A 144179-nucleotide genomic window follows, 5' to 3' on the forward strand; every position below is an offset into this window, starting at 1 on the left:
TCCAGTGTGTAGGAGAGGAATCCAGGGAGAGGGAGAAGGTGGGTGGCCAGGAGAAGCACCGCCAGTCCGGATGTGAAGCAGGAAGTGAAGCTTCCTTTTCTCATTGTCACCTGGGACCTCTTCCCTGTACTTTTATATTTTCACAGCCATACCTTGTAGCCAACTGGACATCCCTCCCTACAGTTTGAAGGAGCTTTCAGGACACCCAGAGGAGTCCTCAAACACAAGGTCCCAATTCAGCCATCCTTTCTCACTGTCTTCCCACCTTCCTTGGATGGTGCAAAGGGATAGAAAAAAAATCTGCATTACTCTCTTAAGTAATAAGAATCATGTCATTTCTCTAACTTTATCTGTTTACTGTTACTATAACAGAATACTTGAGACTGGGTAGTTTATAAAGAACAAAGGCCTATTTGGGCTCATGGTCCTGGAAGCCTAAGGTTAAGAAGCTGCATCTGGTGAGGGCCTTTTTGCTGGTGGGGACCCTGCAGAGTCCTGAATTGATGCAAGGACATCACATGGTAAGAGGAGTATACCACAGAGACAAAGTTAAACTGGCTTTTATTACAGACCCACTCTCCAGATAACCCACTAATTCATTAATCATGAATGGATTAACCCATTCACAAGGGTACAATCCTTGTGACTTAATCACCTGTTAAAGGTTCCACCTAGTCCCACCTCTTAATAACTTAGAAGGGGATTAAATTTCAATGTCAGTTTTCATGGAGACATTCAAATCATAGCACTACCCTAAAGAAATCTTTTTCCTTTATATTCTTAATGCATTTTGAGTCTATACTATTTGGTCCTAAATGATTTTTTCTCTTGCATCATTTATCATTGTTTCCTTGCTAACTTTGCCTCTTAAGCACAATTCCTAGAGGACAGAGAATGGCACGATTTCATACTATTTCTCCTCATCACCCACTGTGTCCTAATAGTTTCCAATACATTAATCAGCTTTCCATTTCTGTGAAAAAAATTCCTGAGATAATCAACTTAAAAGGAGGAAAGATTTATTTTGGCTCATGGTTTCAAAATGTCAGTATGTGATTGGCTGGTTCCATTGCTTTTAGGACTGTAGCAAAGCAGAACATCATCAGAGAGAGCACATAATGGAGCAAACAGCAGCCAGAAAGAAAAAAGGGGCCAAAGACAAAACATATCTACCAAGGGCACACTCCAACTCTTTCCTCCAACTAGACCCCACCTCCAAAAGTCTCTACTACCTCTGAACACTGTTACATTGGGGATCAAGTCTTTGACACTTGAGCTTTGGGAAGATATTTCAGATCCAAATCATACCATTAGGTGAATGAACTGATTAATATGAGCTAGGTATAGCAGTATATATCGTGGCAGGATGTTCAATATTTGTCAATAAGAACAGTCATGGGAGGGTTAGGTATGTAGCTCAATGACAGAGCAATTACCTAGCATGCATGAAGCCCTGGGTTCAGTTTCCAGCCATCCTCCTGAGACTCAGCCTTCCTGGTTGCTGGGTCTATACAGGCATGTGCCACCATGCCCCGCTCTCTTTACTTTGAAGAGCATTTCACCCAGAAAAGAGGATAAAACACAGAGCTCCCCAAAAGTCCACTACTGCTCAAGTCTGGATTAGAATGTAATGTCTCCTCCAATTCTAAAACCTCTCTGTGAAGTGTATCCCTACCTGAGTCGTCTCTGGCCAGGCCTTTGTGCTGCATTGTAACATGGAAGAAACGCAAGTAGAGAAAGCAAGCTGAACTCGTCCTTTCATGAAGAGTCCACTAATAATGAACTCACTTCTGCAATAAAAGGCTTAATCTATTGGCAAGGGTGGTGCCTTTTTGTCCTAATCATCCCTTAAAGATCCCACCTCTCAAAGGTGCCACCTCTGTTACACTGGCAATTAAATTTCACTGTGAGCATTGGAGGGGACATTGAAACCAGAGCAGTCTGCCTCTTCCTCCTCCAGGATTTCCCATCAGCCTGGGTCCCTGGGTGCCTTTGATGAACACTTTTTCTACTCTCCATTTCTAGCCATGCTAGAAATAGATAGAGAGTTCAGTATGTTTTCAGGCATCTGCTGGCATCTTGAAACCTACCCCATGTGAATAAAAGGAACTACTGTAATTTCTTTAGCAGAAGTTCTTTCAAAAAAGAGAGAGATAAGAATATCATCCTAAGTGAAGTAAGCCAATTCCCAAACCAAAGGCCAAATGTTGTCTCTGATATGTGGATGCTGATCCATAATAGGGGTATGGGGAGCAGCATGGTAAAAATGGAGAAACTTTTGATAAGGTAAGGAAAGGGAAAGTAAGGGGGGGCATGGGGGTAGAAAACATGGTGCAATGAGATGTACATGTATGAAGACCGGAACGGTGTGACTCTACTTTGTATACAACCAGAGACATGAAAAACTGTGCTCTATATGGGTACTATAAATTGAAATGCATTATGCTGTCATGTATAATAAATTAGAATGAATAAATAAATTTTTAAAAAAAGAAAAAAAAAGATTTAATGACTCGATGGTGTCATCCCTGCTCCACAGTAGAAGGACTTCAGACTTCAGAGGTCGGCGGGGTCTAAGGAGCGGAGGACGAGCGCACAGCACTGTGGAGAACTCAGAGATCTCCATAGAGGTGTACAGGAGGTGTCATCCGAGTTTCGACAACAGCATGAGCTCCATATCCTCCCAGCTTTTCTTCCCATTCTCAACTTCCAAATTTGTTTCAAAATTCCAAATTCTCTTCTGTATCCTGCAAAATAATTCAGTTACTCTTCAGTATTTCTCTCCGTTACTCCGAATTTGCTCAGAGACCCGCGTTTGCTGATCTAAATCCCCTCTCTTGGTAACCAATTGCGACACTTTCTTACCGCAGAGAATTGCAATTCTCCCCACTCCATTTACAGATTTTTATAAATTCCTTTATTGGTAAATAAATTACATTTTTAAAATAAAATTGGATATGGGTTTTCACTGAAGCTCGGACACTGAGTGTGGGCGCCCGGAGCTCGTCAGATGCAATCGCGCTTGAAGGAGCACAGGCTCTCCCCAGGCACCCGGGCTACGCACTCCAGCTGCTCTAGCGGCTCCACCCGCAGAGCACCAAGGTCGCTGGACCCGTGCCGGGAGACCCTGTAACCCCCCCGCCCCCAACCCGAGAATATGGGAGGACCATACCCCAGACCTTGTGGATCCCTCCTACTTCCCCCCGCTGCGCGCCCTCTGGTTTCCCTCCCTGGGAACCTCCCCTAGCCAGGTGAGTTGCGTTTCAGTTGGTACGTGGGCGGGGCGGGCAGCCTTTAATAGGACGCTCACCCAGACAGCTGCGGGGGATTTGCGGGAGGGTGCGGGCGGGATTTTTGCTGCCAGGGTTATCAGCACCACCAGCACAGCCACGGCCATCACCGTTCCGGAACCCCGGCTTGTGCACCGCCACGCGGAGACTACCAACATTCCACCGCGGGATTGGCCCCCAGCCTCACCACCCGACCCTATCCCAGCCCAGCGGCTGGACCCGCTCTGGTGCACCTGCGCCCCACAGGCGGGGACCCGACTTCCAGCCTGCGCACCGCGGCGTTGAACACCGCTGCCTCAACGCCAGACCATCGGACACGGGCCCTACGCACCACTGAGCGGTGCAAGACCCATCACACTGACCGCCGCGACCCCTGCCCCGCTGCGGGTCCCTTCCCACCCCCTCCCCCGGCTTTTGCACCATTGCCCCACCACCAGACCCGACTCCCAGTCTCTGCCACCACCAGGGCCGCCTGACCCGACCCCAGGTCTTGAGCACCACTGCAACCACCGCAGCTTGCTAGCATCCAGCGCCCTCCCGTCCACTCTCCGGTACCACCGCCAGCCACAACATGCGCCAGGTGCGTGCAGGCTCAGCCCCTGGTGGGGATCAGATCCAACTGACAGGAAAAGCGCAAAGGGCAAGAAAAAGAAATGCCCTGTATGCAGATTTCTCTTCTAGCCACCAAGCCCCGGTATGGCACTCCTAAACTGGTTGGGTAATGAAAAGAGTCCAGATGTGTAGGGAGGAGGTCTTAGGGGTCCTAGGCTAGCTCCACAGCACCTCTTCTAGGGTCTCTCATTCAAAGATTGTACTGGGCTAGGATTAGGTGGATGCTGGTGTGATGGTATGAAAAGCCTGTCAATAAACCCATCCTGCTGGGGACTAAGGGTAGTAAGCTAAGTAGGCACCTCCTCTCCAAGAAACAGGGGGCTGCGCAGGTACAACCTGTGAGAACAAGGTCCTAGGAAGCCCTGATTTACTTCCCGCCCCAGAGAGGGTCCCCTAGAGGAGATGCCTGCTCCTTTCTGCCAATCCAGCCTTGCCCAGAGAGGAAGGAGAGGACTCTTGGGAGGTGGAGGAGGGCCACTCTCCACAGTCTTGTTCCTCTGTGTCCCCTCCAGGTGAGGATGAAGAGGTTGGTAGGTTTCTTACTCTATGCAGGTTCTGAACCACAGGAAAGCAAACAGAACCTCTTCAGAATACCCATTAGGGGCCTATATTACACTTCTGCTTCTCTTTCAGAAAAAACTAGAAATTTACTCTGTTGAGCTCAATGGAACTAAAGACATTACACAGACTGACCAGGGGGATGACAAGGAGAAGTACAAAGGCCTGAAGAACGACCACTTGGAACTCAAAAAGAGTCATCGAAAAGAGGAGCTTAAAAAAGAACTTGATCTGGTCAGTAGCAGTAACCTTGAGGCAAAGAGGTCCTGCTGCCCCTCCTCCTGAAAGTTTTCTATAACCTTTCTCTTGAGAGAGAAAAATCTGTCTCAAGGATTTGGAATCCTCTTAAGACTTGTTATCTTGTTATCTTTTCTTTTTTTTAATGGTATGATAATATCTGTCCTGGTCAGTCCCTCTGCAGGATTCCTGTGTTCTGGTTGGAGGCAGTCTCTGGTAAACAGCAGGGGGAAATTTTCAGATTCCAAGCCCCACAGGCATAGCCCAGACCTTTCTCCTTTTCAGTTGTTTTAATGAGATATAAATAGCCACTTGTCAGTTTTCAGTTGATAAAGAAAACCATTTGAGTTGAAACCCCCAGGAGGAAAACCAAAGCCACTGGGCCTTGCTAGGTTTGGGGTATGTGTGCCCATGAGAAAGAATAGTTCCAGTGGTAGGAATGTTGGACTTAGATTGAGCTTGGATTCAGGGAATCTAAGTCTCAATTCTCTACCACCTTAACTGTAACTGGAAGAAAAAAAAAGCTAGCTTTGCTGAAGTTTCATTTGCTTTACATAAAGGGGGAAACAGTTTGCAGAGTCTATACATGAGATATGAGAATTTTGTAATTAAAGTGCTTTATAGGAGTGTAATATTATTATAGAAGAACTTTGGAGTTATTGAAGCTGGCAGCTTTAATAAAGAGCTGCCTTGGAGCTTAAATGTGACCGATTTTATCTCACAAATGCCAAAGGCAAAACTTCCACAGGGAGCTTGAGATTCTGTTAGATTGCTTGTACAGTCCATTGCAGAATTTAAAGCTCTATGATCTTTGAGCAACTACTGGACTGATGCAGCTAGCTCATTCAAGGCTAGGTAGCTGGTTATTTAACATTCAGGAACTTGGCAGGTAACAATTTGACTAAGGTCACAGTAGCAGCTTGAAATCTGGCTCTGAAGAGGAATCGGCCAATTCCACAAACCAGAGCTATTTGTTTATCTTTCCTGAAGAGTTTGTTAAGCATTTAGTATCACACTGCTAGACATTGGTTCATATATATTCTGACAGACGTTTAAGAACACAGCCCTGAAGTTGAGTGCAGTGGCACATGTCTGTAATCCCAGATACTTGGGAGGCTGAAACAGGAGGTTTACCAGTTAGGGCAACTTGACAAGACCATGTCTCCAATAAATTTAAAAGGGCTAGAGATGTAGCTCAATCGTAGAGTGTATGCCTAGCTCATATGCCCTGGGTTTAATCCCTAGTAGCACACAAAAGAGAAAGAAAAAGAAAATAAAGGAAGAAAAGCAAAAACAGCTCTGAGATTGGTCTGACCTGAAATCAATAAAATCTCAGTTTCCAAATTTTGCAAAGAAAGAATTTTAAAATGACTGGTGCCTACCTTTTAGAGATGTTCAGATGGTTAAATGAGATAAAGCAAGAAAAATAACAATATCAAAGAATGGTAATTATTTCCTGTGTATCTTAGCATATTTTTTATATATATATATACCATTCTTTCTTAAAATTGCTACTTACATGAATGATGAAAATACACCCATTCTCTCCATAAGCCTGTTGATTGTGATGTGACTCCTTTCTTTGAGCAATCTATGAAGATGGATAATACTGTATAGAAAAATCATTTCCAGGCTATTAGCCAGAGTTTTTCTCTGCTTTCCTGCTGAAAAGCTGAAAAAGGAATATCTTGCTTTCTTCTTTTTTCTCAGGCCTCTCAAAAGACTCCTATAATTTGTAACAGTATGCTTAAATGCTTTGACACCCCTGACCTGTATGCAAATTAGAGCCCTGATAACTAAATTTTCTCTGACCTCTGAATGAATAATCTGCCAGTACTAGCCAGAAGAGAGTGCACCAGACAACCACCACATCACGCCCAACCTTCCCCCAAGCTCTCTTTCAGGCTGGAAGGAGAGTGAAGCTAATAGTACTCTGGTTTATAGAATGGCCCTTAAAGTCAGGCCCATTCATGCAAATGGTGGCTCTGATCTGCCTTAACTTAGCAGTACTTTACTATGCACAGAACTCTACTTAACCCTCTGAAACCCCATTAACAACTATTTGATTGATACTGGTGAGAATGGATAAATGAGCAAAGCAGAATCTGACTGAGATGAAGGTTATAATAATAAGTTATCTTTTACTGGAAGGCATAATTTCTTATTGCAACATGGAACTTTTTTGCATATTTAAGAAACCAGGTGCAATGGTTCATGCCTGTGGTTCATGCCGATGGCTCATGCCTGTAATCCCAGCTACTCAGGACACTGAGGCAGGCAGGAGGATCACAAGTTCAAGACTGGCCTGGGAAACCTAGCAAGACCCAGTCTGAAAAAAAAAAGGGGGGGGGGAGACAGAGAAAAGTAAAAAGGGCTGTGAATGTAGTTCAATGATAGAGTACCTCTCTGGGTTCAATCCCCAATACCAAAGAAAAGAAAGGGAGGAAGGAAGGAAGGAAGGCAGGGACATGGTACCAGTCACAGGATAAATCTATTTCACTCAGGGCTTAAAGAATCCTGGGTGGCCAGGCGTGGAGGATCCTGTAATCCCAGTAACTCTGGCAGCTAAGGTAGAAAGATTGCAAGTTAGAAGCCAGCCTCAGTAATTTAGCAAGACCCTATCTCAAAAAAAAAAAAAAAATGAAAAGGCTAGGGATGTTGCCTAGTGGTAAAGCACCTCTGGGTTCAATTCCCAGTCCTAGGAGATGGGGGGAGTAGGGATTCCTGGGTGCTGAGCTTTCTAAGGGCATGAGGAAGAGTTATCTCTGGGTTTTCTATTACAGAAAGACTTTTCTAGTCTCAGTGGTTCTCAAAGGGAGAGGAGGGAGGAGTCCCTCTGTCCCATTTGGGACACATTTAACAATGTCCTGGTATATCTTTTGTTATTACAACTCAGCAGGAGGGTGTTGGTGGGTGGAGGGCCCACAACAAAGAATTATTAGCCCAAAATGTCAGTAGTGCCAAGAATGAGAAATGATTCTATGGCAAAATTTGCAAGTGTGGGCCATACTGGCATTTGTTTACTGGTAGATTTTTAATTCATGGAGCTTCCAACCAGCGGACTCCTTGAAAAGTTTGCTTCTTTCTGACAAAGATCCCCAATGAGTAGGGAGGACCTGTCCAAACACTGTCAGCTTTGGGTGTGCTCAACACCCTCAGCCAGTCCCAGCATCCAGGTTTGAATGAATTATCTAGCTAGATATACTAACACATGCTAGAGACCAGATTGAAGTGGTAGGCATTTCTTCCCTTACAAAAACTAAAAAAATAACTTCTAGATGTCAATGGCAAGTGCAGTCTGAACTCTCAAGAAGGCTGAGACTAAGAAGGACAAGATTCTCTGCAGCAGCAGCACTTTCCATTGCTGGATAGCCACTAGCACCAGGGCCCTTTCTCCCTTTTTCCCCAAACCACATTTTTCTGGTTCACTTCCTCTCAGTTTTCAAGGTTGGGGGTTCATCTTTTGGAATGACCTAATTCACTCTATTTTCCTTCCTTTCATGAACTCCAGGATGACCACAAACTCAATGATAAAGAATTGGAACAGAAATATGGTACAAACATCAGCAGGGTAAGTCACCAGGAAAATGGTGGGGAGTGGGGTCAGAAAGAGAAACCTCCTGACCATATAAGGTGGTGTGCTCAAGGTACATGGAAAACTGGAGGCACTTTTAGGATGGGTGACCTACAGCCACACCTATGAGACTGCACATCATTCACATGCCTGGACCCTGAGCTTGGGATGGTTATCTTCTGGGAGCTGGTGTGCCTGACCAAGGTTCAGGCTGAGCTCCTTCACTGAGATGCCTAGGTATCTTTTTGGTATCCCCAGAAGTGTGTACACATGTTTCCTCATGGTCATGTCCATAGATTGTTTTTAATCCATGCCTCCAGGAAGTATAATGGTGCATTGGGGCTCTTCTTATAAGAGACTAAGGAAGCTCGTGTCACAAAGTGAGAAACCAAATTAACCCTCTGAGAGCCCCATCTGCTTTCTCAGAGAAGGAACAAAGTCTCCAAGCACACTAACGTCTTATAAACTCCTTCAGCATCTATAAACTTCAGCATCTTATAAACTCCCCTACCACAAAAGGAATGTTTCCTTCTGTGAATTCAAATCCAAGTTCAATTTCAAAAGTCTGGGTGTTTTGTCAGGCATGGTGGTATACACTCTTAAACCCAGCAACTCAGGAGGCTGAGGCAGGAGGCTCGCAAGTTCATGGCCAGCCTCAGCAAAGCAATTTAGCAAGGCCCTAAGCAACTTAGCAAGATGCTGACTCAAAATAAAAAGGGCCAGGGATGTGACTCAGTGGTTGAGCATCCCTGGGTTTAATCTCCAGTACCAGAAAACCAAACAAAATAAAACAAAAGTTTGGGTGTCTCAATGTAAGAAAATACAGATAATGTCCATCTGGTATTTTTAACTCACAAAAATACTTACTGTGTGGTTTACACTGGGTTGGCAGCAGGCAGGACAAAGAAGGACAGGTCACCTCTCACCTTAAAGAGGCAGATGCATAGGTATATGTAATGTCCACTTTATGCCTCCTGGGTGTCACAAGAGAGGTTGAATCTATACATTAAGAGAAAGGATGCTGGCCAGAGTTACCAGAGTAGTGTTTGAATTTGGACTAAAGAGGACAATTTAGATATACAGAGTACCCGGGAGCCGAAAAGGACATTGTGGGTTTGGAGAACAATCTGGGATTTCTGTGAGCTAGTATATGTGGAAAGCCAGGAAGAGAGGTAGAGAAGAGGCTGGGGAATGTCATTTAGGTGAAACTGCCAAGCTCTTTCATATTAACTCATTAATTCTCAAGTGTTCAATTCTGCAATATTTCAATGAAATTGATACAGGTGTATTAAAATAGGTTGTAAAACATAATCTAGAGTTTATTATATAATTTATTATAATTAATAATATTAGTGATAATCACTAATAATATTAATGTTTATCACTAATCTTTCACCTATTGTTTTCCTCAAACTATCACTCATAAATATTTACTTCAAAGTTTCTATAAGTAATATATTTGTGGCTCAGTTTTTTAGGTGTTCCTTAAATAGGACAATGGGACATAATGGGGCAAACTGAGGAACAGGAGCTATATTGTATAAGTAAGTGGGCACAATTTATAAATAGAAGAAATTTGATAAGATTGGTTTTCAAAAAGCAGTTCTGGTAGAAGACTTTTTTTTAAAGTGAGAGATGGAAAGGTCCAGAAAAAAAGGAATGAGAAGCCAGGATCAAGAAATAAGGATTTAAAAACTGAAAGCCCCAGGAAGATGGGAAGGAAAGAGACCAGGAAATTACCAGCAGCATTTGGTAGGAGGAAAGTTTGAATGAATCCCTAATCCCATTAGCCAAATTAGAGAAGCAGAAGGAGAAGGGAACTTGATCAGGTGGTATGCTGTAGCAGGCAGATGAAGGTAAGCAAATATAGAGGTAATATAGAGGAGATAATGATGAATTTTTATTTTGAATCAATTGCCCCTTGTTATCCAGAGAGGAATGGTTCCAGGATTCCCCAAGGATTCCAGAAACCATGTGTGCTGAAGTTCTTCTATAAAATGATATAATATTTACATATATCTTTCACACACCCTCCCATATACTTTAAATCATCTCTAGATGACTACAATATCAGATACATTGTAAAAGCTAGGTAAATAGTTGTTGTGTTATAATGTTTAGAGAATAATTACAAGAAAAAAGTCTGTACATATTCAGTTTTAATGCAACCATCATAGACTTAACTACACTTTTTGTTTGTTCTGGTACTAGGGATTGAACCCAAGGGATTTACCAGTGAGCTATATTCCCAATTCTTTTTTTATTTTTAACTCTGTGGCAGGTTCTCACTAAATTGTTGAGGCTGACCTCAAAACTTGAGGTCCTCCTGCCTCAACCTCCTGAGTTATTAAAATTATAATCACAGACATGTACCACCACACCTAGCCTCAACTACATTTTTGATATGCAGTTGGTGAAGTTTATGGATGCAAAGACAAACTGTACTATCAGAAATGTCTCTGAAACAGCCCTGTGGAAATGTTCAATTATTGAGAATGATGAAGATTCTGAGATTCTGAAAAAGGAATTACAAACAGAGGGTGATGGTATCAAGTTGGTGACTTGGAATTGAGTTATTAAAAAAATATTTGAGTTGCTAATACTGAAAAAGCATTAGACCCTAGAACACACTAAAAAAAAAAAGATTAAAGACCTTGCCTTTAATTAGTTCTCAACACAACTGTGGAGAAAAGATATATACTTCTTGGGGGAAAGGCTATGAAAGTGTAGGATTTCAGGGTGGTATGCCTCTGCACACCCTTGGATGTCACACTTACCGGGGAAGGAATTGCTCACGTGGCCCTAAGGGTCAGGTAGTATTTATAACTATTATAATGAACCAGAACTTGGAACTTAAGAGTGAGTATATACAAAAGTAGGAAAATAACAGTCTAAGGATAAAAACCTAGCTTATGTGATATATGGAATGGATATTTTCTGGATGGTTATATTGTTTGGGGCTGTTTTTTGTTTTTGTTTGATACCAGGAATTGGACCCAGGGGCACTGAACCATATCTCCAGCTCTTTTTTTTTTTTTAAAGAGGGAGAGAGAGAGAGAGAGAGAATTTTTTTAATATTTTATTTTTTAGTTATAAATATTTACCCAGAGGAAACATGGAACTGAAGGTTCCAGAGGACCAATGTTGGCCTTTATAATATCATGTGCTGATTGCATAAGCCACCAGAGAGGGTTGTCGGTAGGACTCCTGGAGTAAAATGTCTACTTCCCCTATAGGCACAGCAACCGGCATGGTCATCAACACGGGTGACCGCACCATCATTGGTCGCATAGCCTCCTTGGCTTCAGGTGTTGGAAATGAGAAGACACCCATTGCCATTGAGATTGAGCACTTTGTTCACATTGTGGCAGGCGTGGCCATCTCCATTGGCATCCTTTTCTTCATCATCGCAGTGTCCATGAAGTACCATGTCCTGGACTCCATCATCTTCCTCATTGGCATCATTGTGGCCAATGTTCCTGAGGGCCTCCTGGCCACTGTCACTGTGAGTCCAAACTGTTAGGCAGCCTGCATTTCCACACTGTTGGCACCTACCATTGCTGCTGGGGAGGCTCCTATCCACAAACTACAACCCCCTTTCAACAACATATCCTCCCTACCAGGGACCACCATGGAACATTCTGAATAGACTGTTTCTTACAGGAACTGATTGAGACTATCATTTACAGGTTTTTCTAGACCCCTAAATGCTTTCCCCACATTTCTTTAAAGCAACAACAAAAATCTTCCTTGGTAGTTTCCACAGCCTAGGAATTGGACATATTCTCTCTTCCTTCTCTCAGGCCAAAAAAAAAAAAAAAAAAAAAATCCTCTATTTCTTTTCTGTAGAAGAATTCAGCCCTATTCTTCTTATCTCTCCCTGTGTTAAGGACCATCTCATTCAGTCCTCAGATAAAAGGCTCCTCCCAGTCTGTGTCTTGGAGGCCCACAGGGTCGGGGAGGAGGAATTCACACTCCCATTGTATAATTACAATGGCCTATGTTGCCCTGGCCAAAGACCAGAGAGGATGTTTCAAGTCTCTTGTGACTCTAGGAGATAATAATTTGAAGAAAGTTAAAAAAAAAAAAAACTTTGAGATCTGGAGGTTTCAAAGGATCTTTAAAATAAGGAGCTTGTAAAATGTAACACTGGGGCTAGCACTGTAGTCAGTGGTAGAATACTTGCCTAGTATGTGTGAAACCCTGGGTTCAATCCCCCACTACCTTAAAGAAAAAAAACACAAATGTTTCTTAAGGTCCCAAAGCAACATGTGAGTCCTTAAGGACAACCTCTTTGGCCTATAATAGTCAAGGTCTCTCTTACCCATTCATGCTCATGAGTGACAGGGGCTAGGTGGCTAAAGTTTCCCCCCCCCCACTCCATCCCCCAGCGCTGGGGATCAAATCTAGGGCCTCTGCCTGTTAGGTAAGTGCTTTACCACTGAGCTATACCCCAGCCCTCCACGTTCCACTTTGGAATTATACATGTTCCCAAACTGCAGCCATGCAGTCTGTCTGTTATCTGTGGGCCCCTAGAAGCATTTTCTTCAAGGAATGAAGGGACAAGAATACTATCCCATATTTAATTTAAGAAAAAATATTGTGGCTTATAAGGCTTTTGGTAGCTTATAAGTCACTAGACAAACCTTGCTGCATTGCCAACTGTGTCTTTGGTCTAAAAATTTTCCAGCTCTCTCCTAAAATCCCAGTGACACCTAACTTCTGTGATTGAACCTGAATTCAAAATGATTATTCCCAAAGCCTCCTTTGCTCTTTCCTTTCAGGTTACCCTGTCACTAACAGCAAAATGGATGGCCAAGAAGAACTGCCTGGTGAAGAACCTAGAGGCAGTAGAGACCCTCGGCTCTACCTCCATCATCTGCTCAGACAAGACCGGAACCCTGACCCAGAACAGGATGACGGTGGCCCATTTATGGTTCGACAACCAGATCTTCATGGCTGACACAAGTGAAAACCAATCAAGTGAGTTTTCTAGAGGGTTTATTCAGACCCAAATCCATACTCAGGCAGAGGGACTGGCTGGGTATAGCAGCCAGTCTCAAACAGGGTGTGAAGGCTGTGACTTGGGCATGACAGGCCCAGCATTCACAGTGACCATTGGTCTTTCTCTGTTCCAGACCAAGCCTTTGACCAAAGCTCTGGAACATGGGCCTCCTTATCCAAAATAATAACATTGTGTAATCGAGCTGAGTTCAGACCAGGACAAGAAAGCGTCCCCATCATGAAGGTAAAGCTGCTACAGCTCTTGGTCTAAGCCAGTGCAAGATCACTTTTTCTGTTCTCTTGGGCACCTAATATAATTTCTCTAGCTGTGTGAAGTTTTCACTAGTGAGAGCAGATCCCAACTCTTAGACAGACATAAAGTTTTCTTCACTCTATCTAGTTATGAGAAATCACAGATGATCTCAGGATACTGGTTTAGGACCTTTTAAAAATTCTCTTATTCCAGAAAATGAACATGTCTTTAAGTTGCTTTCCTAACTTTTTTTTTTTTAGAATTTTTTAATATTTATTTTTTAGGTTTTTTTTTCGGCGGACACAACATCTTTGTTTGTATGTGGTGCTGAGGATCGAACCCGGGCCGCACGCATGCCAGGCGAGCCCGCTACCCCTCAAGCCACATTCCCAGCCCAACTTTCCTAACTTTTTTACAAGCTAAGTGAAAATAAGCAAAGTTTTGTTTTGTTTTTATTATATAAATGCCATTCACTAAAGTTTAAAGTGTAATTGAATGGAAATAAAGAGACTGATCTTAATATATAGTCCTCTTGACTAGAATGTGGTGGCAAATGGAGTGCCAAGAATATTGGAATATTGAAATATAAAATAAACTCTGGGCACCATGGCACATGCCTGTAATCCCAGCAACTCAGGAGGCTAAAGCAGGAGGATCACAAGTTTGAGACCAGCCTTACAACTTAGTGAGACCCTATCTCAAAATTAAAAATGAAAGAGGCATATAGCTCAGTGACAAAATGCCTCTAGGTTCAATTCCCAATTCTGCAAATAAATAAAAAATAAAGTAAAATAAAACTCTTTTTTCCTTTTTCCCTTTTCCCCATCTTTCTCCCCTTCCTCATTCTCTTCTCCTTCTCCTCCTCCTCCTCCCTCTTCCCCCTTTTCCTTCTCTCTCTTGCCTTCTTACTTCTTCCCTTCTTTCTTTACTCTTTTCCATCTCAGTGAGCCACTGAATCTGTTTTCCTGGCTTTTCCATTTGCCAACTTTTCTTCACTGATTATTCCACTTTCTCGTATTTTTGGTGTGTTTATCACAATACCTTGCATCTAAATAGCTGGACCAACCTCTTCATGGGCTTTGCTGATTCTAGTTAATTCCTTCCCATGCTGTTCATTTTCACATGCCTCTAATTTTCCTCAAGTATTGAATGTATCATCACCTAACTTTGCTAAAAATCTTCCTGTGATTCCCTATTTTCTACTTCTTGAGTCTAGATTTCAGCTTGCCTTTCATGGACCTCCAAATCTTGCCACACCTTCTATGCCCAACTGTACCTCCAACACTCACAATGCAACCTTCACCGTCCACTGTGGTATAGCTCAAATCCTCCAGTCCTCATAAAGCTCCCACTTATTTGAAATTTTCTAGTACTGGTAGGTGACAGCACTGTTTTACACTCTTACCATGGTCTTCATTCAGTTATTGATGGTCACATGATAGCCTTGTCTCTTCAGCTAGATGGTAAGCTAAGTCAGGAGACATGTTAGTTCATGTGCTAAAGGCATGTAGGTTCATTAAACACAGTCACACAAGAACCAGAGAATTTGCTGTAAATATTTCTTTTGGTTCCCAGAAAGTCGTGGTTGGAGATGCCTTGGAAACTGCTCTTTTGAAATTCTCAGAGGTCATTTTGGGTGATGTGATGGAAATTAGAAAAAGAAACCGCAAAGTAGCTGAAATCCCTTTTAACTCTACGAACAAATTTCAGGTGAGTTTTTCCTCACAACTGGCAATATTTGTTATCACTGCAACAACACTTCTACTTGCATGTATTCATTGGTTAACCCACAATTTGAATGATACCTGCTTTTAAAAATAGTCTTTGGGATTCAGGGTCAGAGCATCTGGTAAGCCCAAGTCAATGTTCCTTTGTTAGCCTCCTTACTTTCCCTGAAATAGAGAAAAACAGAAAGGCAAACACATGATCAGGGTCTGCTGCTTCTGTATATGATCCATCTATATTACAAATTGTGTGAGTGTGTGTGTGTGTGTGTGTGTGTGTGTGTGTGTTTCAAACACACACCATTTCCACCTTTTGCACAAAGGATACACACACAGGATCAATGAGAGATGGGAAAAGTGGGTAAAACTAACATTTATTGCTTAACTAGTACCCTTACTAGATCCTATGTACCCTCAAGTTTTACAACCAAGGATTCAATGAACCATGGATCAAAAACAATTGGGAACAAAAAAATTACACAGACTATGTCTTGTCATTATTCCCAAAACAATAGCATGTAGCAGCTGTTTACTTAACATGTATATTAGGTTAGGTAGTATAAGTCACCTAGAGTGCAGAGAACGGGCAGATGTGCATAGGTTTTATGCAAATACTAGATCTTCTTTTTTGGAGGGTACCAGGAATTGAACTCAGTAGCACTCAAACAATGAATCTCATCCCCAGCCCTATTTTGTATTTTCTAATTTAGAGACAAGGTCTCACTGAGTTACTTAACACCTTGCTTTTTGCTGAGGCTGGACGATCCTCCTGTCTCAGCCTCCCAAGCTGCTGGGATTACGGTCGTGTGCCACCATGCCTGGCAAGATCATTTTATATGAAAGACTTGAGCATTTGTGGATTTTGGTATCCCAGGGAGTACTGAAATTAATCCCTTAAAGATAAGTCTGACTCCAAAGTCCATGCATTTTCTACTACACATAGGCTTTGCCCTAAGGAAAATAAGACTCCTCAGATGACTAGTCACATTGTTTTCTGGTTCTAGCCCATAGGCCATTGGTAGGTATTTTCTTTCTAACCACTGCTCAGGAAAAACTTGGCCATCCTTGTTTAATTGTTCTACATTACTCCAGGGATGGCCAACAATCAGCCATCTTCATCTTCCTGTTCAGACAAATGACTCTTTGTAGCCCAAGGTCCTGTTACACATGAGAGAATCCCAACCTAAGATGGAGGGATCAATACTTGGGCTTTATGTGTACAGTGAAGTAGTCATATGTTGCTTAATGATGGGGATACAATCTTCTAAGAAATGTGTTGTTAGATGATTTCATCATTGTGCAATCATCACAGAGTATACCTACACAAACCTACTACACGCCTAAGTTATATGGTAGAGCCTGTTGCTCCTAGGCTACAAACCTGTAAAGCATGTAAAGCATGTTACCATGCTGAATACTGTAGGCAACCCCAACACATGTAAGTACTTGTGTATTTAAACATATCTGAATGGTAAAAATATTAGGCAGTAAGAAATTTTAGCTCCCTTATAATCTAAGGGACCCTGAATGAAAAATTTTAGCTCCATTATAATCTAAGGGACCATTATGATATATGTAGTCTCTCCCTGACTGAAACATCATTGTGTGGCACATTGTGTGGCATACTATGTATAAATAGGATAACCATATGTTTATAGAAATTTCTGATGATTATCTATCCATCTTTGGATGAAATTTAGGCTTGATGAACAACTATTTGTGTCACAAACATCTTCTTTGTGGATAGTAGCTAGTCATGGTTAGCTAACTAGACAACTAACAAAAATGTATATGATATTAAAGCAGGAAATTATCTCTTATTTGAAACTTAAGTGAAAATAGAAGGAGTAATGATCATAAGATAACAGCAGTACTGGTAGCTAGTTTCTGCTAATTTCTACATGTATTCAATCATTCATTTTCATAATGACTTTACAAGGTAAGTAGAGGATGAGGAAATTAAGGTATAAAGGATTGGAACACAGCTAGAGAGGGCCAGAGTCAAGATTTCAAGCGGGGCTAGGTAGTCCAACCTGGAAAAGTCAAGGCTAGGTGATCTTTTAAGCAGAAATAAGACTCAGAATGTTCCTGAGGTGCCATCTACCATGGCAAAGGCATTTTCTGTCATGAGAAATGAGAGCAGGTTCCATGAGGCCTCATGTATAACACATTGGAGTAGAAAGTGAAGCTGGGATCAGAAAGGGGGAAGAGGGCCTATGTGAGCTCCCACTGTAAAGGTCAGCCCAGGTCAATATTGGGGGCCATTAGTACAACACTGTATACAGAGCTTTAGACATTGTGGCATTGGAGTTCAATATGTATCATTCAATGGAAGCAAAGAAAGTGGAAAATCTGGATCTTATTGATCTTGGAATAGCCATACTCCAAACAGACTGTCCATGAGAATTTTTTTTAAGTCATCATCTCTTTCTAAGTTGCTTAGGGCCTTACTAAGTTTCTTTGCTGAGGCTGGCCATGATCCTGTGACTCTCCTGCCTCAGCCTCCTAGGTTGCTGGGATTACACCACACCCTACTCCATGAGAATATTGTTTAGGGCACATTGGAAAATTAAGAAAATGCTTCATAGTTTTCTATAAAGATGAATGCATGTAATTGAAAAGATTATTCTTTACATCCTCCATGATTCAGGACAGGTACTCTAGAACCTGCTAGCTTGGGTTTAAATGCCAGCCCAGTACCTACTCATATGTGAACTTGAGCATATCATTGAACCTTCTCTGAATCTCAGTTTACACCTTCACACATGGTGATAAAAATAGTGCTCAGGGCCTTAGGGTTTTTTGTTAGTTTGCTTGCAGTGTTAAGGTTTGAACCTGGGGCTTCGTGCATGCCTAACAGATGCTCTGCCAGTAAACTATAACACCCGCCCTGCCACATCTTTTGGGAAATGACAGTGATAATAGTTGGGAGTATTTTTCGGTTTGAGTTGGGTTGGGTTGGGTTTTGGTTGGTTGGTTGCTGTTGCTGTTGTTTTAATGTCTTTACTTGACCACAAGGAAAAATAATAATTTTTAAAAGCTGGCAACCTATTTGCCTTCCATAATTTCTTTTTCCAATTGAACTCATCTTTAATATCTCTGAGGCCAAGATCTACTGATGTGGAATCAATTCTTGAACTCAAAATGGTAGCATTTTTCTTTGTATTTTCTACCAAAGACTGCAAATTTCAAAAGCTACCTGGGGCTTGGGGAGCAGAGTTTCCTGAGGCCAACTACAGTGGCACACACCTATAATTTTCCAGCAACTCAGGAGGATATGGCAGAAGGATCACAAGTTCCAGGCCAGCCTCAGCAATTTAGCAAGGCCTTAAGCAACTTAGTGAGGCCCTGTCTTAATATAAAACATAAAAAGAGATGGGGATAACCTGGGGGTAATGACACACACCTGTAATCCCAGCAACTTGGAAGGCTAAGGCAGGAGGATCACAAGTTCAAGGCCAGCTTCAGCAATTTAGAGAAGTCCTAAGCAATTTAAGAGAAATCCTGTCTCAAAATACAAAATAAAAAGGGTTGAGGTTGTAGCTCAGTGGTAAAGTGCACCTGGGCTCAATCCCTGGTACCAAAAATAAAAAAGGGGCTGAGGATATATAGCTCAATGGTAAAGTACCCCTGGGTTCAATCCCTGGTACCAGAAGTGGAGGTGCTAGGGATGAAGTTCAATGGTAAAGTACCTCTGGGTTCAATCCCCAGTACCAAAAAAATAAATTAAAAAAAAATTCCTGCTGCTCCCAGAGCTCAGGTCTGAAAGATACTTATCTGCTCACCAGAGGCTGGGAAAGATGGTAAGACACAGAGACCCTGAACTTCAGACTCTCAAGAGCTCCCTGGGAGAGCTTGTTCCAGAAGGAGAGCCACATATGGCCTCCTTAATGCAGTCAGTGTCTGTCTGAAAGACAAGCTTCACTTAGTTTGGAATCCAACTCACTGTGCCCCTCTGAGCCAGGGTCAAGTCTAGGATTCTGCATACTAATTGAACACAAAAATAAAAAGGATAGGATATGCCTGGGGATGTCATTATTCCTCTCCCTCCTTTATACTTTAAAGACACATGGAAAGAAAGGAGTGTGTTTCCCCTTCTTGTCCTATTATTAGTTGGAAGAGCCATGGTAAAGATGCTTTATCTATCAAAAATTAGAAGGGCCATGGTAAAGATGCTTTATCTTACAATTCATGACCTCCCAGCTCTCCATATATGAGACAGAGGACCCCAACGACAAGCGCTTCCTCATGGTGATGAAAGGGGCTCCCGAGAGGATCTTGGAGAAGTGCAGCACTATAATGATCAATGGTCAGGAGCAGCCACTGGACAAAAGCACCGCTGCGGAATTCCATACAGCCTACATGGAGCTGGGTGGGCTGGGCGAGTGTGTGTTGGGTGAGTACAGGCCATAGGACCCCTGTCCATCTCCCAGGAGGTGTGGAATAGGCGGCCTCATGAGCTAACAGTAGTGTGGTATCACATGGGTCATATAGTCATATAAAGAAGGACACAAAAGGCTAGGGCTATACCTCAGTGGCAGAGCACATTTGTGAAACATTGCCTCTCATGTTTGATCCCCAGCACTGCAAAAAATATACACATATATGATAAACAGGATGTAACATATAAAAATGTGATGACACCAAGGAGAATGGAGTCACTTGTAGACAAGCAAAATCAAAGACTTTATGGAAAGAGTCACATTTCAAAACTGGACCTTGAATGGTGGTATTCAGAGAGGTGGGGGAGAATATCCATGTAGAAGAAACAACAAAGGCCAAGCAGAGGTAGAAAGAGATAGGATTTATGCATGAAGGATGAAGCTACCCAATTCCTACAGACCTGCAGAGTAAATGAGATGGTGCAGGTATGTGAAGAAGGGCTGGAAAATAGATTGGAGATCATGATATGGAGCCCTTGAATATGTTGCAAAGAATTGGGGTTTCATCCTGCAGTTAGTAAAGAACACCCTAGTCTTGAAGCAAGGGGGAGCTGGTTAGAGTTAACAATACTTCTTAAGGGTAATCTTTGGTGGTAGTAAGGAGACCTAAACCTCAACAAGAAGTGACTGTACTCATTCAGGTAAAAGGCGGTGGGAATTTGATGCAAGGCTACAGGAATGCAAAGGAGAGGTCAGGTGCCAGAGCCTTCGTGGAGGCAGAGTGGTTAAGATTTAGTAATAGATTAGACAAGAATACTGACAAAAAATGATTTAGCCTTCCATTTCGCAAGTAGGATTAAAAGTAATGCCAGTAACTGAGATAGGACATGTTAGTGGTGGAAGGAACTTTAAGAATAGAGCCACTGTGGTAAATGAAGGGGTTTCATGGGAGACAATGTGGTTCATTGTCAGAATCATGGATTGACCAAATGGCACCTCCTGTTCAGAACCACATAATGATGAATTCAAGGAAACAGAAGCTCACAGTTGAAGGATAAGGTTCATTATCACAGGAAAATGCTTACCAATAGATGTGGAATCCATGGAATGTGTTTCTAAAAGGTATATGAGTTTGTAAAGCAGATAAAATATACAAATGAGCTGTTAGTGATTTAAGTATGCCCTCAGTAACCCACAGCACCAAGTAATCTTTTCAACACAGGGTTAGTCCCTATCTGATAGAGTCACTCCGAGATCCTCATGTTTGACCACTCAAAGTCTGGTTTACTGAAGTGTGTAAAGTAGTGGGCCATGCTGAGAACTAATTTGGTGTAAAAGCCAAGGAGAGGGTCACCCAAATATAGGTCACCAGATACAGGAATGCCTTTCTACCCCAACCTGAGACAGGCTAATGCCTAGGAGACAAGGATGGGTCTACCCCATTTCTAATGGCTTTTCTCTTGTACTGTGTGTGTGTATGTGTGTGCGCACGTGTGCGCATGCTGGTAGTGCTGAGATTGAATGTGGGGCCTCACACATTCTAAGCAGGCACTCTGCCACTGAGCTGTACCCCAGCCCTCTTGTACTTATCTTAATGAAGGACTAGACTTCTTAACACTCCCCTGACACCCTGAGTTCTTTCCTCATTTTGTGCAGTAGCATGTATTGGTTCCTCTATAGAAAACGGCCTTCCAACCCTTGGGAAATCTCTCCTGACTCTCTAGATATCTGAAGTGTTGCTCTACTCTGCAATCCATAGCATGTCTTTTGATGATTTGTCTCTTTAGTGCTCTGTTGGCCCACTAAATAGAGACGTCAGAATAAAATGCTATCCATTTTATTTGTCTTGGTCTTTATATCTCTAGAACATAGCAGAACCAATTGAGCACACACTAAATTATTTTTGAATGAAATGTGTCTTTCCTAAAGAAAACATATATTATGGAATTGAAGGATTTAAATGATTCTGGTATATGACTACTTTATTGGTAAAGTAGTCAAAGATTGAGAATGTATGCCCTTTCCTTTTATTGTTTTTGTTTGTTTGTTTTTTGGTGCTGAGAATTTAACCCACACACTCTACCACTGAGCTACATGCCCCCAGGCCCCCTTTCCTTTTGTCATTCCTTATCCAGTTTCATTGACTTCCAAATTCATGTCCATTCCAGGTTTCTGTCATCTCTACCTGCCAGCAGACAAATTTCCAGAGACCTACTCATTTGATATAGACACCATTAACTTTCCTACCTCCAACCTCTGTTTTGTGGGGCTCTTGTCGATGATAGATCCCCCTCGGTCTACTGTGCCAGATGCAGTTACCAAATGCCGGAGTGCAGGGATCAAGGTGGGAGTTATTTTCCTGATTCAAAAAGCCCTCCATTTATGTTGCAACACTTTATCAGAATATTGTTGTAGGATATGGTCAGTATTTAGGTCTACTCAAGTAAATGTCATAATCCCTCCTTTTTGAGTCCCTATCTTCACTGTGTTCAGATTTCAGTAACTATCTCATAAAAGCAAAATTATTGTATCTACGTGGAATGAACCACCACAGAAACTATGGCAAGAAGAATCTCCCAGTGCCATGAATTAACCATGTCTTGCCCTAGACTATGATAGATAATAAAAGATTTTACTAGTCTTGAGGTTTAGCCTCCATAATCCATTTATTGTCATGATATTTAAGCCAAAATATGAATTCTATTGCCATACTACCATATTAGTATCAAGACTGCTAAAGCTGCTCAGGGCTGTCTCAAATAGACATCTATAGGCCTCCTCACAAATACAGTGACATGGAAGTAGAAGAGTGTCCTCCAATGTCAGAGGAAGAAATCTAAGAAGCCCAGGAGCAAAGGTAGACTCAATGGGATCAGTGTGTCCTTCATAGTACTTGTATCTTAGATCAAAATTGTCCATAGGGAAAACAATAGCTATTGCTAACAATATTCTACCTAGTCCTGGCAGAGTAGGTGACATGGAACCATTGTCCCTACTTTGGCCAGCCAAATTCCTCATTATCCACAAGTCATTGTTATCTGTGTTCTAGGTTATTATGGTTACAGGTGATCATCCCATCACAGCCAAAGCTATTGCCAAGAGTGTAGGGATTATTTCAGCCAACAGTGAAATAGTGGAAGACATTGCAAAACGCCTCAACATTGCTGTGGAGCAGGTTGACAAACGGTAAGCACAGAACCAATATCACAAGTTCTTACCCATGGGGTCTTTTTTGGTTCTGGAGCAGATCACCTTTTTGCCAAACACTATCTCAGGGTAATGCTGGACTGATTTGATCTATAATTCACATATTCATTCATTCATTTCGATTTTTATTATGTATCTGTGCCAGGCATTCTATTGATACCATGAGAATGAACCTTGATGTATTCTTTGTCTGAAATTTCAAAATTCAATGAAATATAGCATGTGTAGCTTAACAACAAGGAAAAGTTCTAAGAAATGCAGTTTTATCATTGTATAAACCTCAGAGTATACTTGAGTCCAGGAGTTCAAGACTAGACTGGGCAACATAGCAAGACCTCATCTCAAAAAATTAAAATTATAGGATTATACATTTTCATACAAATTGCCACACTGAACAGCAGAATGAAGTGAATACTTTTGTAAATGTTTTATTTTATCCCCTTCTTTACCTCTGACTTTATGAAGATATAATAATATAGTCTGGCAGCTGTAAAAGGGCAAGAAAACATTCTTTCCTTTCCACCTTACCTTGTTGTTTTTTACAAGCAGTTATGTAGACTTGTGGTTTGAGTCAAGTGCTAGAATTGCAGTATTTAGCACCAAGAGGGGAAAAACAAAATTTGAAAAACTAAAAATTTACATAAACTTAAAGAAAAAGGCAGATTTGAGATTTGAAGGCTAAAATGTGGAGTTTTAGTCAAGAGAAACTGAGGTGAGAGATGCCTATTCCTACAAGGAAGATCTGTGCAGTCCTTGGGGCAGTGGAGGTATAGGGTCTCCATTTGGTAGGCTGGGGAGGAGAGCCAAGAGGAGGTAAAATTCAACCGCTCAGGCCACACACACTGGCCTTCCTGACAATCCAAGTTAAGAATTCTGGAGTCTGCCAGGACCATGGTAGAAAATTCCTGAAGAATTTAGCTAAGGAATGGTACAGTCAAATATTTATAATCAAAAATCCCTAAAGTCAGATTCATTGGCACAGGCCTGTAACCCCAGACACTCAGGAGGCTGAGGCAGGAGAATCACAAGTTGGAGGCCAGCCTCAGCAACTTAGTAAGACTCAGTTTCAAAATAAAAAAAAAAAATTAAATCCCTGTTATAATATCTAGCTGGGGTTACAGGCTTATGTCACCATGCCCTGCAGAACCTTATTTGTATAGTCAGAAGACAATAATTTTGCTCAAAGAAGACTTCCTGGGGCTAGGGATGTGGCTCAGTGGTAGCGCGCCCGCCTGGCATGCGTGAGGCACTGGGTTCGATCCTCAACACCACATAAAAATAAAAATAAAGATATTGTGTCCACCTAAAAACAAAAAATAAAAAAGACTTCCTCCTACAGAGCACATTGCACACAGTAGCCTTCTATAAACCTGAAATAACAGCAAAGAATTATTACCTATGTGTATTGATACAAGAGAATTTCAGGACATTTTTTATTTTTATTTTATTAATTTATTTATTTATTGTGGAGTTAGGAACTAAACCCAGGGCCTCATTCATTATAAGGAAGAACTCCACCACCCTGAACAGGCAGATTTTTTACTTTCCTTTTCCTTGCCCACAACCCCATGAAGCACCACTTCCTATCCATTCCTGCAAAGAAAAGGCTACTTGGCATTTGATTCCTAGGATGCCAGGAAATGGCCTTATTTTTTGGCCTCAGTTTACTATTTTGAAATGGAGACCAAAGTGTCCCTTGTACCTATCATCTGTAAGACCTCACTAGACATCAATTGTCAAATATGTTATATTCTATGTGATGACATTAAAGAAGCTTACTGTTACCCATAACAGTGTTTCAACCTAAGATCTGGCTTTGTGCCTCACTTACTTTCTTCTGGCCCTTGTAGGGATGCTAAAGCTGCTGTGGTGACTGGCATGGAACTGAAGGATATGAGCCCAGAACAGCTGGATGAGCTCTTAGCCAACTACCCAGAAATTTTCTTTGCCCGAACATCCCCTCAACAGAAGCTGATCATTGTGGAGGGTTGTCAGAGGCAGGTGGGTGGATGACTGATCAAACCCATCCTGTCCATGGGCAAATGCAGAGCAGAGATCAGGTGGGCTGACACCCTGTCCTCTTTGGAAACCCTCTCATGGCCACATATTCTCCGTCTCTCTGCATTTTATCATGAGTACCTGGGGTTTCTGACAGCCAGGCATTTGCACTGTGGTAGGTATGGATGTAGAAAATTTAGAAGTGTAAAAATATATCACAAAATATGTGATACAGTCATGCCTTAATATCCCTGGGGATTCTTGAGGACTTTTTTTCATTTGCACCTACATACTTCCCATATACTTTAAATCTTTAGATTTCTTCAAATACCTAAATACAATGTAAGTGCTATGAAAATAGTTTTATACCATATTGTTTAGGGAACCATGACAAGAAAAGATTCCATGCATGTTCTGTTTCCAATATTTTCTATTCTCAGTTGGTTGAATCTGCAGATATGGAACCCACCAGTATGGTGGGCCAACTATGCAAGACACCTCTGTTTACTTGTCACACATATTGGTTTTTGTTTGGTTTTGTTTTTTCATGTAAACACACCTTGTTTGGAGCTCCTTGATCTTGTTTCTGAGATTTCCCATCTTTATTTTTCTTCCCAATGGGCCCTTCATTTGAGCTCTAGTAGTCCTACAGCTCAAATTGAAAGGCAGGCCATGTTTTTCTTTTCATCCTATGGCCCCTTAGACCTACTCTGTCTCATTTTTTCACTGGGTACCCATAGGATGCAGTTGTTGCTGTGACAGGAGATGGAGTAAATGATTCTCCAGCTCTAAAGAAAGCAGACATTGGGATTGCCATGGGGATAGCAGGTTCTGATGCTGCCAAAAATGCAGCCGACATGGTCTTGCTGGATGACAACTTTGCATCTATAGTCACAGGAGTGGAGGAAGGTGAGTGAGAGTCTCGGGGTGTCTTCCCAGGGACTGGAGTTGCCTGGGGGACTAGAAGCAAGTCCTATAATGAGACATCTTTGTCTAGGCCGCCTGATTTTTGACAACCTAAAGAAGACTATTGCATATACCCTGACCAAGAACATTGCTGAACTTTGCCCCTTTTTGATCTACATCATTGTTGGTCTCCCTCTTCCCATTGGCACCATCACCATCCTGTTCATTGACCTGGGCACAGACATTGTAAGTGGCACTAAAAGGAATAGAGTCTGATAACCGCCCAAAGGGATATAAAGTTCAGAGTTGTTTCTTTCAAGGCCATGAGATAGACAATAATAGTAGGTGCTCTTAAACTTCCCTGCAATGGGTTCTGAAGTTCTGCATTGCTAACAAGCTCTCAGGTGACACCAGTTCTGCTGGTCCACAGACCACACTCCAAAGCAAGAGACTTAGGACATTTGTCAAGTGTTTGGAAATTAAAACCACTTCACTCTGGGGATGTAACTTAGTGGTAGAGTGCTTGCCTAGCATGCACAAGGCTCTGTATTCAACCCCAGCCAAAATAAATAAATAAATACCATTTTACTCCATGTTGAACTTTTCAAGAAAAGAGTCTTGGAGTTAGGGATGTAGCTTAGTGGTAGAGCACCTCTCACCAAAAAAGACATGAGTCTTGACCCTCCAAAAAATTATGCCATTGATCAGATCCAGTCCATTTCCCTCCCTATTTGGGCAAGGTAAAATAACCACCCAAGTAAACAGTTCCTGTCTTTGTTAGTTAAGGGGCTTCCATATCAGATTCTTTATCTATACACACAGTACAAAGGAACAATTATTAAGACTTATAAAGCTTTATCCAACAATACTGCCACCTAAAACTTCCCATCTTCCAGTATGTATCCATTTAAACAAAGCTCTGTGAAAGTCCCCTATGTGAGTCTTACTTACTCAGGACAAGAAGAAACAGCAACAGAGAAAAAGCTAGATGCACAACACAAAATAGGCCTGTAAATTGCCTCCTTCCCCATCTCATTCTATATAGTACTCAAGTATAATACCTGCATCTCAGAGAAACTAGAGATGTCTTTACCTTTGGGGGTAGTCAAGGTCCCCACAGTAGATGGATCATTTTCCAAGCCCTTTAAGTTTGCTCATTTTTCTCTACTGCAGTGGTTCTCCAAGTGTAATACTTGTTAGAAATGCAAATTCTCTGATCCAAAACTTGACTTCCTAAATCAAGAAGTCTGGAGATGGTGTCCAAGAATCTGTCTTTTAACTGGTCCACTGTGGTGGGACCTGTGAGAGGACCAATATTCTAGCATATTGCTTTGGGATCTAGCTACACACCAAAGGGGCAAAGGTGGTACAGGAAATTGTCCCTGGAGAGGAAAAGTAGTTTATGATTTATAATAATAATTGTTTAGAACTAATTATAATATTTAACAATGATTATTATTTAGAACTAATTATAATATTATGAACACATTATGTAATGATGAAAAATAGAATGATTTTTAAAAGCCAGCTCTTCTTAAAACCATATAGTCTGAATTCCAACTGTTGCTTCTATTGCCTGCACCCTGAATGGACTAGTTCCACATCCCCACCACCATCATCTAGCAGACCCCTACATTTGCTAGGCCATAGCTATTACCATCACTTTATGGGTAGACAGAGCATTCATTCCAGTATTAAGCTTCCTGGGCCCTCTCCCCCTTTAGATCCCCTCCATTGCTTTGGCATACGAGAAAGCTGAAAGTGACATTATGAACAGGAAGCCTCGCCACAAGAAGAAAGAAAGATTGGTAAACGAGCAACTTGCCATCTACTCTTACCTGCACATTGGTATGATGAGGGAATTTCCTCCTTGTCACACAGGGCCCTCCCTAGTGAATTCATTTGAGTCCTAGGCACAGGTAGAATGTGTTTTTTTTTCCTTTGGAGTGGGGTTGGATGGCAAGAAAGGCTGAGAGGAGTCCCAGGAAAGCAAGGTAATTCTCTGAGGTCATCATATGTCTGTATCTCTTACTCCTTCAGGTCTCATGCAAGCCCTGGGAGATTTCCTTGTATATTTCACTGTCTATGCACAAGAAGGCTTTTGGCCCACCTCTCTCATTAACCTATGGGTACAATGGGAAAAAGATGATATGAATGACTTAGAAGACAGCTATGGACAGGAATGGGTAAGTTGAGAGCTCTGCCATCATCACTTAGTTATTACCTCCTTCCAAAGCCCTTCCTGAACCAAGATAGAACCTCTATTTTCCCAAACAGCCTTGAAACAAATTCTAGAAGCTGCTTAGTTAATAATGTTGGTGGTTCCTCACTGACATTGGTTTAGCCATTGCTGAGACTTAGCCACATTTCTCAAACTAAACCAAAAGTTCACTTTTTTAGTTAGCTTTGTCAATGGTGCACAAGTACAACTAGTCCAACAGTTGGGCCAAGTAAGTTTCTATCTTTTTCTATTTACCTGATTCAAGGAAAAAGATATTTCTTTCCAAACACAAGGAGGTAGTCCACCCTCAATCTGGCTGAGTTTGGGGAAGGAGTCAAGCTTTATAGAAGGGCAGTGGAATCCCCCTGAAATTCCCCCTCAAGGTCTCACATCTCATCTTTCTCTGCCCATTGACAGACAAGGTACCAGAGGAAATACTTAGAGTGGACAGGATACACAGCCTTCTTTGTTGGCATCATGATCCAGCAAATAGCAGATCTGATCATCAGGAAAACTCGGAGAAATTCTATCTTCCAACAGGGGCTCTTCAGGTACTTCCTATCCCTGACCTCATATATATAACCCACCTATGGCCATACTGTAATGCACAAGGTGCTGACTCCAGTGGCATGGTCTGCTGGGTACATGATCATGGAGCCACTGGAATTCAGAATCCATTTGCTTTTGTGTGTGTTGCAGAAATAAAGTCATCTGGGTGGGAATCGCCTCACAGATAATCATCGCACTGATCCTATCCTATGGCCTTGGCAGCGTCACAGCCCTGAGTTTTACTATGCTTAGGTGAGTTTGGCTTTAACAGCATAGAGCAAAGAACCAGCCCCTGTTCTAAGTTGTTCTAAACAAACACTAGGATTCTCACCAGCTCTTCCCAACAAAGTCTTTCCAAAGAAGTCAAACTGATTCCATGCTCTAAGAGCCCAGCCCTTGACCTACCTATTTTCCAAAAGAAGAAATGGGTTTTTCAGGTCTCACTAAGTCATCTCCACCCTCATCCAACAGGTTGTGTCAAAGGCAGATGTTGCTTTTAGCAGTCATAGTAAAGGTTAAATAAGGAGTTTTCCAGGTCTATGTTGTGTGATTCAGTGGATTTGTAATTCTTTTTAGTAAGGTAAGGAAAATGAAGATGAAGCTGCCCTACTCATTGGCCAGGGACTGGACTATCCCTTTGAATAAACTAGGGCTCATCTTCCTCCTCTCTGTTTTCAGGCCTCAGTATTGGTTCGTGGCTATACCACATGCCATCTTGATTTGGGTGTATGATGAAGTGCGAAAACTCTTCATCAGGCTCTACCCTGGAAGTGAGTAATGATGTGGTTTTCTCTCTCTCTCTCTCTCTCTCTCTCTCTCTCTCTCTCTCTCTCTCTCTCTCTCTCTCTTGCTGGGGATTGAATCCAGGGCCTCATGCATGCTAGCAAGCTCCCTACCATTAAGCTATACCTCTGGCCCAGCAATATGATTTTTTAACCTCTGTACCTCTTTCCACAGGCTTTCCATTTATTTGTTTTTTTTCTACCTCTACAGGCTGGTGGGATAAGAACATGTACTATTAAGACCACATCACTCTCCAAGTCTCCCAGTAGCATATTGGGAATATTCTTCATCTTCTGGCTACTCACTGGGAGATCTCTTGCAGTACAGACATCATCAAATCTCAAGAGAGACTTTCATATAGAAAACTATGTGAAACATACTCATGTTTTGTACTTTAAATCTGATTAAACTGTTTATATAGAATTTTCATCTCTATCTCAATCTCCTTAATTTAAAATATGTGAACTTTTAGGTAGTGGTATAAGGAAAAACATGTTTATATGTATATAAAGTTCACTGTTAAATAGTCTAGTGTAACCCGGTATCTGCTGGGGTCTGCCTTAAACCAGGATAGGATTATTCAAACCTCACTCACTCACCCTATAAAGGCACAATGACACCCCCCTTCCGAGATTTCTGTGAATCCTACCAAGAACATATGCTCATGGTCACCATGCTCGCAAAAGGCTAACTTAGCTGAATGTGGGAGGTCAAAGTGGTAGCAGGCATACATCACAGCAGCACAGATGACCTCAGTTTTGACTCTGAGATCTCCTTCAGTTTGTGACAGTTTCCCTGGCCTTGTCACCCTATCCTGCCTCCTGTCATCTTCTCAGCCCTTTTATGTCCCACCCAGAACCCTTTCTATCATCTCCTCCAAACCAAAGCTCCAAGTCCATTTTGTATATCCTAACTCAGAATTCTCAACTCATCAAAGGGAACTTTATCTACCAGGATTAAACCTCAGCAGAGACCACTGTGGATTAAATAGTAATATTTATTTCTTAAAAAAACAGTCTCCAGACTCTCTAGCAATGATTTTATGTCAGTCATGTTTTGGTTGTGATTTAGATATATTCATGTGTGACTCGCATCATGTTAACAGGTCTGAAGAGGCCTGATTTTTTAGTAAAAAAAAATGTTTTCTAAAACTAGATCTCGTTGTGGTGTTCTAATTTAATTTGAGTTTTTCTAGAATGCAGAGCACAGTACACAAAAAAGATGCAATGTGATTTCCTTTTATTTATTTAGTTTTTCTCGCTCTTTCCAATCATTTTACTTATCCATGGAAGGTAAGATATTCTTTTGGAACATTTTCTACATATACTTGCACTCTAGCCTGTGCTTCCATGCTGCCCACAAGTCTTAGTCGAGACTCATTTCAGCAGTGGCACCCTAGGGAAAGTCATTTTCACAGCCTTTTCATCAATCACATACCCAGAACTAACTGATTTGATGAAACCTAAAAATTATATTTGGTTAAACTCTTTCCTAATGGTCTCTCCCCTAGTCTTTGACAGGAGGGCATCTGCTGCTGATGGCTCTAGGCTGATAGCTCTGGAACTGGGAAAGGGAAACTTAGAAACACATGTTCTCATGATTCACTTTTAGGAACATGAAAGAAGTAAGGGAGCCATCAAAATTTTATGTAAATAGATTATAATGTCCAATGTGTATTGTGTGTGTTAATGATGACATTAAGCTAAAATAATGTCACCATTCTCATGGCTCTTAATCTCTAGGTTCAGCCACAATTATCGTGAGGTTAATCTCCCATTAGTAGTTCAATGAGCTGGAAACCCTTTCCAGGGTAGTTGGGGCAGTGTAGGATTGCCTCATTCCAGTTCCAACAATGCAGTTAAGGCTTTCCAGGCTTCAGCTATGAATAATTTGTCATTTCTTTTTCCTGCCAGGTTGCCTGTAACACTTGGCAGCTCTTTGTCCTGCCAGAGCCAGCAGGAGGTTATTAACATGGCACAAATCTATAAAACTTACTTTGGAGCCTGTGCAGTGGCGCATACCTGTAATCTCAGCAAGTCAGGAAATGGCTGAGGCAAAAGGATTGGAAGTTTGAGGCCAGACTCGGCAATATAGTGAGACTCTGTCTCAAAGTAAAAAAATAAAAAGAACTGGGGATGTAGGTCACTGTTAAAGCACTCCTAGTTTCAATCGAGGGAGGGAAGGAGGGAAGGAAGGAAAGAAGGAAGGAAGGAAGGAAGGAAGGAAGAAAGGAAGGAAGGAAGGAGAAAGAAAACTTTATTTGGGATAGGAGTAAGCTTAAAAAGATTTAAATTTGAAGAAGCTTCTTAGCAGGAACTCTATCTAGAATTACTTTTATATGTTCAGTTACCTATTCTTGTAAAATATTTGTAAAATGAACAAATAACTAACTTAAGGAATCCCATAAATGAGATGCATATAACAAGTAGCTTTATGAAGTTGCAGACTGAAAAAGGAGATAAAATCCTGTCTTAGGGTTCTGTTTTATTTTGTTTTCAGGATATAGTAATTAATTACTACAGAAAGGACTAGCTTTTAGAAAAAATAATAATAAGCCAGATATGGTAGCTCATGCCTGTAATCCCAGTGGGAAGCTGAAGCAGGATGATCACTAGTTCAAAGCCAGCCTCAGCAATTTAGCAAGGCACTAAGCAACTTAGCAAAACCCTGTCTCAAATAAATTTAAAAAAAAAAAAAAAAAAGGACTGGAGATGTGGCTCAATAGTTAAGCACCCCTGGGTTACTCTCCAGTACCAAGAAGAATAAAGTTAATTTAAACCTAGGTGTGGCAAAGTAACTCAAAGATATAAAGACTTAATTTATACACATGTACTTTTTTGTTGGTACTGAGGATTGACCAAGTCACTAGGATTACAGGCGTGTATCACCATACCCAACCCACATTTACTTTTTAAAACTTTTTGTTTATTCTGATTATAAAATTGTAGCTCACTTAAGAAAATTTGGAAGGGTATGTACCTATATTCCCAGGTACATTTAGAAGGCCAAGGCATGAGGATTGTTGCAGGAGTTCCCAGCCAGCCTGGGCAACAGAGATCCTTCCTTTAAAAAAAAGAAGAAGAAAAAGGAGAAGGAGAAGAGAAAAGAGAAAAAAATATGCAATAAACAAGAGTAAAAAGAAAATTAAAATCATCATGAATTTCACTAGTTGTTACTATACATAAATGAAAGAATAGTTCTTTCTTTGGGTTTTTTTCCTTTGCATATGTTTAGGCAAAATTTAAATATACTCTTCTGCCTTTTTATTTAACATTGAAAATTATATTAATGGGGCCAGGGGTGTAGTTCAGTGGTAGAGACTTGCATAGTATGCATGAGGCCCTGGGTTCAATCCTCCAGCAGCGGAAGAAAAATTTAAAAAAGAAAGAATGCTAATGACTCTGTGGTATACTGTATTGAGAGTGTTCTAACTATATAAATGTATTTCTACTATTCATCTTTCTTTAAAAGGCTGCACCTTATCCTTAAATCTTTTACCACATCTCCAATTATTTTTTATAGATTTCTCAGAAATGAAATTAAAAACATTTTAAGGCTCTCATTGCACATTGCCAAATTTATCTTCAGATAAGCTATGCCAATTTACTTTCCCAACAGTAATAATAAAAAGAACATTTATCTTGTCTGACATTAGGATATGAAAGATCTGTCAATTATAAGAGATTTTCATTCATTCAGCAAAGATGTAGGAAGTGCTCCTGTATAACCTTAGAACATAGCAAGGAGCAAGACAGAATGGGACTAGGGAGGTAGCTCAATGGTAGAATGCTTATCTAGCATGTGCTGAGGCTCTGAGCTCAATCCCCAGCATCATCACCACCAAAAAAGAAAAAAGATCATGAAGCTAGTGCTCCAGTAAAAGAACAGGAGAAAATATGATAAACTGTAATAAAGAATTTGGCAAAGACATAACAAGGCTCAGATAGTTATAGGATCGGTTGGAGGTGGGTAAGCCTGTTTAAAAAGGATGGTCAGGAAAGCCCTTATTCCAGAGGCAAATGAGAATGAGTATAAATGGAAGAGGTTCCCAGAAAGGAAATCGAGACCTCAACTCAGCCATAGAGGGTTATTGACTTACACCACAGAGAGGAATTTCAGGGTTCCTAAGAAGAGGAACAAGAAATTTTTGTTTTTCTTTGTTTTTTAGGAAAGGGAGGAAATTTATTTAGAAAAACAAAAGCAGGATATATACTCAAAAGGAGAGGGAGTGCAGGCACTCCAGAGCTAGATCTGCTTCAGCAGCCTCGGGCTTCTTTTAAAGAAAACAGAGACCAGGAAATTCATAAGGGGTGGTGTCAGCCTAATGAACTGGATTCCTTTGATTGTGGTGCACAAAGTAGGCCTACTGGTCTGGTTCTTTTCAAAATCTTCAGGTTAACATTATCTAGTTAATATATAACACTTGGACAATCCCCATATCATGGGTTCTCTAGGCTTCTTTTAATCAGTCTAAAAATACATTCTGGCCAGGCTGTGGTGGCACACACCTGTAATCCTAGTGACTTGGGAGGCTGAGGCAGACAGATTTCAAGTTCAAGGCCAGTGTGGGCAACTTACTGAGACTCTGTCTCAAAATTAAAAGGGCTGGGGATGAAGCTCAAAGGCAGAGCACACTTGGATTCCATCTCCAGTACCTCAAAAAATAAAATAAATAAAAATACCTCCTGTAAACTAACAAAGTATACAGGCACTAATTAACTGTACTCTAATATTTACTAGACTTTTTAAGGATTCAGGCCTGGAGGAAAACAGGTCTGGGGATTGAAAGCAAAGGCATTCATAGAGTTTTTAGATTTAAAGCTATGGTCTGTCTTTCCATTTCTGTCTTCTTTCTACCTATCCTTATTTTTTCTATCCAACCTCAGGAGCAGCCACTGCTAAGAGCAGAGAGAATTCTAGGACAAGGAGAGAGCATGCCCCAAAGCTCTGGGAGGACAGAGTATGACCCAGCAGAAACAGGAACAGCAATGGGAAGCTGGAGAAAATAGGAGGAATTTTATAGGTCTCAAAGAACATGTGATTCAGTTGGATTTCATTAGAAATAAGCTATTGAAGATGATTCATAAAGGCAGGGTCCTGATCACAGTTGATTTGTTAAAATTAATTTGGCTTCTGCATAGGATGGAGGAAGAATGGAGGCAAGGGGTGAGTACATCATCCAGGATAGCCATGATTTCACCTAGGTTGTGGTGAAGAATGTAGAACCACTAGGAAAGGCAGCTAGCTGTGTGAGCAAGTGTGTGTGTTTGTGTGTACCTTAAACTGGATAAACAGATTCCTATGGAGTAATTTTGTAAGGAAGATCACCTGTAGATGATTCCAGACATATTCAACTCAATTCTCCAAAAGGCTAAGCACTACCCTGACTGACCAAATCATGATCAAGATGGGAGAAAGAAGACATTGAAGAAAATACAGAAGTTCCCCTTATCCATGAGGGATGTGATCCAGAATCTCCAGTGCATTCCTCTGATAAAAGAAAAATTCTGAAATTCCTAAATTTAATTGCAAGGACCTGATAATGGAAGGGAGGAGAGTTGGAAGAGGTTAACCAGTAACCAAGCTACAGGCTAAGAACAAAAGACCATTTCACCTTCTTGAATGTATGTTAAAATCTTAATTCAAATCCCATCAACTTCCCATCTCATCCTGCTTACAACCCCAATCAATCCAGAAGCAACATTACCTCTACTAATGGAAGGCTCTCCTCCTATCTCAAAGGTTTCCTTTCATATAACCAGGCCCCTCTTATATTAATGGAGGATCAATTTATGCTTTCCTTCCCCAAATTTTCATTATTTAAAAAAATGCTAACTTAAGTCTTTGTTGGGAACATCTAGTGTTTCTAGATGTTTAAAAGTGCACAACACATGGGAAAAGTAGAGAGCTAAAGCCCTTTAAGTATGTTTTGTTACTGCATAGGAATGGTTGCCATTTAGGGGAATGGAATTGTTGAACTTGATGTCTTGGAGGGTAGGTTGAAGGTTCACTGGGTGGGGGGGTGGGGGAAGGAGAAAGTATGCATAGAGAAGCAATCGGGGCCCCTTACATTAGTTCAGATTGTCTAGCCATTGTTATATGTGCATTTTAGTTCATCTTGCTGGGTATTAAAGGTTAAGTCCTAATGCCCAAAGTTTGTTAACAGTAGCAAAATAATCCCCATATAAATATCGTTTTGTTAGTTTTAGGAAGAACTGTCTTTTGAGAATGACCCTTGTTAATCCACCTTTTGGAGCTAGGGGTAGTCCTGAATTTCGTCATTGAAATGGTGAAAAGAGAGAAGAGGAAGGGGGAGTTGAAGTGATCTTTGCTAGTATATCTATATTGGAAGACAAGTTTAGATTATAACCATATATCTATATGTGCATTTTTGGTAAATTGTGTTTTTGTGCACAAAGTTCATACTTCATTTCACAACATCTAAGCTTTCTAGATGCCTGAGGTGACAGTGAATCATAAAAAGTAGTGCTAGTGAATTAGCCAACTTGTAAATATCTTTTTGTTACAATTGATAGAAAAGATGCATCTTGGACATGGAATTGCTTTATCTCTGAGCATTGTGTATCAGGACTTGTTCATTAGGCTGGCAGCAGAGGGGCACAGGGAAAGATGGGAGCAAGTGCTCAAAGATTTACGTTTTGATGTGAGCCACTGGTGTGTGTGTGCATCTTCTTCTGGCTATACTATAATAATATTTTAATTCACTGGGAACATGCATTCTTGCTAATATTTTAGTAGTAGAAATCTGGTAATGAAACAAGCTTGGTGTATTCAGTTGCTGTTTCATTTTAAACTGAGCATTAAGGGAATAAATTGTTTTAGTTGTAACTCTGCCAATATGTCTATCTAGAGGCCTGTTGCCAATTCTGTCTTCAGTAAAATTTTTGCCCCCAAGAAAGGATAACAGATTGAGTTGGTGTTGTATATTCTTGGTTATCAAAAAATACTCATGTAGCTTCAGGATTTTGAATTGGTTAATATTCATGATGTGTGGAAAAGCATGATATACACCACAATCTCAATCACACAAAATGGGATATTGTGTATATATGCACACAACCTAGAGGGACACGTCCAACTAAGCTTCTTGTAACTGGATGACTTTGTTCTTTGCTTGTGTTTTTATTTTTCCTGTAATATACAATTTACTTTTTAAAAATAAAAATTATTTTTAAAACCTGAAAAAAAATGCTCAAGGGTGTAGTTCAGTGGTGGATCCCTTGCCTGGCACCCATTAGGCCCTGGTTTCCATCCCTAATACTGGAAGAAAATAAGGACAACAGTGTCAGTAGCTGATAATCTATTAAATTCTTATTAGGTGCTGGCCACTGTAGTAACTTAAAAGCATGATCCCATTAATGTTTACAACCACCCTCTTGACTGGTCAGCTGGCAACAGTGTCAGCTTTGCCCCTAGACAAGGAAAATGAGCCCTAGGAGTCAGTGGGTTACCCAGTTTCAAAGAACATCCCTACAACTCTACATTCTGTTTTATAGCAGGATATAAAGAACTGATAGCAATGCACATTTATTCTCTGTAGATATGAAAATGAATCCAGTTCCATGGAGGCCAATCATCTCTCCCCTGGAAAATCCAGTTCTGCTCTCTTTGCACAATCTCCCCACATTCCTTGATTGCAGATAAACATGTTGCTTCTTGGCTTCTTTGAACTGATCAGAACCACTGCTTTAAATAACAAGCTTAAATAAGTCTATCACTTGTTCACTTTATATCTGTTTGAGAGTCATGATTTTACCTTTTCTTTTTTTTAAAAAAAGCATCCTTTTACAATGAAAACAGGAAGAAAGCCATCATTCTATCCTCACTTAGGGGCACTCTGAGTCTCTCCATAGAGCTGCTGCCTACTATGTTACTGGCAGCCTAGCCCAGCGACCCTGACTGGATTCTGGCTGGCTAAATTCAGCCACCAGCCTGCATAACAAAGAGGCAAAAGATGGAAAAAGGAAAAATAAGTTTTATGCCATTCAATTAAACTGGGGAGAAGCTGCTTCTCTCCATGAGCCTTACAGAAGCAATTTCAACTTATAGAAACAAAAGCAGGTGATATACATACATAGATTTAGTTGGTCTGAAGACGGGGCAAAAGGCTACAAACACATATGCAGATTTAGTTAAGCAGTGCTAGACAGGCTGGGGCAGGGGCAATCTCTACCTTCTTTTTTTAAAAATATTTTGTTAGTTGTAGATGGACACAATATCTTTACTTTATTCATTCATTTTTATGTGGTGCTGAGGACAGAACCCAGTGCCTCACATGTGTGAGGCAAGTGCTCTACCACTGAGCTACAACCCCAGCCCCATCCATCTTCTTTGATGCCCCTCAGGTTGGGGGGTTGAAGCCCTTCAGCTTCCATTCTCAGCATGAGGAAGTTATTCTTAATTAATTAAGAGAGCGTCCCCCAAATTCACTCTGTTTCAGCTGGACAAGGCCAAGGGTACCCAGCCAGAGCCCAATCCCTGAATTGAGATTGTGGTGTATATCACCCTGCTCTACAGTTTATCTACTGTTTGGTACTTTTGCTTCTTATGCTGTTTCTTCCACATCAGACCAGTTCTCAGCAGGCTCCTTTCTCCCCTGATCAATTATCTCTTCCTGACCCTCCCCTCTAATATAATGGAGCCAATCTAGAGGATTTTATTATCTTCACCCAGAGATTCTAAAGTAAAAGTTTAATAGAAGTTTAAGGCAAAAAAAGACTGATTCTTTCAAAGGGATAAAAAGTCAGGCACAGTGGTACATGCCTGTAATCTTAGCAACTTGGGAGACTGAGACAGGAAGATTGCAAATTTGAGGCCAGTCCCAGCAATTTAGTGAGACCCTGTCTCAAAAAATAGAAAGTGAAACTAGATGCCCTTCGATAGATGAATGGATAAAGAAACTGTGGTAAGAAACACAATAGAATATTACTTAGCATTAAAAGAGAATAAAATTATGGCATCTGCAGGTAAATTGATGGAGTTGGAGAATATCATGCTAAGTGAAGTAAGCCAATCCCAAAAAACCAAAGGCAGAATGTTCTCTCTGATAAGCAGATGCTGATCCATAATATGGGGTCAGGGAGAAGAATGGAGGGACTCTGATTGGAAAAGGGGGAAGAAGGAGATGGGGAATGGGGGCAAGAAAGATGTTGGAATGAGATGGACATCATTACCCTAGGTACATGTATGACTACAATATATGGTGGGACTCTTCATCATGTACAGAGAAGTGAAAAGTTGTGCTCCATTTGTATACAATGAATCAAAATGCATTCTGCTATCATGTATAACTAATTAGAACAAATATAAATAAATAAATAAATAAATAAATAGGGTTGGGGATGTAGCTCAGTGGTAAAGTGACCTGGGTTCAATCCCCAGTACCAAAAGAAAAAGAAGAAGAAAAAAGAGAATTATTTTGAAGATAAATTCATATGTTGTAGAGAAAAAGCATTTTGGTTCTAGAATTTACTTGGGATTTTTGTTGTGGTGGTAGTGGTTGTTTACATTTTGTATTTTTTTTTAAATCTTATTTATTCTTTGCTGTGCCAGGAATTGAACCCAGGGCCTCACACATACGAAGCACACCTTCCACTGAGCTACATTCCCAGCCCAATTTTAAATATATATTGTTAAAATCCCAAATGTGTTAAAAGACAGTTTTTAAAATTGACATTTCAATCAGAGAATTTTGAACAAAGCAGATTCCTTCCATGTCAATGGGTTTCATCCCATCAATTGAAAGTCTGAATAGAATAAAAAGACCAGCCTCCCCTAAGCAAGAGTTTTCTAGTCGACTACCTAGGAATGGAACTGTGCCACTAGCTCTCCTAGGTCTCCAGCCAGCTCCCTCATGCTGCACATTTTGGACTTTTCAACCTTAATAATCATGTGTGTCAATCTTAGCTTTCTTTATATACATATCCTATTGGTTCTGCCTCTCTGGAAGACCCTAGATATGGAAATGCACTAAGGCTTACCATCCAGTTTTGTTCATACTTTGGCAGAAACCTTCTTGCTTACCAGTCCTTCAGAGTTTGAGGTGCAATGCAAAGGCCTAATGCACCAGCTACATATCAGCTCTGGCCCTGGGCAAACCAGGAACCTTTCCATCATTGATTGGGATATACCCACACCCTCTAATAGGCCCCACTCCATCATGGGGAAGTAAAGACCCTTGCAAGGGTGGTCTTACATTGTGTACTCTCGGTCTTAGGGTACTCTCTTTCAGTGTACTAAGTGTTCTTTTATTCTCACTTGTTAATTCTATTACCAATTCAATTAATGACAAGGCTTCCGTCTCCTGACTAATATGGTATCTACTGTCATATTTCTATTTTATATTTTAAGTTTTTTCAAAATAGAGTTAAAGAAATTTTTCGATTAAATATTAAAATATTTAATTTTAAGGATCTTAAGAAACAAATGAGTTCATCTGTTTCTTGTACAGAAGAGCACAAGATTTACAGCAATCATTATGTTTTACTAATGCACTGAGATCTACATTAATTATGCATTACGAATATGTATATTGCTTACCATTGTAAAAACTTTTTTTTAAGAGAATACTCATGAGTATGCACAATTGATGTGCTATAGTATTTTCCTGAGCGCATGAAATACTTTAATAACAAACCAACCTAAGCTTTTTTGGAAATAATTTCTAGTAAATATTCATAATCAGCATAGTCCTTCAGTGACTGTATAAGTTCATCCAGTAGATAATCTCCTTGCATAAAAGTCTCAAGACCATGCAGTGATTTGTTTATTCTGTGATCTGTGACCCGGTTCTGTGGAAAATTGTATGTTCTTATTTTCTCTGATCTTCCTTTAGTTCCAACCTGGATCTTCCTAGCACTGTATCTTTTACTTGTTTCTTCCTGGAGATGCATATTGTACAGCTTTGCACGCAACTTTTTCATAGCCATCTATTTTTCAGTTGAGACCTCTCTTGATGGCATTCAGAAACAACACCTGTTGGAAGAAGAACAATCCTGACAGCACTGTCCGTGTTATTTACATGCTGACCCCCAGCTCCACTAGCTCGCTTAGTATCGATTCTCAAATCTTTAGGATTAATCACCAGATTAATCTCAGTGGGCTGGGGTAATATTGCCACTGTCATGGTGCTAGTATGGATGCGGCCTTGCTTCTCTGTCTTTGGTACTCGCTGTACTCTATGCACTCCCCCTTCAAATTTCATGTGTTTATAGGCTTCTGAACCGCCAATGCTGGCAGATGCATGTCTAAGTCCACCTATTTCACTTGGAAAGTATTCCAGGGTTTCTTTTAAATGCAGCGTATTGCTGATACATATCAAACATCTCAGAAGTAAACAACATGGCCTCCTGACCCCCAACTCCTGCAGTTACCTCCAGGATCAAATCACTTTCATCAGTTTTTTCTGATGTTTCAACTTAGTTATTTCTTTTTGACATAAAATTATTTCATTCTCTGCAAGTTTCCTTAAATCTTCATTCTCATCGTGCAGCAAGTGCTCGGTCTCCCGCAGCTCCCGCTCCTCCTCGTTCGCTCAGGAGTTTGGTGACAGCTACCAACTCTGGCCCCTTGACTGGTAACCGGGCTTCTGACCCAGCCTGGCGCTCGAGGAAGGTCCTTGAAGGCCCGCCGCGGGCGAACAGCTCCTCCAGCGGCGGGCTACTGCAGCTTAGGGGCCGGCGGGCTGCGCAAACAGCTCGGCCAGCCCACAGAAGCCCGCCCCGCAGGGCGGGCCCAAAGAGCTAGGCCCATCAGAACCGGAAGTTCCGGACAGAGTAGGTCTCGCCACGCTGCACAGAGCTTGGAAATAGGGGCGAGAGCTAGCCACACCCCCGTCGAGCCCACGCGGGTTTTAAAAGACCTCTCGGAAGCGTTGTCGAGAACTTCCCTACATTTTGTATTTTTTAAGTGGAATTTCTGCTGGGTGCAATGGCACACACCTGTAATCCCAGCAACTAGGGAGGCTGAGGAAGGATATAGTTCAATGGTAGAGCATTCCTGGGTTCAATCCCCAGTACCAAAACAGTTAAAAATAAAATTTAATAATAAAATAAAAATGAGGTTTCTTCCTTCTACTTTCATCCTTTTGACTAATTATATACCTGCCATGTACACAACACTGTGCTTACCCGTGCTGTGCCAGCCTCAAGAGAAAATAATGAAATGGGGAAGACAAGTTCATCAAGAAACTGTCAATCAAGAGCAGCACATAGTGCAGTCAACAAGAGGTACACACTTCTGTGGGTGTTCAGGGATACCTCGCCCACCAGATGACAGCAGAATACATGCCAGGGAGCCAGGCATGAGAAGGTGGGATTTCAACGGAAGGGATAAGGAAGAGGAAGGGCAGAAGGCAGGCAATCCTTGTAAGCCAACTCCCTCCAAGGCAAAGTCACAAGAGGGCAGAAAAATCCATGGCCTAGATCCAGCATGCCACCTTGGGGGTGGAGGAGAGCTACAGTATCTGTTGACTAAACCCAATAAAGTCAGAAATAAATTGTCCACAGCAAAGATGTGCAGAAAGTCACCTCACATAAGGAGATGGTGATGCTCAAGAACGTGTAAGTTAGAAAGAGGCTGTCAGCAACAGAGACAAAGAAAAGGAATAGACCCCTTTTCAGTGTGTATCCACATAAGCCCTGTGAAAGGGAGGGGCCTGGTCCCACTGAGTCATGAAAATGGCATCTCCAGAAGGCCTCATCTTCATTTGTGGACAGATATGTCAGGCCCACTACTGAGTCACTGAGTCACATAGACACATCTGCCTACTCTAATTCCACACACGATAGTCGACATTCTGATGTGTTTTGCAACCAAGAGAAGAAGGCCTGGCTGGGGGATGTAAGGAACTTGTATGCTCTTGGCAATAACCTCATATTGTAACTAATTAATCTGGCCTCTGGTTTGTACACCTGAGCCTCCATGAGCCCAGTTGTGGTGGAATCAGCCTCTGTGAAACCATTAACTCCTCAGAGAAACTGCCGTAATAGGACCCTGCTCCTTCCCTCAAAGTTCAAGATTTGCAAACTAAGCTGGTTCAGGCTCCCCAGGGCCACTTGTGGGGGTGTGTTGGAAGTATGTAAGGATGACATTCAGGAGGAAATAAAAGCAAGAAGTACCAAGCCCTTGGGACCCGTGATGATGAAGCTTGGATATACCAAGTGCCTGGAAGATTCCCAGGACCCTCCTGCAGCTCAGAAGGTGTTTTCTGGCATTGTGGGAACATCTTATTTCATCACATTTTCCCACAAAGGCCCTCACCATGTAACCTAACCCATTGACACAAGCCTGGAATCTGCTTCTCCGGAGGCTGAAGCAGCCTTCAGCTGAGATCTTGGTGCTTACTGCTGGCTTGCTGGAAATGCTTCTCCCAAATGTCTCTGGGCTTCTTTCTCACTTGCTTTTCTTAGATCTGCCAACCACTACACACACCCAAATACCCTTCACCCCAACATTCCCTTCTCTCTTCCCTTTTGCCTTTCCCCACAGCAGTTCTCAGAATCTGACATGCTCCATGTTTTGTGTGCTGATCTATCTGATTACCTAGTTCTCCATCAACAAACCCTGAACACAAACTTTAGCAGGAACTGGTCTCCTGCTAAAGCTGCACAGTGAAGGAAGAACTAGATAAAGTGGAACAGACAGCAATGAGAAGATTAGTCAAGAAAAAAACTTAGAATGATGGAAAAACCTGTATTCAGGAGATAAAAGGGAAGGGGATGGGCCAAGTCTGGAATCTGTGATAAAGCTATCCCCAGTGGAAAAGTGTCCTGGGCTTTAGAGTCAGACAGAGCTAAGTTGATATATTTTCTGTTGTTTATTTCTCATGGTTTTCATTATGTTGTTCTTAAAATAGAGATGATACCTACTTCATGGACAGTTGAATCAGCTGTGAAGCATAGTACACCCAAAACCTTTTAGTTCCCACTCCTTTCTTTTTTTTTTTTTCACTCTAAATCAGCAAGTGCAGATCTATCCCCCCCTAATTTCTTTATTAACACTTGTAGACACATATAATAATTTTAATAAATGGGGTCATATTCTACTATGTATTTTCACATGCAATCTTTTTTTTTTTTTTTTTTTTTTTGTACCAGGGATTGAACCCAGGGGCATTTAACAACTAAGCCGCATACTCAGTGGCCCTTTTTTATATTTTATTTATAGACAAGGTCTTGCTGAGTTGCTTAGGGCCTCATGAAGTTGCCAAGGCTAGCTTTGAACTTGTGATCCTCCTGCCTCAGCACTCTGAGCCACTGGGCCCAACTTCATACAATCTTTTTTTTTTTTTTTCTCTTTCTACCCCACTCGCCCCCAGTACTGGGGATTGAACCTGGGAGTGCTTTACCAATGAGCCGCATACTCATCCCTTTTTTCTTTTTCTTTGTATTTTTTTTCCAATTTTTGATATAGGGATTCATTAAGTTGCCCAGGCTGGCCTCAAACTTGTGAACCTCCTGCCTCAGCCTCCTGAGTTGAGATTATATGAATGTGTAACAGGCCCCAGTTTATTATTATTTTTTTTGGATTGCTTCTTCCTACCTCTCCTCCAGCCTGCATCACCCCCACTGTGGGTAACCTATATTAGCAAATTAGCATGTAATCTTCCTCATTTTTCCCCATGTTCCAATAATCACAAAGAAATAAAAATACCCAGGGCAGTAATAATGCAGTATAATCTGAAAGCACTGAGAATAAAGCAAATGTTACTCATGCAATTATGTAGAAAGTAGTTTGACAAATACATGTGATGCTCTAATGTCTGCATTCACCAGAGTCATTTCAGAAAATCCTACTGTTGATTATTACAGAGGTAGCAGCCTCTACACACTTTTCCTCAAGAGGAAATAGAATACATTTAGTCAATGACCAGACTAACAGGAATAGTACCCTCTGGTTCTTGTATATTCCTCAAACAGACTAATATAGTTTTAGGCAAATAATGGATTCTCAATTCAGATGCTCCTGGACTTAAAATAGGAACCCCTGCCAATAAACCCATGGTAAATTGAAAATATTGTAAGTTTAAAATGCATTTAAAGGGTCTGGGATGTGGCTCAGTGGTAGAGCGCTTGCCTAGCATGTATGAGGCATTGGGTTCGATTCTCAGCACCACATAAAAAAATATATTGTGTCCACATACAGCTAAAAATATATTTTAAAATGCAATCAAAATCCCAATGATTCAGGAGGTTGAGGCAGAAGCCCACCTGGGTAACTTATTGAGACCCTGTCTCAAAATGAACAAAATAGAAAAGGCTGAGGTTACAGCTCGGTATAGCATAGTACCCCTGAGTTCAATCCCCAGTAATACCCCCTGCCAAAAAAAATGCATTTAATATACCTAATCAATAGAACATTATGGCTTAGGCTAACCTATCTTAAATGTGCTCAATACATTCCTATTAGCCTGCATGTGGGCAAAATTATGTAACACAAAGTCTATTTTATACCACAGTGTTGAATAGCTCATATAATTTATTGAATACTGTACTGAAAATGAAAAATAGAATGTTTTATGGGTACTTACCATTAGCATACAAAGCAGGAGACACACATGGGTATTTCACAGACATTTTATGGGATGCAAAAACAAAAAACAGAACATCCAAAAAATTCTGTCAATACTGCCACTGTCCAGCATCATGAGACAGATCGGACCATGTACATATCACTAGCTGGTGAAATATCAAAATTCAAAATATAATGTATGGTTTTTACTGAATATGTATTGCTTTTGTGTCATTATAAAGTCAAAAAAATAAGTTGAACCCCTGTGAATTGATTTCATATTCATCGAAGGAGTGAACAAATAAGAAAGTAAGCTGAGCCATCTTTGGCCCTATTAATGACCAAAGATACATTAATAAGCAGTCACAATGAAAATTATGGTTTGTAGTTTGAGCACACAGATAAATTATCTCTGTCCTTTGTATTTTCAAACTTCATTGGCAAAGTAGGGCCTCCTTTCCTTCCCCTACTGCCCTGTCCTTCAGATTGACTCAGTTACCCCCCCCCCACTGTATCTCCTTTCACCAGTCTGGCCGCCCCTCCTCATCTTTGTCATGCTTGGTCTCTTAACAGCCTTTTAGATCATATTCTAGAAATGTCTTTCACCTTGTCTTTCATCTCAAGTTCAAAGCCAGCCTCAGCAAAAGCAAGGTGCTAAGCAACTCAGTGAGACCCTGTCTCTATATAAATACAGAATAGGGCTGAGAATGTGGTTCAGTGGTGGAGTGCCCCTTCATTCAATCTCCAGTACCCCCTCCCTGCAAAAGAGAGTCTTTAATCATCCTTGGCAAGAAAGTTGCATTACAGATAAAGTGCAAAACCTGAAGAGAAAAAATGCCAAGTTCCCGGTTTCTGTTCTCGCGACTAAAAGGCTCAGGGGTCACTCCAGTTAAACTGGGCTAACTGGGCTGCACGAAATAACCACACAAGAGACACAAATACCTTTTTCTTTGGGGTCTTTGTGACGGCTCCTCTGACCTTAAGAGTCCACAGAAAGAGAGAGTGAGAGCATGCGTTGACCCCTTTTATTGAGGAGAAGCTATTCAAATGAGACAAGGGGTCAGGTTTTAGGGGGCTGAGTCTAGCTTCATGATGTTCACTGTCAGCAGGCTGACTGACATCTGGGTAGGCCACACCCAAGGGCACAGTAAGAGAAAGGGACACACACAAGGTACTTCCATGGAAGATTCTATCCTAAACAGGGCAAGGGGTTAGATTAAAAAGGAACAGGTGAGCATAGCTCCACCCATGGGGCTGTAGCAAGACACACCCATGCACAAGACACTGATCCTAGAACCCAAGAAGGGTGGGGAAAGCTCTGCCACATTTCTGTGACTGAGCACCTCAGCACCCAGCTGGGGAGTGTGACGCAGTCACGTGCAAGGTTGGTGTCTCACAGCCAAGGAGGTCTTTCTGACTCTTGAAATCCCCCAAGGATCTTTCCAAGTGCCTGTTTCCCCAACCTAAATATCATTAGTCTCATAAGAAAATTAAGCACTAATGAAAATCATGACAGACCGTTAGTTAACCAAAAATATTCTAGAATCTTCTGTATTAGAAGATGACTATACCATTTGAAAATTTTTTTAAAAAAGATGCTATTAGTAATTATGCCCAGAGAAGAAACATAAACCAGTGTGTTCTGGGCCAATTAGTATGCAGACCATCCTATGTATTAGGAAGCATGACCTGGCAGGAAAATCTCAGTCCTGCAGGCAGAACTTCCTGTTTAAACTTATTTATGGATAAGTCATTGAATCATTCTGTGCCTCAGTTTCCTCACATGTAAGATAGAGCAGACACAAAACAAAGGAAACAAGGCTACTTTCAAATTTATTACTGTTTGATATTTACCAGGAGATCTGGTTCCACCTCCTGCAGTCTTTACCAATCAGATGTTTAACACCTCCTTCATGTTAGTAGGGGAGTTTTTGACCCTATTTTAATCCTCTCAGCAACTATCACAGTAATCATCCTATTCAGGGTGGCTTCATCTTCAAGTAAATTTATGTTAATGCAAGTTCTGAGGTCAGTCACCAGGCAGACTTCATCTTAGTGCACACGCCCTGTCAATGAAATTTTCATTATGAAATACATTAACAAACCTATGGCCATAAATCCTAACTGTACAATGATCCCAGTTAACCCTGTCACTGGTCTTTCCTTCTTGACCTATCTCTTAATCTGCTCCTTTGTTTCTCCCTGTTTATTCTCACAGTTAGTACACCTGATATTTTTCTATAAGTTATTTGATTATTCATTAGCCTTAAAAGAATTTAAAGAAAACCTGTTATCCTACCATGTTATTGGTTTGTATTTCACTACTCATTACTGACTACAACCTAATACCAACTACTTGAGAGGCTGGGCAATGTAGCAAGATAATATCTCAAAATCAAATTTTAAAATGGGTTAGGGATGTATGCCCAAGGCCCTGGGTTCTAAGCCCAGTATAAGAAGAAAGAAGGAAGCAAGGAAGAAAGAGAAGGAGGGAGGGAGGAAGAAAGAAAGAGATGAATGGATTTTAAAAATGTGGCATTTATACACAATGGAGTATTACGCAGCACTAAAAATGACAAAATCATGGAATTTGCAGGGAAATGGATGGCATTAGTGCAGATTATGCTAAGTGAAGCTAGCCAATCCCTAAAAAACAAATGCCAAATGTCTTCTTTGATATAAGGAGAGCAACTAAGAACAGAGCAGGGAGGAAGAGCATGAGAAAAAGATTAACATTAAACAGGGACGAGAGGTGGGAGGGAAAGGGAGAGAGTAGGGAAATTGCATGGAAATGGAAGGAGACCCTCTTTGTTAAACAAAATTATATATAAGAGGATGTGAGGGGAAAGGGAAAAAAATAAGGGAGAGAATTGAATTACAGTAGATGGGGTAGAGAGAGAAGATGGGAGAGGAGGGGAGGGGGGGATAGTAGAGGATAGGAAAGGTAGCAGAATACAACAGTTACTAGTATGGCAGTATGTAAAAATGTGGATGTGTAACCGATGTGATTCTGCAATCTGTATACGGGGTAAAAATGGGAGTTCATAACCCACTTGAATCTAATATATGAAATATGATATGTCAAGAGTTTTTAATGTTTTGAACAACCAACAAAAAAAGGATAAAACAAAACAAAAACAAATGCCAAATGTCTTCTCTGATATAAGGGAGGTGACTCAAAATGGGGTAGGGAGTAAGAGCATGAGAAGAAAATTACCTCTAGATAGGGAAGAGAGGTGGGAGGGAAAAGGAGGGAGAAGGGGAATTGCATGGAAGAGGGAAGGAGACCCCCTTTGTTATACAGAATACAGGTATGACAATGTGAGGGAAAAGAAAAAAAAGAAGTGGGTCACTTTAGATTGGGTAGAGAGAAGTGATGGGAGGGGAGGGGAGGCGAAGGGGGGAATGAAAGGCAGCAGAATAAAATAGACATTATTATTGCTGTGGGAATATATGTAACTGCATGACCAATGTGATTCTGCAACCTGTACACTCAGAAAAATGAGAAATTATATCCCATCTGATTAAAATATATGATATGTCAAGATCATTGTACTGTCATATGTAACTAATTAAAATAAATTTTTAAAATGGAAAAAAAAAGAACCTATAGAGTGAAATTACATTGAGTGAGTTGGGTGAATAAAGCATTAAAAAGGGCAGAAGGACATGGACATTCTTTATTTCTCCCCCTTGACTTCTCACCCTCACCTTTGCCCATCACAACAAATCTTCAACCCTTGAATAAGATAGGATTGTTAATAACTAAGCAATCAGGGTAATGGACCCGAGAGAAGTTTTTTTTTTTTTTTTTCCCTAGATGTAAAGATTACCCCATAAGGTTAACCTGTAGAAACATTCTAAACATTCCAGACAATTCCTTTGTCTAGGAGCAGTGGTAAAATGAAAGTGGGAGTGGACCCAAATGGAGGCTACAGAAAAGTTCATCCTCAAGGTTGAAAAGGGCACAGCCAATTAGAAGGTCATGGGCCAAACTTTACTACAGTGATACATGCATACCCATGTTTACAGCAGCACAATTCACAATAGCCAATTTGTGGAATCGGCCTAGGTATTCATTGATGGATGAATGGCTAAAGAAAATGTCATACACACACACACACACACACACACACACACACACAATAGAGTTTTACTCAACCATAAGGAAAAACGAAATTATGGCATTTGCAGAAAAATCAATGGAACTAGAGATCATAATGTTAAGTGAAATAAGTCAAACTCATAAGGTTAAGGGTCATATGTTTTATATGCAGAAGCTAGAGAGGAAAAAGGAAAACAAAGGTGGAAGTAGATATCTCCTAAAAATCAAAGGGAGAACAGTAGAGGAAAGGGACCAAAAGATGGGAAGGAGTGGGGAATGCTGGGGAATAATAGTGACCAAATTATACTGTGTGCATGTACAAATATGTAACAACAAATCCCATCAATATGTTCAACTATAATACACGAAAAAAAATGAAAGGAAAAAAAGTCATGGGGCAAGCCAAGAGCCCCTATATCCTCACAATACCTGTACAACATAGATCCCAAACAGTAACCCCAACACTTTTTCCATACCTGCTCAACATGGATTCTGATTGATGCTTTAACCCAGAAGTCATTTAGTCCCCAGACTAGTACACCCAAGTGGAACAATTCTCTGCCAGGTTTCCCTTCACATCATGGGCACTCCATCTTTTCTACTCTTATTAAAACAAATCATATTCCTTTCAATTTCAAGCCTCTGCTACCATCTGTGGATTTCATTACTTGATTGAGCCCATGAGACAAGAACCCAGAAAGAAATCAGGGAGGCCTGCAGCCCACAAAGATCCCATCAGCCAGCAGAAGTGCAAAGAGAGCACCATTCTCAATCCCATGGGCAAAAAGAGGCTGGAATACAGGGCAGAAACCAGGTTCTCTTTGCCCACTTTTTTTTTTTTTTTAATATTCCAAGTGGTTTCCTGGGACTTTTTCCTCTAGTGCAGGGCTGGTGTCCATGACCCACAGTGGGATAATCTGCAACTGCTTAGGGCCAGGTTAAGAAGTAGAGCCTTTCTGTACCATTGACTTGGTTTTTAGCTGTTTGGAGTCCTCATCATGTAACTGCCTAAAAAACCTGCATATACATAATGTCTTCCACTTACTTTACCTCTGATAGACTTAAGTTCAACTGCAAGATTGTACAATAATTCAGTAAAACATAATTTTTTTCTTAGACTTTTAGGAATAAGGTGGCCCTTTCAGCAAGATCTTTCCCAAGATGTTACTGGTAGGATCAACATAGTACTGCCTCCTCAGAAAACACTCTAAGGCCTAATTCAAACAAAAGAGAGCTTTATTTACCTGGACAGGGACTGTCTCCCACCTGTAGAGACTTTGTGGGAGAACGGCAATTTCCTGGCCTGTGTCTTGGGAAATTAAGGATGAAAAACAACCACATAGTGCCTTCTGTAATAGCCTCAGCAGCTATTAGTAATGATAATCACTCCTTAGCTTGAAACTATTAATTCAATCTCCCTCAACAATAGCTACTGGTTTCTCCACTACAGCTAATATTAGCCAAGCCTTGGACATGGCTAGTACACAAGTTTAGGGCTTCTGGCCTTGACATAGAGTAAAGAAGGCAGATCATTTCCGTACAAAGCATTGTTTGCTACTTGTGAAGTCACTCATACTGTAAGTTATAATATGCAGAATTTTTTTTTTGAAAGGTGGGTGGGGGGGGAGAGAGAGAGAGAGAGAGAGAGAGAGAGAGAGAGAATTTATTTATTTATTTATTTTAGTTCTCAGCGGACACAACATCGTTGTTTGTATGTGGTGCTCATGCCAGGCGAGCGCGCTACCGCTTGAGCCACAACCCCAGCCCCAATATGCAGAATTTGAACTTGAGTTGATTAACCAAGTAAAGTAGTGATGCTTAGGGTAAAGACTTAAAAAGTAAGCAGTCCTTCCCCACCCGGCCTTTCCAGAACACAGGTGCTCCCGCTAAAACTGAAAACAGCTCATCCCCACAAAGGCCACACCCACTCAGGCGCAACCTCGGTGGCGTGCTCTGATCTCCTGGCCCACTGATTGGCTATCTGGGGCTGTGGGCCTCCTGTGATTGGTCATTGCCACTAGAGCCCAGGGAACCTGCACGCTGCGCAAGTCCTCACCTCAAAACGAGGCAGAGATGGCGGCAGAAGCCTCGACGACGCCATTTGCTTTGTCTTCCTACCGGCAGGTGGGGAGTAAGAGTCAGACTTGGGGCGCCACCGATTTCCAGTGCACTCAGTGTGAAAAAAGAGTGTCTAGAGCTTCTGGTGAGGAATTGTCCTGTGTCCAGGCTGTGGGAAGGCAGCATCTGAAGCGTGGGAGTTAGATGGAGGAGTAAGGACCGTTGGCGGGGCTGCGGGCCTACTGAATCCACGCTTGCGGAGGCTTGGTCAGCAGTATCTAGGTGTCAGAGAAAACCAAACCAGAGAACTAGGGGACACAGCAATGCCCAGGGTCAGGTTGGGGTGGTGTCCCACCTTTCCATGACTTTCTCTCCTTCCCGCACCTGTCTGCACCCTCCTTCTACCCAGGGGGCTGGAGGCCGAGATGGCTGTAATCTACCCTTTATAGGGCAGTGCGAAGACTTCCCCTCCCCCCAGGGCTGGAGATCAAATCTAGGGCTTCCTGCGTGCTAGGCAAACACTTTAGCGCCGAGCTGTATCCCTAGCCAACTGCGAAGTCTCCTTGGCCCCAGTTTCTCAAACTTCCCCAAGTTGGCCGTTGATGAAAGAGGAGATATAAGAACGATTCAGATCCTGTTTAGCTGTTTTGAAATGTACAAGGGGTATAGTCACTCTGCTGTTCAGTAGAACACCAGAACTTATCTTCATTTCTGTCAATCAAAAATAAAAATCAAACAGTAGAAATTTAGCATTGTCTTGTGTTCAGGAATAAATGAAACTTGATTTTCTTGGATTGTGTTTTGTTGTAGGAGTAACTAGAAGACCATTGTGAAAAATTTTGTATTGAAAACACCCTAAAACACAAAAACAGCCCTCCATCCCCGTTTGGTTTAAAGTACTGTGTGTGGGGGGGATAAAAAATAGCTCTTTTGTGTATCTCTTTTGTTGTTTGGTATTTTTGTGTGGTTGGGGATCAAACCCAGGGCTTGCTGCACATGCTAGGCAACCTTTCTTTCCTCTGAACTTCTGTCAACCGGCCTTGGTTTTATGCTTGTTTTTATTTTATACATTGAGTGGAAATTATATGGCACTCCTGTTGATCTGCTAAATTTACGGTTTAATTGAGTGAACACATACGTATTTTTAAGAGAGAGTGAGAGAGGGGGGAGAGAGAGAGAGAGAGAGAGAGAGAGAGAGAGAGAGAGAGAGAGAGAGAGAAAATTTTTAATATTTATTTTTTAGTTCCCGGCGGACACAACATGGTTGTTTGTATGTGGTGCTGAGGATCGAACCGGGCCGCACGCATGCCAGGCGAGCGCGCTACCGCTTGAGCCACATCCCCAGCCCCACATACGTATTTTAATGTAGCCTAAAATACATGAGTGCTGTGTTGGACAGGAATGATTTATTCAATCTAAACTGGAGGTACTGAAAATTCTTATACTTGACAGTAACTGTTTAATGTTTATACCTTCAAAGTGAAGGTCATTACAGCTGTTTTGTCAGTTCTTTCAAGATGAATTTCATTGGGGGCATAATAAGCCTTTGTAGGGAGTTTGTTGCATTTTAGTGGAGAGCCAAGTTTCTCCTTTTTGGAATTTTGATCACTGCTGTATAGAAAATGTTCACTTTTAAAATGAAATAATAATTAAGAAATAAAGTTCTTAAAATTAACATTTTAAAACCAGTTGTTTTTTTTCCATATACTTGTATTACAGTACTTAAAAACTATCATTTGGAAAAATTTAAATGACTTGAAAATTGGAAAGTTCTTTGTAAGCTGTGGTGCAACACCAGTTTTGTTTTTTCTTTTTTTAACTTGTATACTATCAGAAATTTTATCAAGACAGTTAAGAATTTTGATTTCTTTGTTAATATCTCTCAAGTTTAAGTAGGGCTTTCTAGCATGATTGTAAGCAAGTTTCACATATTTCAGTGGGCTGAAAAAGTTGTAAAACTTAAAAAAATAAAATTAAAAGAATTAATTTTTTTGCTAGTAAAAAATGATATTTATGTAGTTTTATTTTCCCTTTTTGTTTTCTTACCAAAATGTCTTTAAGTGCAGTTTTTTGAAGTTAAACTAAAATATATTGTTTATGACAAACTTCAAATTCTATTTAGTGCATTTAAATCTTGATACTGGGTTTTCAGTCAAGGTTATGGTATTTCCTTTCATAAATGCTGGGTTAGTGAACATGGTCTTTAGATGGGAAATATATGTGACGATTCGATTTCTGTCATGTTTTAACATCTTAAATTACTATAAGAGAGCAGCCTTGCCAATGTCTCATTTCAGCCATCCTTGACCCTTTCACAGGATACGAAGAATTATAAACTAGTCAAGGGTGGTATAATTGAATAGGAAGAACTTTGAATTTAAGAGTTGGGCGTGGTCACACACACCTGTAATCCCAGTGATTCAGGAAGCTGGGGCAACGGGATTGCAAGTTCCAGGCCAGCCTCAGCAATTTTAGCGAGTTCTTATCTCAAAATTGAAAAATAGAAAGCTCTGGAGAGGTAGTTCACGATCCCCATATGGCAAAAATAAATAAAATTAGAACATTGGACTTGGAAACAGAAGGTTGGAGTCTGGATTGTAGCATTTATTTGTCTGGTTTATTCCTGATTTAGCCAAATCACCAATGTGCGTTTTCATTTCTATGTTGGATATAGTATTTTCATCTTACTTAAAGCCATCATACTTACAGAGATCAAATGAAATTTCTTACAGCTCTTTGTATGATTAAAATATATGGCAAATTTGTTGGGCTAGGTTGTGTCTCAGAGATAGAGCACTTGCCTAGCATGCATGAGGTCCTGAGTTCAATTCTCAGCACCACATAAACATAAAGATATTGTGTCCACGTGTAACTAAAAAATAAGTATATTTTTTTAAATATATGGCAAATTTGTAAAGTTAGAGGTGTAAAATAACTATTTGAATTAATGGAGACATTACTATATGGCTCTGCCTGATTTTGCTTTTTGATTTTTCTCCTTCCTTCTGACCTGGCTTAGTTTCTCCTAAATTTTATTGCATAGGTCACCCATTTCTCAGTAAACTTGGTATCTTCCCTGTATAATAGAATCATTTTTAAATTTAACATCATATTACTATTGTCCATTCAACATTAAAAAACTACAAAGATTAGTTAATGATAGAATTTTATCAATAGGTCACCACCATGAACTTCAATGTGGACATGCATTTTGTGAACTGTGCTTGTCAGTAACTGAAGAATACAACACAATTATATGCCCTGATTGTGAGGTAAGTTTTATGATTTTTTCATATACATTAAAGTATAATGTTAAAGGTAAAAATGTCAGTTGGGAACAGTGTGTATGCCTATAATCCCAGCAGTTTGGGAGGCAGAGGCAGCAGAATCACAAGTTTGAGGCCAATGTGGATAATGTAGTGAGACCCTGTCTTTCAAAATAAAAAAAAAAATAAAGGGCTGGGGATGTAGCTTAGTGACAGAGCACCCATGAGTTCAGTCCCCAGTACTGCCCTCCCACCCCCCAAAATGTCAGACAAGCTCTAGCTATAAACCAAAGTCTTTGTAAGCAAGAAGGCCTAACAAAAGAAAAATTTTCCCATCCATTTTATTAATTGTTCAAGCTATAGAGAAAAATTAAAAAGTGAAAGTCATTGCCTACATGTTTTGACTCTTTGGAGACCTCTGGGAAATTATCTCTATTTATTTTTCAGTAGAATGTATTCCTTTCAAAACCCTACCCCTGCCACTGTTTTCCTCATTAATAACCATGCAAGCAAATTTGAAACTCTCCCTACCTCTCAATCTTGTGTGTCATCAGATTTACATTTGTGAAGATGCTATACTATAAAAAGGCAAGGAAGCAAAACAACTGTCTAACTTTGATACTTACTTCAAAAGTAATAAATATAAAACAATTCTACTAGAACTAGAATCTGTTGACCCATAATAATGAGAACAAATTAGGGTTTAAAAATAAAGCTTACTAGACATCTTTTGCATTTACTACAAATCCAAATGTTCAATTTATATGTTTTCCTGGAAAGCTGACAATCTGTAATTGGGGGTACTGTGAGTTGAACCCAGTGCTTTACCACTGAGCTACATCCCCATTCTACTTTATTTTACTTTTAAAATATTGAGACAGGTTTTTGCTAAGTTGCTGAGGGTCTTGGTAAATTGCCAGGCTCACTTCAAACTTGAAATCCTCCTCCGTCAGCCTCCTGAATTACTGGAACTACAGGCATGCAACACTGTTCCTGGCTTTAATCTGTATTTTTGTAACAGGAGAAATTGTTTGTATAAAATGTGGCAGACAATTAATATGGGGGCACAGGACCTAAAATGCAGTTTTTGTTTTGTGAGCCTAGCTCTGTCTTTCTTATTTGTGAGAATGAAATAAAACTTGCTTTGTCTTCCCTCTTAGAATTGTAAGAATCAAATCTGAATAATATGAAAGTCCTGTGCAAGCTTCCAGACCATTAAAATAACCTTTTATTAATTAGGTGTAGATTAACTGGCTTGCAGGTTAAACATAATACAAATACACGTAGTATTAATTTGCAAAAAAAAGTTTTAATTCTAGAAAAAAACATACACATTAGAAACTTTCTGTTTTGGAATTAAATCTTTAAAAGTTATGACCTTTATTGTGGGAAATTCCTGTCTCTGATTCCCCTCCCTCCTTTTTTGACATGGGGTTCCTCAAATATGGAGGGCTAAGTAGTTAAGACAAAGGAGATCTCCCCTCTTATGGTTATGATGGTAGATCCTGACAGTTTCAGCCTTGTGGGGGAAGAAGGGAAAAGGAAGGAGCAGGCAGCTAGAACAATCTAACCATGTCTGTTCTCTTTTAACATTCAAAAAACAAAAATTAAGGGTTGGGGGTGGAGCGCTGTGGTAAAGTGCATACCTAGCACACACAAGGCCCTGAATTCGCTCTCCAGCACAGGAATAAAAAAATTTGACCATAAACTTTTTTGTCTTTTTTACCAAGTGATTTTATGTTTACTAATCTTAAATTATTATTGTATTTATATTATTCTTTGGAATTTGGATAACATCTATAGGAATATTTATAATGTATTCACAAATAATGGATTTGATTTTAGTGTTTTAATAATCTATATCATTTTGACTAGTTTTATTCTAGCTCTTTTTTTGGAAGATATGTGGCCTGCCTGGTTTACCCTCTTGCCTGCCAGCCTAGGTGATAGGCAAGTGACTACATTCAGATTCTTTTGTGTTTTTATTTTGGTACCAGGGATTAAACCCAGGGACACTTAACCGCTGAGCCACATCCCCAGCCCCCTCCTTTTAAAAAAATATTTTTATTTGTTATTGATGGACCTTTATTTGTCTATTTTTTTATATGTAGTGCTGAGAATCGAACCCAGTGCCTCACACATACTAGGCAAGTGCTCTACCACTGAGCCACAAACCCAGCCCATCCCCAGCCCTTTTAGTTTTTATTTTCAGACAGGGCTTCAGTAAGTTGCTGAGGCTGGCCTCAAACTTGAGGTTCTCCTGCCTTCGCCTCCTGAGTACTCCATGCATTGCTATAGTCAGATTCTTAATTGATACATATTAAAATCCCATGTGGTTAGAAATTGGTAAGAGTCACAGTTGTAAACAAAGATAATTATATGATCTTGACTGGGAAGTCTTGTTGTTTTAGTCAGTTTTTTTTGTTGTTTTTTTTTGTTTGTTTGTTTGTTTTTTGTATTTTTTTTTTTTTTTTTGCTGCTGTGACTAAAAGACCTGATGAGCAATTTTAGAGGAAGAAAAGTTTATTTGAGGGCTCACAGTTTCAGAAGTCTGAGTCCATAAATAATAGCCAGCTTCATTTCTCAGAGCTTGAGGTGAGGTAGAACATCATTGTGGAAGAGAGTGGTGGAAGAAAGCAGCTCAAGACATTATAACAGGAACCAGAGAGAAACTCCACTTACCAGATACAAAATATATACCCCAAAGCCCATCTCTTCCAGCCACCCACCTTCATTTACTAGTTAATCCCTTAGGGAATTACTTCACTAATTGGGTTAAGGCTTATAATCATTTTACCTCTGAACCTTCTGAAATTGTCTCTCACATGGCCTTTTGGAGGATAACTAATATCTCTAAAACTTAACACTTGTTAAGGATGTCTTTGAAGTCAGAAATCATAGAAGAAACATTTGATAAATTTGACAACAGTTTTTTATAGGCAGCAAAAACGTTATAAGTAAAATTTAAAAGACAAGATATGGGAGCAAAAGAAAACTTTTGTTATATATGTTGCAAATTAAGAATCCTTATACAGTTTTAACTGAAAAAAAAAAAATTTTTTTTGTACTGAGGATTGAATTCAGGGACTTCACCTAAAGGTCTTGCTAAATTGCCACCATTGAACATGCGTGCGCGCATGCACACACACACACACACACACCCCTTTTTATAGTAATGGGGATTGAATCCAGGGATACTTATCACTGACTGACATGCCCAGTTCTTTTTTTTTTTTTTAATTTTGAGACAAGCTGTCTCTCAGTTCATGAAAATCTTACTGAATTGCTGAAACTAGCCTCAAATTGGTGATAATCCTACCTCATCCTCCCAAATTGCTGGGATTACATATTTATGCCATTGTGCCCAGCTTAATTGGAATTTTTAAATCATTGTGCTTAATATTTTCTTAAACTTTATGGAGGAAATGTCCTGTATCAATCAGATCTGCTAACATTAACCTCTTACTCAAATACCAAGCCAAAAGGTGATTAACTAGGAGGTGAAATTGAGCAACTTTTCATTGACTTAATTTCTCTTCTGTGAGGAGCTTTAACAGATCCTTTGCTTGTTTTCTTTTTAAATTTTTTTCCTCCCTCTAGAATACCTTATTCTAAATTATAGGGGTTATTATTCTAAATATAGGGGTATTATTAACACTTTTTCCTCTGTAATTAATTTCTTCTAGTCTCTCACTTTTGATGTTATTACATTTAGTCATTCAGAATTGTTTCCTTCTTAAGTTGCTTTTTTTCCCCCCTTCATGGCTTCTATGTTTTCTTTGATTAAGCAGACCTTATGTCAAAGTCATATATATACATACATATTTTCCAATATTTTTATCATATTTTTAAAAGGTTTTTAACCACTTTACAAAATGTTTTGTATGATAGAAAATGGGTATATCACTTTATGCTTCAGAATGATTACCTTGCTCAAAACATTTATTGAATGATCTTTCTTCCATTTTAATTGAAATACCACCTGTATTTTGCATCAGGTTCCTGTAGATATGTGAATCTGTTTCAAGGCTCTTTTCTGCTCATTAATTGTGCCAGTATCATAGTGTTTTAATTATAATAGCTTCATAATAGACTATCTGGTAGGATAATCTCTACTGAACCATATATTAAATATTTTCTAATAGTAACAATATTTATTTTTCCATATGAAACTCAGAATTATATTAATTTTACATTAGATAGATTCTAGGATTTTTTTTTTGGTCTCTAGGAACCTGGTATGGTTCTCTATTTAGTGCTAATAAATTTTTTAGCTTATTTTTTTATTTTTCTTGTTACATTTATTCCTAAATATTTTTTAGTTTTGAACACATTTTAAGATATCACTGTAAATTTTTCAAAGCAATTTTTCAAAGTATTGTTGTACATGTTTCCTTTAGAATCATAGTAGAATGAGGTGCTTTGGTTATTGTTCTGTTTAATTGATAGTTGTCAGATTACAGATTTTTTTTCAAAAACTCAGAGTAAAAACATCACATAGTACTCTTCTTGATTTAAAGGGAATTTTAGGATTTCTAATGTTATCAGCAGATTTTTCTATGAATGGCATATTTACTAGTTGGATCCTAGTTAAGTTGAATTTATTGAATGACTTTGTGCTTTTTTCCCCCTCTGTTTTATCTTATTTTGTCCTAAGGTTGTTACAACTGTTAATACGAAAGAAGGATACTACCCAATAGATGGATGTATTAAAGAAGATTCTCTTATGGAAAATTTGCATCCTAAAACGTATGTTATATGTGCACTTATTTTAGCATTTTAAATTATATGTATTTCTGAAACAATTTTTAGAATTATTGATAAAATATTCTTAGAACTGTGTTTCTAACCTTTTGTTTATAGAATGATCTTTGAGTTTATAATTTGTCATCACTGTTAGTAGAATGCAGAGTCCAGCTCCTAAAAAGCAGCATTATTTTGTCTTTTTAAAAATAAGAAAATAATTCAAGGATTACCGCATCAGAGTGAGACACTGAGACTAGCTAAAGTTATTGCTGTTGGATGAGAGGAAGTTACAGAGAAAAAAATGTATATAGTCTCTGCTGTTCTTAAAAGTATCATGAATATAGTATGATAGAGGACATTGGGAAGAAATGGTTTAGAGGTAATTTATAAAAAATAATAATTTTGGGTTTATTCATTTTTCCTTTCTTCCATAAGACTTGGCACATGTGTCTATTAATAAATGTTCTCTTTGAGTTAGTATTACATAGATTTTTAAAAACAGATTTGAGCTAGAGAGAGGCATTATATTACTTTTTATTACATTTATTTAGATTTATGTTATCTGCTAGTCTGTAAGCCCCTCTTAGGGTATCCCATTTTATTTCTCACTATGTCCTTAGTGAAAGACACAGAGTAAACATGTAGTAAATGTTTATTAGATTTTTTAAAAACTAATATTTTTACATTTGCTGTATTTTCTGAAGTCATATCTCAATCCCAGCTCATCTAGATTGGTTATGTGCTAGATCATGGGAAAAACTTTTTAAGATATAAAGAATTTTTTTTTCAGTTTTCTGGGGTTCTACTTAGTTGGTAATTATACTCTTATATGACTTATTTTTTTTTTAGAGAGAGAGGAGAGAGAGAATTTTTTAAATAGTTTTCAGTTGTTGGTGGACACAACATCTTTATTTTATTTTTATGTGGTGCTGAGGATCGAACCCAGTGCCCCACGCATGCCAGGCGAGCGCATTACTGCTTGAGCCACATCCCTAGTCCATGCCTTCTTAAACATATTTAATATGATAGTAGACTGTGCTAGACATAAAGAGAAATACAGGGTACTGTCAGGGAACAGTCTCATTTGGAACTTTCTAATCTTGTAAATGGTACCTAGTCAATCATCCCAGTTTCTCATATTGCAATTCATTTTACCTCCTGCAGATTCTAACTTTCACAATATCTCCTATATCCATAACATGTCTTCTGTTGCTACTACCCTATGTAATTCTCTTGTTCTCTTTTGTCTACTTCTTACCTCTTCCAGGCTCTTTCTTGTGCTATCCAGTTAAAATCTCTTTAAAGATTTAAAGATTTTAAAGATTCTTTAAAGTAGTATTCTTAAATTTTCACATTATGCCGCAGCGTGTCTTTTCAGACTTAAGAGTGCTTCCAAAGGCACCAAAAGAGTGGGTATAGTTATTTGGGGGATAGAAAATCATTTAGCTGCTGGGCTCTGTGGTGCACAACTGTAATCCCAGCAGTTTGGGAGGCTGAATCAAAAGTTCAAAGCCAGCCTCAGTGAAAGTGAGGCACTAAGCCACTCCGTGAGACCCTATGTCTAAATAAAATACAAGATAGGGCTGGGGATGTGACTCAGTGGTCAAGTGCCCCAAAGTTCAATCCCAGGTACAAAAAAAAAAAAAATTAGCTAAAATCTGGTAGCTGATTTCAACTGAAACATATTGAATGCCAGTACTTTTCCCAGCTCCTATAAATGTAGCTCACTAGTCACTTCCTCCTTGAGCTCTGTGTAGAGTGATTAAAGTAAATATTCAGGAATCCTTCTGGCTTATTGTGACATAGTGGCCATAAGTCTTACCTCCATGAAGTAGTCATTTTATCAGAGTTAGGGCTTCCAGATTTGAATACCTATGAGAGTTGAACAGAGCCAAGCATACTGGCACATCATAATCCCAGAGGCTTGGGAGACTGAAGCAGGAGGATTGCCAGTTGGAGGCCAGCCTGAATAATTTAGCAAGTCTCTGTCTCAATATAAAAAGAACTGGGAGTGCACAGTGTTATAGTATCCCTGGGATCAAATTCTAGCAACACACACTTACATAGCCAAGCAGGTGACTTAAAAAGTGAGATAGGCTGAGTTTAAACAGTGGGTAGTAATGATTGTCGTACATAAGAGGGCTCACCTCTGACAAAGAAGGCAGACCCTGCAAGACCAACCAAATGTTGCCATATCCTTTCCCCAAAGACAAACTAAAGATCTGTACTTCTCTGTAAAATTTTGTGACTTAAAACACCTTGCAAGTCAAATCAGATTGTACTCTTGACTAGATATGTGTAATATCTAGTAGGTTTGCAAAATGAAAAGTTACTTACAGAGGTAGATTAATCCAGAAAGTTCCCAAATTTTTCCAAAATGCCATTTTAAGTTGAATTTCCCATATATATTTACGTCAGAAACTCTTTAAGTTTCTAATTTAAGTACAATATAAAGTAATTGTAAATTTTTAAATTGTAATATTTGTTGACTCATTTTTATCTATATTTTATCTGTTTTATCTATATATTTTGAAGCAAGAATTGAGAAACTTACTCTTTAGGACTATGTACTCATATATATTTTTAAAACATGAATATTTACATTTCACAATAATAGAATGTTTATAAATTATTTGGTTTTATATTTCTTTCTGTAAAAGTAACATTTGAATACCATAGTTTCTTCCATAAACTATAAGCTTATGGTTAACTTGGCAAACATGTAAATGCTTACTATGTGCTAGCCAATACAGAAAAAAGCTATAAAGATAAAAATTAGTAAAAAAAAATTCATAGACAAGAGAAAGCAACTAATATTTTTGTTTCAATTACTTAATTAAATTTATTACCTTTCTTTAAATTTTCTAAGCTTATCAATGTAATTTTAAATAGCATTTTTGTGTATATGTGCTTCTAATTTGGGGGTACAAGTACTTATTTTAATTCATGAATTTACAACATTTCATTATCAACATCTCTACCAAAAACACCAGGTAAGGAGAGGTGACTTAAGAAATGAAAACACTGGGCTGGGGATATAGCTCAGTTGGTACATTGCTTACCTAGCATGTATAAGGCCCTGGGTTCAAACCCCAGCATCACCAAAAAAAAAAAAAAAGAAAAGAAAGAAAATTCAATATATACTTTCAGATATTCTTTTCAGGGATGTGTTAAGAAATTGAATTGTATTTATTTATTTATTTTTTATTTTGTTTATTTATTTTGGGGGGTGCCATACTGGGAATTAAACCCAGGGGTATTCTACTACTAAGCTACATCCCCAGTTCCTTTTTAATCTACTTTCTGTTTATTTTTAAGTACCAAGGACTGAACCCAGGAATACTCTACCACTGAATGACACCCATATCCTTTTTTTATTTTTTATTTTGTGATGGAGTCTCACGAAGTTGCCCAAGCTCACCTCAAATTTGGGATCATCCTACCTGAGATTCCCAAATAGATGTTATTACAGGTGTGCACAACTTCACCCAGGAAGAAATTGTAATTTTTATTTTTATTTTTTATACCAGGGATTTAATTCAGAGGCATTTCACCACTGAGCTACATTCCCAGCCGTTTTTATTTTTCATTTTAAGACAGGGTATTACTAAGTTTCTGAGGCTGGCCTCCAACTTATGATCCTCCTGCCTCAGCCTCCCAAACTGCTGGGATTACAAGCATGCAGCACTGTACCCAGCAAGCAATTGGATTCTTGATTAAGTTTCTATGAGAGCATATTTACTCATGTTTTTTTCTCTTATCTTTTTTTTTTTTTTGAGAGAGAGAGAGAGAATTTTTAATATTTATTTTATAGTTTTTGGTGGACACAACATCTTTATTTTTATGTGGTGTTGAGGCTCAAACCCAGCGCCCCGCGCATGCCAGGCCAGCGCATTACCTCTTGAGCCACATCCCCAGCCCTTTCTCTTATCTTTTAGAGGTAATTGAGAACCCACTGCACATGTTCTTATGAATCATATAAATTATTTTCAACGAGATAAAAATCAAAATAGAAGTTTAAAACCCTTATATTCATGTTAACATTTAAAATAATGTACTTCATATTTTCTAGGATAAAGAATTGTTCTCCAAACTTTAAAAAGCCAGCTGATCAGCTAACTGTTGGTTTAGAACATTCAACCTCCATTCACAGGACTGTTTCAAGCTCATCAGCTGTGATGTCGGTATGAGAAATACTAGTCATGAAGTAAAATAAAACCAAACATTTGGCTTTTTCTTTGGTAGCTTACCTTTCTTCTCACAAAGTTCCCATAATTTCAGATTCTTTTGGAAACAAAGGTAACAGATAAACCCACTTTCCTTACTTGAATTTCCTGTTTACTCTGGGCATGAATAAGTCTAAACTATTCTTAAACAATTCTCTTTTCTTCCTATTTGTACGTAGCTTCTTCCCTTTGAACCTAATTACTGAAACCAGATTCTATGAAATACATACAAAGTACAAGTTTCTAAATTCTGTATGTGGTTTTTCCAGTTACTTTAATGGCAACCAAAATGCCTAACTGAATTTGTAATTGAAGATAATGATGTTATTGTTGAAGATTGAACTTTTTTTTTTTTTTTGTAGTACTAGAGATCATTAATGGGCTAGGAGAGGGGAACAAGTACTTAAATCTTCGTTCTTTGCTTCAAGTTGAAGTCTTGTTTTTTTGGTTTTGGGGTTTTTTGTTTGTTTGTTTGTTTGTTCGTTTGTTTTAGTATTTTTTCTAGTTGTAGATGGACACAGTATCTTTATTTATTTATTTTTATGTGGTGCTGAGGACCGAACCCAGTGCTTCATCTGTGCGAGGCAAGCTCTACCACTGAGCTACAGCCCCAGACCTCAAGTTGAAATCTTAATAAATAATCTTATTTTCCTTAAAAACTGTTTATAATTTTTGTGTGCCATGATAAATTGTGCATGATAGTTGAAAAATGGTAACAGCATCATCCTGGTTTGTAAAAATATATCTATGGGAAAAAATCTAGAATGCTTATTGCCAAAAATCTGAAATGGTATTTATCTCTGGATAAGCAAGAGTAAAAGTGTTATTTTTGTTTTGTAATCAAAATATTTTGAAGTTTTTGCAATTATAATATAATGTATCTAAGCATCTAATTTTATATATGTATGTGGTTCCCCACCCTCCTTAGGAGACTAAAACTACAGAAGAAATTGATGAATCATTGAAGATAGCAGGCTATAATTTTGAACAATTAAATATTGCTGTAAAAGTAAGCATTTTATATGATTAAATTCTATCAAGAAGTGAAGCATGTCCTCTTTAAATGTGTACATTTAGATGCGTTATCACAGAGCTTTGAGTTTAGCAATGAGTTATTAAGCTGATAATCTAATAATAGAGAATCACAAAAGAAGGGAAAATTTCTCCCATGGCCTGCCAGGATTGGACTTGTAGCAGTCTTGTTATACTAGGAACTTGCTGTGAGCTATATTTGTCTCATAAGCATCCCTGCTCATCTTTTCGATATTTGCATATTGTTTGGCAATATCCCCCAAATGAGAGAAGTTTATTTTCTTTTCTCCCTGCTCTTCTGGCAAAGGAGAGACTTACTCATTTGATGTCAATAAAGAAGTTCTTAAGCACCCAATAACAACAAAATTACAAGTAGGGAGTTAGATTATGCTGTGGATGCTTTTTTGCATAGAAGATAGGACATTTTTAATTGGCAGACAGCCAAATTTCTCAAAAGTAATGAGAACTATGATAAAAGTAGTGAGATACAAGAATTGTAAAAACATTGAGCAAAGAAGGCAAAAGAGAATGATAACTGAGAAACAGTTATAAAATCAGTATTAGAATAATAAGAAAAGCAAATCTATAATAAACTGGGGCTAGAAATTCACCATCTGAACTTAGGAGGGGGAACACTTCAACCCCAAACAGGCAACAGGTGGCTTTCTGCTCCCTCTACCGAATATTCCTGTCTTATACAATGCAAAATATATTTGCACCATCTCAACATCCCCAGAATCTTGATACCTATTTCAACATCAACTCTTAAATACAAAATCTCATCTAAATATCTTCTGAGTTATAGGTGAGACTCAATATGATTCATACTGGGGTAAAATTCCTTTCCACCTGTAATCTACACAAGAAAGCACTAAAAGCACTTTGGTGGACAGGCATAAGGATAGACATTCTCATTCCAGAGTGTTGAAATTAGAAGAAAAAGAGAGGGTCATGGATCCTATCAACAGTTTTAAAAGCAATTCAAAAATGCAAAGAAGCACCAGGCATAGGAACACATATGTAATCTCGGTGACTTGGGAGGTCGAGATAGGAAGATTTCAAGTTTGAGGCCAAGCCAGCCTCTCAACTAATGAGACCATATCTCAGAGTTAAAAAAAAAAAAAAGGAATGGGGATGCAGCTCAGTGTAAAGCATTTCCGAGTTTAATCCCCAATACCAAAAAACAAAAATAATAAAAATAAATTTATGGAAAAGCTAACTTCAAGTGTGATTTCTAAGTTTTTTGGTTTTGTTGTTTTTGTTTTTATTTAGGGAATCATGCCATAGAGAAATGCAACTACCTAAAATGACTTGTGTCCTGTAATTATAAAAGAATTAAGGAAAAAAATTAGAAAACTTACCAATAAATTTTTTTAGGTCTTTTTGCCAGATTATTAGTACAAAATGCCAACAAGGGGTGGTCTTACAAGTACCAGGACTTAAAATTGAACTTTGTTTCAATTTTACTGTTTATTATCATCTAATCACCTCTTGCACTATTTTGAAAAGTTTAGAAAGTACCTGTTACTTTCAAAAATATATTGACAGTTCTACTTGGGCAAAGTAAATATACCAAATTAGATCTTTGAATTGTTTTTCCCAGATGCTTGAACGCATAGAGAATCAAACAAAAGAGGAGACACATAATCTTATAGAAGTTTTGGAGAAACAATTTGATAAACTTGTTGCTTCTCTTGATTCCAGGTAATAAAATACAAACACAATGAAACCGAAGTTTTTTAATACTAACGCCATTTTTTTCTTTTGTTTAGATGAAGTAATGAATAACTTTCAAACAAGTTTGGAATGTGTGGTCTCTGTAGGCTGATTTTTAAAAATATATATAGTTTTAGTTGAAGATGGACACAATAGCTTCATTTTATTTATTTTTCAGTGGTGCTGAGGATAGAACCCAGTGCCTCACACATTCCTGGCAAGCACTCTACCACTGAGCCACAACCCCAGCCCCTATAGACTGATTTTGAGAACTTAAAAATGAAATTGGTACTTTTTTCTTTTTTGACAGTGTCAGGGATTTAACCAGGAGTTCTGTGCCACTGAGCTATATCTCCAGCCCCATTTTTTAAAACTCTGAGACACAGTTTTACTAAATTGCTGAGACTGACCTGTAACTTGTGATCATCCTGCCTCTGCCACTGTGCCTAGCTTGTACTTTTTTTTTTTTTTAATTTTAGCTATTTACTTCTGGTCCCGAAGCTAATTTAAAATTAACAAGCTTTTTACTTAAAGCAATTTGCACAGAAAAATAAAAGCTTATGCCTGTAATCCCAGCAACTCAGGAAACTGAGGCTAAAGGATAGAAAATTCCAGGCCAGCTTCAGCAATTCAGCGAGACCCTGTGTCAAAATTAAAAGGGTTGGAGATGTAGCTTAGTGCTAGAATGCTAGAGTAGCCTCATGGTAGAATGCTTCTGGGCTCAATCCCCAGTACAAAAAAAAAAAAAAAATCACACCAAAACCCTCACATTATTGAGTTACTCAGGCTTTTCTCCAGTTTGTAATCCTTCTGCTTCATTCTCCCAAGTAGTTTGGATTACACACATGCTAGGCAAGTACTTTACCATTGAGCAACATCCCCAGATCTCTGTATTTTGAGATGGTCTCCCTGAGTTAATTAATTTTCACTATCTTGACAGTGTCTATGTATGTATATTTACTGATGATTGAGTCCAGGGCCTATGCATGCTAGTAGGCAGGTGCTATATCATGAGGTATGTCCCTTGCCCTTGTTAGTGTCTCTTAATTGATGAATTTTTTTTTTTTTTTGGTACCAGGGATTGAACTCAGGGGCACTCAACCACTGAGCCTCATCTCCAGCCCTATTTTGTATTTTATTTAGAGACAGGGTCTCACTGAGTTGCTTAGTGCCTCACTTTTGTTGAGGCTAGTTTTGAACTCACGATCCTCCTGTCTCAGCTTCCCTAAACTCTGGGATTACAGGCATGCACCACCGCACCCAGCAATAAAAGTCCGGTTTATTATTCTTTTTTGCTTGTGCTTTTGGTGTCATATTAAAAAAAAAAATTGCCAGATCCAACATCATGGTGCTATGTTTTCTTCAAGAATTTTGTAGTTGTAATTCTTATATTTTGATCTTTGATCTGTTTTGTAATTTTTGTTTATAGTATAAGATAAGGGTCCAACTTCATTCTTTTGAATTGCACATTCAATTTTCCCAGCACCATTTCTTGAACAAGACTGTCTTTTCCACATTGAATGGTCCTGGCACCTTTATAAAAAATTAGGTCAAACTATATGTTAAGATTTAGTTAGTTTAAGATTTAGTTTAATTTCTGTTTTATGCTATTGATCTGTGTCTTTGTGTCAATACCATACTATTTCCATTACTGTATCTTAGTAGTAAGTTCTTAAATCTGAATGTGCATCTTTCATATTTGTTCTTTTTGAAATTGTTTTGATTATTCAGGAACTCATTAAGACAACTTTTAGGATGGGATTTTCTATTACTGCAAGAAAGTCATTTGGATTTTATAGGGATTATATTTATTGGTAGATCACTTTGGATAGTATTGACTTGTGTGTGGTGGGGGGTGCATACTAGGGATTGAATTCAAGGGTGCTCTACCACTGAGCTACATCCCCAGCCCTTTTATTTATTTATTTTAATTAATTTATTTGTCTTTTGTTTTTGGGGGGTTTTTTTTTGAAACTGAATCTCACTAAATTGCCAGTGCTGGCCTCAAACTTGCAATTCTTCTGTCTCTGCCTCCAGAGTCACTGGGATTACAAGTGTGCACCACGGCACATGGCTCTGATTTATTTTTATCTTACTTTTAGCACACATTTATCAGGTTCCTTCTATCTGCCAGGCATGGTGCTAGGAAGTGGAGAATATACAAATATCTTCCAGGAACTTCACAGCTTGGTAGTATGAATCTGAAAATGAAATGCCACTAATAATGAGATAAATCCTGGGATTATAGGCATGTCCCATCACACTGCCCATTTAGTTATATTCTTAATTTCTTTAAGCAATTTTGTGTAGTATATGGTATACAAGTCTTTTCCTTCTTGGTTGTTTAGTAAGTAATTTTGATCTTTTTGTTTTATTTCATGTTTGAGACATAATATTTGTACACTCATGAGTAGTGGTCAATTTATGATAATTAGCATATCATCACTTTATCACTTCTTTTGGCAACTATATTAAAATTACTCTCTTCTAGCTATTTTCTAGCTTCTATTCAGATCTTTAGACCAGTTTTTTAGGTGGGTTTTTGTTTTGCTATTGAGGTATTAAAGTTCCTTATTTATTCTGTATATTAACTCTTATCAAATGTATGTTTATAAATACTTTCTCCTGTTCTGTAGGCTGTCTCTTTGTTCTGTTGATTGTATCCTTTACTATATTCACTCTACTGTGCCGCATATGAATGATAACATTGTACATGTTGATTTATACTTTCTTTTCTCTCCCCTTTTATTTTCACTGGTCACTAGGAACCACTATTCTGCTCTCAACTTCTGTGGGATCTGTTTTTTTTTTTAATATTCTCATTATGAGTAATTCATGAGTAAGATCATTTGATATTTGTCTTTATGTAATTGATTTTTTTCACTTAACATAAGGTCCTCCAGGTCCATCCATATCGCCAGAAATAACAAAATATTTTGCTTTGTATAGTTGAATAGTATTCTATTGTGTGTGTGTGTGTGTGTGTGTGTATCTATATCGATATATTCCAGTCTCTGGAATTATTTGTGCTAAATTATTTGTGCTCAGCTTCTATTCAGATACATATCACATTTTCTTTAGCCTTTCTTCCATTGATGAACATTTAGGTTGATTCTATATTCTGGCTATTGTGAATAGTGCTATGGTAAACACAGGTGAACAGGTAGTTGATTGGTTGGTGGTTGTTTTCAGTACTGGGGGTTGAGCTCCAGAGCACTCTAACCACTGAAATATATTCCCATCCCTTTTTATTTTTTATTTTGAAACAGGATCTTGTTAGAGTGCCAAGGCTGGCCTTGAACTTGTGATCCTCTTGCCTTAGCTTCCCAAGTCATTGGGAATGTGATGTGCCACTGTGTCCAGTTTGAGGTGTTTTTGTTCTTGTTTTTGTTTTGAGACAGTGTCTCACTGAATTATTTAGGCTAGCCTCAAACTTTTGATCCTCCTGCTTCACCCTCCCAAATTGCTGGGATTACAGGCATGCTCTACTGAGCCTGGTTTACAGGTGGTTTTTGTTTTTGTTTTGTTTTTTTTTTTTTTGGTACCAGGGATTGAACCCAGAGTCTTTTTTATTCCTGAGCCATATCCTCAGCCCTTTTTATTTTTAACTTTGAAACAGTCTTGCTAGATTGCTGAGGATGGTCTTAAACTTTTGATCCTCCTGCTTCAGCCTCTCAAGTCTCTGGGATTACAGATTTGTGCTACTGTGCCCAGATTCTATTTAGATATTTAGCCCATTTTTTAATAGGGTTATTTGTTTTGTTTTGCTATTGAATTTGAGTTCCCTATTTATTCTGGATGTTAACCCTTGTCAAGCATGTTTATAAATATTTTCTTCTATTCTGTAGGCTGTTTCTTTGTTCTTTGATTATATTCTTTCCTGTACAGAAGCCCTTTAGATTATTAGAGTTGCATTTGTCAATTTTTTGTTTTTGTTGCCTGTACATTTTTAATTATATTTTTAAAAAAATCATTACCCAGGCCACTGTCCTGAAGTATTTCCCTTGTGTTTTTTTCCTAGTAGTTTCATAGTTTGAGGTTTTACATTATCTATTTTCAGTTGATTTTTATTACTGGTGAGAAATGTGGTCTACTTCCATTCTTCTGCTTGTGAATATCCCCATTTATTAAAGAGATCTTTCTTTCCCTACATGTGTTCTTGGCTCCTATGTAACAACAAAAACAACAAAAATTAGATGTAAGGTGAGGGAGTGTTTTGGCTCTGTATTCTTACACATTGGTTTGTGCATCTTTTGTTTGTTTTAAATGTCAGTACCATACTGTTTGATTCTGTATGCTTTGAGGTATATTTTGAGGTCTGTACTGTGATAGCTCCAGCTTTTTTTTTTTTTTTTTTTTTTTTTTTTTTTTTTTTTTTTTGCTCAGGATTGCTTTGGCTAGTCAGTCTTCTGCAATTTCATATGAATTTTATGATTTTTTTCTAATTCTATGAAAAATGGCATTGATATTTTCATGGGAGTTCAATTGAATTTGTAGATCACTTTTGGTTATATAAGCTTTTTTTTAACAATATTGTCAATCCATATGTAGGATATTTTTCTATTTATTTATCCTCTTCAGTTTATTTCATCAGTTTTGTATAATTTTCATTATTGAGATCTTTCACTTCTTTAGTTGAATTTATCCCTGGGGTTTTGTTTGGTTTTTTAAAGTTTGGGGGTTTCTTTCCTCCTTCCTTCTTTCCTTCATTGGGGATTGAACCCAGGGACCAAGGGGCACTTGACATTGAACTATATCCCAGTCCTTTTTATTTTTTATTTTGAGATAGGGTCTCACTAAGTTGCTGAGGCTGGTCTCAAATCCTCTTGCCTCAGCCCTCCAAGTCACTGTGATTAAAGGTGTGTGCCAATATACCCCGCTTTGGGCTTTTTTTGTTGTTGTTGGAATTGAACCCAGAGTCTTTTTATTGCTGAGCCTTATCCTCAGCCCTTTTTATTTTTAATAAAAAGGGTGGTGGTGGTGGTAGTGGGTTTTTGTTTGTTTGTTTTTTGCTATTATAAATGGGATTATTCTTTTAATTTTTCAAATAACTGAATGTTAGAGGATAGAAATGTTTGTGATTTTTTTGTGTTGGTTTTGTATCCTACAGCCTTATTGAATTTATTCCAACAGTTTTTTAGTGGAGTCTTTAAGTTTTGTATACCTGAAAACAAGGACAGTTTGACTTCCTACTTTTTTAGTAGAATATTTTAAGTTTTGTCACCTAAAAACAAGGACAGTTTGACTTCCTACTTTTCCATTTGGGATGTCCTCCCTCCCTCCCTCCCTCCTTTCTTTCTTGTACTAGGGATCGAACCCAGGTGTACTTTACCACTGAGCGGTATCCCCAGTCCTTTTCATTTTTTATTTTGAGTCCTCACTGAGTTGCTGAGGCTGACCTTGAAGTTGAATCTTCTTCCCATAGCCTTCCAAGCTAATGGGATTACAGGCATGACACTGTGCCCAGTGCCCTTTATTTTTCTCTTGCCTAATAGATCTGTCTAGGATTTCCAGTACCATGTTCAATAAAAGTCATGAAAATGGACACCCTTGTCTTGTTCCACATCTTAGGAATAAGTTTTTAATTTTTCTCTATTCAATATGATACCAGCTGTGGGTTTGTCATATGTGGCCTTTACTGTGTTGAGGTACATTCCCTATATACCTGCTATGGTCTTTTGATCTTGAATGCCCCCCAAGGATCCATGTGCTGAAGGCTTGGTCCCCAACCAGTGATTTTTTTTTTTTGGTTTTTGTACTAGGGATTGAACTTTAAACTGAAGGGCACTTTACCCCTGAACTGCATCCCCAGTCCTATTTGTGTGTGTGTCTGTCTGTACGTACTAAGGATTGCACCCAGGAGTACTTTACCAATGAGTTACATCCCCAGACCTTTTCTTTTTTAATTTTGAAAAAGGTCTCACTAGGTTGTTGAGGCTTGCCTCAAATTTGCAATCCTCCTTCCTTGGCCTCCTGAGTTGCTTGGAGTAGAGGTATGCATCCCCATGCCGGCCTCAGCCAGCATTATTGAGAGGTGGTAGAACCTTGAGAAGATGGGGCCTTGAGAAGATGTGGAAGGAAGTTTGGCCACTGAGGTTGTTCCCATGAAAGGGATACTGACGTCTTGGTCCCTTCTATTCCTTTCTCTATGCTTCCCAGTGGCCATCATGAGAACTGTTTCCTCTGCCACACATTCCTGCCATTATGTATTGTCTTGTCACAGGCTCAAAAGCAATGGGACTAATCAAACATGAACTGAAATTTCCAAAACTAAGCCACAGTAAATCTTTCCTCATTTTAAGTGATGATATAGGTATTTGTCACCATAATGGAAAGCTAGCACAGTATCTAATTTGTTGATACCATAAAGGGATGTTGAATTTTATCAAATGTTTTTCTGTATCTCTTGCTTGATTCTGAAAGTATCACATTTATTCAAACATCCTTGCATCGAGGGGATGAATCCTGGTTGATACTAATAAATAATCTTTTTAATGCACCTTTGAATTGTTTGGTACTTTTTGTTGATGTTTTTGCCTATATGTCCATCAGGGATATTGGCCTGTATTTTTTTTTTTTTTTTTGTCAAGTCCTTGTCTGGTTTTGATACCAGGATAACACTGACCTCATAGAAAGAGTTTGGAAGGATTTCTTCCTCTTTAATTTTTTTAATAGAATAATTGATATTAATTCCTCTTTAAATGTTTTATAGAATTCTTCGTAAGCCATCAGGTCCTGAGCTTTTCTTTGCTGGAGATTTTTGTTGTTGTTGTTGTACCAGGGATTTGAAAGGGTGCTTAACCATTGAGCCACATCCACAGATCTCTTTTTTTTTTTCCCCCCTTTCCCCTGAGTTGGCTTTGAACTCGCAATCCTACCTTTCTTGAGGACTTAATTTTGGTAGTTTTTAATGTGTTAAGGAATTTATCCATTTCTCACAGGTTTTCCAATTTGTTTATAATAACTTCTATTGATCTTTTATATTGTTGTGGTATCAGTTGTAATGTCTTCATTTTCATATCTGATCCTATTTATTTTGAATCTTCTATTATTCTTAGTCTAGCTAAAGATTTGTCAACTGTGTTTATTTTTTGAAAAAAATATTTTTGTTTCATTGATTTTTTTGTACTTTTTTGTCTCTATTTTTTTGATTTCTATTCTGATCTTTATTTCTATATACTTCTGCTAATTTGGGGTTGGAGTTTGTTCTTGTTTTTCTAGTTGCTTAAGATACATTGTTCAGGGGCTAGGGTTGTGGCTCAGTGGTAGAGCACTTGCCTCAAATGCATGAGGCATTAGGTTCGATCCTCAGCACCACATAAAAATAAATAAAGATATTGCATCCATATACAACTAAAAAAAATTATAAAAAATACATTGTTGGGGCTGGGGATGTGGCTCAAGTGGTAGCGCGCTCGCCTGGCATGCGTGCGGCCCGGGTTCGATCCTCAGCACCACATACCAACAAAGATGTTGTGTCCGCCGAGAACTAAAAATAATAAATATTAAAAAAAATTCTCTCTCTCTCTCTCTCTCTCCCCTCTCTCACTCTCTCTTTAAAAAAAAAAAAATACATTGTTCAGTTGTTAACTTGAAAGATTTTTTTCTTTTTTAATTTAAGCATTTGTTACTTATGAACTTCTCTTTTAGAACTGTATTAGCTATAGTCCAGACATTTTGATGTATTGTGTTTCTATTTTCATTTGTGTCAGGAAATTTATATTTATATTTAATTTATTTTTTTAAAATATATTTTAGTTGTAGATGGACACAATACCTTTATTTATCTATCTTTATGTGGTGCTGAGGATTGAACCCAGGACCTCACAAATGCTAGGCTAGCGCTCTACTACTGAGCCACAGCCCTAATCCCTATATTTAATTTCTTTAATGACTCTTGTTGTTCAGGAGCATGTTGTTTAATCTCCATGTATTTATATTGTTTCCAGAGTCATTGACTTTCAGTTTCATTCTTTTGTGTTCAGAAAAAAAAAAAAAAACTTGGATGTTCTTTTTCGTTAAGACTTGTTTAATTGCCTAACACATGAGCTCTCCTGCAGTTGAAAAGAATATGTATTGCATAACTGTTGGATAGAATGTTCTATAAATATCTATTAAGTCTCTTTGGTCTAACATATATTTATTTATTTATTTTATATGGTGGTGAGGATTGAACCCAGGGCCTTGCACATGCTAGATGAGCCACAACTCCAGCCCCAAACATATAGTTTAAATCCCATGTTTCTTTGTTAATTTTATTTCTGGATGATCTATTCATTGATGTAAGCAGGGTGTTGAGCCCCCTACTATTACTTTGTACTGCAGTCTGTCCCTTAAGATTTGTTAATGTTTGTTTTACATATTTAGGTGCTCCAGTGTTAGGTGCTTATATTTTATAATTGTTTTTATTTTCTTGTTATATTGGCTCTTTTATCATTGTTTGCCTGTTTCTATAGTTTTTGACTTTAAAGTCTATTTTCTCTGAAAGAAATACAACTTCTCTTGATCCTTTTTGGTTTCCATTTCCTTGGACTATCTTTTCTCTCCATTCCCTTTTGGTCTGTGTATGTCCTTACTAAAGAAACAAATATCGATTTTAGGTGGCATAGTTGGATCTTTGTTTTAAAATCTGTTCTGTCACTTTGTGCCCTTTAGTTGGAGAATTTTAATCCATTCACATCCAAAGTAATTATTGATAGGTAAGGACTTCCTGCTGCCATTTTGTTGCTTATTGCTTGATTTATAGTTGTTTTGTAGACCCTTTGTTCTTTTCCTTTTTTTCATCACTTGATTTTTTGCTTTTTAATTTTAGTGTACTACTTATATGTTTTAGTTTAGAGGTTACAATGGGGCTTATTAGAAACGTAGTTATAACACATTATTTGAACAAATGTCTACTTGACATTGATCACAGAAAGAAAGGAAAAACTGTATATTATAACTCCTTTTCTCCCCACATTTTGAATTTTTAATATTTTCAGTTTACATCTTTTTATATTGCCTATCCATTGACATTCTGTGATTATTATTTTCATTTTTATTTTTTGTCTTTTAATCTTCCTATGTGGGGTATAAGTGGTTTATTCCTTGGGATTGTGGTATTACACAGTTTTTAAAAAATTTTATGTGAATGTTTACTATTACCTATGAATTTTATATTTTCATAAGCTTTGTGTTACATATTAATGCTCTTTTCAGTTTTAAGTACTTCCTTAAGCATTACTCACAAGACAGGTCTGATGTTAATGAATTTCCTCAGCTTTTGTTTGTCTAGGAATGTCTTTATCTCTCTTCTGTTTTTAAAGGATAGCTTTGTCAGTATTCTTGGTTGGCTTTTTTTCCTCAAGTACTTTGAATATATCATCCATTCTCCCGACCTACATGATTTCTGCTGAGAAATCTGTTGTTATTTGTGTTGAGAATCCTTTATAAGTAATGTATGTCTTTTCTCTTGCTGCTCTTAGAATTTTTTGTTGATAGTTTAATTATTATGTGTCTTGGTGAACTCCTCTCTGGATAGTGTCTCAAAATAAAAAGGGCTCAGGATGTAACTCAGCAGTAGAGTATCCTTGAGTTGAATCCCCAGTACTGCCAAAAAAAAAAAAAAAAAGCAAAACCAAAAAAATCAGAGGATTACAGAACCCAAAACCTATTTTCTACCCATCCTCTGCCCGTCCCATTCAAGATATGACTATTCACTCCCACTATGATGTGCAGCCCTCACCAAAGACCCAAATACAGTAGAGCCTCCCAATCTTGGGCTTGAACCTCCATAATTCTTGACCAAAATAAACCGTCTTTATTTCATAAGTAGCCTTTGTCAGGTATTTCATTATAGCATGAAGCTAATATAATAATGATGCCATCTGGCACAAGGCTTTTATTTCTGGGGAAATTTTTGATTACTGATTCTCTCTTTATTAGTCTGTTCATATTTTGTAATTCTTTATGAGTGAGTCTTGATAGGTTATGTTTCTAGGAATTTGTCAGCTTCATTAGTAATAGTCTCATAATCCTTTTTATTTCTGTAAAATTGGTAGTAAGTGCTCATTTTCTTTCTGATTTTAGTAATTTGATACTTCTCTTTTTTTAGTATAGCTAGATTTGTCACTTTTAATTTTTAGAATCATATTTTTAGTTCATTTTCTCTGTTGCTCTTTTATTTTTCCCTTTCCTTTTTTTTTTTGTTTTATTTTTGTTTTGTGTGGGGCTAGGGATTAAAATTAGGGCTTCACACTTAAGCACTCTACCAGTTGGCTACATCTCCAGCCTTTAAAAAAAATATTTATTTTGAAACAGGACCTCACTAAGTTGTCCACACTACCCTCAAACTTGTAATCCTCCTGTGTCAGCCTCATGATTAGTTGGGATTGCAGGTGTGTTCCACCATGACTGACAGTTCTCCATTTTATCTCTGCTGTAATCTTTATTTCCCTCCTCCTACCATCTTTGAGTTTAGTTTGTTCTTTTTGTAGTTCTTTATGGAATATAAAGTTTAGATTGTGCTTTTCAAAGTTTTTTTTTTTTTTTTTTTTTTTTTTGCAAGGTACTGGGAGTTGAACAGAGTGGTACTCTATCACTGAGTTACATCCCAACCCTTTTTATTTTCTTTTTGAGAATGGATCTCACTAAATTTCCAACCCTCAAATTTGTGGTTCCTCAGCCTCTTCAGTAGCTGGGATTACAGGCATGTGCCATCAGGACCAATTTGAAAGCTCTTTTTAATTTAATTTTTAATTATTTTATTTTTTGTGATTCTGGGGATTGAATCCAGGGCCATGCACATGCCAGGTAAGGCAATGTACTTTGAACTATATCCTTAGACTTTGAAAATATAATTATTTATAGCTATAAATGTCCATCTCAAAACTATGAATATTTTGTGTTTTTACTTCATTTGTTTCAGCATTATTTCCTAATTTCCCTTGGAATTTCTTCTTTTACCCATTGAGGTTTAGAAGCATATTCTGTAATATTTACATATCTGTGGTGGTCTTCCTGTTTAATTGTTTCTAGTTTCATTAGTAATAATCAGAAAAGATTTTTTGTATGATTTTAATCTTTTAAGTATAGTAAGACTTGTGATATAGCCTAACAGAATCTATCTTGGAAAATGTTACATGTACACTTGAAAATGTGTTTCTCATCCAGGTGCAATGGCACATCCTTATAATCCCAGCAACTCAGTAGGTTGAAGCAAGAGGAGACCAGCCTCTGCAACTTAGGCTCTGTCTCAAAATTAAAAATGAACAGGGGGCTAGGGAATATAGCTCAATTGGTAGAGTGCATGCCTCACATACACAAGGCCCTGGATTCAATCCCCAGCAACACAAAATAAATAAATAAATAATGAACAGGACTGGGGATGTAGCTTAGTGGTAGTTTGATAGGAAGGAAGGAAGGAATTTCTCCTATTGCTGGGTGAGGTGTTCTGAATATCTGTTAGGTCCAGTTGGTTTACATCTTTGCTGAAATGATCTATTTCTTTACTGATTCTGTTTGGATTTTTTTTATGCATTATTGAAGTTCGGGTATTGAAGTCTCCAATTATTATTTTATTATTTGTCTATAATCTGCCAGTTTATGAAAATAAAAGAATAAGTGTATAATTCTGTAATCTTTCTTTATATATTTAGGGTTCTGATGTTTGGGGTGTGTATGTTTATAATTGTAATATTAAAGTATGTTTTGTCTGATGTTAGTATACATAACCCAGCTCTTTTGGTTACTCTCTGAAAGAGATATCTTTTTCTGTCTTCACTTTCAACCTATGTGTGTCTTTGGATCTAAAATGAGTTTCTAGCTGTGTGGGGGAACATACCTGTAATCCCAGCAATTTGGGAGGCTGAGGCAGGAGGATTGCAGATTTGAAGCCAGCCTGGGCAGTTGTGAGACCCTGTCTAAAAAAGGACCAAGGATATGTAGCTCAGTGGTCAAGTGCCTCCAGGTTCAATCCCCAGTACCAAAAAACTAACTAGTTATTTGCAACAGTATACACTTGTGTCATGGTTTTTTTTTTTTAAAAAAAAAAAAGAGAGAGAGAATTTTTTAATATTTATTTTTTAGTTTTTTGGCGGACACAACATCTTTGTTTGTATATAGTGCTGAGGATCGAACCCGGGCCGCACGCATGCCAGGCGAGCACGCTACCACTTGAGCCATATTCCCAGCCCATTGTGTCATGGTTTTTACACTTAAAATCTATAACTTTTGATTGGGAAGTCATTCTAGTTACATTTAAAGTAATAGCTAATAATAATTTTTGCTGTTTTGTTTTCTGATTTATAGCTTTTTTATTGTCTTTAATTTCCTCCATCACTGCCTGCCTTGTGTTTACTTGATTTTTTTTTGGTAGTGATGCATTTTAATGCATTTTAATTGCCTTCTCACTTCTTTTTTGTGCATATTCTGTAGATAGTTTCTTGTGGTTACCCATTAGAATATATATAAATACTATTATTAACCATCTGTTTTGAGTTGATAGCTTCAGTTGCATAGAAAAATTCTGCTTTGTATGTTCACTCCCTTTATTTATTCTTTTATGTTGTAAATTACGTATTTATGTATTAGGAACCTATCAACATAGTTCTGTTCACTTTTATTCTTTTCTTTTCTGTTCTTCAGACAGTATTATTTTAATTGTCCTATCTTCAAGTTTGCTGATTAAATCTATATAGTGAATTTTTTTGTTCTTCAGTAATTGTACTTTTTAGAACAGAATTTTGGTTTGGATTCTTTTTATACTCTATTATCCATTTTATTATTGTGTCATTTTCCTCTCTAGTTCTTTGTTTATGGTTTCCTTTAATGCTTCAAGCATATTTAAGACATTTGTTTCAGATTTGAGTCCAGTAACTGCTCTTTTTTTTTTTTAACCTTTATTTTATTTATTTATTTATTTATTTTTATGTGATGCTGAGGATCAAACCCAGTGCCTCACACGTGCTAGGCAAGCACTCTACCACTGAGCCCATTGTCTCCTCTTCTTTACAAATAGTTTTCACCACTCTATTTTCTTCCTTTGAATGGGCCTTATTTTTATGGTTGTTCCATTGTATGTCTAGTGATGTTTTTGTTGAAATTTGGGCATTTGAAAAAATAGCTACCTCTCCCAATCTTTGCTCCCACCTAGTCCTTCTCCCCTGTCTAAGAACTAAGGCAAAACATACCAGTTCTCCAAGTAACATCAAACAGGCTAGACCTTTACAAAAAGGTCTGCTGTCCTCCCTCCAGTCGGCTTCTATATTGAGATGATGATCAAAGGAAAGTAAAAATGCCACAGAATTTCCTACCATTTTGAATGTGACTTTTTCTTAATTAGGCATTCTCTTGGTTGCTGTAGACCTTTGACTGTTTTCTAGAGTTCCTGTTAGATTATTTTAGCCAGTTTTCGTTTTGGGGGTTGTTTTTGTTGTTGTTTTATATTTGTTTTAGTTGTCAGTGGAACTTGACTTTACTTATTTATATGTGGTGCTGAGAATCAAATCCAGTGCCTCACACATGCCAGGCACAACTCCAGCCCTTTTTGTTGTTTTTATTTTCCATGTTTCCTTGGGGTAATGAGGGCTTCCTAGTATACCATTTTGCTGATGTCATTCCATGTGCATGAGTTTTTAGAAACATACTGTAATTTAGCTAAATGACCATTTTTCCTCTAAGAAAATTACTTACAAAGATTAGATATACAATTACCAAAAGGTTTTTGAAATATCTCTTTACCTTCTAAGCCTTTATTAGATAGAATCTGTTTGGTGCTGGCCAACTGTTTTGTTAGGGGCCAGATTTGATTTGGGGGAAAATAATGAGAAGTTATTTTATGTTTAATGAATGAAATGATTGATAGGTTAAGCACTACAATTTTCAATGATCTTTTTAGCCACAATAAAATTATACCATAAGTACAGACATGGGTTTGAGTAATGAGTTATAAGTAATGAAGAATTAACTATATAATCTTCCTGATTATTTTTGGACATTATAGTTGATTGATAACTAAATTCTACTTTGGTGATATCTGTTTTAAAGCTGTATTTTATATTCATGTAATTTGTATCTTTTGTTGGAAATTTTTAAATGTGCTGGAATATCCTTGTGAAAAGTGAGTATAGATAATCTTTGTAAGGGCCCAACAGACTACAGGATAGATTCAGTGAGGATTTCTCTTAGTGTTAGGCAGAGGGTCCTAGAGTTTCTTATACCTCTAATTCTGTGACAGATCCATTTGTGACATAATAATTATATTCTTTTAAAAACCCTTCTTTTTTCTCTACATGTCCATATTGTTCAACTAGAATACATTTCAGTTGATTTAAGTACCTTATTTGACCATGCTATTATGTTGTTTTATCAATAAAATTACCCTTTTAGACACTGTTCAGTTATTATATGCCTCATTTAACCATGTTATTTTATTTAAATTCATCACCTAGTGAAATTACCCTTTCAAATGCTGTTCAGTCTTTATAAAATTCACTTTTAATTTTTATGAAATATTGTGAAATAACTCTGATGTCTTAAATGAAGGAAAAAGAACTGGTGTGAAGAACTTGTAAGAAGTACAGATGATTATTTATCAAATTTAATAATGGCTAAAAGCTACATTGAAGAGAAAAAAAAATGATTTGGATGCAGCTATGAAGATAGCAAAAGAGTTAAAATCAGCACCTTCTCTGAGGACATACTGTGACCTGAATCAGGTAATTTTAATAATTTAGAATCTGAATTAGTTCTGTGCAACTTACTTTACATGCTTTGAAATATGGTGTTTAAGATTTAAATTTGTTTTTCAGATTATCCTAGCCTATACAGATGCTCCTCAATTTACGATGGGATTATTTACAATGGGGTTACATCCTAATAAACTCATCCTAAATTGAAAATATCATAAGTCAAAAATGTTTTTAAATTAACCTGACTGAACAGTGCAGCTAAGCAACATAGTACACTATAGAATGTTGATTGCTTATTCTCATCACTTCGGGACTTTCTGTCACTGCCCCACGTTGTGAGAGAGAATCTGATCACATATTGTTAGCCTAGGGAAAAGATCCAAATTTTAAAAATCAAACTATGGTTTTTATTGAATGTATATTGTCTTTCACACTAAAGTTGAAAATTCACAAGTCAAACTGTCCAAAGTCAAGGACCATCTATATTGTCATGGATTTAGAATTCTTAGGTATTTGAACTCTTAAGATAAACAATTAACCTTTTATTTTTTTAGCATTTTATTATTATTTTTTAATCACTTAGGAAAATAGGACAATAAGGTCTTCATAGCAAATGATCTGAGAGCAAGTTAGCATAACATTGAGATGCAAGTCAAGGTTTGTGTTAACTTTCTGTCACTATGATAATAACTGAGTTAATCAAACTTATAAAGAAAAAAGTTGTATTTTGGCTGAGAGTTCTGAAGATTTAAGTCCATGATTGGTTGGTATCATTGCTTTTGGACCTATGGTGGCAGATCACCATGAGAACACATGGCAAATCAAAACCTTACTCATTGCATGGCCAGGAAGGATAAGAGAGAAAGTGGTTAAGCTGTTTCCTTTGACTGCACACCCCCATTGACCTAAAATCTCCCTTTAGGTTCTCCTTTAGGTTCTCCAGTGCTACACTGGGGATCAATCCTTTATCACATGGACCTTTGGGAGACACTTAAGGTCAAAACTATAGCGAGATTTCTAGGACACCTGAATAAAAAATAAGAATAAATAGGATAAGTAAACTAAATGAAACTCTATTTTCTTTTCATAAACATTATAGGTATGGATGTACTCTTAAAGTTTTTTAGTTGTAGATGGACACAATACTTTTATTTTATTTATTTGTTTTTATGTGGTGCTGAGGATCAAACCCAGTGCCTCATGCATGTTAAGCAAGCGCTCTACCACTAAGCTACACCCCCAGCCCAGATTGTAGTCTTATCTTAAAATTTATCTTAAAATCATATTAATTTTTTTCCCTTAATTCTCCCAGAATGTGTAAGTCAGGAGACAAGTTGCATCAGCTATCTTCTGTCATCTAATCTTGTACCTAGGGGGCAGAATTGGGCAAAAATAGAAACATCTTCTTTTAAGATATTTTGACAGAAAAAGATTCACCATATATCCTCTTTGCTGATTTCTGCATCATTCTCTAAGGGTATAGATCCTGCTCTATCAATCTTTGAGTCATCAGGTCTCATTTCCCATATATAATCAAATATTTTGACTCAATTGAGGTATAGAAGCCATTGGTTTACCTGCTTCCAACGTCTCTAAGTTTAAAAGAAAGTTGAAGAGTTTGCCACCATCTAACTTGGCCTGGCCTTCCTCCAGCTATAATTCTGAAAACAACAATATTAATTTCCTGTGTGTTACACATGAGGCACTAGGTGGTGAAAAAAGTGATAAAATTTGGTCTTTCCTCTTAGTTTAGTTAGGAAGATGAAGGAAAGAACAGAGAGAGAATGCTTGAAAATAACAACACAAATACAAAACAAGTCTGAGCAGAAATTGTATAGCTGTATCCCATTTATTAGCCAGCACCTGGTATTGTTATCTTTTAATAAATACTTTCAGAAAAATTTAAATTTCTTTAGGGTAGAAGTGAAAAACGTTTTCTTGCATTCTTTCCTTCAAGTACCCAAAATCAAGCCTTGAATACATTTAAGAAATAACTAAGTTTTCCTTCTAAAATCTTACTCTTTAAGCAGTATTTGTGACAAAAGAAAGTTCACACATGAATAACAACACTTCTTTTTTGATTGTAGATTATCCGGACTTTGAAGTTAACATCTGAGAGTGAATTGTCACAAGTTAGTTCTTTAAAACCAAGGAACCCTCCCAGGTGAATAAGTCATGGTTCAGGAGACTATAATAAGTGTAAAAATGCATTAGAGACTGAATTTACCAAAATAGCAAGCAATTATAATTTGAAATTTTGGGTCAGAATGATTCCCAAGTTAGCAACAAAATTAAAATAATTATAACTTTAAATATTAAAACATTATTTAAATGTTATTTTTTTCCTTTTTTGTGGTACTGGGGATTGAACCCCCTGAGGTATTCTAGGTAAGCACTCTACCACTGAGCTACATCCCTAGCACATTTATATTTTATCTTGAGATAGTGCTTCCATAAATTGCAGGCTGGCTTCAAACTTGTGATCCTCCTGCCTCAGCCTTCTGAGTAGCTGAGATTATAGGTATGTGCCACTACACTTTGGTGTTTTAGTCAGCTTTTTTGTTGCTGTGACTAAAAGATCTAACTAGAACAATTTTAAGGGGAGAAAAGTTTATTTTAGGGCTCACAATTTCTGAGGTCTCAGTCCGTAAGCATAAGCTCCATTCCTCGGGGTTTGGGGTTTGAGGTGAGGCAGGACATCATGGTGGAAGAGTATGGCAGAGGGAAAGAGCTCACATGATAATCAGAAAGCAGAGAGAGAGAGAGAGAGAGAGAGAGAGAGAGAGAGAGAGACACTCCACTAACCAGCTACAAAATATAGACCCTAAAAGTACGTCCCACAATGCCTACCTCCTCCAGCAACATCCTTAATCTACCACGCAATTAATCCCATCAGGGGATTGATTCACTGATTGGGTTAAGGCTTTCCTAACCCAATCATTTCTCTTCTAAACTTTCTTACTTTGTCTCACACATGGGCTTTTGGGGAACACCTCACATCTAAACCATAACACTTGACTTGAGTGTTTTATTTGAAATTAGTTATTTTAATGTCAGCAATGGACTTCTGTTTAGGAAACGTAATAAACTTGGAAGAGATCATTTATTTATATGCTAATGTTTTATTTTAGGTTGAATATGAATTGTAGTGAGATTATGTGCATGTTCAACAATATGGGAAAGTTTGACTTTGAGGACTCAACAAAGTAAGTATTTTTTAAGAATGGCAACATGTCATTACTGTCTAATAGTACCTGTGTTATCTAAGAGGAAAATTAATGTTTAGAGTAGTATGATTTTAAAAAGCTGCAAAATAAAGAGCTAAGAGAGTTTCTACAATTAACTTATATGTATAATATTTTTTAAAGACCTAGACCTAGACCTAAAAAGGATCAGTATTCAATGATATATGTGTTTAAGTTTTATTTGTAAGATTCATTATTAATGTCAGTAAGCATTGAACATTGATTTTTGTGCTAGGTGCTAACATCCCAAATATTGAGATAAATGTTGGATAAATTATAGTGCATAAAGCAGACATGTAAAAGATCAAATGTGTGATTTCTTTGACAGTGTATGCAAAAGCTAGTGAGTTGCAAAGGAAGGGGTAACAGAGGACTTGGAGATTTTATTTTCCCTTATCTGTAGAAAAAAAATGAACAGCAAGTAGAAAGGACAAAAGGAGGTAAACATAAAAGAAAAAATCCTACTTTGAGACAACTGCACACAATTTCATTCTGTATATCCCCAGATACATAGGAACTGAATTCTAAGGACTTTGTATGCTATATGATAGTATTTGAACTTTATTTTTTAGATCTCTGCATACCTAGCGTGATTGCCACTAACCATGTGAGCTACTTAAATTTAAGCATAAATTAATTAAAACTATAAACTCAGTTCCTTGGTTGTACAAGCCAGATTCTAAGTGTTTGCTGGCCACATGTACTAATGGCTACCTGTCTTCACCCATTCATGCTGAAATTACAAAATACTTGAGAGCGTAGGTAATTTATAAATAGAAATTTATTTTCTCATATTTATGGAGGCTAGGAAGTTCAAAGTCAAGGCACTGGTCGATTTAGACTCTAGTTCAGAGTCTTGGGGAGCTGGGGTTATGGCTCAGCAATAGAGTGCTTGCCTCACATGTGTGAGGCCCTGGGATTGATCCTTAGCACCACATAAAAATAAATAAACAAACAAACAAATAAATAAATAAATAAATAAATAAATAAAATTAAGGTATTGTATCCAACTACAACTAAAGAAAAATAAATATTAAAAAAAAAGAGCATCTTGGTCTCTGCCTCCAAGATGGTACCTTGAATGTTGTGTCCTCACAAGGCAGAAAGGACAGGAGGCCAAAAAGGAACAAATGCTGTGTCTGTGCATGGCAAGAAAGGAAAAAGGGGGCAGGGCAGGAGCTAAGCTGGTTCCCTCTAGACCTTTAATAAGGCACAATTTCATTCAAGAGGGCGGAGATTTAATGATTTAATCACTTCCCCAACCATAATGAGGATTAAGTTTCAACACAAATTTTGGAGCTGACCTTCATACCATAGCACTACCATATTAAGCACTGCAGCACATTTCCACTATTACCAAAAGTACTGTTGGAAAGTCAGCTTTAGACAGTAGAAAACCTTTAGAAGATTTTAAGCATGAAAGTAAAAATAATTAGATTATTTTTGTGAAAAATAACTGTGGTAGCCATTTAGGGGATTATTTGGGAGAATATGAAGTGCAGAGAAAGATCGGTTATGCAGTTGCATCAGTAGATTCAGCAGATAATGAGGACCCACACTTAAGTAGTAGCACCGGATCAGGATTGAGAATAGATTATGAAAATGCTAAATAGAGATTATTTGTAAAACATTAATGTTTGAATGTGAGGAACAAGGGAAAAGGAAGCCTCACCAATAGTTCATAGGTTTGGCCCTGGTGACTAAATTGATTTTTTGTGATTTTATTCACCAAGATTAAGAATACAGGAACAAAAGTAAGTAGGAAGGGGATAAACAGTAGATAAACGTTGAGTTTCTATTCACCAAACTTCTAAGGAGAAAAGTTTAGAAGGCATTTGGGTACATGTGCTGAAATCTAAGAAGAGATGTTGGTTTGATTCTGGGTTTAGTAACAGTCAAACTATTAGAAACTCCCTAAAAGAAAATAAATTTAATCATTTGTAGGTGGTTTGTCTTCAAGGAAGATGTTCCCCTAAAAAGCATCATAATAGCCAGGCGTGGTAGTGCACCCCTATAATCCTAGAGGCTCAGGAGGCTAAGGCAGGAGGATCACAAGTTGAAAGCCAGCTTCAGCAAGGGCGAGGTGCTAAGCAACTTGTTAGATCCTGCCTCTAAATAAAATACAAAATAGGGCTGGGGATGTGGCTCAGTGGTAGAGTGCCCCTGAGTTCAATCCCCTCACCCCACCAAAAAAAGTATTACATTCACTACTGAGGGAACATAAATATCTGGTCCACAGTCCTGGAGGCTGGGAAAACAAGCATATCTAACACTAAATCTGATGAATTTACATTAGTGAAGTTCACAAAACTGACATATAGTCAGACTGCCAGTTTGTTAACTTAATGAGCAAATGTAATTACCAATACAAACTAGAATATTTATGTTGACATTTTTTTACAACACCAAGACAGAAGTGAGAAACCAAATTATCAGAAGTTTTATTGTTTGCAATTTCCTTTGAAATAAAAGGAAAAAAAAATGAGTAGTTCAACAGCATTAGGTTGAGATAGCCTACCACAGTCCTCTACATCAGAGGGTGGGTTCTCTATACCTTGCAAGAGGAACTGGAACATCAGTCCTTTGACCAATAGCATCTTCCCCCAAACAGTGCTTGGGTGACCCTGAAACAGACCCCTTTGAAATTAAAAACAACTTCCTGATAACTTTTTCTGCATCCCCTACTTCTTTCTGATGAGAACAGACATCAAGAAAGCTGAGCTGACATATTTGCTGGTTAGTTAAATCTGTGTGTGTGTGTGTGTGTGTGTGTGTGTGTGTGTGTGTGTGTATTCCTGCCTTTTGCCCCACTCTGCCTTCTCTTATAAAATATTTCCATGCCCCTGAGCCCACCAACTCTGCCCTGCAAAATGTAGAATTGAGACAGAAAGGTCTCCTTTATCTCCCTCAAGACTGGCTTTGAGCAAACGTAGCTCCTGGCCAGCCTGTCTTCCAAGATTTTAGTGGAATGAGGAGCTACAAAGCTGTTCCCTGCCCCTTATTTGCCTCTTTTTCTGCTCCCATGGATAATCATCAACTTTAACATTCAATAGTTCCTTAGATATTCACGTACCTTGAATGTGGTTACTTCAAATATTTTTTTACAACTTAAAAACTAGTTGATGGGGCCGCGTTGTAGCTCAGTAATAGAGCACTTGCCTTGCACGTGTGAGGTACTGGGTTCTATCCTCAGCACCACATAAAAATAAATAAAGGTATTTTTAAAAACTAGGTGATCTTGTATTGATTTTATACCACTGTAAGTTATCTCTCCTAATTATTGGTGGTAACTCAGCCATGGGTTTGCCCAGTGAGAGCAGGTATTGAAATAAGTTGGGAAATATATTAAAAATTTAAAGCAGTACAAAAAACTAAAGTGAGGTGGCATAGGCACAGGTTGAAAGAGAATAAAACAAAGTAGTGTTCTATAAGCTATAGCTAGTGTTAAAAAATCTCAATAAGGTCTGAAAAGGGGTGTTGTTTACATATAGGTGTTTCTCAAAAGGTGTACCTTTATTCATTGTATAGTAATTATACTTTTAATGTTAAATTCATGCCCTTTTTTGGAAGAGACAGATAAGTGTGTCATAGCTAAATCAGAGTGGATTTTTTGGTCCTTATGTTCTATGAAGAAGTTAGAACCATCATGGATTAACTAAATATAAGCTTTATGAGAGTCAGTCTCATCTCATTTTAAAAATTTATAGTAATAGATTTGATAGCCTTAAATCATCTGAATATGTGGAGAATATAGAAAAATACTGAATAGTATGGATAATCAGCTGTGGGTTAGTGGCTAGAAATAATCATACCCATAGGATTCGGATTAATAGTAATTATTAGCCTTGGAGGAAGTTTCTGGTAATTTGCTCAGGCTTGTATCCTGCATGCTTTCTTACACTTTGTTTTTAAGCCAGTTAATGAAAAAGAAATCATCTTAACATAATTTATATCAAACATTTGAGCTAAATCAAAACAACTTCTTTTAAAAATGTGTAAAAAAAACACTGTTCTTGAGGAATCAGATTATTATGACATAACTATATGAAGTTTTTTTCAGCTTCTCAATAATTATATATATCTCTTCTTGACCTTTTAAAACTCTGGAGCTTGGTTGAGGCTTGGAACAGGCAAAGGTTTCTTTTTGGGTGATGAAGTGTTCTAACATTAGTTTGTGGCAGTGGTTGTGTAACTCAATAAATTTACTAAAAATCACTAAATTTTTTTTGTGTCTCAGAATCAGTTGTCATGTGGAAAGGAAATGGCTTGAAGGTGAATATTAAAGTAGTCGTCCTCTGTATTTTTGTACAGATATTATCCCCAAGAAAATGAAGTTGGACAGAGTGTTCAAAAGAAATATAATACTAAAAAGGAACTTTCTTATGTTACATACTCATCACTAGAAAACAAAAAGATTGATGTGTCTGTCCTAACCAGTGAAGCGCCAGCACCTCCTTTACAACTGGAGACCAGTGGTGTCCATTCAGAAGAGATTGTCCAGCCACAGAAAGAGGTCATTGCAGTCACAGCCTCTAAAACCATTGCTGTGCTCCCTCAAATGGGCCCTAGTCCTGATTTGATAATTGAAGAAATTATTGAAGAAAACCCAGAACGTGAGTTGAGAATATAACAAACCTTGGGGAGGGGGAGGAAGGGATCTTTTCTCTTAAATTAGAAACAATTGAATATACTTAGCAGGAAAGGTATTTGTGTATATGGGGGTGGGGGGTAACTGGGGAATGGACCCAGTGCTTTTGCACATGCCCGGCAAGTGCTCTACCATTGAGTTACAGCCCTTTTTGTTTGATTTTGAGATGGGTTTTGGTAAGTTGCCCAGGATATCCTCAAACTTGTGAACCTCTTGCCTAAGCTTCTTCTGTAGCTAGATTGCAGGTGCATGCCACTACGCCCGGCCACCATAATCTTTTTCCTCATATGCACATTATGAGTTAAACCTATTGATTACACATTTTCCAAAGTTAGGGTAATTTTTATTTTTAATAAAATAATATAGCTAATCTCTGGGATGCAAATTTAATATTTGATCAGGTTAGGATATTTGACCTTTTCAGTGTTCCACATATAAACTTTATATGAATGATACAAATATAAATGAATAAGAGGGGTAAATTGGGGGCATAGTTTCATTACTTTGTCCTTGAATTAAGATCAGCTCCTCTCAAATCTTGGAATCTAATCTGTTTAGGATGAGCTATGATGAGTGTCATGCCATCTATTTTATATTTTATTCTATTATTTATTTATTAATTTATGCTAGGGATCAAACCCAGGGCCTCTCAAATACTAGGCAACCAACCACCCTACTACTGAGCTAGATACACAGCTTATGTCAACTATTTTATAACTTAAATCTATCACAATTGTTTGATTAGATTTCAGTGTTGGTATTCGCCCATGCCTCATATGTGTGAGGCGCTGGGTTTGATCCTCAGAACCACATGTAAGAAAATAAATAAATAAGTAGTGTCCATATACAACTAAAAAAAAAAAAATTTTTTTAAACCTCAATAGTACGGCCTGGGGTTGTGGCTCAGGGGTGGAGCACTTGCCTGGCATGTGTGAGGCCCTGGGTTCAATCCTCAGTACCACATAAATATAAAATAAAGGTATTATGTCCACCTACAACTATGAAAAAATAAATATCAAAAAAAACAGTGCACACATTCTTCTTTCTGCTGTATTATTATCACTGAAATATCAGTGAATTCTAAAAGCGTATCATGGTTTTATTTACTTATACAAGGGATTCAAGTATTTAGCCAATTTAATTACAGCTTTTTAAACACTAGCAGGTCACTGTTAACAAAATTAGTACAATTGTCTTTACCTATTTTGATAAAGCTTGCTTTACAGATGATCTTACGGAGACTCCTAGATATCCCAAAAAACCTCTTCAGAAAGAGTCAACTGTTTCTTTTGGATCAAAAACAGGTATTGTAACAAGTCTGAGCTTAATGGAGTAGTTTGCTCTATGTGTGGTAACTCTTATTTTACAGCTGTCACCCCAGTTATACATATATATATATATATATATATATATTTATCTCCTTTATCCTATCCTTAATATGTGTATTGTTCTTGGTAAGCTATGTTACAAAGTTAAAATTTATATATTTTTAAATTTCTGTTATATATATGCTTCAAGTTAAGCATAAAAGTTTAGGAATTACTTAACATAAATTATTTAGGTAAGTTAGCCAAGGATTAAAATGTATTTACCTCTCTTCAATTCCATGCCTTCTAGTCTGTTTTAAAAAATCATACATTAATTCATTCCAAAAACATAATCCTTATAAATAAAACTATTTTTGTGACACTTTGCCATACCCTATTCCTATTTTATTCAGTTCCTCTTTTCCTTCTGTCGTTTTTTAATGCATACAAAAGTAGTACACACAAGACATAGCATACTATACATGCTGTTTTGGGTATTGCTCCCTTAACATTACACTTTAGATATTTTTTTCTTGCTTTTCTTCTCTTTTTTCCAATACTGCTGAGTGAACCCAAGGCCTTAACACATGCTAGACAAATTTTTTATTACTGAGAAATATCTCCATCCTTTTTTATTTTGAGACAGAGTCTTGCTAAATTGCCTAGGCTGGCTTCTAACTTTCAATCCTCCTCCCTTATACTCTTCCAAATAGCTGGGATTACAGGCATGTGCAACCACACCCAGCTCCTTCAGAGATCTTTTTGTATCAGTAGAAACACTTGATTTAATTGCTTCTATTTATAGAAAAATGTGTTCAGTGTCATTACCTTTATCTGTTTAACCTTTACCAAAGCTCTCCTATAGTTCCCTAAATGCTGCTCAGTACTTTGACCAGACATTATTACATCTCTCTCTAACCTATTTCATATGATTTAGGATTCAGGGTGCTGTGAGCTATACTGGTGTTTTAGGTATGGTATGGATTGATCTGGCTTTTGTAGGCTAGCCTAGTAATCTAATCATTATTAATAAGGTTCTAAGTTTCAGGTAGGTTCATAAATAAACTATGAAGTTTTATAATAAAGTGAATTTACAGAACAGGCTATGATTTTAGAATCAGCCTACCATATGAACTATGATTTCACTTAAAGCACATATTTTGCAAGTTGAATAAAGTATTTGCAGTTCAGGTTGCTAAAGAATTCATTGTTGAAAGTGATCCATTTGTTCTGTGAGGCATTTTGGATTTAGACTCTCTAATGGGGCCCAAGTATTCTAGATTTTCAGTGCCTGTAAACACATCGTCCTTTAGCGGACATGGCAGTTGTTCACATTTTATGAATTCTCTTCCAGCTTCATGTTTTAATAATGTTTTTTAAATATTGATTTGTATTCAGGTTGTCCAGAGCTAGTTTTTGTTAGCCATGTAATACATCCTTGCCACTTCTATATTCGAAAATATTCACAAATAAAAGATGCAACAGTATTGGAGAAGAAGGTGAATCAAATTTGCAATAAGAATTTACATCTTGATCCTTCAGACATTTTGGAGCTAGGTAATCAAATATCACTATAAGTTAAAATATTAAGTTTATGTAAATATTGTCATATTTGCTCAACCCACACTGACCTGCTATAAAAGATTTGAGCTTCAAGTTAAGCATAAAAGTTTGGGAATTACTTAACATAAATTATTTAGGTAAGTTAGCCAAAGATTTAAATTGGATGTTGGCACATTTGTAGAGTGAGATATATATAAAACCTCTATTGTGTAATTGAATGAATTGCTTTTTAATTTACAAGACCCACAACAGGTTATGTAGGTTGCCCTTTTAGTTTAAGTTGATTCTTTGTTGTTTTAGTTCCTTGCTTTGTATGCATGCATGTTGGAGTTAACATTGAACACTTCAGTAGGATTCAAGAGGCCTGTGTGGCATTCTTTCCTAGGGCCCTTCAGAGGGTAATTAGTAAACACAGTTTATTTAATTCTAAACATAGTTGAATTTGCCATGCTTTAGGCTTCCCTTACAAGTATTTTCCTAGTAACATTGATGATTGAATTTGTTTATTATACTCTTCTGATTTCTTTGATATATTACTGGACCATTTTTTTTCAATGCCTATAGGTGACCAATATCAAAAAAAAAGTATTATCTGTGTAGCCTTATAATGGTTCTTTTAAATGGTCACTACTTCTCAGCTTGTTTCTATACCTTTTCAGAATATCAGAAATATAGTATCATCATATACTTCTCTGACAAAAATGAATACTTTTAAAACTTAAAAATCCCTTCATTTTTGGTATCTAAGAGAAAGGAAATATAGTATTAAGCTTAGCTTTCATAATTATATATATTTCTCTAAAATTTCATACATGTCCAAAAGAATGCAGTTTAGATTCAAAAAATATTCTAAGAAAACCAAAACCTTCATCTTTAAGGTATTAATGATAATTATTTGCAAAATATATATAGTTGACTTGAGTCTTTGTTTATGCTTGGAGAAATTAGTGAAAGGAAATAAATGTGGTGGGGCTTTAGCAAGTAAGAATATCTTTTGGTCTACATGTGAACCTTATGATGAAGAATAGCAAACATTTTCTTGACATTTTATCTGTTGCAAAAATAGTTTCATAAAATATATTTTCATATCATTAAACAGGGATGAGAGGTGGGAGGGAAAGGGAGTGAGAAGGGAAATCACATGGAAATGGAAGGTGATCCTCAGGGTTTTACAAAATTACATATAAGAGGAAATGAAGGGTAAGAGAAGAATAATACAAGTGGAAGAAATGATTTACAGTAGAGGGGGTAGAGAGAGAAAAGGGGAAGGGAGGGGAGAGGAGGGGAGGGGGGATAGTAGAGAATAGGATAGACAACAGAATACATCAGACACTAGAATGGCGATATGTAAATCAATGGAAGTGTAACTGATGTGATACAGCAATCTGTATACGGGGTAAAAATGGGAGTTCATAACCCACTTGAATCAAACTGTGAAATATGATATATTAAGAACTATGTAATGTTTTGAACGACCAACAATAAAAATAAATATATATATATATATATATATATATATATATATATATATATATATATATATATATATTCAAACTAAAAGAATATTGATTGCATAGTATAAAATATATTTTCAAACTAAAAGAATATTGATTGCATCAAAATAAGAGAAGGATCACTGACAATCTGAAGGCCAAACAAATGTTTTAGGAAAACTTAAATAAAATTACATGGATACCCCAATGTGCCTTTCAGCCATCTTGTTTTTATAACATATATAGAGAGGAATACAGCATTCTTCTGTATATAATGAATGACCAAGGCTTATCAATTTGTAGCTTAGTTGTTAAGAGACTGGGATTCAGGACTACCAGGTTTCTGTTTGCTACCTTGTATAAATAACCAAGTGGTTGCTATGTTTGGATAGCAACCACTCTGCCTCTGGATAGGTAGAAAAGGGGGCAGTTCCTTTCCTGTCTATCATAAATGATGATGACCAATACCCATAAAATGAAAGACAGATTAGCTGGGCATGGTGATACATGCCTGTAATTCCAGCAACTTGGGAGGCTGAGGCTGAAGGCTAGTTTGGGCAACTTCTGAGACCTTTTCTTAAAATGTAAAGGACTAACTCAGTGGTAGAGCACCCTGGGTTTAATTCCCAGTACCTCAAAAAACAAAAGAACCAAAGACAGGTTTACTAGAGAAAAGCATAACAAATTTATTAATATGCATATGTACAAGGTAGCTGTGCAAAACATGAAGCTCAATGAAAGGACCAAATGAGGAACAGTTGCAACAGAGGGTGTTTTATTATGCAGAGTCTCCCAGTTAATCTTTGGGACCTGTCCTCCAAACAATAATGAAAAGCCTGGCTGGGCAAGGTGATGACTTAATCTCCTCTCTTTTCTGATGATTAATCTTTCCTGATTATCTGATAAGATTACAAAGAGAAATTTTCTCAAATCAGATAAGGTAATTTTAGAGAGAGTCCCTTCCAGCACTTGAGGGAAAAATAAGGGACAGTTAGAGACCTTGATTTATTTTTATTTTTATTTTTTAGGTATTATGGATTTTTAGGTATTAGGGGTGCCTTACCACTGAGCTACATCCCCAGCCTTTGGAGTAGCTGGGATTATATTGGTGCACCACTGCATCTACCTAAGACACCTTGATTCTGTTTCTTAGCTCAGCTTGTCCAAGTTGAAGATATTTTTGAGCCCCCAAACCACACGAAAGTACTTTATCACTGAGCTATAACTCTGGCCCTGGATTTGTTCTTTTTCAAAATTATTTTGCTATTCAATTACTCTTAGATTCTCTATGAATTTTAGGATAAAGTTTTCTGTTTGTGCAAGAAATGTCATTGGGATTTTGATAGGGATTACATTACTTTGTAGATCACTTTGGATAGAATTAACATCTTAACAATTTTAAATCTTCTTATCCATGAACACAGGTTGTGTTTTTGTTCCCATTTATTTAGATCTTATTTAATATACTTTTGTGATTTTGTTTAGTTTTCAGTGCAAAAGTCTTTCATTTCCTTGGTTAGATCTACTCTTAATTTTATCTTTTAGATGCTATTGCGAATGGAAGCACTTTCTTAATTTTCTCTTCAGAATACTCTTTGCTGACATTTTGAAATATGGGTGATTTTTTAAAAAATATTTTTTAGTTGTCAATTGATCTCTTATTTTATTTATTTATATGCAATGCTGAGAATTGAACTCAGGGCCTCACACATGCCAGGAGTGCTCTACCCCGAGCCACAAGTTCAACCCCCTGATTTTTATTTTTATTTTTGTGTGTGGATTTTGTGCCCATCAACTTTGTTAAATTTGTTCTAACAGGTTTGGTGTTTTTTTTGTTTTGTTTTTGTGGAGTGTATGGGGTTTTCTTATAAGATCACATTATCTGTGAATAGACATAATTTTACTACTACTTCTCCAATTTGAATGACTTCTGTCATTTTCTTGCCTAATATCTCTGGCTAGAACTTCTGATACCATGTTGAATACAAGATGCAAAAGTAGTCATCCTTATCTTATTTCTGTCTTGGGAAAGAAGCTTTTGTCTTTCACCAAGCATATGATATTCTCTTGAGTTTTTCTTATATGACCTTTGTGATGTACAGTAAATTTCTTTCTTAGTTTATTCTGAATATCTTTTTCATAAAAGAGTGTTCAGCTTTTTAAATGCTCTTTTGCAGTATTTGAGATTGTCATATTTTGTTCTTTTTTCCCTTCATTCTGTCAGTGTGGTTTATTTCATTGCTTTTCATATGTTGGGTCATCTTTGTATTCCAGGAATAAATCCCACTAGATTTTTATGTATAATCCTTTTGTCATAAATTTATGCCTTGGCATTCATACTTAGGCCTGACACAAATTATTTTAAACCTACTTGTTCCATTATCACCTTTGGCCTATTTAAAAGTTTCTGTCCACATGTAGTTGTTTCTAGTATGGCTCACCTATTCCTCATCTGACTTTCAATATCTCAAGGTATTTTTTTTTAGTATTTTTTTAGTTGTAGATGGACACAATATCTTTATTTATTTATTTTTATGTGGTGCTGAGGATCAAACCCAGTGCATCATGCATGCTCTACCACTCAGCCACAATCCCAGCCCTCGAGGTCTTTTTTAAAAGAGGACTGACTCTGCTAGATTATAAGAGTCATGGAGGGCTAGGGATATAGTTCCTTGGTAGAGCACTCATTTGGTATGCATGAAGCCCTGGTTTCAATCCCCAGTACCACAAAAACAAAGGAGTTACAGAGATAAATAAAAGCAATGTGTAATCTTGAGATTGGATACTTATTTGATCAGTTACAAAATACTGAATATGGTCTAGAAGTACTAATAGGCACACTTAGTGAAACAGAATTGATAGAAAAGTGTAGGTTACTGAATTGTATGTATTGTATGGTCTAGTTTTGGTAGAAACAAAAGTTGGAGAGAGTGTAAGTGTCCAAAAAACCTAGAATATACATTAAGTTATCTAGCAGAATGTGATTTTATTTTTTGTTATGTTTACTTTGGAGAATTTCATACTGCATCTACAAAAAACAGTTCCTAAAGTAAATTATATAACACATAATTTATTTATAACTCAAGCCAGTTTTAATGTTTTATAATTTTATAAACAATACCTAAAACATACTTAAAATTTTAAGTTTCTAGCCAACTACAGTGCTTTATCCCTTTATTTCTTAGATAGAAAACCTGGATTTTTTATTTCTTTTAAAAACCATTGAGGAATTCTACAAAAGTGACGATGGAGAAAATCTGGAAATTGTCTGTCCAGTTCAAGATCAAGCATGTGTAGCTAAATTTGAAGATGGAGTTTGGTACCAAGCTAAAGTCACTGGTAGGAAAGTATACACTGTTTCCACAAAGGAAGGTTACACTTTAAGACTAGTATTGTTTTGAGTTGATACAAATTAAATCTTGGAGATAGTATTATTTGATTTGACCATTTACTCTTCTATCTATTAAATAATCCAAGAACTCACTTTGACAGGAAAGGCATTCATCTGCAACAAAATTCAGCAGTGTTGAGAGGTGGGACTAGTGAGAAGTATGGGGTCATGGGGGTGAGCATTCATGAACAGATAAATGCCTTTCTTATAGAGCAGTTCTTGCTGTCAGGACTGTATTACTATTTTTAGCAGATTGTTATGAAGTGAGGCTGCCCCCAAGTTTTATCTCTCACCTTCGCCCACCTGCCTTTCTACTTTCCACCATCAGTTGAAGGAAGTAGCACAAAGTCCTTACCAGAAACTGAAAAGATGCTGGTGCCAGAATCTAAGGTTTCCAAGTCTCTAGAACTGTGAACCAAAATATACCACTTTCCTCTGTAAATTACCCAGCATCAAGTATTCTGCCATAGCAACTGACAGTGGACTAAGTTCTGTTCCTTTTACATGCTTCCTAATTTGTAGACATGTAGCTTTTTATTTACAAGGTGAAGTTTAGTTTGATACTGTTTAAAATTTTTCCCATTACTAAAGTTCCAGATCTTTTTTCAAAACTATTTAAACTTCCAACCTAAATTTTCTATCTTAATTATTTGTCATTGATTTTAATTCCTTAGGGGTGAGTGTCAAACTAGCTTAAGTTTTTTCAAATATAGTTTTCATAAACATCTTAGTCTGTTTGTGCTGATTTACCAAAATACTACAGGCTGGTATGTTCTATTTAAAACAGTAGAAAATTATTCTCACAGTTCTGGAAGCTAGGAAGTCCAAGTTAAGGGCACTGGTTAAGGGCCTGGTCTTTCTGCTTCCAGAATGCTGCATCATCCAGAAAAACAAATGCCATGTACTCATATGGCATAAGGGCACAAAAGGAGTAAACTTTCCTCTGTTGAGCCTTTTTACATGGGCACTGAATCCTGTGTATGGGTAGGGAGAGCTCTCATAACTTGGTCACCTCTAAGAGGCCACATCTCTTAATAAAATGTTGTATTAGGGATTAAATTTCAATGAATTTTGAAGAGGACGAAAACATTCAAACATAGCAAGATAGTAGTATATACCAGTACATCCCCTGTTCATTTTTATTTTTTGAGACAGAGTATTGCTAAGTTGCTGATGGGCTTGCTAGGTTGCCAAGGCTGGCCTCAAACTTGTGATTTTCTGCTTCAGCCTCCCAGTACTGGGATTGCAAGTGTGCACCACTGCAGCAGACAAGCAGTGCATCTTTTGATAAATGTCAATGGAAGAGATAAAGCCATTTTTCATGTCACTTAAGGACTTTGCAACTACTTTTCAGATTAGAATTATTGGCTTTAAAACATGCATTTGATGAACAATAAGGCTTCTGAATTATTTGAGTAGTAACATTTGGTACAGTTTCCAAGGTGACTTTGAGTGTGTAAAGGAAACACATGTGTGACTCAGTTGGCCTATCTTCCTGTATCTTCAGTAGCCCTATAGAACTCCATCATGAAGATCATACTTGGTAGATTTTTGTTGGTTTGTTTTGTTTTCTAAAGTCAGCCTCATTTAAAAACTAAACAATACTAAAAGATTTAGTCATCTCCACCTCCTCTGTTGCAGTTACTTTTCATATTTTCAGGTATTCTTTTGGTATGTACCTGTACTGTTTATTCTAATAATATGTAATATTCAGTTGATGCTTCAGGTTTAGATATTATCTATTTACTTGTTACTCTGTGAGATAAAAAGTTTCAAATCTCTTCATAGCCTTTTTTTCCTTCTTTCCCTTTCCCTATACTTGTACCACAATTATTAGTTAAATCCATATTGTGTAAATACGTTCACTGCTGAACCATAAAGTATACTTTAACACTATTTTGAGTTAATAATTGTGATAATTTTTCACTTGTGTTATTGTCTTAATTTGTGGCCACTTTTTTCTAATACTTCAAAACAATTTATCACATTATTAGACTTTTCAGATAGTCTTAGTTGGAAGCATACTGTTTCCTTCAAATGGAGTGCTTACTATACATTTGCTAGTTTGGAAATTTTTTTTCACTTAGCAATACACAATACACTTCATTGTTCTGTCATGGTTCCTTGTTTTCTGAATCCCATGTTTACCTCTTCAGTTTATTCATTTATTTTGATGGAGCCACCTTCTATAGTTTCCTCAGAAAGAATAAAAATGTAAATTTGAGACCTTCCATTGTCTATTTGATCTGTTCTCATATGTGACTGATAATTTGGGTAAGAAAAAAAAATAAGTTTCTTTAAATTCTATTCCATATTCATCTGCTTGTTTAAAATCACATCTCCATTGAGGAAAGGGTGGCTTTGGTACAGCTGAGCATATTCTTCTAGCCTGAAGATTGCAATGGAAACAGGGAGAAATTCCTCCACATTTCATTAGCCTTATACTTTTAATAGCCTGTGCTTTCTCAGTTATCACAGATATCCACAACCATAGGTTCTAAGTTGTGTGAAGTGTTATTTTGAGTACCAATACTATGCCATCTGCTTCCACTTGTTTGGAGCAGAGAATGCTGGACTAGTTTCCATATTGAAATGACATATACTTGTATTTGTCCTTAAATTTGAAAATGATAACAAAAAGTTTAATACCACTCTACATAATGTGCTGAGAAAGACTAAAGTCAACCATATATTTTGAATGATTTCACAAAGGTCAGTGTGCAGTAGGGCTTTATTTAAACTTCTGTTTGAACCTTCCAAAAATTTCTTTAAAGCTTAGTGACTTAGATTGACATAGAAGTCTGTGAGTTTGCAATTTCTGATTTCATAACTTTTAAAGGATTGCCTGGCCGTCGGGAAGTTGAAGTTAAATATGTGGACTTTGGTAATACTGCAAAAATAACACTTAAGGAAATGCGTAAAATAAAAGATGAGTTTCTGAATCACCCAGAGAAGGTAATCTACTTGTTATGAACTCTAGAGTTGGAATGTTAACACAAATATGAAAGTATTTTTGAAGTTGTTTTTAACAGAAATGCTCTGGTAATAACTATTTTGTCTATAAATGTTTTCTGATATAAGAACTATAAATAAGTATTGCTACAGTAACTGATTGTAGTAACTGATGACTAGAAAAGGATACGAAGGATTATTTCTTATTTGTTTGTTTTGGTACCAGGGATTGAACACTGAGCCGCATCCCCAGCCCTATTTTTTGTATTTTATTTAGAGACATGGTCTCACTGAGTTGCTTAGCCCCATGCTTTTGCTGAGGCTGGCTTTGAACTCATGTTCCTCCTGCCTCAGCCTCCCTAGCTGCTGGGATTACAGGCGTGCACCACCAAACCCAGCTGAATTATTTCTAAATTTATATTCTTCTATGTTAATTAAATTGTTAGTAAGCTGTATTTTTCATTTTGAATAATGGGCAATATTATAGAAAAAGAAACTTGAAAATACAGGTAAGCAAAAGAAGTTAATCACTAAAAAATATTGTTCAACATTTTTGGTATATGTACTAGTAAGATGCATTTTTTTTTTCAGTTGTAGACAGAAAAAATACCTTTATTTTTATGTGGTGCTGAGGATTGAACCCAGTGCCTCACATGTGCTACGCACGTTCTCTACCACTGCCCATCATCTTTTGTTTTAAGAATTATAGAATTAGACTATAAATAGTCTAGAAAGCCTGCTTTTCTCACTTACAAAATGTATCATGACTATTTAACTTTTTAAACAGATGCTTATTATTCAAGTACATGGATAACTAATGTCCAAATACTCAGTTTATTCCAATTATTTCAATTTATGAAGTAATTTATAGAGGGCGAGGATTGCGGTAGAGCACTTACCTAGCACATGCGAGACCATGGGTTTGATCCTCAGCACCATATATAAATAAATAAAATAAAGGTATTGTGTCCAACTACAACTAAAAAATAAATATTTTTTAAAAAGTACTTTTATAGATACCTTTATTATTTATAAATTCAGACACAAAGATTGTTTTTTGTTTTGGGAGGTTTTATTTTTTGGGTTTTTTTTTTTGTTTGTTTTTTTGTTTTTTGTTTTTTGCAGTGTTGGTATCAAACCCAGGGCCTCAAACATACTTTCATCAACTGCACTGAGTTACATAAACATTAGTTTTCTACATATAAATAAAACTTTATTTTAACTATAAAATAACCAGAAATTAAGTTTATTTTCTTAATGGCGGTATTTTGTTTGGCACAGGCAATTAAATGTAAACTGGCACGTATTGAGCCATGTAAAAGGATGATGCAGTGGTCCAAAAAAGCTAAAGAAAAATTTGAAGAAAAGGCTCAAGATAAATTTATGACATGTTCAGTTATTAGTAAGTTATTTCCATTTTTATTTACTATATAATCATAAATTATTTTAAATAAGATTAACATTACATAACTTTTGTCATATCTTAGAGTAAATTCAATGTGCCGTGAGGAGGAGGAGTAGTAGTGAGAAGTAACATTGAGACTGTATAATGAGATTATATTTTCTGCATGCTTTAGAGTCTAAATTGGCCCTTGAGGTAAAAATTACCACTAAAGACCAAGTCACTTTTCTGATGAGTGTGGTGGTGCATACCTGTAGTCTCAGCTACTTGGAGGGTTGAAGCAGGAGTATCACTTGAGCCTAGTAGTTCAAGGCCTGCCTGGGAAACATAGCAAGACCTCATCTTAAAAAACAAGACACCCTTGACGTGACCCCTTCAAAGCCCCAAAGCTATTAGTCCACTATTTTATAACATTAGTTCTGGCAGAATCTGATCCTGAATTTATATGAGATATAGTCTTTATCTCTTTTGCAGTAAATATTTGTACATTCTATTTCAAGGTAGTAATATCAGTGGGCTTCTGCCTCATACTCCATTGGTAGGTATTGACTGAGTATGAAGTTTGTGTACTATGTAGTTTTTCTCAGACTGAGGAACTTTGAATTCTGAAACAATCTAGTCCCAAGAGTTTTGAACGGGAGTATTGGGGATGTGTTTTGATATATTCCAAAACTACAATAAACACTATTTCAATGAGTCCTTATAGGGGATACATAGACCATATTTACTTAGCACTTTCAAGGATAGTTTTATTACACCTGCTTTTCATTTTTATCACACTGCCATTAAATGATCCCTCCATTATAAGATGATTAGCCTGTTCTAGTGAGAAAATTGAAGCTCAAAAATGAACTGCTAAAGTTTATATAACTTATAAATGATGGAGTTTCTCTGATAATTTATTCACTGTATTAATTCAAGAAATTGTTTAGAATAAATAGTTGAGTTTAAGAGGAATATGATTATAGAAACTGTATCCTTAGTCTATAGGATTTTTATATCTGGCTTCTCTGAAATGAACAAACTAAAAGGCCTGCTAGTTCTTCAGCAGCCTCCACTCATTTTGAGCCGGATAACTTTCCAACTTTCTTTTGACATTGTGTTCTATTGGTTTTTAGCTCCCTCCTTGAGAATCTTCCCATGGATAATACATCAAAACATAGCATTTGTTCTGGATTCCTCTTGTTTACTTATTTGGTATGCCAATTACATCTAGCACTAGTTGTAACATATCTAATAAAGTAAATTACCACAGATGAAAATGGGAGATATATATATATGTGTGTGTGTGTGTGTGTGTGTGTGTGTGTGTGTGTGTGTATATATCATCACTTTCTAAGGAAAGGGACATTCAAATTAAATTTGGAGGAAAGCAGGGAAGATGGTAAAGGTACAGAACACAGAGAAAGTTGCCCCTATTGGAACAAAGAACTTCATGAATGAGAAGTATGAAACCAAAAAACTAAAGGGACATAAGAGATAGAAAGTAAAAGGATCAAAGTTTACTTTGCATTGCTTAGCCTTTTGTTTCTAGGTAACTCATCTGGGCCACTGAAGAGTAGCCAGGATTGTTTTTTTCAGTTCTTGAAACAATTTTTCTATTGTGTATGTACTCTTATAACTGGGTAATGTAGGATATTATTGCTGATATGGGTTTTTTTAGACTTTGTTTTTATACTAGGGATTGAATGCAGGGGCACTGTACCACTGCACTACATCTCTTTTGTTTTCTATTTTGAGACAAGGTCTTGCTTAGTTGTTAAGGATTTTACTGAGTTGCTGAGAGTGTCCTCAAACTTGCAATCCTCCTGCTTCAGCCTTCCCAGGAACTAAGATTACAGGCATGTGCCCCCATGCCCAGCAATGATTGGTTTTTTTTTTGGAATCATCATTCTGACCAGCTTCTACTAGCTACTATTGTATAAAAACTGTAGACATACATTGATCTCGGTGCATATTTTAGAGATGTGTGTTTCCTAAATAAATTCCTCTTTATCAAGTTCCCTTTTCTGTGACCATAAATAAAGAAAATAGGCATATAAGATGTAAATTATACCCTCAGTTCCTACTGTAGTTTAAGAATCAGATCGATCAAGTAATAAATTTTAGTTTTCTAAAAGAAAAATTAAATGGTTTGTCCTAATACATGAAGAGATAAGAAAAATATTCCAGTTAATTGAGAGTTCTAGATTGAGTTTTTGTCATTTTAAACTTTGTACCATACTTATAAAAGCTATAAACCTTAGGTGTGGTGGTGCAGGCCTATAATTCCAGGTATTTATCAAGAACCTGAGGCAGGAAGATCACCTGGTCAACACAATAAGACTCAAAACAAAGAAAGAAAAAAAAGCTGTAAACCTTCACAAATAATGACTCACTGTCCTGAGTTAAATTTCATTCACTTGTGTGCTTTTGGAACTTGATTGAATTACACAAACCAGTATAAATATACTACTGAATATTTCTGTTGAGTAAATATTAATTTGTGTTATTCTGAATCCAAAAGGGTTAAGCTTATTTGGTTTTGTTATAGAATCAGTGGCATACAATAACCTAAAATAGAATTTTTACTAATTTATATATGCTCCAGGTAACATTGACAATTCATTATGACTGCAAAATACTACTATAATTTCTAGACAGAGGCTGTGACATATTCAGCAAGAAATCTCATGTATGCCAAAAAAAGAAATTGTTTCCAGTTAAAAAAAAATTCTCATTTAGTCTATTTTGCAATATATTTCTTTCTTTCCCCAAACTAGTTTTTGTGTTTTTACAGAAATTTTAGAAGATAATGTGCTCTTAGTTGAGCTTTTTGATTCTTTTGCTGCTCCTGGAATGACTCCTACTAGTATTAATGACCAGCTTGTGAAAGAAGGCTTAGCATCTTATGAAGTAGGGTAAGTACACAGGTAAACTTTTACTGTTAGTTTATATGTAAAATTTCAAACACAAGAAGGGAAACTGGAATTTCCTGTTCCTACATCAGAAAAAAATAGTGGGAAAATAATTGAGTTGTTAGTCTAAGGAAGTAGAATGACTTTTTACCCTCATTCCTAAGGAACTTTAAAACCCAAAGAAAAGCTTCTCAAGATCAAAGTTGTTTCTTAGAAAAAGAGACTGGCATTTTATTTCTAAATGGAATGTCTGCTTAGGCAGCCCCCTTTACCTATTTTAGAAAGGGAATTGGGAGAAGATATGGCAAAATAGAGAAAAAGCATTGTGGTATTCCCATTTGGAGAAACGTGAATTTTCCTAGGTTTAGGTTTAAAGTAACTAAGCTTAAACCATTTTGTTCATAACCATCAAAGACTAACCAGTGGTATAGGTGACCCAAGAAGCAGAAGAACAGAGTACTGGTAAGGTTGAATATAAAGATTTGGCAGTCAAGACCAAGAATTCTTCCACAACAGAAACTTTTACAAAAGGAATAGACTCTGCAGAGTCTTCTAAAGAATTTCCATACGTAGCCCTTAAGAAACCCAATATTTTGATATCACCCACACATAATTTCTATTGGCATAACAAGGACACCTAACAGAGACCTGCTATGACTCCTGTTAGTATTATGATCTGTGGTCTTGCTCTCCCTACCTACCTTAACGCTGGAGGAACTAGAAGCAGAAGAAGAAAGGCCTGTCCTTTTAGCAGTCTAATTGCAAGTGAAGGAGGAAAAGAAAGGAGAGTAAACATTTAAACTGTATTGAACTAAGTTTTTTTTTTCTTTTTGAAGTCAGAATTATTAAGGCATAGTAGTAAAGGTATGTAGTAAAATGTCACTGTTTAGGTACGCAGTTAAATGATTTTGACCAACATATAGAGTCATATAAATGTTATCCCAGTCAAGATACAGAATGTCACTGGGTGCAGTGGTGCATGCCTGTAATCCCAGTGACTTGGGAGTCTGAAGTAGGAGGATTGTCAATTTGAGACTAGCCTTGGCAACATAATAAGGCCCTAAGCAACTTAGTGAGATCCTATCCCCAAAATATAGAAAGTGCTAGGGATGTAGTTGAAGCACCCTGGGTTTAATCCCCAGGACCAAAAAAGAAAGAATTAGAGACACAGAATGTCACATGTTCCCTTATGCCCCCGGTAGTCAGTCCCCTTCCTCTATAGTAACATTTAGCAACCACCTAATTTCTGTCTCTATAATTCTAACTTTCCGCAACTTCATTAAACAGAATAATATAGTATATTGCCTTTTGTGTCTGGCTTCTTTCATTTAGCATAACACTTTTGAGATTCTTCCATGCTGTTGCATATGCATATATATATTGCATATACCAGTAGTTTGTTTCTTTTTATTGCTAACTAGTATTCCATTTTACAGATGCACCAGATTTATTCATTTACCAACTAATGAGCTTTTAGATTATTTCTCGTTTGGGGCAGTTCCACAAATGAAGCTATTATAAACATTTGGGCACAGGTCTTTGTGTCAACATATGTATTATTTTCTTTTGGACTGCTGGTTGTAAGATAAGTGTAGTTTTAACTTTGTAACACCAGCCAAATGATGGTTTATGATGTTTATGCTCAGAAAATATATATAAAAATCAGAATAATTGTTACATGCTGTTAGTCATATAGTTTGAAACACATAAAAGCTATTGACTGAATTAGATTTTTATGGAAGTCCTATTATCAAGGGACTTGTTTTTAATTCTTTATATTATTTAAGTTATGAAGTTATTAAAGATTGGTAATAACTTCCTAATGAAAAATGGTAGGGGAATTGTTCTTAAATGCTTTCTGTGAGTACAAACACACTCCTGCACACTAGTGGGCCAAAGTAGAAATCAAAAAGGAAATTTAAAAAAATATCCTGGGACAAATGAAAATGGAAACACAACATACTAAAACTTATAAAACAAAGCAAAAACAGTTCTAAGAGGGAAGTTTCGGAAGATCTCAGAACAACTTAACTGTTCACCTCAGTGAACCTGAAAAAGAACAAACTAAGCCCAAAATCAGCATAAATAATAACAATTATAGCAGAAATAAATGAAAAGAGACTAGAAAAACGGTAGGAAAAAAGCAGTTGCTATTATTAAGATGTTTAATGTCTCTAAAAGTCCCATTTGTTAAAGGTTTCGGTCCCAAGGTGGCACTATTGAGAGATGCTGTGGAAATTTAGAAGGTGGTGCCTTGTGGGAAGTTAAAAGGTCACTGGGGTGTGCCCTTGAAGAGGATTATGAGACTCCAACCCCTTCCTATCTCTTTTTTGCTTCTTGACTATGAAATGAATGGTTTTACTCTATCATATACTCCTGCCATCATGTACTGCTTTGCCACAGGCCCAAAGCTCTGTGACCAGTCAGTTATGTAGTGAAACCTTCAAGAGAGTGAGCCAAAATAAATCTTTACTCTTTATAAGTTAATTTGTTCTCAGACATTCCCATATAGTGATAGAAAGCTGACTAAAACAGCATTGAAACTAAGAAGTGATTTTTTTTAAAAGACAAGCAAAATGAACAAATTTTTATCCAGACTAACCAGACTCACCAAAAAGAAAACTCTATAAAGGAAAGAACTTTATAACTGTATCACAGAAATACAAAGGATCATAAAGCAACTTACATGTTATACTTACTATTCCAACAAATTGAATAATCTAGAAGTAGATAAATTCCTAAAACATAATCTTCCAAGTTTGAATCACGAGGAAAGAGTCCAAAGAGTTCAATAATGAAGAGATCGGATTAGCTTTTTAAAAAAAGTCTCCCATCAAATGAAAGCCCAGAATATTTTGGCTTCATTACTGAATTCTACCAAATATTTAAAGAAGAATTAATGCCAGTCCTTCTCAAATTCTCCTAAAAAAAAATTAAAGGGAACACTTCCAAAATCGTGAAGCCAGCATTATCCTGACACCAGAGCTGGAAAAGAAGAGAACAAGAAAAGAAAATTACAGGCCGGTATCCCTTATGAACGTAGATTATGAATAATCAAAAAGGCAAGAAAAAAATGTGGCATCCAATGTGGAAAGGAAGAGATGCAGATGGTATGAGCTTATATTAGAAAACCTAAGAGACTTTACAAACTATTAGAATTAATAAGTGAATTGATCAAAATAGGAGGATACAAAGTCAAAAAATTAGTTTAATTTTTACATCCTGACAGTAAGCAATCTAAAAGGAAAATTAAGAAAACATTTATATTTATACAATAGCACCTATAAGAATGAAGTACTTTAAGAATTAAGAAAGTGAAAGATTTATACAGTGAAAACTAGAAAACATTTTTGAAAGACATTAAAGTAGACAAATGAATGGAAAGACATTCTATATTTATAGATTAGAAGACTTGATATTGTTAAGATGTCATTCCCACCTAAGTAATCAGAAGATTAGTGTTGTTCCCCATCAGAATCCCAATTACATTTTTTACAGAAATAGAAAAACCCATTCTAAAATTCATATGAAATTTCCAGGGGTCCTGAGTAGCCACAACAATCCTGAAATAGGATAACATGGAGTATTTTACACATTGTGATTTCAAAACTTACTATAAACTACTATAATCAAAACAATGTCAAACCAACAGAATGATAGACATACAGACCAACAGAGTAGAATCTAGAATCCAGAAACAAACACTGTCATATAGGTAAGTTGATCTTTAACCAAAGTGTCAGGATCATTTAGTAAGGGAAGAACAATTTTTAACAAAAGGTGCTGGGGAAACATGCACATCCATATGCGAAAGAATGAAGTTGAACCCTCACCTAACACCACATACAAAAACTAACAATGGATCTGTGGCCTCAATGTAAGACCTAAAACAATAAAAGATAATGTTGGACAAAAAGCTTCATACACTGGATTCGGCAGTGATTTTGTTGATATCAAGTGCCCAACCAGGCAGAGTGGCACACACCTGTAATCCCAGCAACCTGGGAGACTGAGGCAGGGAACTCACCATGTTCAAGACCAGCCTTAGCAATTTAGCAAGGCCCTAAGCAACTTTCAAAGCCCTATTTAAAAAAATAAAAAGTAGTAATTTGTAATGCATTCTGCTGTCATATATAACAAAAAAAATTTTTAAATACAAAAGTACACAAATAGGATCAGGGACATAACTCAGTGGGAAAGTGTCCCTGAGTTCAGTCCCTAGTACATAAATTTTAAAAAAAAGAAAATCAAGTGCATAGGCAGTTTAAAAAACACAAACTAAACTTCATGAAAATGTAAAACTTGTGTACATCTGAAGGTATTCTCTACAGAATATAAAGGCAACCCACAGAATAAGAGAAAACATTTTCAAAGCATATGTTGTTAAAGTATTAATATCTAGAATATGTAGAAGACTACTGAATCTCAAATAACAGAACACTCAATACAAAAAATGGCAAAGGAGTTGAATAGACATTATCTAAAGAAGATATACAATAGGCCAATAAGCACATGAAAAAATATTCAACATCACTAACTATTAGAGAAATGCATATTAAAACTATTGTAAAATACTACTTCATATCCATTAGGATGGCTACTAGGAAAAAAATGTTAAGGATGTAGAGAAATTGTATCTGTTGGTTTCCACTATGGAAAACAGTATGGCAGTTCCTCAAAAAATTAAAAATAGAATTCCCATTTGATCCAGCATATCTACTTCTGGGTATATACTCAAAAGAATTAAAATCAGAGTCTCAAAGAGATATTTGTACATTCATTTTTATAATCGCACTATTTTCATTAGATAAAACATGGAAGTGACCCAGATGTCCTTGTAAATGAATAGATAAGCAAAATGTACTTTGTAATAAAATAGAATATTATTCAGCAATTAAAAAGAGCTAGGAGCTGGGGCTGTAGCTCAGTGGTAGAGCATTTGCCTGACATGTGTGAGGCATTGGGTTTGATCCTCAGCACCACATAAAAATAAATAAGATACTATATGTATTTACAACTAAATAAATTAAAAAAAAGAGACAACCAGGTGTAATCCCAACAACTCAGGAGGCTGAGGCAGGAGGATCACAAGTTTGAGGCCAGCCTCAGCAATGTAGCAAGACCATGTCTCAAAAATTAAAACAGATTGGGGATATAGCTCAGTGGTAAAGCTCCCAAGGTTCAATCCTATTACCACAAAAAAGAAAAAAAAATTCTGATATACGGTACCATACTGGATGAACCTTTGTTATATTAAAATAAGCCATCACATAAAATACAAATACTATATGTTGCCATTTATAAGGAATGATTATAGTAGTTTAAGACAGAAATAATGGTTGTTGCCAGTGACTGTGGAGGTAGGAAGAAATGGGAAGTGAGTTAGTGTTTAGTGAGTATAAATAGAGGAGTTTCAGCTTTGCAAAGTAAAAAGAGAGATGGTGGTGATGGATGCAAAATAATACACCTACTTAATGACCTGAAATGTACATTTAAAATGGTTATGATAGTAAATTTTAGATTTTACACATTTAGAACAGTTTTAAAAATTGGAAAGATAATTAAATTTTTATTCTTTGGGAAATTTTTCAAAAAAAAAAAAAAAAAAACAAAAAACATTGCTTTGGCCCGTCCCAGGGCACTCATGGTCCAGAAGCTTAAATTCCATTTGAGTAAATCTACCTCTGGTGCTCCAGCAACCCCAACAACTCCCAGTGCCCTCACAAACCCAGATTTCTGTTATCTGACCCACTGTTTTTACTGTGTCTATTGCCCATGCTCAAATTAAAACATGAGTTTCCCTTGATGAGTGACTTTCCTGATAGCCTGAGGACTGAGAACAAAAGAAAAAGAATTTCCACAACCTACTACTCTTTCTTCCTTTCAATTGAACTTAAGGGTGCTCATCCATGGAGCTACATCCCTGGTCCTTTTTATTTTTTAATTGAGAGTCTTGTAAATTGCTGAAGTTGGCCTTGAATTTGGCAATACTCCTGCCTTAGCCTCCCTACACTTAACCATATCATGCCCACCATCCTTTATAAAATAAAAGTAATGTTCCCTAAATAGTCTGACCCCTGCCTACTACAAATCCCACACCATTTTTTTTTTACTTACTATATCAAAACTACATGTTTTCTTTCAGTTCCTGGAATACCTAGCTAACTCCTACTTATTTTAAGTCTCAGCTGATATATCAGATAATCAGTCCCAACTCTTACACTACATTAGATTTTGTTGGCCCGTGTTCTTGTTCTTTTCCTTTGTAACTCTTGTTTGTATTATATAAAATTTCTTATTTACTTAATTTTTTAGTAACACCATACAGTAGTCCCCCCATCCATGGTTTTGCTTTCCATGGTTTGTTAACCTGTGGTTAACTGCAGTCTGAAAGTATTAAACAGAAACTTTGAGAAATAATATGTTTTAAATAAATTTATTATATTATTAAAATTCTATTTTGTTATTTAAATTCACAAATTATAATTCAGTATATATTTGGCTTGGTACCATCCATTGGGGGCTTGAAACATTTCCACCTAGGATATGGCATGACAACTATAATCTTCTGAGGATAAGAACCCTATCTATTTTCTTCACTGCCATACCTAGCACTATGCTTGCTGGCTCACAGTACATATCCAATAAATATTAGCTGAATGGAGGAAATAAATCTGTCAATCTGGAGTTCAGAAGACAAACCTGGTTATGTAATTTAAGTGGAGGAGTGCAGCATGTAAATGATCACTTATGGGAAAGAAAGAGAGGTCCAAAAGAGCTTGAAGCTGAAGTACAACAAGGAACCAAAAGAAAATAATATTTAAAGAAGGGAAAGAGTAGCTAGTGCTGAGAGTTCAAGAAAGAACTGAAAACTGTCCATTGGATTTAACAACAAACATTGTTAGTAACCTTGGTGAGTGTAATCTTAGCTTATGGTGAAAAAAATTCAATGTTTATTCAGATAAAAACAACATCTAGTCATCTACAGTTAGTCTGATCTTTTAAACATTACTTCAAAATCACTTCATTCAGTGATTTTGCTTCTTAGTACTTTGATAATAGTAATTATTTTCCAACTTGTATTCTTCATGGTAAATGGATTGATATATTTTAGTCAAAGATAAATATTCAAGTTGTCAAAGTATGAATTCTTCTGTTCCTTTGGAGTGCAGAATATCAGTGCCAAGCATTGAACTTATAAGCAAAGTTGTTATTTATAACCGTGTGTTTAAAAATAGAAAATTTAATTTTTAGTTTTTGTTTTCTTCTTGTACTTACTTTGGTGTTGGTTCAGAACATTTTTTAAATGACTAAATTTAGTTATTATTAATATCAAAACTGGAAGTTGCTAAAACTTATTCATCTCTAAGCCTAAGCAAATGCAAACATGAATGTTTTGCTATATTCTTTTTGCTGACATTTGTTATTTTTCAGATATACCCTCAAAGATAATTCTAAAAAGCATATAGAAGTATGGGATCCTTCTCCAGAAGAAATTATTTCAAATGAAGTAAACAACTTAAGTCCTATGTCTGTAAAATCTCTACCTAATGAGAATTTCCAGTCACTTTATAATAAGGAATTGCCTGTGCATATCTGTAATGTAATACCTCCTGAGAAGATTTATGTTCAGTGGTTGTTAACAGAAAACTTACTTAATAGGTATACTATTATATGGAAAACATTCTTCCTATACTGTTTCAAAGATAACAGAAGTTTTAAATGTAGAATTTTTAAAATAGCAAAATTTTTTTATCTACTTAATTTTAATTTTTTTCACATTTTTTATTGGTGCACTAAAGTTGTATTAATGATGGAATTTGTTGTCACATGTTTGTACATGCACACAGTATAACAGTATAATTTGTTTGGTATCATTTTCCAGTACTTGCCTGCCCACTCTACACCCCTTGGTCCCTTTCCTCTATTGAGCTCCCTTTGATTTTAATGAGATCATCCCCACCACCTCCTTTTTCTTTTTCATCTCTAGCTTCCACATATAAGAGGAAATAATTGACCATTGATCTTCTGAGTTTGACTTATTTCACTTAACATAATGGTCTCTAGTTCTGTCCATTTTTCTGCAAATGACATGGTTTCATTAAAATAGCAAAATTATTTGAACTAAAGTAAACTAAAAATTTTAATAGTATATTTGTTAATTATTTTTACTATATTAGGATTTATTTACCCCACAAATTATTGAGCACCTACTCATGGCAGTGTGCATATAGAAGTTGGGGATAACAGTGGTAAAGAATATAGGTCTTTGCTGTCATGGAGCTTAAATTATAACAGAGGGAGAGATGATGAACAAATAAAACTTAGTATTGCAAGTATGTTACAGGTGATAGAGAAAATAAAGCATTTGGGGAGCAAGGTAATTTTTAAAAGGAAAACCTCAAAGATGCATGAAATTCACTTTTGAAATGGGCCTTGAAAGAGGTAGGAGGGAATAACCCCCTAAAAATCTAAGGAAAGTTTATCTGAGGCAAAGGGAAGAGCTAGTTACGTGGCCCGAGGTGGAAATATGCTTGGTATATTTAGGGAAGAACAGTTTGGCTGAAGTGGAATGACCAAGGGGGACAGTAGAAAACATGTTGTCAGAGAAAAAAAATGTTTTTAACTTTTGAAAGTCAAACATTTTTAATTCTTATATAGTTTAGAAGAAAAGATGATAACTGCTTATGAAAACAAAGAATGGGAACCTATTAAATGGGAAAATGATATGCACTGTGCTGTTAAGGTCCCAGATAAAAATCAGTGGCGAAGAGGCCAGATCATCAGGATGATCACAGACACACTAGTAGAGGTAAATGCAATTATAAATAAATTGTGAAAATGAATGCGTTTTTGGACTTTTACTGCAGTTATTTAATCCAGTTTTTGTTATGCTTTCAATATTTGCAAAAATGTTTTTGAAATGTTGTCTTTCCATATTAAAATTGCTGTTTTCATAGGTATTGCTGTATGACGTGGGTGTTGAACTAGTAGTGAATATTAACTGTTTAAGAGAACTTCAAGAAAATCTAAAGACAATGGGAAGATTATCTTTGGAATGCTCTCTAGTCGATATAAGGTAGTTTTTAGCTGAATAAATTCATTTTATCCATTGAATGTTATCATTTTAAATATTTCTCCTCAGTTGGTAGGGTGCTTGTCTTGCATGCATAAGGCCCTGGGACCAATCCCCAGCACCACAAAAAATAAATAAATAAATATTTCTCTTTTTTGAATGGGTTCTTATCAGTATTAAATTAGTTAACATGTCCTGAAATTTTTATAAAATCTAGCTAACTCAGGTGTCAACAGGAGGAAAGATAACTATTTGGAGCACATAAATTTAGTGACATTAAGGAAATATATTATAGGTGAGTATGAATGGTATCTAGGTAGAAATCAAACTGCAAATATAAAAAGCTTTGAGGAACAACAAAAGCAAATAGAAATAAATATACTTTGTAAATTTAGAATTGCAAGGAAAGCTAAAAATATATTACCAAAAAAGTAGATTATAGAAGATTCTGGAAAAATGTCATAGTATAATTTTTTAATCTAGAATCCTACAGTACAAGTAGTGCAGCTTGGATAGTAAAACTAAATACTGTGAATACTGATTATCTGAAAAAAAAAGGTGGTGACAAATGACTCCTATGACCTCCCAAATATCAGCAAGTGGGAAATTCTATGCACCAAGACCTTCAGTAATCAGTTTGTATGGGAGGAGATAGAGGAAAGGCAGACTGGGATTCTGAAGGTTCTAAGAATAGAAATCTGCAAGAGTATTTAATGGGAGCATGCAAGCTAATCTGAGAAGGGAAGTAATACAGGGTGGAATTCATAACTAAAATCAAGAAGTCTATGATGTGTCATAGTTCCCTTTTTTAACCGTATAACTCTTTAGAGTAAACTGACATTTCTTTCCATACCATACACTGAGGAGAAGCTGCTGGGCCTAGAGTTTAATTTGAGCAAGACAGCAGCAAAGGAAAGAAAAGATCCAGATTGAATCATGGAGCAAAGGGACAACATCTCACATTGAACTCCCATTAAGCTTCTGCACATTATAAAAGTTAAAAATATAGTGATCTCAGCTCTTAATGCCATTGAATTTTCAGTTTACTAAAGGATAATTCTTTTTTTTTTTTTTAGAGAGAGAGAGGGAGAGAATTTTAATATTTTTCAGTTTTCGGCGGACACACATCTTTGTTTGTATGTGGTGCTGAGGATCCAACCCGGGCCACACGCATGCCAGGCTAGCGCGCTACCGCTTGAGCCACATCCCCAGCCCTAAAGGATAATTCTTTAAAAGAGCCCAGGCATATCAGTCCACTTGTTGACTGTACTAGAATTATCTTGCCTCATGTACCCCCAGAGAAGAAGGTATTGCCAGGTGAAACAGATTAGCATTTGCAGCCAAAGCTCCAGCCCTGAACTGGAGGAACAATGTAAGCCCAGTGTCCTTCCTAAGCATTTTTACTCAGAAGGGCTTCCACTCAGTGGCGTTTGCTATTTTTCATTTGAACCTATTTTATGTACACAGATAATTGATTTTTTTTACCTAAATATAGAATTTATAGTTCTTCTTGTCATGTTTCATCTAATTGGTTTTGAAATTCAAATACTGATATTATTCAGCACCTAGGTAGTACTCTAATAATGTAAAAATTTGTATTTGTAAATTTGAAAGCATACTTCTGTGTCCACTGTGTGTAGGCTAAATCCAACCATATATTTGGCTGATAGCATCATTTTTAAATTTTGAAATATTTGCATTTTTAAACCATAGATGTCACATTAAAACTTGAATTTCTGACTTTTGTCAAAAATCACAGTAACTAATCACTGAAGAAATAGTGCTGCCAAAAACAATTGGCCTTCCCTCTGGAAGTTCAAAATAGTCTACAACCTGTATTAAATAAATCTTAGCTCCTATTCACTTTAGAATACTGGATATCATTTTACATATGAGTAGCAGCTCCATCATTAATGAAACCTACTAACATCAATTCCTGTGATTTTTTTGTGCTACTCAAAATTAACCAAATCACTTAAGACAGCTTATAATTTTGTACTGTATTGAATTTACTCCCTAATTTGAAGCCACTTGCTTACTATTTGGCTAAAAGATGTATGTATACATATAAGCACATATATGTGTATAGATTTTACAGACATTGATATAAATAGGAATAATAAAAATTTGTTCACAAAACTTAAAAAAACTAAAGATCCTTTTAGCATTACTATAAAAACTTCAATGAACTCTGTGATATTTAATTTTTTTATTTTTTATTTTGAAACAAGGTTTCACTATGTTGCTTAGGGTCTCACTAAGTTGCTGAGGCTGGCCTTGAACTTGCAGTCCTCCTGCCTCAGCCTCCCAAGTCACTGGGATCATAGGCATGTCCACTGTACCCATCTGATTTTTTTTAATGAATAAATTATATTGGTTTCCCTTGCCTATGATCTTACCCACAAGGACCTCATGCAAAAACCTTGGGTATTAGATAGATAGATAGATACATACATACATATATAGATATATTATAGATATATGTGAAGTATAGTTACTATACATCAGCATTGTCTACATTTATAATGTGCTTTACACATACTGGTTCATTTAGTTCTCACAAAACTGACATGGGAACTATTATTATTCCTACATTATAATTGAAGCAACTGACACCAAGAAATTAAGTTACTTGTCGAAAGTTAATCTATAAGTCTAAATTGGTTTAGTATGTTTTAAAACCTGATATTTAAAATTGAGATTAGAATAAGGTACCCTAGTGACCCTTTCTGTTCTGATTACTCATGGACCATCATGTTTAATGTTCTTGAAGAGTTTATTAGTAATAGTTTCTATAGTCCACCTGTCTGCACAGAGTATTTCTTCAATCTTATGAGCACTTCTATTTTATGTATTTACTGGTAGTGGCTATACAATTATATATCTACAAGTTTTTTCAATATCCTGGATTGGAAAACTCAAGACTACATAGTATATAAATCCTATTACTAGTTTTCACTTCTCCCTTAAATTAGGTTCAATTAGAATATTGTTATTGAACAGAATTCTAGCAATCTCCTGATTGTACCTAATCTTATAGACAGTTCCTGACATACCTTTTAATAATATCTTATGGACTTGGATAGAATAATGTTATCATTGAGAATTCTAGTGATTGTTGACAACACACCTTAAACTATAGATAAGGAAATCAAATCTTCAGAGGTTAAATATTTTATTATCCAATTAAAACATCAATTCAATTGTTGAGCTAGAATTATAAACAGGATCTGATTTAGAACTGAAACTCTGGCCCCACTATGTTTTGCTGCTATTCCAAGAAATATTTTTTCTGTAGTTTTTTTAAATTGTAATAAAATGGCATCACATAAAATTTGCCCTTTTTACCATTTTTAAGTGTACAGTTTTCTAATCTTAAAATTCACATTGCTGTATAACTTTTATCACCATCCATCTCCTGAAAATTTTTGTCTTCCCCAAATGAAATTCCACATCCCTACTTTTTTTAAGTATTATAGTAAATACCTTCAGATGTTCAAAAGCTAATATTTATGTGTATCAATAATAAATAATAGGGCTGGGGATGTGGCTCAAGTGGTAGCGTGCTCGCCTGGTATGCGTGCGGCCCGGGTTCGATCCTCAGCACCACATACAAACAAAGATGTTGTGTCCACCGAGAACTAAAAAATAAATATTAAAAAATTCTCCCTTTCTCTCTCTCTCTCTCTCTCTCTCTAAAAAAAAAAAAAACTCTCTCTCTCTCTCTATCTTTTAAAAAATAAATAAATAAATAAATAATAGGGCTGGGTTGTGGCTCGGTGGTAGAGTACTTGTGAGACACTGGTTTCAATCCCCAGCACCACATAAAAATAAAGGTGTTGTGGGCTGGGGTTATGGCTCAGTGGTAGGGTGCTTGCCTAGCACATGTGAGGCACTGGGCTCGATCCTCAGCACATAAAAATTAATAAATAAATAATGGTATTGTGTCCATCTACAACTAAAAAATACATTAAAAATAATAATAATAATAGGGGCTGGGGTTGTGGCTCAGAGGTAGAGCCTAGCATTCGTGAGGCACTGGGTTTGATCCTCAGCAACCACATAAATATAAAGATATTGTGTCCGCCTATAACTAAAAAATTAACATTAAAAAAATAATAGGAAAACCTTAATAATACACTGATTTTATATATATATATATATATATATATATATATATATATATATATATATATATATATTAATAATAATAGAGTTGGCCCTGCATATCTGCAGGTTCCACAACTTCAGATTGAAATGTTATAAAAAAATAGTATCTATACAGAACATGTACAGATTTTTTTCTTTTCATTCCCTAAACAATACAGTCTAACAGCTGCATAACATTTACATTATACATTGCTATTTTAAGTCATCTTGAGATGTTTAAAGTAAATATGGGGGTATGTTAGATAATATACCATTTGACATAAGAGGCTTGTGCATACTATTCATCTTGCCACTGCCACTGGAGATAGAATTACTGTCAGATTTACTACAAAACACAGAATTGATTTTTAATTAGGGTTTCTAGAACCAGAGGTTAAAAGATGGCGTAAAGAAGTGGAGCTGTGGTCTCTAGGGTTTTGGTTTCTGCAGGAGTCCTGGAATCAACCCCCCATGAATAGCAAGGGGCAGTACTTGGGATTGATTGAACCCAGGGGTGCTTTTATCATTGAGTGACATCCCCAGCCCTTATTATTTTTTGAGACAGGATCTTGCTAAATTGCTGAGGCTGGCCACAAACGTGATCCTCCTGCCTAAGCCTACCAATTCACCAGGCTTACAGGCATGCACCACTGTTCCTGGCAGTGCAATTGTAAATATTAAAACATAACTAATTCTGGGAGTTACTAATAGTTTAAGCTTCTTAGCTCATAACACTGGTTGGTCTTAATAAATTAAGTGTTGGCATACTTACCAACTCCAATTTTATAAAGCCCCATGTCCAGTTGACGGGTGAGTTCACTTTTATAAACCATTTACCATGATAAAACTGACCATGTTATTTACTCAATTCATCAACTAAGTTCAGTTCATTGAGATTCTGGATTTAGAAACTATGTTTAGGATCCTGCCTGATTTACATATAATCTCTTCCTTATTCTTGGGGGTAGACTTGATGGTTAGAAACTTCAAAAGTCACTCAGTTTTAATTCTGCAAACTAAAATGAGTGATGATGTTATATACCCTGCTTTTCATTTATTTGCTAAAACGTTATTGAGCATATTTTAGTATACATTATTTTGCCATTTATGTCCAAAATTATGATATTTCTAGTCATTCGAAATTGCATGACTATATCAATTTGAGTAATTTTGTTGAATCAATAAGTCAACAATTAAAAACTGCGATTAAAAGTAAAATTTTATAAACTGTTGAGGTTCATATTTATGGGTAGTGATTCAAACTGAATTACAGAATACTTCCCAAAGTGGACAGCATAATCATCATTGCAAAGGAATGTTTTTGTTTTTGTTTTATTAAATATTTCCAGAGCACTTTCTGTGTGCCAGGCACTGTGCTAGATGTTAGGGAATATGATGGAAGAGTACACCATCCCTGATGTCTCATCTAGTTCACACACCTGAATATTTAATGATGAAGAATATTTAAAATGTTATCGACTTTTAGATATCTTCAGTTAAACTGTAGAACCAGGTATACAAAAATAAGTTAGCATGTAGCATGGATTCTAAGTAGAGGGATGAACAAAAGGCTATGAAAATAGGGAAAAGAATTGTGAAGATAATATGAATCCATGTTCAAATTTATTTCTTACTACATATTCAGTTGGTTCAAACTATGTGCTTATGTATAATATTTCTTGTATATATCAATATTGTATACTATTATAAAACAAGTTGTCATTAATTTTTGTTTTAGACCAACTGGTGGGAGTGACAAGTGGACAGCAACAGCTTGTGACTGTCTTTCATTGTACCTCACTGGAGCAATAGCAACCATAACTTTACAGGTGGGTAGTAAGGTTAACAGTTACAATGGATATATATTGATTAATCATTTCATTAATGTTTTCATCAATTTTCTTGAGAAAATGCTTTTTTGGATTTTGTAGTGAACTTTGTTGGTCTTATTTCAAGGTACAATGCCTATTTGATAGTAGATATACACAAATGATTATATAAATAAATCAAGATATTTCTAAAGTAATATTAAGTTGATAATTTGCATGATAAAATATAACATGTTTATGCTAGAGCATATTTCTGAAGTCTTCTAATATTTTATTAAAGTGGAAAATCGGGCTTCTAGATAAGTCAAAATTCACTGTAAGTCATAAAATATATATTTTTGAGTATGGAATTGAGAATAAGCACTTATTTTTTCAGAATACTTAAAAATATTCTTTGTATTCCCTTCTTTTTTCTAATTTAAATGTTTTGCTGCATTAATTATCAGAATTTTATCATTTTTCCATGTTAACTTTTTCTGTGTATAATTTTTTGTGGAGTACCAGGGATTGACAGACCACTGAGCCCTATCCCCAGCCCTATTTTGTATTTTATTTAGAGACAGAGTCCGAGTTGCTTAGCACCTTGCTTTTGCTGAGGCTGGCTTTGAACCTGTGATCCTACTGCCTCAGCCTACCGAACTGCTGGAATTACAGAGCTCCTAATTCCCTCATTTTTATAACTTTTTCCATATGAAACAGAATTTATGGCTTGTAGATATTTTGCTTTCTGTAGGAAAAAAGGCACACCTTGGAAAGTATATTTTAATTCTATAATTGACAAAGAGTTTAGGGGAATATAAAAACATTTTAAGTGGTGGTGTCTTTCCCCCTCGTTTGAGTTGGAAAATTTTTTTTTCATTTTGTTTCTCTTTTTTTTTCATTTCTTTAGTTAAATTTTACCTTGGCAGTAAAATTTATATTCCTCATATATTTCATAAAACAAATATCTGTCCCCATTGATCTTTCCCATGCTATTTTTCCTCGATATATTTAGATATCAACATATCTTTACTCAGTTCAGAAACTTCTTTGGCTTGCTTAGAGAAAAATAGAAGAAATGCCTGAGAAAAGTACACTATTTATCAAAATATTTTTCTTTGTGTCTTTTATTTACTGTACTCTTAAATCACTACAGGAAAGCAACACAACATGGCCATTACCTGTGAAAATTTTCTGCAGAGATGAAAAAGGAGAGCGTGTCGATGTTTCTAAATATCTGATTAAAAAAGGTTTGGCTTTGAGAGAAAGAAGGTACAGACTTTTTCAAATTTTTGATATCAGTTTGTGATAGATACTTCTTATTTACCTGTGTAAGTTTTTATATAGGTGTGCTTTCAAATATGAATTGCAGGGCTGTGGATGTAACTCAGTAGTAGAGCACTAGCCTAGCATGTGCAAGGGCCTGGGTTCAATCCCTAGTTCAGAAAAATAGAAATCTAAATTGTATCTTATTTGCTCTTAAAGATAATTTAAAAATTAATCTCTGAGGAGACAACAATTTCTTCAGAATTATTTATTTCTCTATTCAGGTCAAACAGCTTGCATATGTTCTGGCTTTTGTAGTTTCTCTTTTTCTTTGATATTTACATTCTAAACCAAAGGAAAAGGGAACAAAAATATAGTAGGTACCAGATCTGACTGAGCCCCTTGGCATGCTTTGGTTAGACAGAAATCTTTGAGCTTTGTGTTAGAAGTGGTAGTAGGTATATACAATATATATTTATGTAAAATAGAAACAAATAGCAAAAAAGTAATTGAACAACATTTACATTTAAAGATCCTTTTGGGTCTAAGTTTGAGGTTTAAGCAACTTTGGGTCACAGGGAGAAGGATTGGGATATTACTACAACCCTAGCTTATTCCTTTATCTTCCTTCCAGTTGTGGAAGTAGGTCGAAATTGCAGATATGTTTCAAGCAGCCACTTTTGTGCCATACATAGAGTAGGTACAGGGGGAAGAGTACACAGTGGGAGCAGGGCCCAGTGTAGTAGGACCAGGGAGATAAGATGCCAGAGGAGCAACACCCAAGGAAGCAGAGCCAGGGGAGCAGATCCAGAGAGAAAAGGGCCAGAGGGAGCAGGGCCAGGGGGAGAAGGGCCCAGGGTGAGCAGTACCAGGGGGAGCAGGGCCCGGGGAAGCAGGCCCAGGAGAAGCAGGGAAAGGGGGAGCAGGGCCCATGGGGAACAGGGCCATGGTTATCAGGACCAGGTGGAGCAGGTCCCAAGGAGAGCAGGAAAGGGGATTAGGGCCAGGGGGAGCAGGTCACAAGGAGAGCAGGAAAGGTATTAGGGCCACAGGGAGCAGAGCCCATAGGGAGCAGTGCCATGGGGAGCAGGGACCAAGAAAGCAAGACCAGAGGGAACACAGCCTAGAGGAACAGGACCCAGGGGAGTAGGGCCATGGGGGAGCAGGGCCCAGGGAGCAGGGCCAGGAGGGAGTAGGGCCCAGGAGAGCAGGGCTAGGAGGAGCAGGGCCCAGGGAAGCAGGACCAGAGAGAGAAGGGCCCAGGGGAGCAAGACCCAGGTGAGCAGAGCCAGGAGGAACAGGTCCAGGGGAAGCAGGGCCAGAGGGAGTGGGTCCTGGGGAAGTAGGACCAGGGGGAGCAGGGCCAAGTGGGAACAGGGCTCTGGGCTAGCAGAGCCCATGGGGGAGCAGGGCCCAGGAGAGCATGGCCAGATGGAACAGAGCCCTGGGGGAGCAGGACCAGAGGGAGAACAGCCCAGGGGAGCAGGGCCAGGTAGAGCAGGGCCGGGGGAGAAGGGCACACAGGGCGTAGGGCCCAGGGGAGCAGGGCCAGGGAGAGTAGTTCCCAGGGGAGCAGAGCAAGGAGAAAAGGGCCAGGGAGAGCAGGGCCAGGGGAAGCAGGACCCAGGGGAGCAGGGCTAGGGGGAGTAGGGCCCAGGTTAGCAGGACTAGGTGAGTAGGCCCCAGAGGAGCAGGGCCAAGGAGGAGCAGGACCAGGAGCAGCAGGGCCAAAGGACAGGAGGCCTAAGGGGAGAAGGGCCCAGGAGAGCAAGGATAGGAGGAGCAGAACCCACAGGGAGTAAAGCCGGGGCAGCAGGGCCAGCGAGCAGGGCCCATGGGTACAGAACCAGGGTGAGCAGGGCCTAAGGGGAGCCGGGCCCAGGGGGAGAGAGGCAAAGTGAAACCAGGGCCCAGGCGGAGCAGAACCATGGAAGCAGGGCCCAAGGAGCACGGCCATGGGGGAGCAGGACTCAGGGGATGAGGACCAAGGGGGGTAGGACACATGGGTGCATGGCTCAGGGAAGCAGGTCCCAGGGGAGCAGGACACAGTGGGAGCAGGGCCCAGGGAGAGCAGTTTCAGGGAGAGCAGAACCCGGGGAAGTAGGCACAGGGGAAGCAGGGAAAGGGGTAGCAGGGTCAGGGGGAGCAGGGCCCAGGAGAAACAGAGAACAGGGGGAGCTGGGCCCAGGGTAGCACGGCCCATGTGGAGCAGGGCCCAGGGGGGGAAGGGCCCAGGGGAAGCAGGGTGCCGTGGAGCTGGGTCCAGCATGAGCAGGGCCCAGGGGAGCAGGGCCATGGGTAGCAGGACTAGGTGGAGCAGGGCCCAAGGAGAGCAGGACCAGGGGATTAGGGACAGGGGGAGTAGGGCCCATGGGGAGCAGTGCCAGGGGGAGCAAGGCCCAGGAAAGCAGGACCAGAGGGAGAGCATGGCCCAGGGTAGCAGGGCCAGGAGGTGCAGTGCCCATGGGGAGCAGGACCAGAAGGAGAACATCCCAGGGTAGCAGGGCCAGGGGGAGCAGGACACAGTGGGAGCAGGGCTCAGGCGAGCAAGGCCAAGGAGACCAGATAGGGGGAACAGGGCCCAAGGGATCAGGACAAGGGAGAGCAGGTCCCAGGGGAGCAGGGCCCAAGGCAGCAGAGACAGGGGTAGCAGTGCCAGGAGAAAAGGACCAGGGGGATCAGGGCCAGTGGGAGCAGAGCCCAGGGGAGAAGGGCGAGGGGAGCAGGGCCCAGGAGAGCAGGGTCCAGGAGAACAGGGCACAAGGGAGCAGGCGTGCAGGGCCCAGGCGAGCAGACTGGGGGGAGTTGGGCCCAGGGTAACAGGGACAGGGAGAGCAGGGCTGGGGAGGAGAAGGACCAGGTGGAGCAGGGCCCAGGGAAAGGAAATCCAGGGGGGAGCAGGGCCCAGGATAGGTGGACTAGGGGTAGCAGGGCCCACAGGGAGTAGGGCCAGGGAAAGCAGGTCACAGAGGAGCAGTGTCCAGGGAATTAGAGCCAGGGGGAGCAGAGTCATGGAGGAAAGGGCCAGGGGGAGCAGACCAGGGGACAAGGACCCAGTGAGAGCAGTACCAGTGGGAGCAGGTCTCAAGGAGCAGGCCCATAGATTCAGGGAAAGGGGGAGCAAGGACAGGGGTATCAGGGAAAGGAGAAACAGGGAACATGGGGAGAAGGGCCCACGGGAGCAGGGCCCATGGGGAGCAAGACCAGCGGGAACAGGGCCCAGGGGTATAAGGGCCTAGGGGGATCAGGGCGCAGAAGAGCAGAACCGATGGGGAGCAGGGCCCAGCAGAGCAGGCCCAGGGGAAGCAGGGATCAGTAGACAAGCACCCAGGGGAGCAAGGCCCAGGGGAGAATGGCCAGAGGATTAGGGCCAGGAAGAGCAGGGCTCACAGGGAGCAGGGCCAGGGGGAGCAGGGCCCAGGAAAGAAAGACCAGAGGAATCATGGCCCAGGGGAACAGAGCCACGGGGAACAGGATCAAGGGGGAGCAGCACCGAGAGGGAGTGGAGCACAGACGGGAGCAGGGCCCAGAGGAGCAAGGCCGAGGGGGGAGCAGGATAAGAGGGAACATGGCCCAGAGGAGTAGTGCTGGGGGGGGCGGTGGGGAGGACGGCACAGGGGATTAAGGCCCAGGGACCAGGGCCAGGGGGAACAGGGCCCGGTGAGCAGGGCCCATGAGGAGCAAGACCGGGGGAGAAGGGCCCAAGGGAAGAAGGGTCCATGGGGAGTAGGGCACAGGGAAGCAGGGCCCAGAAGGAGCATGGCCCAGGGGAGCAGGGACAGGGGAAGCAGGGCCCAGGAGAGCAGGGCGAGGGCGAGCAGGGCCAGGGGATTAGGGCCAGGAAGAGCAGGGCCCATGGGGAGCAGGGACAGGGGAAGCAGGACACAGGAGTTGCTGGGCACAGGGGTGCAGGGCCAGGGGGAGAAATACTCAGGGGGAGCAGGGCCCAGGGTAGCAGGGACAGGGCGAGCAGGTTGCAGAGGAGCAGGGTCCAGGGGAGCAGAACCAGAGGGAGTAGAGCCAGGGATACAAGGGACAGGGGGAGCAGGGTCAGAGGAGAAGGTCCCAGGGAGAGCACTTCCAAGGGGACCAAGGCCTGGGGAAGCAGGCCCAGGAGAAGCAGGGAAAGGGGGAGCAGGGCCAGGGGGAGCAGGGCCAGGGGGAACAGGGCCCTGGAGAAGCAGAGTAAGGGGTTAAGGGCCTGGGGGAGCAGGGCCCAGGGAGAGAAGGGACCAGGGGGAGCAGGGCTCAGAAGAGCAGGGCTCAGCAGAAGCAGGGCCCAGCAGAGCAGGTCCAGGAGAAGCAGGCCCAGGAGAGCATGGCCCAAGGGAGAAGGGCCTGAGGGAGCAAGGCCCAGGAAAGCAGGACCAGAGGGAGCAGGGCTTAGGTGAGCAGGGCCCAGGGGAGCAGGGCTAGGGGGAGCACAGCCAGAGGGAGGAGGGCCAAATGGAGCACGAAAAGTCGAGGATGACCAAATGGCTTCACAGTCCACACAGGGAGACACTTAGACCCCAGTGGCCACAGTTTACCTGCAAAGAGAGAATTCAGCACTTCTGCCTCATGTTCATTGGAAAATCAGATACCATGTCCTCCAGGTCACATAGATGCAGACCCAGGTTTGATGGTCTCACTACAAAGGAAGCTAAAGCTCCTGACAACAACATATATTTCAAGTGCCCAACCTCAGAGGCAGTTTCTCACGAAGTCTTTAGGCCAGCAGAGCTCCATGTTTGTGGAGTGTTTACCCTGTCCCTTACTTATGGAAACTCCTCTACCACCTCCAAGGTTGTAAACTCATGACCATTTCCATTCCACATCCGTATTCACAGCTTTTCTAACTCTTCTCCTCGAATTGTGTCTTACTTGTTGCGAAGGTAATGTCAAGGCATTGTTCTGGATGAGAGTGGGAAGATTTTTGTGTAGCACATATTTGCCTACACATTGGATTCATTTTCCTATTTTCCATTTGAAATACTGAATCCCTGACACTAACCCATACCCTACTAGATTCTGACTACGAATCCTAATATGATGGAGAAAAATAACCCAAACAGAATAGAAATACAGGCAGTTCAGAGGAGGCATGGTATATAGTTGGACTTGCCTTTAGCATTACAAAGGGTAGGTGTTATAAATCTTGTCCAGTTTAATAGAAGTAGTTCTCCATGTGTTTTGAAAGTTGACAAATATGTGAATTCCTGTCTCCCTTTCTCTGAAGCCCATTCAGCAACATGTATTTTTACATGCACATATAGAATCCTACCTGCTATCCCACGTACATTCTTGTGAGGTGGCTGACTTGGCAGATACAAATTGTGAGAAGAGATCACTCCTCCTAAACGCTGTTGGAACTGAAAATTCAACGTCCAGGTGAGCTTCCTACTTGAACAACATGATACATAAATCCATGTTCAGTGAAATAAATATTTTTGGATCTGTGGATGATATATATTTCATGATGAATTTCGATTGGCATATATATTTCTACTTTTTAACATCTGTGTGTGTGTTTTGTGTGTGTGTGTGTGTGTGTGTGTGTATATATATATACACACACACACACATACACACACACACTCAATATACACAAACTCTCCAGATTTTTCAAAATATGAAATATATGTGTCTTATTATGCACTCTCTAAATTCATTCATGTTCATATATGTGGGTTTATAATCAAATTTTCACAAGATTATTCTCAGAAATATTCATCCACCTGAAATACATATGTTTCCTAGTGCTGAAAACTAACTTCAGAGAATGGTGCATAGAAATCCTAATATTTCTACAGTAACTGACCCAGTTTAACATCAATGCAAGTAGATTCCTATGGGACATGGTGTGTATTTTGACGTTCATTTTTATTCAACACTAGTACATTACTATTTCTTCAGTTGATGCACATCATAGGATATGTATTTCATCATCAAGTTCACATATTCTAGGTATTTGGTTCACTTTCCATCACTTCCTGCTTCAGAACACATGTATTCCTCCACGTTTCTTGAGTGGTCTTTTCATGAGACTTCTTCCCACACACATTATTTTCCTTTTCCATAATCCCTTGTGAAGCAAAACTCACACCCCCTTCATGGTAAACCAAAACCCTAATATCACCATTAGATGTATAACTGGTTGGAATGAATGGTTGTGTATCAATATTAGATTTCCTATATATTTTCAGATATCAATTCAATCCATTATTTAAATTGGAAACAGTTATAATATTTATTCACAGTATGGTCTATTCATGCATTATCTCTATATTCATAGACCCAGGGTACACCTATTTGTACCCCCAAAGGCTAATTTATACGTCTTCTACATAGTACTCCCAGAAATGGTGGAAGAAATACTCATGTCACCTGATCTACATATACATTTTATCACAGTGATATTCTGGACACAAAATGCAAAGGTCACACTTATGATTGTACCAAAGCCTCATTGGAAAGTGAGCATGGATTACTAAAAACATCCTTGTCCAAGTTGCCTAATGGTCTCAAATGTCAATCCTATTGGTGACTACACATTTGTTTCTTCCTAAGATGATATATTCCACCTCAACCCTATTGAAAATGTCTAATCCTCTCACTCACTTTATACTTTGCCTGATTTCCTCATGTCTCTATTGATATCTGCTTTCCTACATATGTTCCCCAGTTCATCATGGTGACTGACTCTTCACATGTGCTGACATTTACATTCACTCTCTAACCGACACCCTATTGCTAAAGAACTTTTGGTCCAAATTGTATACTCACTCTTCTTCCTAAACCTACCAACTATCTTCCTAATCCTACCTACTATCCCTTTTGGACTGGATGTTCTCTTCTACATTCGATCATCCAAGGTACAAGGTCCTATGCCATTGTATATCGATTTATCTGAGACATCTGTGCAGAAAGTCATTCAAAGCTAAGTATCCCAATCAAGGGCCCAATGCCCTTCTGGCCTTCAAATCTTTCTTACTTGGATTTCTGTTTTCATACATATATTTCACCTATATATTATTATAAATATCGCAGGTTCCCAATACCATTCTTCATCCAGCAGAGTGATTCCTCACCCAAATCAAACAGGTTCTTAACCCTAACCATACACTGTTCCCTCAATCTAACTTTACAGAAGAGCAGGGACAGAGTTGGTCTTACAATACAGGAATATGGGGGATCTTCCACCTGCTGAGAACCTCAAAGGTCCATGCAGAAGTGATCCCTGGAGAAGATGTAGGCAGCTATGAAGGACCTGAGAGAGCAGAAGTCATCTTCCATGGCAAACAACCTGGTCAGGATGAAGGGATGTGTCTGAATGAGCCTCTCTCTTCTTAATGTAGACAAGATGGACCAAAGCAGGCCTGTGTGGAGAGCTGTTCCTTGGTGCCTATGGTTGATATTCCATTCTAACTTGTGAAAGTGTCACAGGAAGGAGGGGCAGCCTCCATCTCATGGGAGCCTTGGAAGCAACTGTTAGGACACAGTGGTTGCCAAGGCAGTGACCTCATTCAGTTCCTGAAGGAAGTGACCTCACCTCACTTCCTTGGTGATGGAACTCTCTGAACTTGGGATCCAGGAAGCCAGGCACCCAGAGCCAGTCCCAGTCCCAGTCCCAGTCCCAGTGGGCTCACTTGTTTGGATTTGCCAAGGACAGAGTCAGTCTTTCTTGGTAGCTACTGATGTGAGGATGGCCAAATGCCAGTAAAGCTCTGAAGAGGGGCCTTTCCTGAGAAAGCAGGTAGTGGCTCACCGCTGGCTCCTGACAACTTCACAGAGTTGGCCAAGGAGGCCAGATGTGAGACAGGACAGGCCCTTTCGGGGGAACATAGTATGGCCCACCAGTCAGACGACACTCCGGGTAGTCACAGACCAACTTGGAAGAAGGAGGTGCCTTTGTGGGTGTGGGTGTGAGTTTGTGGTTTTGTCTCATGTTCTGAGAATAGGTAGGAAAGGTGGTTTGTTTGGTTTGGAGTGGACTGTTTCTAGTAAGTCTTTTGACGAGGCGAGATGGAATGTTAGAATAATGAATTCAGGATATACATGCTTCAGATGATCTGGAGTCTCAAGGAAGACATCAGACAGCAAAATCAGACAATGAAAGATCACTCTGACAATGAATTACGTTAACAAATCCAAGAAGCAAAAGATCAATTACAAAGGGAGATAGAGGTAATAAAAAACAAACAAATAGAAGTCTAGAAATGCAGGAAGCATTAAACAAACTTAAAAATTCAATTCAGAATACTACCTGCATAGTAGAACACTTAGAAGATAGAACATCAGACAATGAAGACAAAGTATTTCAACTTGAAAAGAACATAGACAGCTCAGCAAGACTGTTAAGAAATCATGAGCAGAACATCCAAGAAATATGGGATAACATAAAGAGAGCAAACTTAAGAGTCATTGGGATACAGGAAGTCATAGAGGTCCAAACCAAAGGAATAAACAATCTATTAAATGAAATAATACGAGAAAACTTCCCAGACTTGAAGAATGAGACAGAATCCCAAATCCTAGAAGCCTATAGGACGCCGAATGTGCAAAATCATAAGAGATCCACAGCTAGACACATTATAATGAAGATGCCCAACATACAGAATAAGGAGAGAATTTTAAAAGCTACAAGAGAAAGGAAGCAGATTACATTTAGGGGTAAACCAATCAGGATAACAGCTGATCTTTCAACACAGACTCTGAAAGCTAGAAGATTCTGGAATAACATATTTCAAACACTGAAAGAAAGTGGGTTCCAACCAAAAATCGTGTATCCGGCGAAATTAAACTTCAGGATGGAAGATGAAATTAAAACCTTCCATGATAAACAAAAGTTAAAAGAATTTGCAGCTAGAAAACCATCTCTTCAAAAAATCCTTGGCAAAACATTACAGGAAGAGGAAATGCAAAATAACAATGAAAACCAACAGTGGGAGGTAGGACAGTAAACGGGGGAAAATAATCAAAGAGGAAAACAAATCAGGTTTAGTAACATTAATAGACAAATATGGCTGGAAGAACAAACCATATCTCAATAATAACCCTAAATGTTAATGGCTTAAACTCACCAATTAAGAGACACAGGCTAGTTGAATGGATCACAAAAGAAGACCCAACAATATGCTGCCTACAGGAGACGCATTTGATAGGAAAAGATATACATAGACTGAAGGTGAAAGGTTGGGAAAAATCATATCACTCATATGGACTGCGGAAACAAGCAGGAGTGTCCATACTCATATCAAATAAAATAGATTTCAAGCCAAAGTTAATCAAAAGGGATAAAGAGGGACACTACATACTGCTGAAAGGAACCATACACCAACAAGACATAACAATCATAAATATATATGTCCCAAACAATGGTGCTGCTATGTTCATCAAGCAAACTCTTCTCAAGTTCAAGAGTCTAATAGACCTCCATACAATAATCATGGGAGACTTCAACACACCTCTCTCACCACTGGACAGATCTTCCAAACAAAAGTTGAATAAGGAAACTATAGAACTCAATAACACAATTAACAACCTAGACTTAATTGACATATATAGAATATACCACCCAACATCAAGCAGTTATACTTTCTTCTCAGCAGCACATGGATCCTTCTCAAAAATAGATCATATATTATGTCACAGGGCAACTCTTAGACAATATAAAGGAGTAGAGATAATACCATGCATCTTATCTGATCATAATGGAATGAAACTGAAAATCAACGATAAAAGAAGGAAGGAAAAATCATGCATCACTTGGAGAATGAACAATAGGTTACTGAATGATCAATGCATTTTAGAAGACATCAAGGAGGAAATTAAAAACTTCTTAGAGGCAAATGAAAACACAGAGACAACATATCGGAATCTATGGGACATGTTGAAAGCAGTTCTAAGAGGAAAACTCATTGCTTGGAGTTCATTCCTTAAAAAAAGAAAAAAACCAACAAATAAATGATCTCATACTTCATCTCAAAATCCTAGAAAAAGAAGAGCAAAACAACAGCAAAAGAAGTAGAAGGCAAGAAATAATTAAAATCAGAGCTGAAATTAATGAAATTGAAACAAAAGAACAATTGAAAAAATTGACAAAACTAAAAGTTGGTTCTTTGAAAAAATAAATAAAATCAACAGACCCTTAGCCATGCTAATGAAGAGAAGAAGAGAGAGAACTCAAATTACTAGCATACGGGATGAAAAAGGCAATATCACAACAGACACTTCAGGAATACAGAAGATAATCAGAAATTATTTTGAATCCTTATACTCCAATAAAATAGAAGATAGTGAAGGCATCGATAAATTTCTTAAGTCATATAATCTGCCCAGATTGAGTCAGGAGGATATAGACAACCTAAACAGACCAATATCAATTGAGGAAATAGAAGAAACCATCAAAAGATTACCATCTATGAAAAACCCAGGACCGGATGGGTATACAGCAGAGTTTTACAAAACCTTTAAAGAGAAACTAATACCAACAATTTTCAAGCTATTTGAGGAAAGAGAAAAAGAGGGAGAACTTCCAGATTCATTCTACGAGGCCAACATCACCCTGATTCCTAAACCAAACAAAGACACTTCAAAGAAAGAAAACTACAGACCAATATCTCTAATGAATCTAGATGCAAAAATCCTCAATAAAATTCTGGCGAATCGGATACAAAAACATATCAAAAAAATTGTGTACCATGATCAAGTAGGATTCATCCCTGGGATGCAAGGCTGGTTCAACATACGGAAATCAATAAATGTTATTCACCACATCAATAGACTTAAAAATAAGAACCATATGATCATCTCGATAGATGCGGAAAAAGCATTCGACAAAGTACAGCATCCCTTTATGTTCAAAACTCTTGAAAAACTAGGGATAACAGGAACATACCTCAACATTGTAAAAGCAATCTATGCTAAGCCTCAGGCTAGCATCATTCTGAATGGAGAAAAATTGAAGGCATTCCCTCTAAAATCTGGAACAAGACAGGGATGCCCTCTCTCACCACTTCTGTTCAACATAGTTCTCGAAACACTGGCCAGAGCAATTAGACAGTCGAAAGACATTAAAGGCATAAAAATAGGAAAAGAAGAACTTAAATTATCACTATTTGCAGACGACATGATTCTATACCTAGCAGACCCAAAAGTGTCAACAAATAAACTATTAGAGCTAATAAATGAATTCAGCAAAGTGGCAGGATATAAAATCAACATGCATAAATCAAAGGCATTCCTGTATATCAGCCACAAATCCTCTGAAATGGAAATGAGGACAACCACTCCATTCATAATATCCTCAAAAACAATAAAATACTTGGTAATCAACCTAACAAAAGAGGTGAAAGACTTATACAATGAAAACTACAGAACCCTAAAGAGAGAAATTGAAGAAGATCTTAGAAGATGGAAAAATATACCCTGTTCATGAATAGGCAGAACTAACATCATCAAAATGGCGATATTACCAAAAGTTCTCTATAGGTTTAATGCAATGCCAATCAAAATCCCAATGGCATTTCTTGTAGAAATAGAGAAAGCAATCATGAAATTCATATGGAAAAATAAAAGACCCAGAATAGCAAAAACAATGCTAAGCAGGAAGTGTGAATCGGTGGTATAGCGATACCAGATTTCAAACTATATTACAGAGCAAAACAGCATGGTATTGGTACCAAAACAGGCGGGTGGACCAATGGTACAGAATAGAGGACACAGAAACCAACCCACAAAACTACAACTTTCTTATATTTGATAAAGGGGCTAAAAGCATGCAATGGAGGAAGGATAGCATCTTCAACAAATATTGCTGGGAAAACTGGAAATCCATATGCAACAAAATGAAACTGAATCCCTTTCTCTCGCCATGCACAAAAGTTAACTCAAAATGGATCAAGGAGCTTGAAATCAAATCAGAGACACGGCATCTGATAGAAGAAAAAGTTGGCTACAACCTACATACTGTGGGGTCGGGCTCCAAATTCCTCAATAGGACACCCATAGCACAAGAGTTAACATCTAGAATCAACAAATGGGACTTACTCAAACTAAAAAGTTTTTTTCTCAGCAAAAGTAACAATAAGAGAGGTAAATAGGGAGCCTACATCATGGGAACAAATCTTTACTCCTCACACTTCAGATAGAGCCCTAATATCCAGAGTATATAAAGAACTCAAAAAATTAGACAATAAGATAACAAATAACACAATCAACAAATGGGCCAAGGACCTGAACAGACACTTCTCAGAGGAGGACATACAATCAATCAACAAGTACATGGAAAAATGCTCACCATCTCTAGCAGTCAGAGAAATGCAAATCAAAACCACCCTAAGATACCATGTCACTCCAGTAAGATTGGTAGCCATTATGAAGTCAAACAACAACAACTGCTGGCGAGGATATGGGGAAAAGGGTACACATGTACATTGTTGGTGGGATTGCAAATTGGTGCAGCCAATTTGGAAAGCAGTATGGAGATTTCTGGGAAAGCTGGGAATGGAACCACCATTTGACCCAGCTATTCCCCTTCTCTGTCTATTCCCTAAAGACCTACAAAGAGCATGCTACAGGGACACTGCTACATCGATGTTCATAGCAGCACAATTCACAATAGCAAGACTGTGGAACCAACCTAGATGCCCTTCAATAGACGAATGGATAAAAAAATGTGGCATTTATACACAATGGAGTATTACTCTGCATTAAGAAATGACAAAATCATAGAATTTGGAGGGAAATGGATGGCATTAGAGCAGATTATGCTAAGTGAAGCTAGCCAAGCCCTAAAAAACAAATGCCAAATGTCTTCTTTGATATAAGGAGAGTAACTAAGAACAGACTAGGGAAGAAGAGCACGAGAAGAAGACCAACATTAAACAAGGATGAGAGGGGGGAGGGTAAGGGAGAGAGAAGGGAAATTGCATGGAAATGCAAGGAGACCCTCATGGTTATACAAAATTACATACAAGAGGAAGTGAGGGGAAAGGGAAAAATAATACAAGGGGGAGGAATGAATTACAGTAGAGGGGGTAGAGAGAGAAGAGGGGAGGGGAGGGGTGATAGTAGAGGATAGGAAAGGCAGCAGAATACAACAGACATGAGTATGTCAATACGTAAATCAATGGAAGTGTAACTGATGTGATTCTGCAATCTGTATACGGGGTAAAAATGGGAGTTCATAACCCACTTGAATCAAAGTGTGAAATATGATATATCAAGAACTATGTAATGTTTTGAACAACCAACAATAAAAATAAATAAAATAAAAATTACATCCTTTGGCTAAAAAATAGGACAAGAGAAACAAAAAAAAATTCATCATGAAATATATATTATCCACAGATCCATAAATATATATTTTACTGAACATGGATTTATGTATAGTGTTGTTCATCTAGGAAGCTCACCCATAAGTTGAATTTTCAGTTCCAACTGCGTTCAGGAGGAGTGATCTCTTCTCACAATTTGTATCTCCCAAGATTAAATAGAAGACACCATCAGAAGACTACCAACCAAGAAATGACCAGGACAGGATGGATACACAGCCAAGTTCTACAAGACCTTTAAAGAAGAACTAACACCAATACTCTTCAATTTGTTTCAGAAAATAGAAAGAGAGGCAGCACTTGCAAACTCATTCTGAGGCCAATATCACTCTGATTCTAAAATCAGGCAATGATACACCAAGGAAAGAAAACTTCAGATCAATATCTCTATTGAACATAGATGCAAAAATTCTCAATAAAATTGTTGCAAATCGAACACAAAACATATCAAAAAGATCATGCATTACAAATAAGTGGGATTCATCCCAGGGACGCAAGGTTGGTTCAACAGACTGAAATTAATAAATGTAATTCAACAGATCAATAGACTCTTAAATAAGAATCATATGATCATCTCAATAGATGCAGAAAAAGCATTTGACAAAATACAGCACCCTTTTATGTTCAAAACACTAGAAAAACTAGGGATAACAGGAACATATCTCAATATTGTAAAGGCTATCTACGATAAGCCTCAGGCTAACAACATTCTAAATGGGGAAAAAAAAATTAAAGGCATTCCCTCCAGAAACAGGAACAAGACAGGTATGCCCTCTTTCACCACTTCTATTCAACATAGTTCTTGAAACATAGGCTAAAGTGATTAGAGAGATGAAAGAAATTAAAGGGTTATGTACAGGAAAGGAAAAACTTAAATTAGCAGTATTTGCTGAAGACATTATTCTATACCTAGAAGACCCATAAAGCTCCACCACAAAACTTCTAGAACGAGTAAATGGATTCAGCGAAGTAACAGAATATAAAATCAACACCCATAAATCAAAGGCATTTCTTTATATCAGTGACAAATCCTCAGAAAGGGAAGTGAGGGAAACTGCCCCATTTACAATAGCCTCAAAAAATAAATAAATAAATGAAATACTTGTGTATCAACTTAATGAAGAGGTGAAAGATCTATACAATGAAAACTACAGAACCCTAAACAAAGAAATCAAAGAAGACCTAAGAATATGGAAAGGCCTATTTTGCTCTTGTATAGGCAGAATTAATATTATCAAAATGACTATACTACCAAAAGCACTATAGAGATTTAATGCAATTCTGATCAAAATCCCAATGACACTCCTCATAGAAATAGAAAAAGCAATCATTAATTTTTTTTCTGAAAAAAATAAGAGACCCAAAATAGGTAAAGCAATCCTTAGCAGGAAGAGTGAAGCAGGTGGCATTGCAATACCAGATCTTAAACTATACTAAAGAGCAATACTAACAAAAACAGCATGGTAATGGAACCAAAATAGACTGGTAGAACAATGGGACAGAATAGAGGACACAGAGACTATCCCACAAAATTAAAATTATATTAGATAAAGGTGCCAAAATCAAGCATTGGAGAAAAGATACCATCTTCAGCAAATGGTGCTAGGAAAACTGGAAATCCATATGTAACAAAATGAAATTAAACCCCTATCACTCACCATGCACAAAACTCAACTCAAAGTGGATCGAGAACCTAGGAATTAAACAAGAGATTCTGTGTCTAACAGAAGAAAATGTAGGCCCTAATATTTATCATGTTGGATTAGGCCTCAATTTCCTTAGTAAGACTACTATGGCACAAGAATTAAAACCAATCAATAAATGGGATGGAATCAAACTAAAAAAGTTTCTTCTCAGAAAGAAAAAAACAATTTGTGAGGTGAACAGAGAGCCTTCAACCTGGGAGTAAATTTTTACCCCTCACAGCAGAGAGAGCACTAATCTCTAGGGTATATAAAGAACTCAAAATGCTAAGCACACACAAACACACACACACAAAATAATAATAATAATAATAATAATAATAATAATAATAATAATAAAAAATAAAAATAACCCAATCAATAAGGACCTAAACAGACGTTTCCCAGAAGAGGATATACAATCGACCAACAAATATATGAAAAAATGTTCATCATCTCTAGCAGTTAGAGAAATGCAAAAGGTAGTATCATAAGAGACACTGCAGAAATACAAAGGATAATTGGAAATCATTTTCAAAACTTATACTACTCTAAGATATCGTATCACTCCAGTCAGAATGGCAGCTATTATGAAGATAAACAACAATAAGTGTTGCTGAAAATGTGGGGGAAAAGGCACTCTCATAGTTTGCTGGTAGATCTGCAAATTGGTTCAGCCAATATGGAAAGCAGTATGGAGATTCCTTGGAAATCTGGGAACGGAACCACCATTTGAACCAACCAACCTCTCCTCAGTCTATACTTAAAAGACAAAAAACAGCATTCTACAGCGACACAGCCACATCAATGTTTATAGCAGCAAAATTCACAATATCTTAATTGTGGAGCCAACCTAGATGCCCTTCAGTGGATGAATGGATAAAAAAATGTGGCAAATATACACAATAGAATTTTACTCAGCAATAAAAGAGAATAAAATCCTGGCATTTGCAGGTAAATGGATGGATTTGGAGAAGATAATGTTAATTGAAGTTAGTGAATCTCCACCCCCCCAAAGAAAAAATGCCCAGTGTTTTTTTCTGAAATAAGGAGGTTTACTCACAGTGAAGTAGGGAGGTGGAGCATGGGAGGAATAGATAAATTCTAGATAGGGCACAGGGGTGAGAGGGAAAGGGAGGGGGCAGCGGATTACCAAGGACATTGGAATGTGATAGACATCATTATCCAAAGTCTGTGTATGAAGACACAAATTGGTGTCAACATACTTTATATACAACCAGAGATATAAACAATTGTGCTGTATACGTGTAATAATAATTGTAATGCATTCCATTGTCATTTATTTTTTTAAAAAATCAAGAAAAAAAAAAGAATGGCAACCAAGAAAACAAATAATGTCAGCTGGGGTTGTGTCTCAGCAGTAGTGCTTGCCTAGCTCGTGCAAGGCACTGGGTTCAATCCTGAGCACCCATAAAAATACATAAATAAAATACAGGTGTTGGGTGCAACTACAAAAAAAAGAAGAAGAAAAAGACAAATAATGTTGCCAAGCATGGTGGCAAATGCCTGTTATCCCAGTGGCTCAGGAGGCTGATGCAGGAGGATCACAAGTAAAAAGCCGGCTTGAGCAAAAGCAAGGCACTCAACAATGTGAGAACCTATCTCTAAAAAATACAAAATACGGACGGGGATGTGGTCAAGTTCAATCCCCATTAGACCCCCCCACCCTAACTGCAAATAAAATAATGCCTTAATAGGAACCTATGTGGGTGAAGAAACAGGAATACTTCTCTAGCCCTTTGTTATGTGAAAACAACAAATAGATTTTCCTGAGGCATTACAATGGACCCTCTCCTCCAGGCCCTGCTCCCTCTCATCGTGCTCCCCGCTGATCCTGCTCCCACAGGACTTCCTCCCCCTGGTTCTGCTCCCCCTGGGCTCCCTTCCCACTGGGCCCAGCTCCCCCTCAGCCCTGCTCCCCCTGGTCCTGCTTCCCTGTGCCTTGCTCTCCTTGGCCTTGCTTCCCCTGGCACTGTTCCCCTTGGCCCTGTATTCCTGGGCCCTATTCCCGCTGGGCCCTTCTTTCCCTGAGCGTGCTCCCCATGGACTTGCTCCCCATGGGCCCTGCTCCCCCAGGCCCTTCTCCCCCTGTCCCTTTTTCTCCTGGGCCCTGCTCCCCCTGGCCCTTCATCCCCTTGCCCTGCTTCCCCTGGGACAGCTCCCCCAGGCCCTGCACCCCCTGGTTCCACTCTCCTTGGGCCCTTCTCCACCTAGCCCTGCTCCCCCTAGCCCTTTTCTCCCTAGCTCAGCTCCCACTGGCTCTGCTCCCCTGGGCCCTGCTCCTCTAGGACCTGCTCCCCCTGGCCCTGCATCCCCTGGCCCTCCTTCCCCTGTGTCCTGCTACACCTGGCCCTGCTCCCCTGGGCCATGCTCCCTCTGATCCTGCTCCCTCTGGGCTCTGCTCCTCCTTGCCATGCTTCCACAGACCCTGCTTCACCCTGGGCTCTGCTCCCCCTGGGCTCTGCTCCCCCTGGGCCCTGCTTCCCCTTGGCCCTGTTCCCCCTGAGTCCTGCTTCCCTGGACCCTGCTCCCTTGGGCCATGCTCCCAATGGCCATGGTCCCCCTGGCCCCACTCACCCTGGCCTTGCTCCCCTGGGCCCTACTCCCTCCAGTCCTGCTACCCACGGCTTTCTCCCCCTGGTTCTGCTCTTCCTGGGCCCTGCTTCCCTGGACCCAACTCCCCCTTAGGAAGAAGAGTGAGTATAAAATTTGGACCAAAAGTTCTTTAGCAATAGGGTGTCGGTTAGAGAGTGAATGTAAATGTCAGCACATGTGAAGAGTCAGTCACCATGATGAACTGGGGAACATATGTAGGAAAGCAGATATCAATAGAGACATTAGGAAATCAGGCAAAGTATAAAGTGAGTGAGAGGATTAGACATTTTCAACAGGGTTGAGGTGGAATATATCATCTTAGGAAGAAACAAATGTGTAGTCACCAATAGGATTGACATTTGAGAGCATTAGGCAACCTGGACAAGGATGTTTTTAGTAATCCATGCTCACTTTCCAATGAGGCTTTGGTACAATCAGAAGTGTGACCTTTGCATTTTGTGTCCAGAATATCACTGTGATAAAATGTATGTGGAGATCAGGTGACATGAGTATTTCTTCCACCATTTCTGGGAGTAATATGTTGAAGACATATAAATTAGCCTTTGGGGGTACAAATAGGTGTACCCTGGGTCTATGAATATAGAGATAATGCAGGAATAGACCATACTGTGAATAAATATTATAACAGGTTCCAATTTAAATAATGGATTGAATTGATAACTGGAAATATATAGGAAATCTAATATTGATACACAACCATTCATTCCAACCAGTTATACATCTAATGGTGATATTAGGGTTATGGTTTACCATGAAGGGGGTGTGAGTCTTGCTTCACAAGGGATTATGGAAAAGGAAAATAATGTGTTTGGGAAGAAGTCTCATGAAAGACCAGTCAAGAAACGTGGAGGAATACATGTGTTCTGAAGCAGGAAGTGATGGAAAGGGAACCAAATGCCTAGAAATTTGTGACCTTGAGGATGAAATACATATCCTATGATGTGCATCAACTGAAGAAATAGTAATGTACCAGTGTTGAATAAAAATGAACGTCAAGATACACATCATGTCCCATAGGAATCTACTTGCATTGATGTTAAACTGGGTCAGTTACTGTAGAAATATTAGGATTTCTATGCACCATTATCTGAAGTTAGTTTTCAGCACTAGGTAACAAATATGTATTTCAGGTGGATGAATATTTCTGAGAATAATCTTGTGAAAAGTTGATTATAAATCCACATATATAAACATGAATGAATTTAGGGAGTGTATAATAAGACACATATATTTCATATTTTGAAAAATCTGGAGAGTTTGTGTATATTGTGTGTGTTTGTGTATATATATATATATGTATATATATATATATATATATATATATATATATATATATACACACATACACACAAAACACACAGACGTTAAAAAGTAGAAATATATATGCTAATTGAAATTCATTATGAAATATATATCTTCCCCAGATCCAAAAATATTTATTTTACTGAACATGGATTTATGTATCATGTTGTTCATGTAGGAAGCTCACCTGGAGGTTGAATTTTCAGTTCCATCAGCGTTTAGGAGGAGTGATCTCTTCTCACAATTTGTATCTGCCAAGTCGGCCACCTCACAAGAATGTACCTGTGATAGCAGGTAGGATTCTATATGTGCATGTAAAAATCCATGTTGCTGAATAGGCTACAGAGAAAGGGAGACAGGAATTCACATATTTGTTAACTTTCAAAACACATGGAGAACTACTTCTATTAAATTGGACAAGATTTATAACACCTACCCTTTGTAATGCTAAAGCTCCAAGCTTGGTGACATGGCCATTTACTGGATAGCTGAAAGGAATGGTGAGCATCTCAGAAAACTCAGATATCAATGTGACCAGTAAAGTCTCCCTGGAGAAACCCTGCTTTGGGCCTTTGGCTTACCTATTGTTCTGTTGCCCTGAATGTCAGGAAGGCCTTTGCCTCAGGGCACCCCTTTGTGAAGCCTGAAGAAAAGAGTTTTCAAATGGAAATGAATGGGCATCACCTGTGGCTCTTTGCTTAATTGCTTTGCAAATGGATGTGTCTGAATCAGCCTCTTGGCCCTGTGTGAGGCTGTGGCTTAGACTGTCAGCACCTGATGGATCCAAAGAAAGATCCCATGTGTGCATCCAAAGCCAAATTGGCACAAAAGCAATCATTGTGGATGAAGTCTCTCGCCTTCCTCTGTAAGGTTCCTGACCTCCATCAAGTGAGAATAGGGATCCTTTGTGTCAAAGGAGTTCTTCAAAGCCCTGCAGAGGCTAGCCCATAGGTGCTTGGGTTTTCTCATGACTCCAGTTCACACAAAGAATCTATAACCGGCAGTCAGTGGAATTCCACAGAGCACTGGGAATCTCAGCCCGGATATCACATGATTTTATTCTTAAAGGCCTGGCAGCCATAGTTGAGAGTCAAAACACACATGGACCTCACATTTGTAGACCTCAATGGGCCTGGCTTCATGTGACCTTTTGGCCACTCTTTGGGAAGCCTTGTTTGTGAGAGTTCTCCAGAGCTTTCATTGAAATGAGCTTCCTCACCATTTAATGGTTCCTGAAGGAATGGAAACCACAGTGCCTCCAACTTCATCCTTTAAAAATGGCTAGCTAGATAAATACTATGAAATTTTTGAAATTCCCATGACCAGGTGGCACTGGAGAACCTTTGGATGTCCTGTTGCTGATCATGAGTGTACCAGACAGTGCCTTGATTGACTGGGTTTCATGAAAATGGTGTAAAACAGAGATGCCAGTAAGTTGGGGCCTGCTGAGTAGCGGGCCTAGAGCAGTGGTGTGCAGGTGTGTGATAAAACATCTGTGGTGGGGCCATGTGGATCTGCCACTGGCTTCCAAATGGCTTGTGACTGACATGGTGCAGTGAGCAGACCCTTCTATGTAAAGGCATCTTGTTATATGGAGAGGTTTCAGGGCAATGTTCAGAATCAGGTTGCTATGGTCAAGGGGGCAAGCTCTGTGGGATAGAAGCCTGGCTCGTGCATTCTCCTAGGACCTTGTCCCACCACACGAGACAGAACTCCCTCCAGCACTGTGTCCCAATTGAACTCCTTGTATTTCTGAAGCAAATTCCAAACTCCCAGTGCCGCAGCAAGAATCACCACGAAAAGTGGAGGATGACCAAATGGCTTCACAGTCCACACAGGGAGACATTTAGACACCAGTGGCCACAGTTTACCTGCAAAGAGAGAATTCAGCACTTCTGCCTCATGTTCATTGGAAAATCAGAAACCATGTCCTCCAGGTCACCTAGATGCAGACCAGGTTTGATGGTCTCACTACAAAGGAAGCTAAAGATCCTGACAACAACATATATTTCAAGTGCCCAACCTCAGAGGCAGTTTCTCACAAAGTCTTTAGGCCAGCAGAGCTCCATGTTTGTGGAGTGTTTACCCTGTCCCTTACTTATGGAAACTCCTCTACTACCTCCAAGGTTGTGAACTCCTGAGCATTTTCCATTCCACATACGTATTCACAGCTTTTCTAGCTCTTCTCCTCGAATTGCGTCTTACTTTTTGCGAAGGTAATGTCAAGGCATTGTTCTGGATGAGAGTGGGAAGATTTTTGTGTAGCACATATTTGCCTACACATTGGATTCATTTTCCTATTTTCCGTTCGAAATACTGAATCCCTGACACTAACCCATACCCTACTAGATTCTGACTACGAATCCGAATATGATGGAGAAAAATAACCCAAACAGAATAGAAATACAGGCAGTTCAGAGGAGGCATGATGTATAGTTGGACTTGCCTATTGCATTATAAAGGGTAGGTGTTATAAATCTTGTCCAATTTAATATTAATAGTTTTCCATGTGTTTTTAAAGTTAACAAATATGTGAATTCCTGTCTCCCTTTCTTTGTAGCCTATTCAGCAACATGTATTTTTACATGCACATATAGAATCCTACCTGCTATCCCACGTCCATTCTTGTCAGGTGGCTGACTTGGCAGATACAAATTGTGAGAAGAGATCACTCCTCCTAAACGCTGTTGGAACTGAAAATTCAACCTACGGGTGAGCTTCCTAATTGAACAACATGATACATAAATCCATGTTCAGTAAAATAAATATTTTTGGATCTGTAGATGATATATATTTCATGATGAATTTCGATTGGCATATACATTTCTACTTTTTAATGTCTGTGTGTGTTTTGTGTGTGTGTGTGTGTGTGTGTGTATATACACACAATATACACAAACTCTCCAGATTTTTAAAATATGAAATATATGTGTCTTATTATACACTCCCTAAATTCATCCATGTTCATATATGTGGATTTATAATCAACTTTTCACAAGGTTATTCTCAGAAATATTCATCCACCTGAAATACATATTTGTTTCCTAGTGCTGAAAACTAACTTCAGAGAATGGTGCATAGAAATCCTAATATTTCTACAGTAACTGACCCAGTTTAACATCAATGCAAGTAGATTCCTATGGGACATGATGTGTATTTTGACGGCTATCAGTGTATATGGTGGCTCTTTTGCCTGAGGCTAGCTCCAGTGCTTTCGTCAGGGCAATTAGTTCTGCTTTTTGAGCTGATGTTCCTTCTGGGAGGCTAGAGGACCAGATAACATTAGTTTTGCTAACTACTGCTGCTCCAGCCTGCTGCTTACCTTCCTGGAGGAAGCTGCTTCAGTCTGTAAACCATACGACCTCAGGGTTGGGCAGTGGCTGATTCTTTAGGTCTTGGCGTACACTGGTCTCTTCTGCCAGTATATGTTGACAATCATGAGCAACAGGTCCTGATGATTCTTCCGGCAGCAGTGTAGCTGGGTAAAGTGGAGCAGGGGGTCCCAGCGTTATTCTGTCTTTGTCAAGCAAGTGACTTTTGTAATGAGTTATTCTTGAATTTGACAACCACCTGTCTGGAGGCTGATGGATGATATTTTCCAAGGCATGGGTGGCTATGATGGTTAGCTTCTGTCCCAATGTTAATTTATCAGCATCCTTTAGTAGAAGGGCTACTGCTGCTATAGCCCTTAGACAGTGGGGCCATCCGCTAGCCACTGGGTCCAGTTTCTTTGATAAGCATGCCAACGGCCTTTTCCAGGGTCCCAAAGTCTGAGTGAGTGAGCACTCCCCACGCTATTCCTTTCTTTTCTTCGATGTAGAGAGTGAAGGGTTTTTCTACGTCTTTGAGTGCCAAGGCTGGGCAGATAACAGCGCGTTTTTGATATTATCAAAAGCCTGTTGGTGCTCAGGAGTCCATTGGAATTGGACATCTCCCTTTATCAGTGGGTATAAAGGGGCCGCCAAAGACGCATACTCAGGAATTCATAACCTACAAAAGCCGGCAGTCCCAAGAAACTCTCTGAGCTGTCTCTTATCAGATGGGGGCGGTATCTGCACAACAGTTCGTTTTCTAGACTCAGTAAGCCATCGTTTTCCACCCCTAAGAGAATAACCCAGGAAGATTACTTCTTGTTGACAAATTTGGGCCTTTTTGGCAGAAGCCCTATATCCGAGCCGAGCAAGCTCCGATAATAGTGCTTGGGTCCCAGACTCACAGTTCTCCTTGGTGTTGGCTGCCAGCAGCAGATCATCCACATATTGGAGTAGGGTGACTTCGGGGTGTGCAGTTCTGAAGCCGTTGAGGTCCCTGTGGAGAGCTTCATCAAAGAGAGTGGGGGAGTTTTTGAACCCCTGTGGGAGTCTAGTCCAGGTTAGTTGGCCAGATGTTCCTATTTCTGGGTCTATCCATTCGAAAGGAAACAACAACTGACTGTCCTTATGTAGGGGCAAACAGAAGAAAGCATCTTTTAAGTCCAGCACTGTGTACCATATCCGCTCCGGATTCAGAGTGCTAAGCAAATTGTATGGATTAGGCAGCATGGGGTGAATGTCCTGCACTCTGTTGTTGATCTCTCTCAGGTCTTGAACAGGACGGTAGTCCCCAGTTCCTGGCTTTCTTACTGGTAACGGGGGTGTTCCAGGCCGATTGACAGGGCCTGAGGACCCCCAGAGCCAGGTATTTCTCAATATGGGGTCTTATCCCATCCCTGGCTTCTTTGCTCAGAGGATATTGCTCAACACTGATTGGAGAGGCAGAGGCTTTTAATTCTATTACTATTGGAGGTTGTTTTACAGCCAGTCCTAACCCAGCAGTTTCTGCCCAGGCATCAGGATAATCCTTTATCCATCTCTGGGGTAGTCTACCTGTTTGATCAGTCCCAGAGACCGTGAAGAGTTGATGTTCATCTTCTACTGACATAGTCAGAGCCGTGACTATAGGGGCCTTTACTGAAGGGTTTAGAAACTCCACTTGGGGGCCATCAGGGTTAAAGTTTATTTTAGCCCGGAGCTTGGTGAGTAGGTCCCTGCCCATTAATGGGGCCGGGCATTCTGGGATTACTAGGAAAGAGTGGTGGACTTTTCCCCTTCCTAGGTCCATTGTCCTCTTTGTTGTCCAAGCCCGATATTTACTGCCATTAGCCCCTTGAACTAAGGATCTTTTATTAGATAGAGGGCCCAGTGGGGCCTTGAGGGCTGAATATACTGCTCCTGTATCTACTTCAAAGTTCACTGGGGTCCCCTCCACTTCAAAAGTTACCCTGAGCTCGGGGAGGGGATCCGAGCCCCGACTTTCTTAGTCATCTTCTAGAGTCAGCATGGCAGGCCGGCGCATCTGTTTCTTTTTGGGGCACTCCTTAGCCCAGTGTCCCTTTTCCTTGCAGTAGGCACATTGATCT

The 144179-nt window shown here is 38.2% G+C and overlaps 2 protein-coding genes and 1 pseudogene across 3 annotated transcripts; 2 read left to right on the forward strand and 1 right to left on the reverse strand.

Annotated features, from left to right (window-relative positions):
- Positions 1–2245: 2245 nt before the first annotated feature.
- LOC308641558 (potassium-transporting ATPase alpha chain 2-like) lies at positions 2246–29537 on the forward strand (the record flags this gene model as incomplete). The annotated part of the gene is made up of 21 exons (XM_081280227.1): positions 2246–2286; positions 3728–3870; positions 4415–4428; positions 4536–4694; positions 8209–8268; positions 11474–11776; positions 13056–13254; positions 13410–13519; positions 15104–15238; positions 19456–19648; positions 21803–21978; positions 22684–22820; positions 24692–24842; positions 25580–25748; positions 25837–25991; positions 27470–27593; positions 27786–27931; positions 28384–28517; positions 28666–28767; positions 29194–29285; positions 29509–29537. The coding sequence occupies 21 exons, from the start codon at positions 2246–2248 to the stop codon at positions 29535–29537; spliced, it is 2772 nt and encodes a 923-aa protein (XP_081136353.1).
- A 10040-nt stretch (positions 29538–39577) lies between these two features.
- Positions 39578–40815, reverse strand: LOC308642333 (peptide chain release factor 1-like, mitochondrial; annotated as a pseudogene). The gene has a single exon. The product of its transcript is annotated as a peptide chain release factor 1-like, mitochondrial (transcript).
- Positions 40816–51007: 10192 nt separating this feature from the next.
- On the forward strand, positions 51008–119887 carry LOC308641559 (RING finger protein 17-like; the record flags this gene model as incomplete). Its single annotated transcript, XM_081280228.1, is given in 22 exon segments — positions 51008–51137; positions 54170–54264; positions 58916–59007; positions 63077–63188; positions 64159–64239; positions 65866–65966; positions 80502–80583; positions 80585–80674; positions 82735–82811; positions 83779–83853; positions 88204–88505; positions 89755–89844; positions 91246–91404; positions 96093–96242; positions 99134–99249; positions 100528–100648; positions 103428–103548; positions 110980–111207; positions 112207–112357; positions 112506–112624; positions 118509–118599; positions 119735–119887. Coding segments are annotated over 22 exon segments (2736 nt in total).
- Between the last annotated feature and the right edge of the window lie 24292 nt (positions 119888–144179).

Source organism: Spermophilus citellus (genome assembly GCF_964194105.1).
Source record: "Spermophilus citellus genome assembly, chromosome: 2".
In the NCBI taxonomy this organism is placed as follows: Eukaryota; Metazoa; Chordata; class Mammalia; order Rodentia; family Sciuridae; genus Spermophilus; species Spermophilus citellus.